The following is a 142,993-nucleotide window of genomic DNA, read 5'->3' as shown; positions in this document are numbered from 1 at the left end:
AAGCTATACACTAACAACTTTAATAAGTATCAACATTATTTTAAATTAAAATATTCACAAATAAACTACAATTCATAGAAAGATATATGAGGGCAGCAGGTGGTACAGTGGTAGAGCCACCAGACCTAGAGTCAGAAGGATCTTAATTCAGATCTGGCCTCAGAAAACTTGATACTTACTAGCCATATGTCAAAAAAGGTATACACTATAACCAGGTGGGAGTTATACCAGGAATACACATTCAATATAAGGAATCACATAAACATAATAACTTAAAAATAAAAAACTCTAGGATTATATCAATAGATGCTGTCAAAGTTTTTTTTTTTTTTTAAACAAAATCCAACAACCACTTATATTAAAAACACTACAAAAGATTTGCCCATGGTAAAGGAAATATCTATCTAAAACTAAAAGCAATAATTATGTGTAATGGAGAGAAATAAGAGGCCTTTTCAATAATTTCAAAGATAAAGAATGGGGCCAAGATGGCAGAATAAAATCAAGAATTCACCTGAGCTCTCCCAAGTTCCCCTCTAAAAAAAGGTTAAAATCATTACTTAAAATGAATACTGGAGTGACAGCAGCCACAAAAAAATACAGGGTAAAACCATTTCCCAGTCCAAGACAACTTAGAAGATTGGCAGGAAGGGTCTGTCTCCCTGGGGTGAGAGTAGAGCACAGTCCAGCATAGGCTGCACCCAGGCAAGCAAGCAGAAGATCTTTGGCGAAGGTGAATTCACAGTGATGGCTCCTGGAGCTCTCTGCCCAGACAGTAAAGAGTCGGGGGGGGGGGGGGTGGGGGGGGGGTGGAGAGGGGAGGAGTAGAGGGCGCGGGGGAGAAGGTCAGACAAATGATCAGAAGGAGATTACAGGGATCCCTCAGCTGACAAGGTACAAGACTCTGTTACATTGCCCAAGTCAATCAGGTCATAATCTTGAGTTGCAGTTCAAGGAGAGGGAAAAGCACTAGCACACCAGAGCTTGTGGCAACAGGAAAGTAAAGACCCTGGTCCCAGTTCCAGGGCTGAAAAGAGTGCTTGTGGTCACTCACAGACTTCAGCACAGGTTAGGAGAGCAGTGACCACACCTTTCCTTAAATCATACTTCCCTGGAAGAATTGAAAACTGACCAGCCCCCAGAACTGGCTCTGAAAATAATAGAACAAAAACCCTGAAGTTTAGGACAGTGCTCAGAATTTCTAATAGCACAATAGTATTTCATCACAATCATATTCTACCTTGTTTAGTCAATTGATGGGCATCTCCTCAGTTTTCAATTCTTTGCCACTCTGCTATAATATTTTTTATGCATATAGGTCCTTTTCCTTTTCCTTTGATCTTTTTGGGATACAAACCTAATAGTGATATTGATAGGTCAAAGGGTGTGCACAGTTTTATAGCCCTTTGGGCATAGTTCCAAATTGCTCTTCAGAATGGTTGAATCAGTTCACAGCTCCACCAACAACTGAGCAGAGCCCAATTTTAGCATAAAATCAAGTCAAGAAATAGGCTGGAAAAATAAGCAAAAACTTCATCATAGAAAGATACTATTGTGATAGGGAAGATCAAAATGCAAACTCCGAATCAGACAACAAAGTGAAAACAACTATACAGAAAGCCTCAAAGAAATATGTGAATTGGTTTCACCAAAAAGAATTCCTGGGAAACGCTTAAATTTTTTTTTAAAAATCAAATAAGGGAGGGCAGAGGAAAATTGTGGAAAGAAATGAGTGATGCAAGAAAATCATGAAAACGAGTCAATACTTTGGTAAAGGAGGCACACACACACACACACACACACACACACACACACATGCAAGCACACACTAAAGAAACTTACACCTTAAAAAAAATAAGCCAAATAGTAAAAGGGGAACAAAAATCTAAAGAAGAGAACTCTTAAAAAATAGAATTGGCCAAATAGAAAAAAGAGGGCAAAACTTGATGAGATTTAGAATTGGGGTACCTAAATTAAACTAAGGTTTAATAGAGGTCTAATGGCAGGTTCGGGGTACAGGGAGTCAAACAGAGCTTCCATGCAACCCCTTTGGATTTGTCTCAAGGACACAGAGTTAAATGAGGTCTAGTAGCGGCACAGAGATCCTCTGTAAAGGAATTTACACACCCGAAAACATGGATTGATAAAAGAGGGTTTTTGGGGGGTTTGGAAGTAAAGTGTAGTTAGTAAAGTTTAAGGTAGAGATAAAAGGGCACCAGAAATAGGATTCCAGTGGGCAGAGATCTTTGGCGTGCCAGGCGTAAGGCTGCCATTTTGGAACCTCTGCAAAGAGAGGGCTCCAGCTTGGCTCTTTTATAATGAGAGATTTAGCTAAAGGGGCCTGTGGGTGGTGTCCCAAGTTGGCTCAGATCTGGGTGGGAGTTGTGAGAGCCAGGATCTCCTATTGGAATTCAAAAGGGTGCTTTTGACAGGATTTGTAAATCAAAAGTCCTAGCTTCTAGAATTGATAATGCATCAGCCAGAAGGGGCTGGGAATCAGAAAGGAATAAATCCATCTGAAAGGATTAGTTTTTTAAAGGGAGCACAACCCACATCAAACTCATTGTAGAAAATAATTCCTTAAAAATTAGAATTGTACAAGTGGAAGCTAATGATTCCATGACATATTAAGAAACAATAAAATCAAACAAAAGAAAAAAGAAAATGTGAAATATCTTACTGGAAAAACAAAAGAGCTATAAAATAGATGCAGAAGAGATAATTTAAAAATTATTGAACTGCCTGAAAGCCAAGATTAAGAAAGCCAGAGAAACAGAAACAGAGAGAGCACATATCATCTTCCAAGAAATTATCCAGGAAAACTTCCCAGGTAGTTTAGAACTAGTGAGTAAAATAGAATTTGAAAGAATTAACCATTTACTTCCTGAAAGAAATCCCAAAATTAAAATTCCAAATTCCAGAATTTCCAGATCAATGAGAAAATAGTCCAGACAAAGGAGCTACAATGACAATCAAGAATCACCTACCCAGCAAAACTGAATGGAATCCTTTGGGAGGAAAAATGGGGGGAAGAGAGGGCTTTTAAGCATTCCTGATGAAAAGACCAGAGCAGAAAGAAAAACTGACTTTCAAACACTAAACTCAAAAAGGAAAGAGAAGTCTTAAGTGGTTCAATAAAGTTAAATTGTTTACATTCCTATGTGGGAAAAGATACTTGTAACTCCTAAGAACTTTCTCATTCTTAGGGCAGTGGGGAGTATGCAGGATACAGTTGATATGACAGGATATTAAAAAAAAAAATTAAGAGATGAGAAAGAGGGGTGGGGGAAGGGAGAAGAGCTTTTACAATGCAGGGGAAAGTGGTCGGTGGGAACAACATATGAACTTATTTCTTCAGAATTGGCTCAAAGAAGAAATAAAATAGACATTCAGGTGTAGAAATCTGTCTTGCTCTACAGGGAAGGGGATAAGAGAGTGACATGCTCATAGAAGGGGTGGCAGGCTGGGGAATTCAGAAGTAAAACACTTTGGAGAAAGAAGAAAAAGAGGATAAATGGAGGAAATAGGAAGGAAATACACAGTAATAATTTTTTAGAGCAAATAAAAATAATATACAGAAGCAAATGAAAAGATTCTCTATTTGACAGAAAGTTTGGGAAAACTGGAAAGTAGGTTGGCAGAAATGAGGTATAGACCAACATCTCACACCACATACCCACATAAGCTCAAAACGGGTGTCTGAACTAGACTTGAAGGATAACATCAAAATAGATTGGAGGGCCAAGGAAGACTTGGCCTGTCAATCTACGGATAGAGAAAGAAAATCACAGAAGACAAAATGGGGAGATTTTGATTTTTAAAAATTAAAAAAAATTTTTTTTTAAATAAGTTTTTGTATGGAAAATGGAAGAGGGTGGGTGGGAATCTTGGCAGTAATTCCTCTCTTAAACATCTCGTATTGAAATGTATCAGCCGAACCATCCCCTGCGATCTCACACTTGAAAACTGGGGGACCCTGAGAGAGCGGGAGGGGGGGGGCAGCTGGTGCCTGGTCCGGACTCGTCTTGCAGCGTTCCACTCCCACCTCGGACACTGGGCAAGTCCTTCGGATGAGGTTTGGCCAAGGGCAGAGAATTGTGGGAAATCCTTCTGGTCGGCGCAGGTCCAACGTGAATAGATTCACGAAACTGAAAAGTTAGACTGGCAAAAAGCATTCAGTGGCAAGGTCCTGACAGAGAAGTAAAGATCTAGCAGAGAAGTCCTGGCAGAGAGATAACCATAAAATGGGGTTCTAGTCAATAGACATTTATTAAGCACCTACTGCATGCCAGTAGCGACAGTAAGTGTAGAGAGCTAAGCACGCCCCCGTTCTCACAAAGAGAAAGCCGCAGGGATGAAGACAGCTCGTCCTCCCGGGCTGGGGCCCGCTTGCCCGGGTTACCTAACCAGCAAGCAGCAAAGTGAGGTTTTATGCCCCTCCTTCAGTCCTCTACCTCAGTTTCCCCGTCTGTACAATAATAGCGCCGGCCAATGCTGTGTCCTACACAGAATTAAACACGTCTGCAAAGCAGAAAATAGAAACCGCTATATGATTGCTGGTTATTATCGGAATAAAGAATACAGCGTGGCCAGCAGGGGAGGCTTCCTGTAGGAGGCAGCGCGGGTTTAGCTCAGAAGCAGACTAAAGATTTCTGAGGGAGAAGGGGAGGGAGCGCCCCAGGAGGCCGCCCCGCACAAGCACAAGCCCAGAGGTTGCCAGCAGCGAGACCCGTCAGGCCCGTCACGTGGCACCGGGGCCGCACCTCGGCTGCACCTGCCGGCTCCGGACGCAGACCGAGAGCTGCGACGGCAGGACGGCGGAGCAGAGCCCGCGCGTCCCGCCCGCCGCCGCGCGTGCGTGCTCCGAAAGGGCGCGAGCTCCCTCCCTCCCCGCCCGACCCGAGCGTCGGTTGGTCGGGATGAACCATCTGCGCGACCGCGCGTGGGGGGAGCTGGTGCTCCGCGGTCGCTCCTCTCCGGCCTCCTCCTCCAGGCCTTAAGTTCCCTCGCGACATCCGGTTCTCTGTTTTCTCAAGCCGCGTCTTTCGCTAAGGTGATGGTTGCGGGGCTTGGGACGGGGCCGAGAAATCCCACGGCCGGCCTGACTCCCCCTCGCGCACGGCTCCGTGGGCCGGCCCGACGTCCGGCGAGGGGAGGAGGCGGCTCGAGCGCCATTTTGTCGGAGCGCAGCGGTGGCGGTGTCGGCGGCGGTGCCAGGCCAGCCTGTGTTCCACTCGCTCGCCTGTCCGGGGCCCAGAGGCGGCCGCGCGGGTGAGTCCCTGCCCCCCCTTCTCCCGGTGCAGCGCCGGACTGGCCTGGAGGCGGCGGGGGGAGAGCAGGGCCTGGCCCGGACCCCGACCTGTCAGGGCCTCTTCAGCTCGGGCCGGGCCTGGGGGCGGGGGATGGTGGGGCCGGAGTTGGGGCGCGAGCCGGGGGAGGGGGGAGCGGCGCAGGTCCGCCCTCCCCCCCCACCGTGGGGTAAGTGGTGGTAAGCCCGGGTCAAGGCCACGTGCTGGTGACGCTGCCCCCCCTTCCGGCCTTCCCCTCCCCCCCGCCGCCCCGCCCGCTGTGCCCGTGGCCATGGTTACCGGCCGGCTCCGGCCGCGTGCAGCCCGCGGGCCTCGGCCTGCGCAGAGGCCCGGCCGGAGGATCAGTTTGTGCTCGCTTGACACCCCGATCACCGAGGCTCTGACTTGGGGGGGGGCCTGTTATCAAGGCCGGGAGGTAGGCCTGACCCCCAGGAACGGACAGGGAAATGGAGGCTGCCGAGTCCGTTATTCATTCGGCCAACATTTCTCCGGCCGGTGCTCCGCATTGGGAGAGACTGAGACAAAGAAAAAGATGAAGGGCGGGGTCCTCTTCACACCCCCCAAGGAAGGGGCGAGTGGGAGGCAGCCGGCTCCTTTCTCCGGGACTCCAAAACTAGGGATGCCTTGGTTGGGGATCCTCCTGGTGGGAGGGAGGGGGCGGGGCAGACCCAGCATGTCGTCATTCATCCACTGCCTAATGAATGTGAGAACGAAGTTCCCCAACTTTCCCGCTTGCCCCAGGAGGAGCGGGAGATGTGCTGGCCGGGCTCTCTCCCCTCTGAGCCGCTGTCCTCCAGTGACAGGTGGAAACAGGCCCAGACGGGCCGGAGCCCACCGGGAAGGCCCAGCCTGATTGTCCGAGGGCATGGGCCTATGAGGGACTTTAACCCCGACCCCTCACCCGCCCTCCCCTGTTTCTCATAAGTCCTAATAATATTGGAACTGCGACAACATCAACTTAGTGATGCTGACTTAGCCCCTTGACTCCAGTTATTTGGTTGTTACTTTGATAGAAGTAAAACGTGATTAAAAAGTGGTATTTATTCCCATCTCCTTTATTAGGAACTTTAAGTAAAGATGTCTGAATACATTCGGGTAACTGAAGACGAGAATGATGAACCCATTGAAATTCCCTCAGAAGATGATGGGACAGTCCTGCTGTCCACGGTCACTGCCCAGTTCCCCGGGGCGTGCGGCCTCCGCTACCGGAACCCGGTGTCCCAGTGCATGCGGGGCGTGCGGCTTGTGGAAGGGATCCTGCACGCTCCCGATGCCGGCTGGGGAAACCTGGTCTACGTCGTCAACTATCCGAAAGGTTGGTGTCCTGCTGGCTTCTGTGTCGCTGACGGCGTGAGGTCAGCGCATCACTGGAGATGGGCCCCATCACGGCAGATAGTTGTGAGCTCTTCTAGGCAGCTGTTTTAAAGGATGTATCAGTAAAATGTCACATTATTAAAACATGATGTCCAGCTCGGATGGTAGCAACATTTACAAAGCAACAAAGTGATAGAAGTGTTTGGTATAGATTTACTAACAATTCAGGGAAAGCGGGGTAGTGCCTGGTGTTGTCCCCATTTTATAATGAAAGTGACTTCATATTCTCCGAGTGGGGAAAGCCTCCTCACCCTCTGACGTTCTGTGAATTTTAAGTGGAGACCTTTAGGAAACCTAGTCTGATGGATAATGTAAAGTTGACCCAGGAATATGGTAAATTTACTGTTCATAAGGTCGTGTTGTTAAAGTATTTAAAACTTGGGTGATTGACTCTCTTCTGGTAAGTTATTTATGCTATTAAGTTACTTAAGCAAACCTTTTTATTCCCAAGGACAAAGTTGGCATATGTTCAGACAAAGTTGTAAATTGGTAAAAACTAGTTTGATTCTTCCTCTCTTCCATCCTTTGCAGTTTAGATGCTAAATCTAGAAGTAAGAAAAAAAATTGAGGAGGGTTGTATACGACTTAAAATTGATTGGTGACTCCATTGTGGCATTTGCAGTTTGTTTTTTGTTTTTGTTTTTTGTTTTTTTTTTTAGTAGTACTTTCACTGTCTTGTCCCTTTGCGTGTCTTTTCTAATCTTTCTACACATGACTATACCAAAGTTGGCCTGGATGTGAAAAGTGTTTAAATGGCACTCTCTAGAAAGTTTGTTGAAGAAGTAGCCAGAAAGTTAGTGCTAGTTAGTGCTTACTTAGCTAAACAGCTACAGCTGGTATACTTGTTGGGGTTTTGGCTCTTTGTTGTTGTTGTTGTTGTTGTTGTTTTTTAACAACATTCTCCTTTCTGTACTATTATGTGGAACATGTTTTGATTTAAATTGATTATTGGTTTATCTCCAGAGTCCCCCAAGATATAAGTGTTCTTGGGTATTGCAAAACAAGAACTTGTGATGACTAGCACCAAGAAAGCTCAGGACAAGCCTCAATATAGTGTTTTTAGTGGATTACTAGTACCCTCAAAAGAGGTAGCTTCTCTATCTCCAAAGCTCAGGAGGTAGTATGTATGTATATTCTAATTGGTTTCAGAGTAAATGTTTTAAAAAGATTGCTTTCTCAATTTGTTCAGATAACAAAAGGAAAATGGATGAAACAGATGCCTCATCAGCAGTAAAAGTGAAAAGAGCTGTGCAAAAGACCTCTGATTTAATAGTCTTGGGTCTTCCTTGGAAAACAACTGAGCAGGATTTAAAAGAATATTTCAGCACTTTTGGAGAAGTCCTTATGGTGCAGGTAAGCCTTGCTTTTGCTGAATCAAAATTTCTGCTGTCCCTACATTTTTCCCTCTAGTGAATGGTATCTTTGGCATTTCCATCAGTATTGAGTAATTATCCTTCATCCTCAACAGAATATATTTCCTATGTTACATCTTATAAAGAATTTAAAGAGACTTTGTAGCTCTCTCTATTTTTTGCTTTAGGTACATATATAGCAATGCTTTGGTAAAGTCCCATTATTACTGAGGGCGTTGATCAAGTATTAAATCATGCTGTAAAAATGGGTCTTAACAGAAGTCATTTATCCTGAGCATTTTATTTGGAGAAAAGGGAAGTTTATTAGTTTTTATTTAGATAATTATAGAAGACAAAATTAGTGTCAGCTCCTGTAAAAATGAATTAAATACCTGAAACTTAAATATCACTTTACGCCATCTTGATTTAATGATTTTTCCTTTTGCCAAAAAAAAAAAAAAAAAAAAAAAAAAATCAGCTTCTGTAAATAAAGGTTGGGAGCTTGACTGTTTTAAGGTTCTGTCACTAGTCTTGCCTTGTGTTTCTTGACAATATTGGTTATGGCCCCATTCAGCTTTTATGACTAGATACAATTGATATTTGTTTGTGCCTGTAATTTTGTTGTTGTGACTTCAAAAACTTTTTTCAGGTCAAGAAAGACATAAAAACTGGCCATTCCAAAGGATTTGGTTTTGTACGTTTCACGGAGTATGAAACGCAAGTGAAAGTGATGTCACAACGCCATATGATAGACGGACGGTGGTGTGACTGTAAACTTCCTAATTCCAAGGTATTCCTCTATTATTTTCCTGTACAATAGAACTTTTTAAAAAACCCATTCAATTCATTGAAGAAAAAGATGGCAAAGTTTTGCATTTAAACTACCTTCCTTTTTTTTTGTGAGCCTCCAGAATTTTGGTTTTAGGTTATTGTGCCCTTGCACTGCACGGTAGAACTGGAAGTAACACCTTCACCAGTTTTTATTCACTTGTATTTGGTTTATTCCTGGCTTAGCCCTAATTGGCTTAATTAGTCTTCTCTTAAATTGGAGAATCTGTACTTGGTGACAATTAGAATATATTTCATTAGAAAGACCTAACTTTGACCATTTGGGACAACTGCTACTTTCTGCCAGGAGGTAATGTACGTTACTAATAAGTCTTGCTAGAATCTAGCCATGTTTCCAAAATCCCGAGTTTTATTTTTCATAGAAACCTCTCATTGTTAGGAACACAGAGTCTTCATCATTATAGATAAGGGTTCTCAGCAGACCTTTTATATTCAAGCCATGAATTTTGTAAAGTTACATTCATTGTGTCATCAGCAGTTTCTCATTTCCTCTTTTTTCCTATGTGGTTTGACTTAGCAAAGCCCAGATGAGCCTTTGAGAAGCAGAAAGGTGTTTGTTGGTCGCTGTACAGAGGACATGACAGCAGATGAATTGCGACAGTTTTTTTGCCAGTATGGAGAAGTAGTAGATGTCTTCATTCCCAAACCATTCAGAGCTTTTGCCTTTGTTACATTTGCAGATGATCAGGTATCTTTTTCTTGTTAATTTTGAAATTTGAGTCCCTGCTATTTAGGTAACTTTTTTCATAAATTTTACCCATCCAGCGGTGTAGATGTTCATAAAATTCTCTTGGCTTTTACATAAAACTTGGAATGTAGGGTGGTGGATATTGGACACACACATATATATATAATTTCAAAAGTATTTGTTGATTATTTGTGGAAATTACACCACTATGTTGTGAATAATCAATTTCTGTAAATGCATGCATTGCAACTGATCGTAGTATTGTGTTTTCTGAAAACATATTAGCTGAAAATCTCTGCTGCTTTTACCCAGGTTAAAAAGGGTGGTCTTTATTTTTTTAATACAATCAACTGGGGGGGGGGGGCTTTTCTTAAATATTGATTTTAATCTTGATATTAATAGTGTTCTTTTCTAACCATCCTAAACCATAGTTTAACCTTATTTATTTGCATCCCTTATTTCTTGTAGGTTGCCCAGTCTCTTTGTGGAGAGGACTTGATCATTAAAGGAATCAGCGTACATATATCCAATGCTGAACCTAAGCATAATAGCAATAGGCAGTTAGAAAGAAGTGGAAGATTTGGTGGTAATCCAGGCGGCTTTGGAAATCAGGGTGGGTTTGGTAACAGTAGAGGGGGTGGAGCTGGTTTGGGAAACAACCAAGGTAGTAATATGGGTGGAGGGATGAATTTTGGAGCTTTCAGCATCAACCCTGCCATGATGGCTGCAGCCCAGGCAGCCCTGCAGAGCAGCTGGGGGATGATGGGCATGTTGGCCAGTCAACAGAATCAGTCAGGCCCATCAGGCAACAATCAAAGTCAAGGCAATATGCAGAGGGAACCCAACCAGGCTTTTGGTTCTGGAAATAACTCATATAGTGGCTCTAACTCTGGTGCGGCTATTGGTTGGGGTTCAGCATCAAATGCGGGCTCAGGCAGTGGATTTAATGGAGGCTTTGGTTCAAGCATGGATTCCAAATCGTCAGGTTGGGGAATGTAGACAGTTCTGATACTATGGTGGGAATTAAATTTTTCTAAACTCATGGTAAGTATATTGTAAAATACATATGTACTAAAATTTTCAGAATCAGTTTGTTCCGTGTGCAGTATATTCAGCAGTATTTTTGACATTTTTCTTTAGGAAAAGAGGAAAAAAAATAAAGGAATTTTATAAGTTTTATTACATAAAGGGTTGAAATACTGAATGGTTGAAAGTGAACTGCTATTTGCCTGATGGGTAAACTAACACACTACAATTGATTATAAAAAAAATTTCTCCTGTGATATTTTATCCCTGGACTTCTCGTCAAGTGAATTTCTTTGCATGTTCAAAATGGAAACCATTAGTCAAAACTTACATTTTCCTTGTTTTAATTTGATCCCCACCATACAGATTTTTCCTTAGAAAAATCTCCGTTCTGGAGAACATGGTGTCATGATGTTGGTATTTTTGTTTCGTTTGGTTTTTGTTTTGTTTTTTAACACTGTCTCTCCTCATATACTAAAGTACGATATGAAGGCTTCATTTAATCTCTGCAGTTCATCTCATTTCAAATGTTTATGGAAGAAGCACTTCATTGAAAGTAGTGCTGTAAATATTCCGCCATAGGAATACTTCTGTCTACATGCTTTCTCATTCAAGAATACTTCCTCACCCTGCACATGCTGCGTCTTTGACGGTGGGTGTCCCATTTTTATCCGCTACTCTTTATTTCATGGAGTCGTATCAACGCTATGAACGCAAGGCTGTGATATGGAACCAGAAGGCTGTTTGAACTTCTGAAACCTTGTGTGGGATTGATGGTGGTGCCGAGGCATGAGAGGATGGTATGAGCGAGAAACAGGAGAGAGCGCGTGCAGAGACTTGGTGGTGCATTGAACTTGGCGAGATGTGTCTCTCGATCCTGTGGCTTTGGTGAGAGAGTGTGCAGAGAGCAATGATAGCCAGTAATGTACGAATGTTTCTTGCATTCAAAGGACATCCACATGTGTTGGAAGACTTTTAAGTGAGTTCTCTTCCTAGATAACCAACTAGTTGAATGTGTTAAGTGAAATGAATTATTTGTATTTTTTCCCTTATGTCAACTGCTGTGAATGCTGTATGGTGTGTGTTCTTTTCTGTTAATGATATGTAAGTGTGGTAATGTGACCTGAAGATGATGGGGGCTGTGACTGGGAACATTGACTGAGCTTGTGGTGTGCTTTGCAGGATTTCTTTGAAGCAGAGTCCACCAGTGAGCTCAGGGTGTGTCTCAAAGAAGGGTGGAAGTTCTAATGTCTGTAAGATACCCCTAAGAATGCTGTTTGCTGCAGTTCTGTGTTCTGTGCTTGGATGCTTTTTAGAAGATTTGTCAATGTTGGAAATTCTTAAATAAAACTGATTTAAATAATATGTGTCTTTGTTTTGCAGCCCTGAATGCAAAGAATTCATAGCAGTTAATTCCCCTTTTTTGGCCCTTTTGAGATGGAACTTTCATAAGTTTCTTGGCAATAGTTCATTTTGCTTCAAATAAACATGTTTGAAAAGTTGTCTCAAGTCAAATGGATTCATCACCTGTCATGCATTGACACCTGATACCCAGACTTAATTGCTATTTGTTCTTGCATTGTCCAAAATAAGTTTTGTTTTTTGTATTTTTTTTTTTTAATCTAGTTTTTTAATGAGTCTGGGTGACCTCACCTAAAATGGTAAGCAGTACCCTCCAACTTTCCTTAGTGCCTCTGCACATTAGGTGATATTCTTATTACACAGTTTATATGAATTTCCATTTGGGGAAATCATGTCTACCTTTTAGAATGTTTTGATTTGGGGGATTGGGTAGAGCAGTTAATGTTTAAAAGATTGTTCTTCTCTTATGCTTTGTAGCAAAGCAGATAAGCTTTTTTTTTTTTTAAATGGTTATACAGACACCTTACCTGATGGATATAAGAGGGAAAAGTGAAGTTAATTGTAATCCAGGATAAGGTTGAAGAAACCACAAAATTTATCTTGTGCCTAAAATAATCATTTAGGAAACGTGACAGCTTATGAACTAATAGATAGAACTAATATTTAGGGTTGGTTTCTTAATTTACTGGGAGGGGGTAGAACAGTTAGGAGTTTCTGTCCTTATCCTCTCCCTCAATCCCTCCCTTCTCTTCCCCTTTTGAAGTGGAAGTATAGTAATGGTAAATAAAATTATTTGCAAACCTCAGATTAGGCTCTTGTGCTGCATTGTTAAGTATGTGAAAGCAATAATATGTTCATTCTTTATTATTGTATTTCATGTAAGAGCAATAGAGTTCTTGTGTTACTGCTTTTAATGCCCTTATCTAGTTGGGTTACAATAAATAGGTTTGTCATTTTGCAAGCTGTTTCAAACAATGAAGTCATGATTTCCTTTAGCTTTTTAAGTAATCCCCAAATTGTTTCATTATTCATTTTCCTCTGTAAAAGGATTTTGAGTTGTTTTAATTTTTTTCTGCATCTAAAGCTGCATGATGTCCAAATCCTGTACCATCTGAATTTTGCATTTTAGCCCTTGCACTATTACTCAGCAGCAGTAACATGGTAACACTTAAAATGGTATTCGGGAACCTCCAAAGACTAAACGGGCAAGCCTTCAAGGAACCCAATGGTAAGTTAACTTGTCAATGGCATGGTTTTAATCCCTTATTTACACTTGTATAAGTCCAGAATCAAATTATAGAATGCGTACAGTGTTGAGTAGTCTCCTATTAAAATCTATTTATGGGACTAAACAGCTATGTTGGGGTATTAGTTTGCCCTCAGAAAAATATATTTTTTAAATTATTTGGTGTAGAACTGTTTTAAAATTATTTGGTCTTCTCTAAATGCATTCTAAATATTTTTAAACTAATTGAATAAAAGTTATTGTTGCCATCATAATTGTGTCTGGAGTCTTAATGGAAAAAAAAAAAAAAGCATGGTGGTTTTTTATTGGTTTGTTTTTCTTCTGTTTGTACCTAGGAAACTGGAAGACAGTCATCTGTAGCAAGTGCCTCATACATAAAAGTATATAGTTACTGAGCTCCACAGTGAAGCTTAATGGTGGTACTTTTCTTAGAGCAGCTGAAATTGAGATTTCATGATGTTTTAGGGATATAGACTTATTAAATATCAAAGAGATTAGAAGATTGAACTAAAGCATTTTTTAAGTGCATTGTCCTGTAGATATTAAGTGTATGCTGGGAACTGATGGGAAGTTTGGTGGTTGCATAATAGCTTGCACATGGCACCTTAAAGTTTGTACATTTTTGATCCTATGCATCCCAGGCATGAGTGAAGAACTTAACAATTGACTGGTGTGCTCATATCTAATGAGTTTCAATGAAGGTATTCAAGCCAGGATGTCTCATACTACATGAAACAATTTTTCTGTTGTTCTTGTCGATTGTTGCCATTTAAATTCTGAGGAACTTAGTTCCACTTTATGAATGCTCAATATAATAGTCCTTCCCAGATTGTTGTACCTTAGCATTTACATTTATTTAGTATGTTGCAAACAAAAAAAGCTTCACAGTTTCCTTTTGGTTTTTGGAAGCAATAGTACCAAGTATACACTTCCATTTTACAAAATGATGGCAGAGATGCATAAAAGTGATCTATAATAATGCTATGCAATACTCTGCCCATTGGTCACAAGGGGGATTAGATAGAAGGAAATCCTGCTTAGAAAGAAGCAATTCCAACTATAGTTCCTCTTCAAAGCAGATGTTTCCTGTTTGTAGAAAGGTTAACCTGGGCTGTTAAAAATGTACTCTTGTGTTTTCAGAAACCTTGTCTTAGAATGTTTGGGAGGTTTTGTTTTGATTTTCATCTTAGTGTTCCAAATTCTGTTTACTTTGTTAGAAGCTTACAATACAGATTTCTTGAAATAGTTTTTATTAAGGGAGAACATAATGGAAGTGTCTGTAATTTAAGAGTTATTCAAAATTATATTCTCAATCCAAGGAAGATAGTTAATGACATTGGTATACATTCCATACTGATTTGCCTCACCACATCCCAAACCCCAAGACACAATCCCACCTATAAACCATTTTTTGGTTTCATGATCTTGAAATGCAAAGGGCCCTCCACTGTCCCCAGAACAAGAATCCTTCCCGCCACTTTGAAAACCAGCACATATCATGTTGTCCGTTAGGACGAGAGGTTTGCCTCCTGGGGACTTCTTATTTTCTAGTGCTGCTTGGCATGTTTGCTGGTCAACAACTGGTAGTTCAACATACATGAGGCTGTGAGCTCGGAAAGCTTTTTCAGTCCTTCCCCAGCCAGACACCATTCCCAAATCATTTGCTTTCACACGAGTTCCGTTTTTTCTTGGCAAGCAGATTGGTGTGACATTACTGTTGATTTGCACGTGATTCTTCAGCTTAATCAGTGCGATATCATTGTCAAAATTGACCTCGTCATATGTGTAGCCCTCGTGTATAAAGACTTGGTCTGCCCAGCCCTCTGTGTAGTGAGGCGAGGATCGCTTCAGAAGCCCCATCTTGATTTCCAGAGATGCTAGGTCTTTCTGCTCCGAGATTGCATGAGCAGCTGTAAGCACCCAGTTGTCCTGCAGAAGCGCACCTCCAGCGAGAACATCCCCAAGGAGCATGACTTGCCAGGGAAACTGGCCAAGCTTGGCCTTCCTCCCTCCAAGTACTCGCTCCAGTCTCTGAGATGCCACACCACAAACTGTTGGGAGGACAGATAGTTGTGTTAGGAGATGACTGCAAAGGCAAGGAAAACTTGGAGAGTGTAAAAGGGATGGTGGAAATTTGTTTTCAGATTGTTCATATGAGGTAACGGTTTTAAAAGATCTCAGGGACGGGGCAGGCCTTTCGATGCTCCCCAAAGCACTAAGAATTGAGTCACCATTCAGAGAATCCTGCTGATTGTCAGGTGCTCCAGGGAGAGCCTTTATACTTTTATGGGCTGCCAGAAACTTCACCCTATAAAGATTAGCACTTTACCTCATTTAAACACCTTGGGAGGTAGGCGCTATTATTACTGTTTCATAGATACAGAGACTGAGGCAGAGGATGTGACCTGTCCAGAGTTTTACATGGGTTTTACCAGTAAAATGTTTTAAAAACCAGTTCTTTCCACCCCTCCCCCAAAGTATACATGACACAGTTTTAACCTGCATTAACATTGTGTTCCCTTAGGTTTACAAAGTTAAATCAAGCCCTAATTTGTAGCTTTTGATTTCAGAGGTGTAAATGGTAATGGTGAAAATTTAACAGTTGCCTCCAACCACACACAGCTAGGAAATAGCTGAGGTCACGCTTGAACTCAAAGCTTTATGATTCCACCTCTAATTGGCCTATCTATTGCACTACCTAGCTGCTATATAGCTCCTAATTTTGAAGATTCTGAAAATCATTTTGTGACCATAAACATGATAGAAGCAAATTAACTTATAGGATGATGGCCATAAAGAACAAGATGCCTAGACTAGTTCATAAAAGAATTGCGCTGGAGTATATAAGAATAAAACCCTGTATCACCTCAGTTTTCCCCATCTTTAGAAATGGGGCAATCTGCCATCCTAGTACAACAGGTTCTGTTGTGATTAGGATGTCAAGATTAGCAAAGTGCTTTCAACTTGGAGCATTCAGTTTGCTGTGTTTTAATGTATAAAAATAGGACACCCACACTGGTACTGTTGTTGCTGGGGCATTTACAGTCCAGAAATTATTATTCCCTGGCTGGCTTTTATGAGTATTACATTTTACTTGAGGTCTTTATTGCTAACTAAACTCCGATTATTACAACATCTCTCAACTTCCCGTTGTGGCAGGATACTTATAAAAACAACAATTTACAAGTGTTATATGATAGAATCTAAGTAAAAGAAAAAAAATGGGAAGGTAATAACACACTTATTACCCTCACGTTCTTCAGCTTTAATCACTTTGCTCAAATATTTCTTGAGAGCCAATTCTGGTAAAATTTTAAATGAAAGTACTATTAAAGGCAAATTGCATTAATGTTTAAAAATGAGATGCCCTCGAAAGCTGCAGCTTAGGGAAATAATCAACAAGTTATTAGCTCTGGGTTTTAATAGCATTTTTACATAGAAGGAAAGTAACTCAGTGGAAGAACATATTTACAAATGGGTAAAGATAGTAGTTTAAAAAAATCATTTAACTTTTTATGCTTGCCTCATTAAAAGGTCAACCACAATCAAACGGCTAATGTAGCTGCCACCTAACAACCGCTCCATATGGAAAGGGAGTAATGAGAATTTGTTAGCTGGCACTAGTAACTGGGTTTAAGGGCCAGTCGCTAGAGTCAGATTTTGCCTACTACAGCTAAAAGCCCTAGTTATATTCTAATACCAAGTTCTTCTGCCCTCCATCAATTATAAATTTCTTATATAAGTATATCCATTACCAGGCTCACAGACTGGGAGTGAATTTTCTCCTTTGGAGTTCTTCCAGAAGCCATCAGCCCCACACTGATATTTACCTGCAAATCATTGAAAAGGAGAAAAAAAAAAAAAGCTTAAATTAACTGCATATATAAGATGGTTGTCATTTGTCTGAATACCACGTTGAAGGATGTTGACTCTTGAGCATCAGTGGGAAATAGAGGTGTCTGAATAACCATTTTACATGATTTCATAAACAGGAGGTCTCTGCATTACCATGTTTGCTTGCAAAGTGGAAACCTTTTAGATGTGTAACTTGAATATGTATCAAGATCTCAAGTACTTAATGATACGGTTTTTGGCTTGTTAAATTAAACCATTTGGAATATATTGTGTGTTTGGAGTAGTCATTTACTAGATAAGATCTGTTTTCGAATTCTAGCAAATTGACATTAAATGTCACTTGAGCTATAATATTTCACTTAGCAATGGGAAAAGTGCCTTTTAATCTTTCTTCTAGCCTTGGCCAAAAATGTTGGTTAAAGTTTATTTTCAGGCCTTGAGTGTATGTGTTTCCAACATCGTCCATCTCAGTGCCGAAAAAGGATTATCTTACCATCATTATTCATTTTCATAGTGTAGAAGGGGCCTTTGCAGCTATATTGAATCACGGCTTCATACGTGGTCACTTCACTATCTGTGATGTATGTCACTTGGCCATTGAATAGATCATCAGGCGGGCCACAGTCAACAACTAATAAAGATGAGGGAGGAGAGGAGGAGGAAAAAACAAATGAAGCAAAATATTTTATGTATCAAGATGAAAATGGGCTAGAGCCTATAAGCAACTCATACAGATGCGTGGCAGTGTGGAGCCATCCATCCCTGAGCAAAGTCGTTAGCCTGCACACAGTGGGCATCTCTTAATTTCTTCTATAGAGCGACTTCAAAACATCACCTGCATCCTTTAAGATGCAATTTAGTCGTTTTCAGTTATGTCCAACTCAATTTTGGGGTTTTCTTGGCAGACACTGGAGTAGTTTGCCATTTTCTTCTTAAGCTCATTTGACAAATGAAGAAACTGAGGCAAACAGCCTGTGTCCAGGGCCACACAGCTAGTGTCTGAGGCTAGATTTTAACTCAGAGGAGTTTTATCCAGGCCTGGCACTATCCAAAACACCACCTGGCTGCCCTAAGATGGAAAAAGGCCTGCACTTAAAGTCAGATGAAATGAGTTCAAGTGCTAGGTTCAATAGTTAGCTGTGTGATCATGAGAAAGACACCTAACCTCTCTGAACCTTTGTTATAAATTAGGAAGCAAAGCATATAATACATAAAAGGCCACAGATAAGTGAACTGCCATTTCTATACTGTTAGATTTTGATGATGCCCTTCCTAAAGGAAGGGATAGGTCGCCTTATAGAATTGGACGGTCCCTCAAGAGACCACATGGCCTCCCATTACTGGAAGGGATTCCTGCAGTGTTCCTGACCAGTGGAGTGAGAATTCAAGGTCTCTGGTGAGAAGGAGCCTGCTACCTTCTGGGGCAGTCAATTCTACTTTGGGATAGTTCCCTTTTATAGAAAGTTATATTTTTGTGATTTTTGCCCCGTGATCCCAGTTCTGGCTCCTGGGGCAAAACGGCCAATCTGTCCCTTCTATATGGATGAATGAATGAATAAATAAGTATCCTTTAAGGGGATACAGATACAGAAGAGTGAATGGAGCTGTATAAAAGTAGATTGAGGCATCCATCCATTCCAGGAACAATGGCAGAGTCTTAACTATGGGTTCAGTTCAGTCATTTTTTTCCAATGGTGTCCAATTCTTCATGACCCCATCTTGAATTTTCATGGCAGTGATACTGGAGTAGTTTGCCATTTCTTCAGCTCATTTTACAGAAAAGGAAACTGAGGCAGACAGTGAGGTGATTTGCCCAAGGTCACACAGCTAGGAAGTATCTTGAGACCAGGTTTGAGCTCAACACTATCCACAGAACCACCTATATATATCCACTGATATATATAGTAGGTATTTAACAAATGCTTGTTGACTTAATCCCAAGGACCTTAACAGAGTCCCTTTCAAAATATGGACCCTGAAACTCAGTACAGTACCCTAGATGTGGTCTGATACAATCGAGCGCAGCAAAACTGCCATCTGCCTAGATCTCTCCTCTATCTAATCTCAGATAGTATTCTTCTACTTGTAGGTTTTAGTTGACTGTAATCTTGACTTGCGTCATTAGTGGCAGCCAAGTAGAAGAATGGACTCGGGTTCCATAGTGCATAAAGTGCCAGAGCTGGAGTCCACTCATCTTCCCAAGTTTAAATCTGGCCTCACAATTATTACTAGTTGTGTAGGTTATTTTATTCTGTTTGCCTCAGTTTCCTCATCTGTAAAATGAGCTGAAGAAGGAAATGACAAACCAGTACCTCAGCCAAACCACAATTGGAGTCATAAAGAGACATGACAAAAAAAGAATGACAATCTGGTCATTTGAACCTATGAAACAGAGCTAGGTGCTCTCATTATTACTGTAAGGAAACAACACCCTCATTAGCATTTTTCCCCCATCTTAAATTCTCCTTAGCTGGTAAATAGCAAAACCAATCCAGAAACACCACTGGAATTGGACACCCCTACTTCTCCATATTCATTACTGTCTCCTCATCTATCCCTAACAGTAGTTCTATCTTTTCTGACAATCCTCTTTTCTCCAAGATAAGTTTTTTTCCTTTTTTTTTTTTTTTTTTTTTTTTTTTTTTTTTTTTTTAGCTGAGGCAATTGGGGTTAAGTGACTTGCCCAAGGTCACACAGCCAGGAAGGGTTAAGTGTCTGAGGTCAAATTTGAACTCAGGTCCTCCTGACTTCAGGACTGGTGCTCTATCCACTGCACTACCCAGCTGTCCCAAGATAAGTTTTTAAAAATCCTCCTTGTTCTTAGCTTTCCCTGCCAGCCTTAGCTTCTCCTGAGTTCAGGGGTTTCTGGCATAATTCTCAAAGAGCTGTGTCACTCTGGCCTTCCTTACCCATTCTTGCTTCACCGTCTGCACATGCCTTTTAAAACTGTAGCTTTTTCCAATGAGTTCCCTGTGCATCCACATTCATTGCTTTAGACCATTCAATGCCTTCTGGAATGACAATTCCTTTACAATTTTTAATTTACGGGATCCTCTTCTTTAAATTATTTCTTGTAAAATTTCATCCACTAGGTCCACCTTTTTTTTTTTTTCCTTCCTAAGAAAAAGGGATTTCAAAGGACTTCCAGAGTCCCCTGTCTATCTTATTCTAGTGCTGAAGGGGGATAACATACAGAGAGATAAGGGGGAGAAAATTGGACACGGTCTACCTGGCTCCAAGGATAATGTTCAATTTATAACTTGGTGAGACATTAGAACAGAAAGGACCTTGAAAAAAACTACACACGGGAAAAGGGCTACATGACCTCTAAGTTCTTCACTATCACTAGATTTTTTTTCTGTGAAGAGAATGTAAAAATTTCCACCTCGGCACCAGGGTGACTGTCCTCAGAAGTATCACTTTACCATTTGGAAATGGCCAGATAAGAAAACAATGGGCTGCACCATAAAACGTGGAATTTAAAATTTTTTACAGCTCCATTTATTAGGAAAAGTTTGGCTTTCTGTTCTGCCCCTCTCTGATGCACAGATCAGGTACCACTGTGTGTTGGATTTCTCTGTATTTGCATTTTTTCCTAACCTTGTCGGACTTCATGTTCCATGAGAACAGGGACCACATCATAGCTAAACTTTCTTCTTCCATCAGCCTCAAGCTCTATACAATAGATACTTAATACATATTTGCTGAAATAACTGTTTGGACATGAATACATATATTGTATTTAATTTATACTTTAACATGTATTGGTCAACCTGCCACCTGGGGGAGGAGGGTGGGGAGAAGGAGGGGAAAAATTGGAATAAAAGGCTTGGCAATTGTCAGTGCTGTAAAATTACCCATGCATATATCTGGTAAATAAAAAGCTATAATAATAAAAATATATATATTTATTAAGAAAAATACATTTGCTAAATAAATGAATAGGTGATATTGCAGAGGCACGTGATAAATTTCAACAAGGGTTTTCTTAAAGCACCTACTAGATGCCAGGTGTTATATTAAGTGGCTGGGATGCAAAGACAAGAACCAAAAAAAAAAAAAAAAAAAAAAAAAAAGAATTCCTGCCTCAAGGCAAATATTTAGGAAAAGATAGAGTAGGAAAGGGGGAAGGAGGGACAGGGAAAAAGAAGAACGAGACAGAGGGACAGAGGAGAAAAGAGGGGAGACATAGAGGAGGAAGAGATGGGGAGAGGAAGAGAGGAAAAAGAAGCAGAGATAGAAGGGAAAAGGAGAGGAGGAAGTGAGACACTCTGTTACAGACAAGGAGAGAAAGAAACAGTGGTAGAAATACAAAAATAGCACACAATAATATGAGGTCCTGAAGGACACTAACAACTACTTGGGAAAGGCCTCTTGAAGGTAGTTAAATCAGATGCAAAAGGCAAGTTGTGCATACAGCAGATGCTCAATAACTATTTAGTGTATCTGAAATATGGTAATTTAAACAATGCATTTATATGGTTTACAATAGACTTTCTACTGGGTACTCTGGAATGACAATTCCTTTACAATTTTTAATCTTCTGTAAAATTTCATCCACTAGGTCCACCTTTTTCTTTTCCTTCAAAGGACTCACGTATATATATTTTTTGTTTTGCATTAAATAAAAACAAAAAAGGATATGGTCAGGGGCTTCACCTACTTTGCAATCCAGCATTCTGGAGCATTCTGATTTTTGATCACTATTGCTATTTTTTGGTATCAAAATAAGTGAAGAAAGCGTGATTTACAAGTTGGTAGGACTTAAATCTCCCTTCCTTGGGATAGAGGCTTTTACACCCTATTTTCTGATTTGTTCTGTCGAGATAAAAGAACCATTATCATTCCTACTGTTGGAATCAGCCTCTTACTGCTGCATTTTGGCATTGCTTGGTCCCAGGTTCCGCCTTTCTGACAGACTGCAGTAAAAGACTCCAAAATCCTTTCTTCCTGAGGAGAAAAAGAAAAAACATTGGTTTTTAAAAGTTTTCTAAGTTGGTGACATCACAAAAATGGTAATGTAGAAACTGACTTTTCCTTAGTGTTCTCTTGCACTCAGCTCCTGACTCTCCTGGCTAGCAGCTGCCTCTCAGCCAGAAACCTCCACTGCTGGGACTCTCCTCCTCCCACTGAGGAGTCCATGCATGGAACCTCCTTTTAGGAACTGCTCAAGCTTGTAAGTCCACTATACTTTTATCTCATTCCTTCTTGTAGGTAGCACAATCTTCCTATTGTTCAGTTCTCATATACTATCTTTCCCATTAGAAGGTAAGCTCCTTGAGGTCAGGGCTGTCTCTTTTTGCTTGTATTTGTATTTCCAGCACTCGGCATAGTTTCTTCCATATAAGTAAGTGCTTAATAAATGCTCTCTTTTTTATCCATGCATCCATTCATGTGTATGCTGGTCCATCTATCTATCAATATATATGTTGGGTCCACGTCTCTATCTATCTATTTATCCATATATATGTTAATTCACCTGTTTATTTATCTATACATCCATTCATCCATCCATTTATCCATCTTTCTATTGATCCATCTGTCTGCCTAGCTATCCCTTTATCCATCCATCCATTTATTATTATTTTTATTATAGCTTTTTATTTACAAGATATATGCATGGGTAATTTTTTTAGCATTGACAATTGTTCCAAATTTTCCCCACCATCTCCCCCAGCATCTATCCATTTATTGATCCATCTATCTATTCAATCTATCATCCGACTACCTACTATCTATCCATCCATCTGTCTATCTATCTGTCTGTATCTACTATCTATTTCTTTATCCATTCATTTATTGGTCCATCTATCCAATCTATCATCCAACCATCTACTATCTATCTATTCATACTATCCATCCATCCATATGTATATTGGTCCCTCTGTCTGTCTATCTATCTGTCATCTCTCTATGTTCTAAGCTGTATTTAGGTTTTTGTATGCCAGGGTGGAGGGATGTTGTTTTTCTCTTGAGAGAAGAGAATTCGTACCTTTATCAGTATAGGGAGTTACCAGATAGGTAATGTCACAAGAAGAACTAAAACCCGGGATTTCCTGACTTTTAATCCAGCTCTGGATTCACTGTGTAATGTAGCTTTAATTGCTATATTATTTTTTAGATACCATATACTCATATATGATGTGGAGATCATATCGCAGAGCAGATGGAGGGTCCATCTTGAACTCAGAAAAGACCTAGATCTAAGTTTGTTCTTTGAGAAATATTAGTTGCATGATGTTTGTTGTTATTTAATCATTTTCAGGTATATCCCACTCTTTGTGACTCCCTTTGGGGTTTCTTGGCAGAGATACTGGAGTGGTTTGCTATTCCCTTCTCTGACTCATTTTACAGATGAGAAAACTAAGGCAGACAGGGTGAAGTGACTTGCCCAGGATCACACAGCTAGGAACTATTTGAGACCAGATGTGTTCACTTAACTTTTCAATTCAAGAAGAGAAGAATATTGAGGAAGAGGGAGGCAGTGGGAGAGAGGGTGGAAAAAGAAGGGGGGGCAGGGCTAGAAAAGTTGCATCTTCCATGGAAGAGAAGTCACAGTGACTAGAGCTCTGGGATTGGGAAGTCAGGAAGCTCTCAGTTCAAATCTGACATTTATTAACTGAGCAACTCTTGGAAAATCACCTCTCTCTAGAGCTCACGGCCCCCCATATTTCTTCTGGCTCTGAATCTGTGTGTGATCCAGTGTTTACAGGTGCAGCACAAGGGGAAGTTGTCAGATATGGTCAATGTGTTGGATTTCTTTGCTACCCTGGCCTTTGTTACCCGGGAAGATTCTATAAGATGTGTGTGTATTGTGTGGCGTGGTGTGTGTGTGTGTGTGTGTGTGTGTGTGTGTGTCTAGGGGAGCATCTGGTGTAAAAAAGAAGAGGCACCAATAAAAATATTTATTAAAATAACAAAGAGTCCCTAGTTGGGGTATCCAAGAATCTTGGTGTGGATCGAGTCTCTGCTACTGTAACTGTAGGAATGAGCAAGTCATCCACCCAACTGGGCCTCCATTTTTATTTTAAAAATATAGGTGGGCACAAGAGAAGATTTTTAAAAAGCCTTCCCATTCTGCCATTCTAAGTGACCCCGGAATTCTTCCTCACTGGAGGAAAACCAACAACAAGCCTCCAACAAGGAAAGAGGCAGCTTGGACAGAGACCTCCTTGTGACTCAAAGGCTTCCTGGCAATGCAGCATCAGCGTTAGCCAAGGCATCATGGGAAAGGGGAACTAGAAGTTTTGCTAAGGTGAGAAAAGTGTCTCACCTTCTTCTCTTTTGTCCCTCTGCAGGACTGTGGATTGCCTAGCTATCGTTTCAGGATTATTACTTTTTACTACAGGGACTTAGTGACAATTTTGAAGAACATAAAGAGGACGTGTTAATCTCCTACCTGGGCCACTTAAGCAACTTGCTAAGCATTTTTTAAAATTATACTCCCTCTCCCTGACCAGTGATCACTATTTATAACTTTGCAGAATATACGAATTCTTGTTGGCATCTCATTTTTTTGGTGCATGGGGGGCCAGGAGTTGTTGCCGAGGAAGGTCATCTCTGGGCCAGGGGGACTGCCTGCCTCTTTTAATACAGAGGTGTTTCGCTGGACAGGTAACCCATCTGCCCGCCCGCCTTTGGACTCAGCCTTTGTTGGGTCCTAAATCCGGGGGCTGACAGAGACAGAAACTGTTTCTCTTGATCCCCAACCTTCTGTCCCGGCCTCCAAAGGACAGGGGGCAGAAATACCAGGAGTCGGGCCTTCCGGGGTAAGGCCCTCTCCTTCTCTAGAACTTACTTTGGAAAGGACGTATCCAGTCTCACAAGAGAGAGAGAAATGGTCTTTCAAGATGTATTTCGGCTGCATTGGCGCGATGCGGCCATGAGGTGGCGATATTGGATTAGGACACGGCTGGGCTGAGCAAGGATGGAGAAGAAATGTTACAAGATTAAAGTTAGTCTTAGAAGAAATAATGTTTCAATGTACGTCCCGCTTTTTATCTCCTCCCAATCTGGTGAAAGTGAATGGATAAATGGATGAAAAGGGGCTTACCATGTATCAAGCACTGTGCTGAGCAAAAAGACCAAACAGACAAAAAAAGCCAAAGTCCTTCCCCCAGAAAGCTCACATTCTAATTGGGGGGGACAGCACGTTTTAGATGGAGGGCCCCAAAGTTCTAAGGTGCGGGAGGGGTCTCAATGTACATTCCACTTTTTTCTCCCCCAAATCTGGAGAAAGTGAATGGATAAATGGATGAAAAGGGACCATGTATCTTTGGGTTTTTTTTTTTTTTTTTTTTTTTTTAGTCATTTGGGGTTAAGTGACTTGCCCAGGGTCACACAGCTAGGAAATGTAAAGTGTCTGAGGCTGGATTTGAACTCAGGTCTTCCTGATTTCAAGGCCAGTGCTCTATCCACTATGCCGTCTTTACCATGTATCAAGCACTGTGCTGAGCAAAAAGACCAAACAAACAAAAAAAACCCAAGTCCTTCCCCCAGAAAGTTCACATTCTAATTGGGGGGAATAGCACATTTTAGATGGAGGGCAATTCAAACGACCCTGAAAAGATGCAGCAGAGAAACCAATAGCAAAGTCTAGGGGTCCCTAGATTGCATCAGTGAGTCACATATATAAAACATGGCTAAGAGTAAGGCTCAATGATTCTTCCATTTCACAGGAAGAAATAGGGGTGTTAACTCTGGTCTTATCCCAGCTATGTGAGTGTCAAGCAGTCTGGATGGATTTGGGGTATTCAGGACTAGTAGAGTGGGTAAAGGAGGAAAGGAAGGGGTGAAGAGCACCTGATGATGTGAACCAAGGACTGGATTTTCCTAGAACCAGAGAAGGGATCTCAGAGACTGATTAGTCCAGACTCTGTCTTAGCGGTCATCTAGCTTCATACGGCATGATCTCAAATACAACCCTCGGCATTCCGTCTGTTTTCTTGTGCTTGTTCTTCACCTTTCCTAAACTGGGGCACCCAGAAATGAAGACACAATTTCAGGGCACATTGAAACAGGGGGATCACCTCCTTAGTCCTAGATACTCTTTCAATATAGCCTAAGATTACCTAAGCTTTCTCAGCAGCCTAATATCACACCGTTGTCTTATACTGAGCTTGTTGTCCACTAAAGAGCCCAGATCATTTCAGACCAAGTGCCTCCCTCATCCTGATCTTTATACTTGGCTCCTCGCTGTGTACCAACTAGTCATCAAATCTTGGCCCTTCCATAACTCCACAGTATTGCTCTCATCAGACTCCTTTTCTTTACTCAAATTGCTGCTATCTTGTTTTAGGCCCTAATCTTTCCTCTCACCTACTTTATTGCTATAACCTCCCAATTGATGTCCCTGCCTCCCATTTGTCTCCACTCTAGTCCATTCTCCATGCAGCTGCCAAAAGGATTTTCCTAAAGTACAGAATTCCAATGCAATATCTGCCCCAATGGGCTCTCTGATAAAATACATATTCCTCTGTTTAATTTTAAAACCTTAATAATTCCAGTGGATTTGGGATGGAGAATGCCAATCACAACCTTTCTGGAAAGCTTTATTTGGCTTCATGTGGGGAGTTAATTAAGCAGAGAGCAATGAGATCAGATCTGTGGATTTAAGGGAAATTATTTTGGCAGCTATGTGAGGAATGGTCCAGAACTCTCAAAACACTTTCTGTGTTTTTTCTTTGCTTGTTTCTTTCTTCCTCCCCTTTTTCCTCCCCACTTTTGGTCTGATTTTTCTTGCGCAATATGACAAATGTGGAAATATGTTTAAGAGGACAGCACATTTTTAACCCATATCAGATTGTTTACTGTCTTGAGGAAGAAGAAGGCAAGGAAGGGAGGAAGAAAAATTTGAAATACAAAGGTTTTTTTGGGTTTTTTTTCCTTTAATAGTATTTTATTTTTCCAAATATGTCAAAGATACTTTTCAATATTCACTGTTGCAAAACTTTTGTGTTTCAAAATTTTCTCCCTTTTCCCTGTCCTTACCCTTCCAGGCAGGGGGAAAAAACTTAAAACACAAGATTATGCAAGGGTTAGTGTAGAAAACTATCTTTGCATGTGTTTAAAAATATTTTTTAAAAAAATTATTGTTATTAAAAAAAACAATTGTGCAATAGAACACAAAGTTTTACAAAAATGAATGTTGAAAACTATCTTCACATATATTTTGAAAAATAAAATACTATTTTAAAAATCCACATGATTGTTCAAGTGTCATTTTGACAAAACTCCAATAAATTCACTAGCCCATTAAAAAAAAAATAAAATAAAGCCTTAAGCAATTTAAAGCCTTCTCTTTCCAGCCTCACTGGACATTATTTTCCTTCCCACAGTCTGTAATACAGCCATAGTGGTCGTTTAGCTATTCCTCACGACACTCCATTTATCATCTCTTAGCCTTTATCCTAGCTATCTCCTATGCCTGGAATGGCCTTCTTCCACATCTCCACCACACAGAATCCTTACTTCAAGTCCCAGTTCAAGCACCATTTTCTACATAAAGCTCTTTCTGATCTCACCAACTGCTAACACCCTTTGCTCCTTTCCAAACCATCTGCTATTGAATTAATTTGTAGATATTAATGATTTCTCAGTTTATATTTCATGTGTAATTGTTATCTCTTCCATGAGAATATAAGATCTTTGAAAGGATTATTTTCTTTTATGTATTTGTATCCCCAGAGCCTTGTAATGATTGGTGGTTCTTTTTCAAAAAGGACCAAAATAACCACCACCATATTGGAGTCAAGGTACAGTGTGTCTAACTGTGGCTGCTAAGACCAATATTAGCTTGAAAGGCTCTACCATAGGTTGGGCACAAAGAATCCACATGAACATTTGGAATGGAGATGTCTCTAATAATACACACTTGAATACTTATTAACTGAATGATTATTTAAGAGGCAGATTTCAGCTTAATACAAAAAAGAGATGTCCAAAAGTAGAATATACCTCCTTAGGAAGTGAGAAGTTTCCACCATCACAGCTCTTCAAGTAGAGGCTGAGTGACCACTTGTCAGTTCCATCATACAGGGGATTCTTATTAATAAAAACCTAAAGACTTGGGTTAGATCAGCCAGCCTCTAAGGTCCTTCCAATGCTAAGATTTTATGATTCAGAAATCTCCTTATAGGGGAATATATTATATTATATAATATATATATTATTATTATATATTATATATTATGTTCAAGGTGATTCTAGAATCATAGCTATAGAACTAAAGGGATTTCTAGTCCAGTCTCTCCCCTTCCCCTTATCCAAGATCCAGGATTTGAACCTAAGTCTAGGGCCTTTCCCATTCTATCATACTTGTTTACTTATCAACTGAATCCTACTAAGAAGATGTACAGGAGAATCTTGGCCAGCTTTGCATCTTATGAGTACTTCATAAATGCTTTTTCATTACTTTATTCATTTGTTTATTCCTTTGTTATAGAACTGGACAAGACTCCTTTTGAGGACAATAAGATTTTGAGATTCTATAACCTAAAATTTGGAATTTGAGAAATTATCTTGTTCAGAGTCTCATTCATCAAGTCCATTTGCTTTATTTTACAGAAAGTAATGAAGGCAATGAAAATAGGGATGATTAAATAAAAATAAAACATTTTTCCCAAATTGGGAAAAATGTTTTTAAAAATCACCAAGCCTGTGCTTGGTGTACAAGGTAGGATTTGTCACTGCTTTTGGAGTATTAGCCAAATGATTCAAGAAAGACTGAGTCTCTGTTGACAGAAAGTGTTTTGAGAATTCTGGACCATCCCTCACATAGCTGCCAAAATAATTTTCCTTAAATCCAGATCTGATCTCATTGCTCCCTGCTTAATTAACTCCCCACATGAAGCCAAATAAAGCTTTCCAGAAATGTATTTGGTTTTAGAAAAGCCTTCCCCAGGACCTAACCTAGGAAATGACCAATCCAGCATGGAAAAAGACCTCACCTAAAACTTAGAAACTAGATTGCCAAAGCTGGAAAGGATCTTTAAGAGAAACAACTAAACTCATCTTGCTTTTATGTGACCCTAGATTAAGGGGCCATAGCCCCTTTTCCCAGAGCTTTTCTCCTGGATGCCTATTAGTTTTTGTGAACTTTCTACTAATTATCTGTATATATTTCCTCCAGAAAGGAAGTGTGGCTGGGTGGATAGAAGCCTCATGAAGTCAGGAAGACGTAGCTATGTGATCATGGGCATCTCCCTTCACCCTCTCAGTGTCCCCAGGGAACTCTAAATGACCTAGAGATGCTGACTTTCATTAATAAAGGTTATTTCCTCACTGAGAGCTTCCTATTTGCTCTTCCTATCCACTCTCCATTCCAGTCAAATTGGCCCACTGATTGTTCCCCAAATAAGTTATTCCTTCTCCCACCTGATTATCTCCCACTCCTGGAATGTTCTCCCTATTCACTTCCATCTCTTAGAATCAATCCCCAGGCTGCTTCAGAGCACAGCTCAGAGGCTATCCGAAACCTTTTCCTACTCTTCCAGTTGAAGCACTCCATTCCTCCATTTTGAAATCACTTTTTTTTTTTTTTAGCAAGTCAATGAAGTTAAATGACTTGCCCAGGATCACACAGCTAAGAAGTGTTAAGTGTCTGAGGCTGGATTTAAACTCTCCTGACTCCAGAACCAGTACTCTATCCACTGTGCCATCTATACCGCTGTCCTCCCAATCACTTTATTTTTATGTATCTGTGTTCCTGTTATCTCACCCTTACTCAGTAGAGCATAAACTCCTTGAGAGCAAGAATTGTTCCTTTTTGTCTGAAGCAGCTAAAACTGGACTTGGAGTCAGGAAGACAGAGTTCCAATCCTTAATCTCTGTCTGCCTCAGTTTCCTCAACTGTAAAATGAAAATAGTAATAACACATACCTCCAGGACTCTTGTGTGAATTGAATTAGATAAGATTTTGTTAACAATGCTTAGTATGTGATAAATACTATATTCATGTTCATTCCTTCCCTGTTAAATTGAAACAAAAACTGGAATTAATGTGTCTTCTATCCAGGACTATTTTTAGGAATTTGCCATTAAAGTATAAATCTCCACGCCAGGGATTCTTACCCCCTGAAGTTCCTAGACCCTCAAGGGGTCATTCATGAATAGGTTTCAGTGGGGCCTCTGAACTTGAATGGGGAAAAAATTGTATCTTTATTTTCTCTGACCTCTTACTGAAAATTGGAGCAGCCAAATGGAGCAATGAATAAAGCACACACCTAGAGTCAGGAAAACAAGCCTCAGTCATTTCCTAGCTGAGTGACCCTGGCAAGTCACTCCATCCTGTTTGCCTTAGTTTCCTCAGCTGTAAAATGCTGGAGAAGGAAATGGCAAGCCACTCCAGTATCTCTGCCAAGAAAACTCCCATTTGGAAATGGGGTCACAAAGAGTCAGGAACAGTTAGACAAACAAAAACATTGAAACTTTAGTATTTCCTTCAATGATGAATAATGGCCACAAATCTTTTTTTTTTTTTTTTTTTTTTTCCCCCTGAGGAATCTACATGCTTTACCCAGCGTAACACACAAAAAAGTAAGAGTACCTTCCCTAAACCTTCACCCAAAGAAATGAATCTCTCAGAGTGACAGTTCAAGGTACTGGAAGATTTGTTTGGGCTGAAGAAGGGAAAACTTCATCCCTCATACAGAAGATAAGAACATCTGCATCATTAGCCCAGATCAGAGAAGGCAGCCAATTGTTTTTGGCCAAATTCATCCATTGATCCGGAGGGAATTTTAGGAATCATCTCCAATCTTCTCATTTTACTGGTGATGAAACTGAGGTTCAGGGAGGTTGTAAACTGTCTTGTCACACAGGTAGTAAGTGTCAGAGACAGGATTTGAATACAGGTTACAGTGTCAGTAACCTTGCCATTCTAAAGGAAGCACCATAACAGCTCCAAGATGTGACTTCCTCCTCTCCTAACAAACTCCTAAGCCTGCTGAAAGCTGGAACGTAGGAGACTTCTGATGAAGTTCTGAGACTCCTACCTGTGGTCAGGTATCGGATTTTCCATCCGGTGTGGTCTCCCGAGTCATCAGTGATGAAGGTGATGGTCACACTGTGGCTTCTAGTGTAAATTTTGGAGGGCAAGGTCTGTCCACAGAATGGACCGTATTCTTCTTTGTCTGTTTTAATCTGAAACGATAAAGTCACACAAAGTTGTAGGTACATCTCTATGGACGAAATTGAAGTGGGAGGAGGGTCCCAAGGAATTGATGAAGCAGCATGACATTGAAAGCCAAAAAGAACAGTAGCAGTAAAGGCTCAGTGGCAACAGCCATGGTGGGGATGGTGATGATAGCACAGGGAAGAAACGATGGGAGCAGCGAGTGTGTCCCCCACATCTGACCGTCACAGGTCCAGTTTTCCCAGATGGTCTGGGCCCCGATGGAGAATGTTGAAGGGAAATGTTTCAGTCTGGGCTTCCAGGTTCTGGGGGAGCCAGCCAAAGTGAGGGCTATCATCTGACTCTGGCAGCATCTAACCATCCTGGGCTGTCTTAGTACAGGAGCCAGAACTTAAAGCCCAAACAGCACCTCCCAAAGTGAACAATGTCCCATAGTGGGGAAACCCCTGTCCTGAGCTCCGAACTGAAAGACCGTGGGCACGGCACTGCCTTTCTCAGAGACCCAGCTTCCTCCTACAGAAAATAAACTGGTCTCTAAAGGGCCCTCGGAGCTCTACTAGACTATGTTCTAAATCCCTTCCAGCTCAGTCTGACATTTCATGTTCTAAATTCCCTTCCATCTCTAATATTCCATGTTCTATGTTCTAACATTTTATGTTCTAAAAATATCACCACCAGCTCTGACATTTTATATTCTGAGATCCCTTCTGATTTTACATTCTGTGGTCTAACATTTCATGATATTCTATATTGTGACATTTCATAGTCTATATTTCTGATGTTCTATATCTTTATTTCTGGCATTCTATTTCTAATTTTTTATATGTATATTCTAAGATCCCACTTAGCCCTGATATCCTCTGTTATAAGGTTTCTCTCAGTTCTAACATTGTCTATTCTAAGGGCCCTCCCAGCTCTACCTTTCTATGTTCTAAGACCCCTCTTGACTCTGACATTCTGGGTTGTAAGAGCCTTTGCAGCTCTGACAGCCTGTGTTCTAAGGGCCCTCCCAGCTCTGACATCCCGGTTCTAACATTTTATGTTCTAATGTCTCTGCTAGCTCTGACATTCTATGCCCTAAGATTTCCTACACATCTAACATTCCGTGGTGAAGGAGCTAATGTTTCTCCTGTTATTTATTAGCACCATGAGTGTATCTGAGAGAAGACAGTAATAACTCCAAAGGAAAGACTCAGTAATGCCAGAATCCCCAGCTCCATGCTCCTGGGAAGAGGAAGGGAACTGGAGGCACAAGACCCCTTGGGGAAACTCAAATCATGCTCTAGTTTACTATCTCATTATAAGGACATGGGGCAACTAGATAGCACAGTGAATAGAGCATGAGGACCTGAGTTCAAATCTGATCTCAGACCCTTAACACCTCCTAGCTGTGTGACCCTGGGCAAGTCACTTGACCCTAATTGCCTCAGGGAAAAGGAAAAAAAAAAAAAAAAAAAGAATATTCCCCCATTATAAGGACAGTTGTTGACAGAGGATGCCCGACCTAACAAGAAGGTTACTCACTTCTCTGCACAGATACCTCAAGTGGGCTTGGAAATTTGGCTTGGAATTTTTTTCAGACTAAAAAGGGCAGGAGAGCTTTGGGGATTGATTCTGTGAAAGGAAATGAATGCTGGGTAAATAGCAACAATATGGTCCAGAAGCAGACTCCCATCTGCATGTTTACTGGAAGGGGGAGGGGGTGTGGGAAGCTAATCCAAGAGCAGGAAACAAAATAGTGGGATGAAGTGTGGGAACTGCTGGTCTAAACACATGAGCCACGTTTTTGGAAAACATCCCGGGCAACCCACCTTCAGCACATCATAGGGACACAAGGTCTCTGGGTGAGTTTCCACATCAAAGGAGTCCTCAAATTCTAGGATGATGTTGAAACCATCTTCCACCTGGATGCTGTAGCTGCAGCTGGAGAGTTTGGGGTAGGCCTGGGGGTAGTCGGGGCTCATGATCACTCCAGATCTTTCGGTGAAGACCTGGCCTGAGCACTGGGCTGTCAAGAGAACGGACAAGAGCCAGAATGAGAACCTGACTCCTTCAAACTCCCCCTCACTCCTCTCACCATAGAAATCACCTTTCATTACATCTGACCATCTTCCCCAACTCCAGACCCAGAGCTGGAATGACCCTTTCTTGCTTTAGAAGGAGCCTGAGTCACAAAGCTGGGAAGCCAGCCCCCAGCCAACAAAGGGTTCCAGATCTGGCCCTTGGGGCTGCTTCCACTGGTCTGCAGAGAGTCAAGACCGAGAATGTCGGCAACTTGCCAGCCCAGAGAAGTCTTCAGGCGAGTAAACTTCTCAGGTAACCTCAGATCGGCCTGCAAATGACCGCTGTGCAGAGTGCCCCTGGAACCCCCATCAGCCAAAGTCAAAGAGTGCTGGCTTTCCACCTGGGCAACCTGGCTGATCACGGCACCCGCAATATTCCTTGCTCACTTCTCCTCCACATCACACCCACTAATTGTGTCCGGTCCTCTTTTCTTTTTTCTCCATATTATTAAATTCTCTCTCTATATATATATAATCTACACTATTATACTACTATTATATATATACACTATCACATTCTCTATACTCTATACTATTGCATATCACTGTATTATTATAGTCCTATTATATGTTATTATACTATACTATTATATATACACTATTAAACTGTTACGTTATACTATTATACATATGCTATTACCTGTGTAATATTATATATGTATTTTATTATATATTTATACATACTATGTATTCTATATATACTATATACATATTATGTATATACTATGTGTATATATATATATGTAATATATATGATATTATATTATACATGCATTATACCATTATATATATGCTATATATAATATATATACTATTTATGTACATACTTATACTGTTGTATATATTATATTATATTATTATACATATATTATTATACTACTAGAATATATAGAATACTATGCTATTATATGTATTTATATATACACTATTATATTCTATACATATACTCTATACTATTATATATTATATTACTATTATGTATTATATGTACACTATTATGTTCTATATACTCTATATTATTATCCTACTAATATAACATAATAGTATACATATACTATTTTATTATATATGTATTGTACTATTCTATATTATATTATACTATATTTGTATTATACAATATTATTACATATGTATTATACATACATACATACATACATATATATACTATTATATTCTTTCTCTTTCTTTTCTCTTATTATCTTTCCCCCAACCCTCCTTCTTCCTGGCTTTCCTAATGTCAAGAGCACCGTCAGCCTCCCAGTCACTCAGGCTCACGACCTCCATGTCATCCTTGATTCCTCACTCTTATTTTCCCCACAGATCCAATCTCTTGTCAAATCTTGTCGTTTCTCCCTCCGGTGTCTTTGCAATAGCCTCCTCCTCTCCCCTCACATGGCCACAATCTAGTTCATCATCTCCAGTCTGGCCCTTATTTGGTCTCATGGCCTTGTGTCTCCACTCCAATCCATATTCGTTGTAGACACTTATTCAAAATAGCTCCGGCGGCTCCTTACTAATTCTGGAATCAAATATAAAATGCTCTTTGCTCTTTAAATCTCTTCTCAGACTGGCCCCTTCCCACCTTTCCAATTGTCTCTCAGATTATTTCCCTCCATTCCCTCTTCCAGCCAAGCCAATATTGGTCTGACCAATATTCTGGACACACTTCCCCTAACTCCCTCCGGACCTGGAAAGCTCTCCCTCCTCCGTCTTGGGGTCTCTGTTCTCCAAGTTGGGCTCAAGCCCCGTCCGATCTTTCTTAAGATGCTCCCTCAAGGGCATCCCTCCCAAACTCGCTTCTGTTGGCTCATAATCTGTTATGGGTGTGCTTCAACTCCAAGGCCCAGAATTCTGAGCCGTTCTCAGACCTGTACAAGCTGCTTCCTCCAATAGAATAAAAAGTCCTTGGCGGCAGAGACTATGTCACTTGGGCCTTTATATTCCCAGCACCCAGCACAGTCATAGCACATAGTAAGTACTCTATAAATACTCGTTTGAAGGATTCAAAGTCATTTAGCACAATACCCTTACTCTACAGATGAGGAAACTGAGACACATGGTTATGCTGACTTTCTCATGGTCAGATAACTGGTGTCTGAGGCAGAGATGAACTTCCTGACTTCTGAGACCATAGATTAAGAGGTAAAAGGGACTTTACAAGTCATGAAATTCAACTCCTTCATTTTATACATGGGGAAACTGAGGCAAAGAGCCCCAACTAAATGACTTGTCCAAGATCATACAGCTGGTGTCTGAGGCAGGATCTAAACCCAGAGCCCACCTCACTGTTTGTAAGTCTAAGCCTCTATGCACCCACCAAGTGGGTTGGAAATAAAGTCTGTCTCTGTCTTTGTTTCTGTCCCTGCCTCTCCATCTCTGTCACTCTTTGTCTCTGTTTCTCTCTTTCTCTCTCACACTCTGTTTCTCTCTTACTTCTCTCTCTCTCTCTCTACCTCTTTCTCTTTCTGTTTCTCTGTGTGTCTCTGTTTTTGTTTCTATCTTTCTCACACACTCTTTCTGTCTTTGTCTCTTTGTTTCTGTCGCTGCCTCTCATCTCTGTCACTCTGTCTCTCTGTCTCTGTTTCTGTCTCTTTTTCTGTTTCTCTGTGTGTCTCTGTCTTTCTCTCTGTCTCTTTGTTTCTGTCCCTGCCTCTCCCTCTCTGTCACTCTTTGTCTCTGTTTCTCTCTTTCTCTCATACTCTGTTTCTCTCTTACTTTTCTCTCTCTCTCTACCTCTTTCTCTTTCTGTTTCTCTGTGTGTCTCTGTTTTTGTTTCTATCTTTCTCTCTCACACACTCTTTCTGTCTTTGTCTCTATGTTTCTGTCCCTGCCTCTCCCTCTCTGTCACTCTTTGTCTCTGTTTCTCTCTTTCTCTCTCACACTCTGTTTCTCTCTTACTTTTCTCTCTCTCTCTACCTCTTTCTCTTTCTGTTTCTCTGTGTGTCTCTGTTTTTGTTTCTATCTTTCTCTCTCACACACTCTTTCTGTCTTTGTCTCTTTGTTTCTGTCGCTGCCTCTCCATCTTTATCACTCTCTCGCTGTCTCTTCCTGTTTGTCTCTCTTTCTCTCTCTGTTTCTCTATGTGTATCTCGTTCTGTCTCTCTCTTTGTGTCTCTTTGTCTCTGTCTCAGCATTCAAGGCCGGAGCTTCCAGTTCTTCAACCTAATGATCTCAAGAGATTGCAATTGAGCCGGAGGTGGGTCAGCTCTTTGGGGAAAGGGAGACGGAGACCGGCTTCCTGTGGATGGGGCAGTGATGCTCCTGGGCTGCATCTCAGAGAAGGGTTACTCTGGGGCCCTGCAGAGTTCTCAGGGGGGTCAGCTGAGAGCCAGAAGGGACTTTCTGTGCTGCTTCTGGTCCCTGGAGTTTACAGATGAACAACAGGAAGCCCAGACTAGTGAAGGGACACAGCCAAACTTGCTACACTCTTAGCAAGTCTCAGAATCAGAATTTGAACCCAGGATTCTTTCCCCAGCGCTGCACAGATCCCAGTGACCTGAAAGCACAGGTTTGAGAAGTGACCCTCCCTTCCCCTCCCCATTCCTGCAATAAGTAAGAGAGGGACAGAACCTCATTCAGTTCTCTTGCTGACCAACATGGAGCCAAGACTGAGGGAGTCTGAGCAGTGGGGGCTTAGAGCGGGGGAGCTATTTGGGCCCGGCCCCAGAAACACCAGCTGCTGAGCCTTTCAATGCAAGTGAGCACAGCAGCCACCAGAGGGAGGGCAGAAGCATTCTGATTGGGGGGAGATGGAAGGGGACCTTAAATCTTGGGGATGAATGGAAAGGATCAGAGTGGTACCTCAGGGAGGGTGGGGTGGGGCACGGGGATATAGGAAGCAGATGATTATGAGGCACCTGGGCTGAGGCTGTCTTTGCACAACTACCAGGAGTTTTGGGGGAAAAAAACTGTTTTCACAAACAAGGTTGGGTGAAGACCTGGAATCTAAGCCCAGCTCTGCCACTAACTCATGCATGACTTTGAAAAATTCACTTCTCATTTGGGGGACTCAGTTTCCTCCTATATTAAATGAGATTGGACTGGGTGGTCAATAAAGGCCCTCCCAGCTCTGACCTCCTGGGTTCTAAGGGCCCTCCCGGCTCTGACCTCCTGTATTCTAAGGGCCCTCCCAGCTCTGACCTCCTGGGTTCTAAGGGCCCTCCCAGCTCTGACCTCCTGGGTTCTAAGGGCCCTCCCAGCTCTGACCTCCCGGGTTCTAAGGGCCCTCCCAGCTCTGACCTCCTGGGTTCTAAGGGCCCTCCCAGCTCTGACCTCCTGGGTTCTAAGGGCCCTCCCAGCTCTGACCTCCCGGGTTCTAAGGGCCCTCCCAGCTCTGACCTCCCGGGTTCTAAGGGCCCTCCCAGCTCTGACCTCCCGGGTTCTAAGGGCCCTCCCTGCTCTGACCTCCTGGGTTCTAAGGGCCCTCCCAGCTCTGACCTCCTGGGTTCTAAGGGCCCTCCCAGCTCTGACCTCCTGGGTTCTAAGGGCCCTCCCAGCTCTGACCTCCTGGTTCTAAGGACCCTCCCAGCTCTGACCTCCCGGGTTCTAAGGGCCCTCCCTGCTCTGACCTCCTGGGTTCTAAGGGCCCTCTCATCTCTGACCTCCTGGGTTCTAAGATTCCCTCCCAGCTCTGACCTCCTGGGTTCTAAGGGCCCCTCCCAGCTCTGACCTCCTGGTTCTAAGGACCCTCCCAGCTCTGACCTCCCGGGTTCTAAGGGCCCTCCCTGCTCTGACCTCCTGGGTTCTAAGGGCCCTCCCAGCTCTGACCTCCTGGGTTCTAAGGGCCCTCCCAGCTCTGACATCCTGGGTTCTAAGATTCCCTCCCAGCTCTGACATCCTGGGTTCTAAGATTCCCTCCCAGCTCTGACCTCCTGGGTTCTAAGGGCCCTCCCAGCTCTGACCTCCTGGGTTCTAAGGGCCCTCCCAGCTCTGACCTCCCGGGTTCTAAGGGCCCTCCCAGCTCTGACCTCCTGGGTTCTAAGGGCCCTCCCAGCTCTGACCTCCCGGGTTCTAAGGGCCCTCCCAGCTCTGACCTCCTGGGTTCTAAGGGCCCTCCCAGCTCTGACCTCCCGGGTTCTAAGGGCCCTCCCTGCTCTGACCTCCTGGGTTCTAAGATTCCCTCCCAGCTCTGACCTCCTGGGTTCTAAGGGCCCTCCCAGCTCTGACCTCCTGGGTTCTAAGGGCCCTCCCAGCTCTGACCTCCCGGGTTCTAAGGGCCCTCCCAGCTCTGACCTCCTGGGTTCTAAGGGCCCTCCCAGCTCTGACCTCCCGGGTTCTAAGGGCCCTCCCTGCTCTGACCTCCTGGGTTCTAAGGGCCCTCCCAGCTCTGACCTCCTGGGTTCTAAGGGCCCTCCCAGCTCTGACCTCCTGGGTTCTAAGGGCCCTCCCAGCTCTGACCTCCTGGGTTCTAAGATTCCCTCCCAGCTCTGACCTCCTGGGTTCTAAGGGCCCTCCCAGCTCTGACCTCCTGGGTTCTAAGGGCCCTCCCAGCTCTGACATCCTGGGTTCTAAGATTCCCTCCCAGCTCTGACCTCCTGGGTTCTAAGGGCCCCTCCCAGCTCTGACCTCCTGGTTCTAAGGACCCTCCCAGCTCTGACATCCTGGGTTCTAAGATTCCCTCCCAGCTCTGACCTCCTGGGTTCTAAGGGCCCCTCCCAGCTCTGACCTCCTGGTTCTAAGATTCCCTCCCAGCTCTGACCTCCCGGGTTCTAAGGGCCCTCCCTGCTCTGACCTCCTGGGCTCTAAGGGCCCTCCCAGCTCTGACATCCTGGGTTCTAAGATTCCCTCCCAGCTCTGACCTCCTGGGTTCTAAGGGCCCCTCCCAGCTCTGACCTCCCGGGTTCTAAGATTCCCTCCCAGCTCTGACCTCCCGGGTTCTAAGGGCCCTCCCTGCTCTGACCTCCCGGGTTCTAAGGGCCCTCCCAGCTCTGACCTCCTGGGTTCTAAGGGCCCTCCCAGCTCTGACCTCCTGGGTTCTAAGGGCCCTCCCAGCTCTGACATCCTGAGTTCTAAGGTTCCTCCCAGCTCTGACCTCCTGGGTTCTAAGGGCCCTCCCAGCTCTGACCTCCTGGGTTCTAAGGGCCCTCCCAGCTCTGACATCCTGGGTTCTAAGGGCCCTCCCAGCTCTGACATCCTGGGTTCTAAGATTCCCTCCTAGCTCTGACCTCCTGGGTTCTAAGGGTCCTCCCAGCTCTGACCTCCCAGGTTCTAAGGGTCCTCCCAGCTCTGACCTCCTGGGTTCTAAGGGTCCTCCCAGCTCTGACCTCCCGGGTTCTAAGGGCCCTCCCAGCTCTGACCTCCTGGGTTCTAAGGGCCCTCCCAGCTCTGACATCCTGGGTTCTAAGATTCCTTCCCAGCTCTGACCTCCTGGGTTCTAAGGGCCCTCCCAGCTCTGACATCCTGAGTTCTAAGGTTCCTCCCAGCTCTGACCTCCTGGGTTCTAAGGGCCCTCCCAGCTCTAACCTCCTGTGTTCTAAGGGCCCTCCCGGCTCTGACCTCCTGGGTTCTAAGGGCCCTCCCAGCTCTGACATCCTGGGTTCTAAGATTCCCTCCCAGCTCTGACCTCCTGGGTTCTAAGGGTCCTCCCAGCTCTGACCTCCCGGGTTCTAAGGGTCCTCCCAGCTCTGACCTCCTGGGTTCTAAGGGTCCTCCCAGCTCTGACCTCCCGGGTTCTAAGGGCCCTCCCAGCTCTGACCTCCCGGGTTCTAAGGGCCCTCCCAGCTCTGACCTCCTGGGTTCTAAGGGCCCTCCCAGCTCTGACCTCCTGGGTTCTAAGGGCCCTCTCAGCTCTGACCTCCCGGGTTCTAAGGGCCCTCCCAGCTCTGACCTCCCGGGTTCTAAGGGCCCTCCCTGCTCTGACATCCTGAGTTCTAAGGGCCCTCCCAGCTCTGACCTCCTGGGTTCTAAGGGCCCTCCCAGCTCTGACCTCCTGGGTTCTAAGGGCCCTCCCAGCTCTGACATCCTGGGTTCTAAGATTCCCTCCCAGCTCTGACCTCCTGGGTTCTAAGGGCCCTCCCAGCTCTGACATCCTGAGTTCTAAGGTTCCTCCCATCTCTGACCTCCTGGGTTCTAAGGGCCCTCCCAGCTCTGACCTCCTGTGTTCTAAGGGCCCTCCCGGCTCTGACCTCCTGGGTTCTAAGGGCCCTCCCAGCTCTGACATCCTGGGTTCTAAGATTCCCTCCCAGCTCTGACCTCCTGGGTTCTAAGAGCCCTCCCAGCTCTGACCTCCTGGGTTCTAAGGGCCCTCCCAGCTCTGACCTCCCAGGTTCTAAGGGTCCTCCCAGCTCTGACCTCCTGGGTTCTAAGGGCCCTTCCAGCTCTGACCTCCTGGGTTCTAAGGGCCCTCCCAGCTCTGACCTCCTGAGTTCTAAGGTTCCTCCCAGCTCTGACCTCCTGGGTTCTAAGGGCCCTCCCAGCTCTGACCTCCTGTGTTCTAAGGGCCCTCCCGGCTCTGACTCCTGGGTTCTAAGGGCCTCCCAGCTCTGACCTCCTGGGTTCTAAGGGCCCTCCCGGCTCTGACCTCCTGGGTTCTAAGGGCCCTCCCGGCTCTGACCTCCCGGGTTCTAAGGCCCCTCCCAGCTCTGACCTCCTGGGTTCTAAGGGCCCTCCCAGCTCTGACCTCCTGGGTTCTAAGGGCCCTCCCAGCTCTGACCTCCTGGGTTCTAAGGTTCCTCCCAGCTCTGACCTCCTGGGTTCTAAGGGCCCTCCCAGCTCTGACATCCTGAGTTCTAAGGTTCCTCCCTGCTCTGACCTCCTGGGTTCTAAGGGCCCTCCCGGCTCTGACTCCTGGGTTCTAAGGGCCTCCCAGCTCTGACCTCCCGGGTTCTAAGGGCCCTCCCGGCTCTGACCTCGCGGGTTCTAAGGCCCCTCCCAGCTCTGACCTCCTGGGTTCTAAGAGCCCTCCCAGCTCTGACCTCCTGGGTTCTAAGGGCCCTCCCAGCTCTGACCTCCTGGGTTCTAAGGGCCCTCCCAGCTCTGACCTCCCGGGTTCTAAGGGCCCTCCCAGCTCTGACCTCCCGGGTTCTAAGGGCCCTCCCAGCTCTGACCTCCCGGGTTCTAAGGGCCCTCCCAGCTCTGACCTCCCGGGTTCTAAGGGCCCTCCCGGCTCTGACCTCCCGGGTTCTAAGGCCCCTCCCGGCTCTGACCTCCTGGGTTCTAAGAGCCCTCCCAGCTCTGACCTCCTGGGTTCTAAGGGCCCTCCCAGCTCTGACCTCCCGGGTTCTAAGGGCCCTCCCAGCTCTGACCTCCTGGGTTCTAAGGGCCCTCCCAGCTCTGACCTCCTGGGTTCTAAGGGCCCTCCCGGCTCTGACATCCCGGGTTCTAAGGGCCCTCCCGGCTCTGACATCCCGGGTTCTAAGGGCCCTCCCGGCTCTGACATCCCGGGTTCTAAGGGCCCTCCCAGCTCTGACCTCCTGGGTTCTAAGGGCCCTCCCGGCTCTGACATCCCGGGTTCTAAGGGCCCTCCCGGCTCTGACATCCCGGGTTCTAAGGGCCCTCCCGGCTCTGACCTCCTGGGTTCTAAGGGCCCTCCCAGCTCTGACCTCCTGGGTTCTAAGGGCCCTCCCGGCTCTGACATCCCGGGTTCTAAGGGCCCTCCCGGCTCTGACCTCCTGGGTTCTAAGGGCCCTCCCAGCTCTGACCTCCTGGGTTCTAAGGGCCCTCCCAGCTCTGACCTCCTGGGTTCTAAGGGCCCTCCTAGCTCTGACATTCCGTAATTCTGTGAAAAGGGAAAAAGACAGGAGAAAACCAGCAAAGCCTTATGCCCTTGTTCGGCCCCAAAGGCTGGTAGCCACCTCCCACTTCCCGGTAGAAGGGGCTGGTCTCCAAGGCCACAATATTTTTCCCAATGTCCTTCTAGGTCCCTGGGCTGCCCTCCCCCACAAAGACACGCCCGGAGGCAGCCACTGGGCAGCACTGGGAGAAAGCCAGGTTTATTGTCTGGGTGCGGGCAGCAGAGAGCCGCCTCCTGGCACTGACGCTTCATCCAGCAGGGCCCATGCCTGGCCCTGGCCCCAGGACCCTCGCTGGCTTTCCTGGCTAAGGGGATGTTAATTATCTTGTGCTGGAAAATAAAGATAGGAAAGAAATGATATCAGAGGCTATCCTGAAGAGCCAGGCTTTCCGCTCTCACCCTGAGACAGGGACAGGGGGTTAGGGGGCAAAGGGGAGGGGCTCCAGGAAGACTGTCCGAGGAGACAGAGATAGGAGAGCAGAAAAGACCTGCCTAATGATTGTCAATAATAACAACAGGAATAATATCTCTCACAAAACCTGCAGCAATTCCTCAGACCCGCCCAGTCTCAGAGTGGAGATGTCCCCCCAGCCTAGCCACCAGCGGGGGCTCGTGTGTTTGTACCCCCCGGAAGGAGCTGGGATCGGGGTTTGTGATCAAGGAGGGAGCCAAGCACCAAAGGACCCTGGAAAAGCGAGCTAAAACGAGCAGAAGACGAGGCAAGGAGACGGAATGGGAGGGAGGTAAAATCCGAAGCCGTCCCATTCTGGACTCATGGACCCCGGGGCTGGGAGGGACCTTGGAGGACCCTTCATCCTGGCTCCTCATGTTACAGAGAAGGAAACTGAGGCCAGAGAAGTCACAGGGGAGGTAAACATCGAGGGCGATGAGACTCAGAGCTTGCGCTCTCAGGCACGCCTTGCGTCGGCCTTGTCCGGGCCCTTCCCTCACCCTCCGGCCTGGGCCCTGGGCCCTGCCCCTCCTGAGGGAGCTGGGGAAGGGCGATGCCTTCTCCTTAGCCCACGGGTCCCAGCTCTGGGGGCAGCCCGCAGGTGGAGAAGGGCAGGGGACAAGTGTCCAGAAAAGGCAGGGAGGACGAGCAGGGAAAGCGAGGGGGGGGCAGCCTCTCACCGGAGCAGGTGTGCTTGTCTTTGTGGAGTTTGAAGCCGGCTCGGCAGGAGCAGTAGAAGCCGCCCAGGTAATTGTGGCAGTGGTGGTCACAGATGGGGTCCGCTCCGGGGGGTACCCCGCATTCGTCAATGTCTGCGGGAGGAGGGGGTGACATGTCAGACTCCCTGCCTGCTGGAGCTGCAGGGAGAGTTAGGACAGACCAGGCCCCTGCTCCACAGCCCACTAGGAGAAAGGAGGGGACATGTTCCTAAATGGGAAAGAGCTCATCTGTCCAACCTTCCACTGGCCGCCTAGTGTGTTCTTAAATCCTGCTGGGAAAGTCAGCTGAGCCTCAGTTGCCTCCTCTGTAAAATGGGGGCAGGGTGGACTAGGCAGTCTCTAAGACTCCTTTTAGCTCTGAGCTCCTGAGTTGGTCCCCAGCTCTTCAGGTGGGAGGAGAGCAGCTTCTCAGACGGGGAAACTGAGTCACAGGATGTGGAGGAGGGGTCCCCTCCCGCCTCTCCCTCCTGTGGGCTTCCACACGGGGGACCGCTCGGACCACAGGACTCACCCTCGGCCGCGTAGAAGGCCTCGAAGCCGGTGAAGTCTTTCTCATTGGAATAGTCGGAGCGGAAGGCGACGCGGAGGCGGTTGCCCTCCGAGTGAAACGTGTGGTTGCCGGGCGCCTGCTCCGTGTCCGTGCTCTCCTGCCCGCAGAGCGTGGCCAGCAGCTTGTCCCCAGAGTAGAGCTGCCTCCCGAGAAGGGCGAGGGGAGAGAGGGGAGATCAGTGGCCAGGCCTTCCTTGGGGGCCCCTTCGAGGCTCCCCAAAGTCCGGCTCTCCCAGCCCCTATGCCAGCGGAGCCCTCAGCAGCCCTGGGTCTGAACAGTCTCCCTGAGCGGGGTGGGCAGGGCAGAGATGAGAGACGGGGGGGGGGGGGGGGGGGGGGCGACGGACAGAGCTCCACACCTGGAGTCAGGAAGGCCTGGATTCGAATTCTGACCAGACACTTACTAGATGTAGGACCTTGGGGGTTGCCTCAGGGATTGCGAATAAGGATGGGAGGTCCAGGCACACCATGGCAGGGAGGGAAGTGTGTCTAGTCCATTTAGAGGGAGCTGGGGGTCATGTTCCAGCTTCACCTGCCTGCAGGTTCTACAAGCCCTTTAACCCCAGGCCAGACTGCTCAAGCAGCATCATGGAAGTGGTTCCTAGGTGCCAGGGCCGCTGTGGCAGCCAGCTCCCTTTCAGCCTGGGAGGTCTGTGGGCCGGCTTCCCCTCCCCTCCCAAGGTCCCGGCTCCTTCCACGCTCCTTTTGTCCCCCACACACCCAGTGCTTCCGCAGCTACCTTCACAAAGTCATATTCGCAGAGGTAGGACAGCTCCAGATTGAAGTGGGTAAAGTAGAGCCGGATTCGGTAGCCAGGAGGGGCTGTCAGGTTCCAGCTCTGCTCCTCATTGTTGGGGTACACTTCCGGGAAACCGGGGGATGTGAGGCGCCCAAATACGGCCTTCGGCCAGGGGTGTCCGCCCACTTGTGACAAGGCCATTGCCAGCAGGAAACTCAGCCTGGGGAGATGACAGGGGATGAGGAGAGCGGTGGGGACAGAGATGCTGAGAGAGGAAGACAAGGGTGAGGGTTTGGGGGATGGGGGTCCAAGGCCAAGGGGATTCAGATGGGCCAGGGGCAGAGACTGGGGAGCCAGAGCACAGAGCAGAGAGAGTTTGGGAGATGGGGTCCAAGGTAAGGACACTCACAAGGAGTAGAGACTGGAGGGCCAGGAGGACAGAGCGGGAGGGGGACAAAGGGTCTGGGTTTAGATTATTTGAATTAGAGCCTGGGATCGAAGTGGTGAGTCAGGAGCAGAGAGAGTGAAGGACTTGGGAAGGAGGGCTAAAGGCTCAGGGGTGGGGTCTAGAGATGGGCCAGTCAGCCACAGTTTACATCTTGGCAGATGTGGGCTACTATGGTGTGTGAGGAAGAGAAGGGTCAGACATAGGGGAGAGGTCCAGGGCTCAGGAACACAGGATTAGGGGAAGAGAGTTCAGGTTTGGGGTGTGGGATACAAGCTGAAGGAAGGACGTGGGTCGGGGACCTGGCTCAGAGGCAAGGGTTGAGGCTCAGAGCCCAGGCCCCAGCGGAATGAAGGTGGAAATTTCATGTCCTTCCCACGGGGAGTGCAGTGTCCCCCTTGCCCCACTCACCGCAGGAAGTCCATGTCCCCTTCTCCTAGCTGGATGTCACTCAGTGGCCTGCAGGCTCCATTCACCTTTGGTCTGTTTATCTAGGTCTATCCCCACCCCCTCACTGACACAGGGTTTCTGGGAATCCAGCCCGAACAGGAGTGACCGAATCTCTCCTTGTCCATTCCTGGGTCCCAAACAGAGCTGCCCACACCCTCCTGAGTGCTCAGGCAGGGGAGGGAGCCAGGGATGAAAGGATCCCCTTCCCTCTAGTGTGGAACGAAGCAACGGAGCGTGGTGGGGGAGGAGAAGCAGCAAACTTTGTCCAAAGGGCCCCCAGGGAGCAGAGGGAGACCAACCCCAGCCCCCGCACTGCTGTTGAGTCCCTGCTGACCCCAAAGGTGCCCACCTCTCTGGCCGGTCTCCTCCAGGTCATAGCCACTGACCAGAGTGTCTTCGAAGGCTCTGGCTTGGATCCCTCCATATTATCTCACCAGGTGACTTCCTCAGTTCCCTGGGTTCAACTACCTCTCTATGTAGATGATTCCCAGGTCTATAATCTGTCTCCCTTTAACACCAGTTGCTTCATGGACACTTCTCCTAACCATCTCCAACTCATCGTATCCCAAACTGAACCCACTTTTCCTCTCTGCAAATGACCAGGTTTCTACCTGTCACTCTTAATTCCTCCCTCTCCCTTCTCATCCCCGTATCAGTTGCTAATTCCTGCCATGTCTGCTTCACAGCATGTCTCATGTGTATCGCTTCTGTCCGCCCAGCAGCCATCCCTCCGATGCAGATCCTTGCTCCCTCTCACCTGGACCACTGCAATACTTTCTGGCTGGTCTCTCTATCCCAAGTTTTTCATTCACTCAACTGCCAAAGCATCTCCCTGTACTCCATGACTGAGCGCGTCACTCCCCTTACTCAATAAACTCCAGGGACTCCCTATTATGCTCAGAACCAAATATAACATCCTCGTTATAACCTTGTCCTCCTCCCTTTTCAATCTTCTTACACCGACTCCCTTCCAAGTCCTCGAGGATGCACACATCTATCTCCTGACTGCATTTTTCCTCACTCCTCCTCCTGCCTGGAATATTCTTCCATTCTGTTTTAGGGAGAACTCACCCAGGGCAAGCGCTCTCAGAAAAAGCCATACAAGAACTTTAGAATCGATTGTATGACACGGGAGACACGGGCACAGAACCGCCCAGCATGGAGTGCCCTCTTCAGAGAAGGGACTGTTCTCTATGAGAAAAGCAGAATTGAATCAGCTCAGAAGAAGCGCAAGATGCGCGAAGTTGGAGAAGCTCCTCAAATGTTCCTAGGGACTCTTTGTGTCCAGCCTGGGGCAGAGTGGTCCGAGCTCGTATTGGCCACACTGGAACTCTACTCTAATATAATGATGTCATTTTTGATCCTCTCCAAGGAGGAAAGGCAGGATCCATGGGAAAAATCTTCCTCCTTGATGACTTCTGGCTTTGTTAGCCTCCTTTTGAAAGACTTATATCAAATCCCATCTTCCATAGGAGGCTTTTCTGGTTTCCCCAGCTGCTAGTGCCCCCTCCTCTTAGACTGCCGTCCATCCACGTCATATCCACCCTGTGTTTTCTCCCCCATGCTTGAGGGCAATGACTGTCTTTAGTTTATCTTTGTATCTCTAATGCTTTGTGCAGTGCCTGGCATACAGTAGGTGCTTAATAAATGCTTCTTTACTGACTTGGACCAAAGAGGCTCCGAGCGGAAGATTGTAGCCATGGGAGAGAGAGATGGAGCAGAAGATGAGGTTCCCTAAGGTCAAACTACTCTCCATCAGTGACCCTGGATGGAGGAGGGAAGAAGCCTTGAATGTGGAATCAGAAGACCTGAGTTTAAATGCTACCCACTCTCTGGGGAGGTTAGTTATGGAATTAATATGGAGTCTTCATCCCACATGAATTGTGCTTTAGAGCTTCCACACCATTCTGCACACGGGATCTGATTTGGGGCTCCTCACAGTGACTCTGTGACAGATACTACAGCTATGATTGTCCTTATTTTACGGGTGAGCCGCAGACTTCAGTCACGTACCCAAGGTGACACAGCTGATGTGTCGGGGTGAGCCATGAACTCAGATCTATCTCCTTTTTGGACACATACGTAATTTTAATGACATCTTTTACTTTTACACCCCCTCTTTATGTCAGAATAAATCACTTTCTCATGTTCTCCCCAGAAAGAAATGCCTGGTAATTGAATAAAAAAGTGTGAGGGGAAAGGAAGGGATGAGAAAAGGCAGTTCAGCAAAATGAGCCAAGCCATCTAACAGCGTATGTAGAGTTCCTCACTCATTGCTCCCCACCTCTGTGAAGAAGGGAGGGAGGTTCTCTTTGCTGTCTTTCCTCTAGGTCCAACATTGCTCATTATAATTAGGCAATAGGAGCCCAGATCTCATTAAGTTCAACATTCTCTTTTCTATATTAGACATGTGGTAGAGGTGAAATGGATAGAGTTCTGAAGCTGGAGTTAAGAAGACCTGAATTCAAATACTTACTGTGTGACCCTATAATCTCTGCCTCAGTTTCCTTTTATGTCAAATTGGGGATAATTAAAAAAACCTACCTCCCAAGCCTGCCATGAAGATCAAAGTGAGATAATTGTGAAACAAATGGCAAATTGTAAAGCATTATTTAATTATTAGCTCATTGATGGAGATTGATTATTCAGTGACTCAATGGTGGATTTTGTGAAAGCTGGAGAAATGAGATTCATGTTCTTCTGAGAGAAGCTACTCCATTCCAGCCTCTCTTCAGCTGCTGAAAAGAGAGGAAGACTGAAAAGAAATCCTTATTACCAGCTTGCCACACTAGAGATCTTGGAGGAATTTTCCCCTTGGGTTAGTGTAGCGAGCTGTCGTCTCTAGAAGCTGCCGGATCACTCTCTGGGAAGAGATCTGCTGTGTCTTCTACTCAAATCTCTCCAACAGATTCTTCTTCCTATAACGAACCGTTGTCTCCAGGCAGTTGCTGTTAACTCTTGTCCAGAGAAGTGACTTCCCTTCCTGCAGAGAGCCCCGTCAAGCCTGATGCAATGCAGAGTCTTTTTTTTTTTTATCTCTGGGAGTCCTCTCTTTTATTCTCCCAGAGAATGGGCGTGGGATAATGCAAGGGCTTCTGGGAAGAACCACCTCAGCCAATGAGCCTGCTCCTTCCATCAAGTCAACCTGAGTTCTCACCTTGTAATTGTCCAACCTGAATTCTCACCTTGTCACTATCCAGACAACCCGAGTTCTCACCTAGTAATCCTAACATCTCCCCCTTTCTTTTGATTTAGAACATAGGACAGTCATGATCTTGAAACATAAATCCATCAATATGGGAAGTATTACACATAATTACATAAATTACATAAGCACATAGTAACATAGTAACATAATACATGCTAGAAGTATATGACAAATAACATAATCAAATAATCATAAATTGAAAATTTATAAATGTCCATAAGTCCATTGTCCATTAGTCTCATCTTGTGTGAGGAAGTCCAATGATTCCTGCTGGTTTTTAAAGTTCTTTAACAGTCTTCTTATTATCCATGCTCTTTCAGTGTCAGATGTTTCTTAGATCTTCTCCTTTATTTTGAGGCCTTTCTCTTTTTCTGTCTCTCTCTGGTGGACAAGGCGAATATGACTCATTGGCACCCATCTGATTCCTTCTCCTGCTGAAGAAATACAAGCAAATCCTCTCCCCCAGGCAGTTAACTTATCTAATTACTTTCTATTTACTACTTTCTAAATCTCTTCTCATCATCTGGCAGTTACATTGGAATTGTTTGCACTGGATACAGCCCTGTTGGTTTAAAAGGCCTGTATTCTCCCCAAGTGTAATCCATTTTTGCAATCTGATTGCCTTTTGGCTCACTTATCAGATAATCCTTTTCTGCCATGTGATTGCTTCTCTGCTGGTTGATCAAATCAGAGTCCTGGCCTTCTAAAGGTTCTTTGGATGTAACATCAGCTGCCATCATGCCCCAAGTCTTTTTTGCCTGGGGCCCTGGACCTGGGCCCCTCATCCCATTTCCCGGAATTATTCTACACTCTGATGCCCAATGGAGTCCTCTATTGCATTTTGGACATGGGGTTTTAGGTCTTCTTTCACCCTGTCTTCTCACTGTATCTCCACTACACTGAGCTCTTAGATGTCCAATTTTTCCACATTGAAAACATCTCCGAGTTTCTCTAGAAGTCCCTTGCCAGGAGGGACCCTGTCTTTCCACGTTCATCATTGTCTGGGTGTAAAAAGCATTTGTTCCCACTGTAGCACAGCGTCTTATGATCTCCTCTAAAGGAGCATCTTTGTCTAATCCCCATATAATTCCTCTGCAAATCTCATTGGCATTTTCCTTAGCCAGATGTCTGGTCATTATTTCTGTAGCTGAATTTTCTCCAATAGTTCTTTTGACAGCAGTTTGCAAACGTCCCACAAAATCTGCAAAAGGTTCATTGGGACCTTGCTGTATTTTAGTGAAAGCCTCTCCTCGATCTTTCTGTCCAGGAAGGACACCCCAAGCTTTTATTGCAGCCTTAGCAATTTGTTCATATATTGTCATGGTATAATGAATCTGTTCTGAATTCTCTCCATACCGACCTTCACCAGCCAAGTGCTCAAAAGTGAATTGTGTGTTAACTCCTATTTCCAAATTGCATCTGACTTGAATTTTACATAATTCATGAAATTCCGCAAGCCATAATAAATTTTCTCCAGGTTCCAGGCATATCCTTGCTATGGATTTCCAATCATTTGGGGTTAGGACTTCATAAGACAAACCATCTAGTAACATTTTGACATAAGCTGATGTAGCCCCATAAAGGGTACAACCTTTTTTCAAATCCTTAATTTTATTCAAATCTAAAAGTGCATATCTTCTTTTTTTACCTACAGAGTCAATCTCTTCAATCACAGGATATGCATGTATAAAATCACTTATATCCTGTCCTTCTCTCTTAGCTTTAACCAATGCTTTTTCTAATCTTGTCATAGGCTTAGGCTGCTTCACAGGCAATTCTGTTTGTGTTTCTGCCTCTTCCTCTCCTCCTTCTTGCTCCACCCATGAAGGGTTAATTGAGGGAGGAGATGGGAGGTGCTCCTGTTGCTGTTGCTCAGAATTGTACTTAACTTCATTGTTATCTGATTCATCCTTTTCACCTAGTTTAGTTGACACTTCCCCATTTTGCTCCTTCATCTCTTCCTTTAGAATAACATTTTTTAAAGCCATTTGGATTAAATTGTAGGTATGAATTGTATCTTTGGAAACTGAGTTTGGTCTGGAACCAAAGGGTAAAATGTCACAAAGGTAATTGTAGTGTTCACCTAATTGCTCTCCTACTAATTTCCCCTCATCTGGATCCAATTCTTCTTCCAGAGAAAAAGAAGGGCATATGACCTTCACAGTTCTTAAAAGTTCAGTAATCTCCTCTAAAATTATAATCAAGCCTTGGCTTTTCATAACCTTGATGATGCTCTCTAAACATTTTCCTTTAACAGAAGGTGTTTGCCCCATTTCACTATAAGAGATTCCTGGTTTAGCCCTTAACAAGTTAAGCTCCTTATTTATCTATTAGCACCCACACTTAATCTTTAACAAAGTTTCCTCGTTACTCACGGTTCTGGGTCAGAGAGACTGAGATCTGGATGGGAGGCTTTTTCACTGGAATCAGGACCGTGTCTGTCCCTGTTCGGGCACCAAATTGCGAGGGTCTGGTCTAGCTCCTCTTGTCAGGATAAGCAAAAGTCCTTGCCCCACGTGTGGACGCCAATTGTTGCGAGCTGTCGTCTCTAGAAGCTGCCGGATCACTCTCTGGGAAGAGATCTGCTATGTCTTCTACTCAAATCTCTCCAACAGATTCTTCTTCCTGTAACGAACCGTTGTCTCCAGGCAGTTGCTGTTAACTCTTGTCCAGAGAAGTGACTTCCCTTCCTGCAGAGAGCCCCGTCAAGCCTGATGCAATGCAGAGTCTTTTTTTTTTTTTATCTCTGGGAGTCCTCTCTTTTATTCTCCCAGAGAATGGGCGTGGGATAATGCAAGGGCTTCTGGGAAGAACCACCTCAGCCAATGAGCCTGCTCCTTCCATCAAGTCAACCTGAGTTCTCACCTTGTAATTGTCCAACCTGAATTCTCACCTTGTCACTATCCAGACAACCCGAGTTCTCACCTAATAATCCCAACAGGTTAGATCTAGAACTCTCTCTCAGTTGAGTTGTTCTCCCAATGTGTTGTCAGGTATATATTCTTCTAGTATACTTGCTCTGCTCTGTATCATCCTTGTGAAGCTGAAATCTGGTGGGAAAGTAGGTGGATCAAGCTTTAGATAAGAACTCAGGGCATTCTTTTTCCATTAAAAAAAAAATAGCAAGGGGGCAGCTAAGTGGCACAGTGATAGAACACCAGCTCTAAAGTCAGGAGGACCTGAATTCAAATGTGGCCTCAGACAGTTAACACTTCCTAGCTGTGTGACTCTGGGCAAGTCACTTAATTCCAATTGCCTCAGTCAAAAAAAAAAAAAAAAATTAACAAGCAGGAGATGTAGCTTGAACTTAAAAATTACATCCTCTAGACTAATGATATATAAAGGAGTAATTAGATATAATTCCTGGTATTTCCTTTCTCTGAGAAGAACAGAATGGCCAACCTTCTTCACTTCCTGGCAGGAATCTGACTCTTTTGGAGAAGAATCAAAGACAGACAGGTGTTTATTCTCTACTCTCCATGAGCTACATCTAGACAGACCCTCTGGCACATCACCAACAAAAGCAGAAACAAAAAACACCCCCACCTTCTCCCCCACCTTACTCCCACACCTTTCTCTTTTATATTATTTCTTCAATTTTGGAAATTTATAGCACGGCATCTTAACTCTTGTTTCCAAGGTGGGGGAAGACAGTAGATGAAAATCAATGTTGAATTTAGAGCTGGAAAAAACCTTAGAGGCCCTCTGGAGTAGGGGTTCTTAACCTTTTCTGTGTCCTAGACCTTTTAATTGTGTCGGGTCATGTTTTAAATGCTTTATAAAACACACGGGATTACACAGAAAATCAATCACATTGAAATAGTTACACATATTTTTCAAATTTCCATATTTTTCATAAAAGTTCAGGTTATGAACCCTTGATATTAAACTCATTTCCCCCAACCCTGATTTTACTAATGCAGAAATTGCAGCCCAGACATTAAGCCTTTTGTGCCAGGTAGCTGGCATTTCAAGGAGGAAGGGAACAAGCATTTGTCAAGTACCTGCTATACTAAGTACTGTATAAGTACATTACTAATATTATTTTCCTTGGTTTTCAAATTTATCTTTTATTTATTTTGGCTTTAAATTTTGTAATACAATTCACTTATATTATTTCATTGGCTCCTCAGAGCAACCCAAAAGAGGAAGGGCCACTAGGGGAGAAAGACAGTAGATTTCTAAACCATGAACATCTAGGTTGAACTCTTACTTCTGACCAATCCTGGTGGGGTGACCCTGGACAAGACTAACTTAATCTCTTAGTGCTCTAGGCAACTAACTCTGAGATTGAGTGGCAGAGAAAGTGCTCTACTGTTCAGATAGGATAGTTCAGATAGTTCCCTCTACCAACAAAAAAATGAGTCCAGTCCCTTTCCCTAACAAAACCCTGTGAGGTTTAAACTATTACCTATTATTTAATGATGTTTTATTTTTATATTGTCTACATTTCTCCTGTATTCATCTTCCTACTCACTCTCAGAGAATCATTCTAATATTAAAAAAAACTCAACATTTTAATTTTTAAATTTTTTTAATTTTAATTTTTGCTGAGACAATTGGGATTAAGTGACTTGCCCAGGGTCTCAAAGCTAGGACGTGTTAAGTATCTAAGGTCAAATTTCAACTCAGGTCCTGACTTCAGGACAGGTTCTCTATCCACTGTACCACCTAGCTGCCCCTTTAAAAACATTTTTAAGGGGAAAAAAAAATCAAAATCAATAAGTACATTGAAAAAATCTGATCATATATACAATGGTCCACACTCATAAATCTTTTACCTCTGCAAAGATATGGGAGAAGATGTCTTCTCATCTCTCTTCTTTGGGACCAGGCTTGTTCTTTGTAATCTTGCAACATCCATGTGTTCTTTCCATTTATACTGTTGGGTCATTGGGTCAGCTTTCCTCACTCTGCATCAGTTCTTGGATCTTCCCAGGCTTCTCTGAATTTATCACACACATTTCTTACTCTGCAATCATGTTCTAATTATCCTCACAGACCACAGTTTGTTCAGCCATCCCCCAATTGATGGACATCGACTTTGTTTCCAGTTCTTTGCTAGCACTAAAAATAGCTATAATTCAGCATATATAGAATCTTTCTCCTTATGGGGAGGCAACACAAAAAAACACTTTTGAATGAAGAAGTTATAGACAGAATAAATAGTAGATAATCAACAGAGGGAAGTCAGTAGCACTTAGATGCATCTGGGTAGTACAATGGATACAGTGCTATACCTAGAATTGAGAAGACAGATCCAAATCTTGCCTTAGACTCTTACTAGTTCTATTTTTAGAGGCAAATCATTTCCCCGTTCTCAGCCTCAGTTTCTTCATCTGTAAAATTTTATTAATAATAGCATGTGTTAACGAAATAAGAAATAGAGAGCATTATAGGATGTAAAATGAATATTTTTGATGACATCAAATTTAAAGTTTTGCACAAACAGGCAGCCCTTTTTGTAGTGGCTAGAAACTGGAAATTGAATGAATGTCCATCAATTGGAGAATGGCTGAATAAGTTGTAGTATATGAATGTTATGGAATATTATTGTTCTATAAGAAATGACCAGCAGAAGAAATAGACTAATTGATCAGTGGAATAGGATCACAGGACAAAATAGTCAATAATTATAGCAATCTAGTATTTGACAAATCCATAGATCCCAACTTTTGTGATAAGAATTTACTATTTGACAAAAACTTCTGAGAAAACTGAAAATTAGTATGGCAGAAACTAGGCATGGACCTACACTTAACACCGTATACCAAGATAAGATCAAAATGGGTTCATGATTTAAGCATAAAGAATGAGATAATAAATAAATTAGAGGAACATAGGATGTTACCTCTCAGATTTGTGAAGGAGAAAGGAATTTGTGACCAAAGAAGAACTAGAGATCATTATTGATTACAAAATAGAAATTTTTGATTATATCAAGTTAAAAACTTTTGTACAAACAAAACTAATGCAAACAAGATTAGAAGGGAAGTAACAAACTGGGAAAATATTTTTTACAGTTAAAGGTTCTGATAAAGGCCTCATTTGCAAAATATATACAGAATTGAGTATAATTTATAAGAAATCAAGCCATTCTCCAATTGATAAATGGTCAACGTTTACGAACAATTTTCAGAAGATGAAATTGAAGTGATTTCTACTCATATGAAAGTGTTCCAAATCAGATCAAAGAAATGCAAATTAAGACACCTTTTTTTTTTTTTTTTTTTTTGAGGCTGGGGTTAAGTGACTTGCCCAGGGTCACACAGTTAGGAAGTGTTAAATGTCTAAGATTAGATTTGAACTCAGGTCCTCCTGAATTCAGGGCTGGCGTTCTATCCACTGCGTCACCTAGCTGCCCCCTAAGTTTAAGACAACTTTGAGATACCACTACACACCTGTCAGATTGGCTAAGATGACAGGAACAAATAATGATGAATGTTGGAGGGGCTGTGGGAAAACTGGGACACTGATGCATTGTTGGTGGAACTGTGAACGGATTCAACCATTCTGGAAAGCAATTTGGAATTATGCTTCAAAAGTTATCAAACTTTTGACCCAGCAGTGTTACTACTGGGCTTATATCCCAAAGAGATATTAAAGAAGGGAAAGGGACCCACATGTGCAAGAATGTTTGTGGCAGCCCTTTTTGTAGTGGCTAGAAACTGGAAATTGAATGGATGCCCATCAATTGGAGAATGGCTGAATAAATTATAGCATATGAATGTTATGGAATATTATTGTTCTGTAAGAAATGACCAACAAGAAGGATACAGAGAGGCTTGGAGAGACTTACATGAACTGATGCTAAGTGAAATGAGCAGAACCAGGAGCTCATTATACACTTCAACAACAATACTGTATGAAGATCAATTCTGATGGAAGTGGGATATCTTCAACAAAGAGAAGATGTAATTCAGTTCCAGTTGATCAATGATGGACAGAATCAGTTACACCCAGAGAAGGAACACTGGGAAATGAATATGGACTACTTGTATTTTTGGGTTTTTTTCCCAGGTTATTTTTACCTTCTGATTCCGATTATTCTTGTACAACAAGAGAACTATGTGAATCTGCACACATATATTGTATCTAAGATATACTTTAACATGATTAACATGTATGAGACTGCCTGCCATCTAGGGGAGAGGGTGGAGGGAGGTAAGGGAAAAGTTGGAACAGATGTGAGTGCAAGGGACAATGTTGAAAAATTATCCATGCATATATTTTGTTGATAAAAAGCTATAAAAGTAAAAAAGAAAGAAAAAAAGAAAGAAAGAAAGAAAGAAAGAAAGAAAGAAAGAAAGAAAGAAAGAAAGAAAGAAAGAAAGAAAGAAAGAAAGAAAGAAAGAAAGAAAGAAAGAAAGAAAGAAAAGAAAGAAAGAAAAGAAAGAAAGAAAGAAAGAAAGAAAGAAAGAAAGAAAGAAAAGAAAGAAACAAAAGAAAGAAAGAAAGAAAGAAAGAAAGAAAGAAAGAAAGAAAGAAAGAAAGAAAGAAAGAAAGAAAGAAAGAAAGAAAAGAAAGAAACGAAAGAAAGAAAGAAAGCAAGAACAAAATAAAGAAAGAAGAGAAAAGAAAGGAAAAGAAATGACCAGCAGGATAATTTCAGAAAGGCCTGGAGAGACTTACATGAACTGATGCTGAGTGAAATGAGCAGGACCAGGAGATCATTATATACCTCAACAACAGTACTATATGATGATCAATTCTGATGGTCGTGACTCTCTTCAACAATGAAATGAACCAAATCAGTTCTATTTGTTCAATAATGAAGAGAACCAGCTACACCCAGCAAAAGAATTATGGGCAATGAATGTGAACCACAAAATAGCATTTCTACTCCCTCAGTTTTTGTCCCCTTGCATTTTTTATTTCCTCCTCAGGTTATTTTTACCTTATGTCTTAGTCCTATTTTTCTTGTGCAGCAAAATAACTATATGGATATGTAAACATATATTGTATTTAACATATACTTTAACATATTTAACATGTATAGGTCTACCAGCCATCGAGGGGAGGGGGGAGGGGAAGGAAGGGAAAAGTAGGCATATATCTTGTAAATAAAAAGATATAAAAAAACAAACAAACAAACAAAAAAGTTTTGCACAAACAAAAGCAATGCAGCCAAGATTAGAAGGAAAGCAGGAAAACAGGAAAACTTTTTGCAGAAAGGTTCTCTGATAAAGGCCTCATTTCTCAAACTTATAGAGAGTAGTGCCAGAGAAACTAAGCAAGATAGAGATTAGAGAGTATTCAATACAGAATTTATTAAATGGAGAGATTTACTGGACCAAATGGATCCATGGTTGGTCCCAGGGCTGAAAGAGAGTATCATCTTATTGTGTCACAGTTCTCTTTTAATCTCTTGACTCAGTTTCCCTAATTATCCTATTCAGTTACTCTGCCTCAGGTTATAACCATTCCCTTTTAATGTTAGGGTAAAGGTTTTATATCTTAGACCATAGGCTATAGTCATTCCCTCTTAATGTTTGATGGGATAAAAGTCTTTATCCATTTTAGATATCATTAGAATATCAGGAGCCTCTCCAGCACCTCCCTCCATTATGTCATCCTCATCCTGGGTTCCTCCCCCCATTAGGTCATCCCCATCCAGGTACTTCCCCCATTATGTCATTGTTCTTGTTACCCTATAAAAGAATGCTGTATCCAATATTCAGGGCTGGATTCTTTGAGAGGATAGTCTCTGCCTAGAGGGTTATAAAACTGTGTATAACTTATGGACTCAGGAATATCATTACTAGTGTTGAGGAATAAAGCACCCCAACAATGTTTAAAGTCCTCAGGTCAGTGTCAAAAGAATTCACAGACTCAATTTGTCTCTAAGTTAAGGGGCAAAGATTATGCTGACAACAGTGGGCTAAATTCCAAAAGGGATTAGGAAAGAACCTGGAGAAAGAAGATAATTAATTTTATTGGAAAAAGAGAGAGATCAGGTGCTTTATGCCACTGATATGCTAATGGTCTAGTGGTAGCACTAAGGAATGGTCTATTTAACTATTGGCTCAGGAATTTGGTTTGTGGGACAAACCGGAAGCTAGAAGACTTTAGAATCAGATAGATTGTTAGAACATAAACATTCTATGTTCAGGGGACCCCATTACTGCTATGTTTCCCCCTAAGAGCTGTACCTCATCACTGGATCTGTATCCCAAATATATTTTTTAAAAGTGGGGGGAAAGGACATATTTGTACAAAAATATTCAAAGCAGCTCTTTTACTGGTGCCAAGAATCAGAAATTGAAGGGATGCCCATCAACTGGGAAATGTCTGAATAAGCTGTTGTATATGATTAGAATGGAATACTACTGTGCTATAAGAAATAATGAGAAGAACCTGGAAACACTTAAATGAACTGCTACAAAATGAAGTGAGCAGAACCAGGAGATCATTGTAGGCAGTAACAATACTACACAATAATTACCTGTGAATGACTTAGCTATTCTCAGCAATACACTGAACTAAGACAATTCTGAAAGACTTTTGACAAAAAAATATTCTCAACTTGCAGAAAAAGAACTGATAAAGTCTGAATGCATTCTAATCTTATTTTTATTTTTATTTTTTTGCTGAGGCAATTAGGGTTAAGTGACTTGCCAAGGGTCACACAGCTAGGAAGTGTTAAGTATCTGAGACCAGATTTGAACTCAGATCCTCCTGACTTCAGGTTTTCTCTCCAATGTACCACCTATCTGCCCCTCTAATTTTACTTTCTCAAAAAAAAAAAAAAGTAATATATCTACCAGGGTTGTTATGAGAATCAAATGAGATATTTGTACTTTGTATCAAAAAATATTATATGTGTAAGATTTTTAGAAAATTTTTTTCATTGTTATTGTAGTAGTAGTAGTTGTAGACATAGTTGTAGTCACAATTATAGTAGAAGTAGTAGTAGTAGTAGTTGTTGTTGTTGTTGTTAGGGACCAGAAAAGACTTCTTTTCAAAAAGTGAGATTTTTGGTGGAACTTGAAGTAAGCTAAACATGCCAGAAGGCAAGAAATGAAAGGAGAATTCTAGGCAGAGGGAAACAGCCAGTAAAAGTGTGTGTGTGTGTGTGTGTGTGTGTGTGTAGAGATAGATAAAGTATGTAAATATAAGTGTGTATATAAATAAACATACAATCTAATCTTTATTTGCCTGTTTCCTTTTATTAGTTGCATTAATTTTGTTTGTGCAGAAAGTTATTAATTTCACACAAACTAAGATTAAATTTTGCAGGTGGGGAAACAAATTCAAAAACAAGGTTCATACATGTATCTGTGGTGAGACTTGAACCACCATCTTCTGGATCTGAAGTGCAGAATAATAGTATTGTAGATTAAGAGTTGGAAAGGACCTCAGCATCCATCTAATTCAACCGCCTTACTTTTTTGAAATGAGGACCAGGGCGGTAGTTTGCCCAAGATCATAAAACTAGAGAGTCTGAGCTGGATTTCCAGTCCCTTAGGTCAGACTTCCATGCTGTGACTCCCCATTCCAAATATTTAATCTCTACCAATCTCAGTTTTCTCTGTTGTAAAATGAGCACAAAAATCCCTTGATTCTACCAGTTGTGGATCCAAACCAGTTTACACTGGAAATGATTCATGAGCTTGAAAACCATAGAGAAGCACAGAATTCTCCCACCCATACAGAGACCAAACCTGAAAGGGACTTCTTTCCTAGAACCTTGCTCTCCCAATTAGTGACAGTTTAAGTCACTATGTTTTATATTCTCTCCACCATCACCTCCACAACCGTCTTACTAACCATGAGGAAACCTACACTTCTCTCCTCCACCCTACACCAGTTCCAGAACCCCAAACTATGATCAAATCAACCGTGCATAGATTGTGTTTCCCTACAGCCTAAGTCAACATGGACTCTCCCTGGCAATATTCCCCTATATGGATCATTGTTCCCTATTAAATTTTTATATTTGTTATCTCCATGCTTAGCACATGGTAAACACTTAATGAATGCTTTTTCTTTCATTCATTTAATTCTTTGAAGTGGGGGCTGAATGGGTGGGATGGAGACATGAATGCCCACTATTAGGGTCTGCTCCACCTTCTCTATCAGATGGGCTGACTTCTGAGGACCAGAGTTCTTTCCTCTTTTTCTTTCAGAGAGCTCAGGCATTATGGTTGCTTCAGTGAGTATGGAAGAAGAAATAGGAAGGGAAATTTTCTGGGCTTGTTTTCTCACCTATAAAATAGTGGAATCAAACAGATGGTCTCCAGGATTCCTCCCGATTCTGACATTGTGTGTTCTAAGACCCCTCCTGGCTCTGAAATATCCCTGTTCTAAGGGATCTACAACTCTGACATCCTGTGTTCTAAGACCCCGCCCAGCTCTGACATATATGTTTTCTAAGGGCCCTCCCAGCTCTGACCTCCTGGGTTCTAGGGGCCCTCCCAGTTCTAACATCCTGGGTTCTAAGGGCCCTCCCAGTTCTAACATCATGGGTTCTAAGGGCCCTCCCAGTTCTAACATCCTGGGTTCTAAGGGCCCTCCCAGTTCTAACATCATGGGTTCTAAGGGCCCTCCCAGTTCTAACATCATGGGTTCTAAGGGCCCTCCCAGTTCTAACATCCTGGGTTCTAAGGGCCCTCCCAGCTCTGACCTCCTGGGTTCTAAGGGCCCTCCCAGTTCTAACATCCTGGGTTCTAAGGGCCCTCCCAGTTCTAACATCCTGGGTTCTAAGGGCCCTCCCAACTCTGACATTCTGTGTTTCAAGCCCCACCTCCCAGCTGTGACATTATTTGTTCTAAAGACCTGTTCTCTCTTCTAAGCTCTGATAATCTGTGTTCTAAGGAGTAATTTAGCTTGGACTATCTATATTCTAAGGTCTTCTAGCTCTAACATTTTAAATTCTAAGTCATTCTTTTAAGACCCCTCCCAATTCTGATATCTATGTTTTAGGAAGACTTCTAGCTTTATCAGAACATATCAGATAGGTTCTAAAAACTCCTCCAGCCCTGACATACTATGTTTAGAGACATTACGCGTTCAATGATCCTTACCAGCTTTCCAGTCCTTAAGGTCCCTTCCAGCTCTGATATTCAATGTTCTATTCCTTCCAACTTTGACATCCTATCCTCTAAGTCACGACTGGCTCTACAGAGGGCAAACCCAACTGGTCAGTGGTTAACTCTATTCTTTGATATTCTGCTCTATACCTAGCTGTCCCATATATGTGTATGTATATTTATTCATTCACCCATTTATAAATTCATCTACTTAGTCACCCTCATCCCTTTCCGACAGTCAGGACTGGGACATACACTGTCCCAACCAAGTTCCAAAGCCGCCCTGCTTGCTACTTCTGTCCTTCCTCTACTTTACTCAGGACTGGGAGGGTCTCGGGACAGGGTGCAGCGGGCACTATAGAGAGCCAGGGAGTCCATTTAGCTATAGCAGTGGAAGTGAGAAGTGTGTGTCTCTGTGTATCGGGGTATCTCTGCAGTTGTCACGGGGGTGCATATCAGGACAGATTGCATCTTTTATCTATGGCCAGCAGAGACCAGGATGTAAAGAGAACTCTTTACCTCTTCTCCTCTACCCTTGACTCTTTCACCAAGAGAAGATCTCAAATCCCATGACACTTTGACTTGTTTCATGGAAACATTTTGTTTTTCTACACAAAACATGCTTTCTGTGGTTTGGTACAGGCAGAAGGACAAGAGTGGACGTTAGTTTGTTGGGGAATGGCAAGGTTAAATTTAAATAAAGAAATTAAAATTTTAAATATATTTAGAGTTGTTAAGGATCTCAGGGCCCATCTCTTCCATCTGACTCCATTTTATAATTGAGTAACCTAAAGCCCAGGGACATTGTGACTTACCCAAGCTCAGTGATCTTGTCCAATGAATTTTTTGTTGTTGTTGTTGTTTTTTCTCTGAGGCTGGGGTTAAGTGACTTGCCCAGGGTCACACAGCTAGGAAGTGTTAAGTGTCTGAGGCCACATTTGAACTTAGGTCCTCCTGAAGTCAGGGCTGGTGCTCTATCCACTGTGCCACCTAGCTGCCCCTGTCCAATGAATTGTGAGACTGATTCACCTTTGAGCAAGGCTTCAAGTACAAGCTGCGGTGATGACCAGGAAGACCCAGGCTGGGAGCCTGAGGAAACTGGGGAGGCTGGAAATTACAGGGAACAAATTAGCAGAAGATGAATATTTTGGGGCAGCTAAATGGTGCAGTGGATAGAGCACCGGCCCTGGAGTCTGAGTTCAACCTCACTAGCTGTGTGGAAGAAGAAAGGAACTGGAGGGAGCTTGCTTCTGTTTTGGGGGAGACTTGGGGAGCTCTTTTAGGCTTCCTCCTCCAGGTGGTCTAGAACCATTCTCAGAATCAGATCTTCCCAAGGTGTCTTCTATTTCTGGACAACCAATGGGAAGGACATGAAAGGCCATAAACCTCCCTGAAATGATCAGCCCCAATTCCTGTTTCTACCTGCACTAATCACATTCCTGGAGCACTTTAATCTCCTCAAATTCACTTCAAGGCAGAATGGTTTATAGGAGTTCAGATTTAGAATTGGAAGCACCTCAGAGGCCATCAAATCCAATCTCTATACTTTATAGATGAGAAAGTGAGACAAAGTTTAAATAATTCCAGCTTTGAACTACGTTCTTTCTCTTTCTAGGTGGTATAGTTTTGGGGTGGCAGGTTTTCACGTTAGGAAGACAGACTTGAGTTGGAATCTTGCCTTAGACATTTGCCAGGTTTGTGACCCACTGATGAGGTCAGGGAACCAAAATGAGGTCAGTGGTAGTTGTGATGAGGTATGAGAATTGGGGATGGAAATCCCCTCTGGTGGGAGCGGCAGATCCTATGGGAAAGAATTCCCAAACCCGAAATCTGTGCAGCAAAAAGGGATTTATTGGCCCTGAGAAGACAATATCTTCACCAGTGGGCAAAAGAACTGGCAGGGCGGCTTGCCAAGAAGAGAGCTTCCTTGGCAAGCACAATCCTGTTTTGGAATTCTGAAAAGATTTGGGTTCAGAGTTGTCTTTCATTAGCTCTCTGAGCCTCAGGCTTCAGTTCAAAATTGAATTGACATTCACTCAATGCTGTCAATGCCCCAGGCCTAGGTCTCAAGATGAGCAATATTGGTAATTAGTAATTATTAGTAATAATTAGTAATTAGTAATCAAGAGATTACTTATCTTGGGAGTTTGAGCTATTGGGAGTGGTTCCAGACTAATCTTCAACTCAATAGAGGGTGCGCCCACATCCCTAAGCCACATGAATGAGATCACCCAGAGGAGAGTTTGAGACTCAGGAACTTCCCCAGAAAAGGGGGACAAAGCCAAGGCCTCCAAAAGTCAAAAGGGACACAATTTACATCACTACTAAGAGTCCCTTAATCTTTGTGAGCTTCATTTTTCTTATCTGTGAAATGAGAAGAATAATAGCTACTAAATGCTATCTTTTCTTTTTTTTTTTAATTTTTGAAATCATGATTTTCTTAATTTTTTCATTAAGTAATGTTTTTTCCTATTTACATGTCAAGAAAATTTTTAGCATTTAAAAAAAAATTTATAATAGATTTTTTATTTTTCCAAAAATGCAAAGATAGTTTTCAACATTTCAACATCTCACCCTTGCAAATCTTTGTGTTCCAATTTTTTCTCCTTGCCTTCCCCCTCCCATGGGCAGCAAGCAATCCACTATAGTTAAACTTGTGCAATCTTCTAAACATATTTCCATATTTGTTTTGATGTGCAAGAAAAATCAGATTGAAAGAAAAAAAAAGTGAGAAAAATTTTTTTTTAAAAAACAAACTGGGCAGCTAAGTGGTGCCTAAGTGGTGCAGTGGATAGAGCACCAGCCCTGAAGTCAGGAGGACCTAGTTCAAATCTGATCTCAGACACTTAACACCTCCTAGCTGTGGGACCCTGGGCAAGTCATTTAACCCCAATACCTTTAGCACAAACAATAGCAACAAAAAAAAAAGGTGAAACTACTATGCTTTGATCTCTAGTTGTGGATGGCTCTTTCCATTACAAGACTATTGGAACTTCCTTGAATTATCTTCTGTTGAAAAGAGCCACATCCATCACAATTGGTCCCCCCACATTCTTGTTGCTGTGTACAATGTTCTCTTGGTTCTATTTACTTCACTTAGCATTGGTTCATGCAAGTCTTTCCAGGCTTTTCTGAAATCACTTTGCTTATCATTTCTATTAGAACAATAATATTCCATAACATTTATATACCATAACTTATTCAGCCATTCCCGATGGGCATCCACTCAATTTCCAGTTTCTTGTCACTACAAAAAAGGCTTTAGCATTCATTTTTACAAGATTTTGAATTCCAAATTTTTCTCCTTCCCCTTATCCAAAGATGATAGACTGTTTTATATAGTTTATACATCTGCTATTATGTAAAACGTATTTCCATATTAGTCACAGTTGTAAGAGATGAAACAGATCCTAATTTAAAAAAAAATACTAAGTGGGGAAAATCATCTATTTGTATTTGAGTCTATCAGTTTTTAATCTGGACATGAATTGCATTTTTCTTTATAAGTCCTGTGTTCTTGTCTTGGATCATTCATTATGTTGCTAAGAACTGAGTCATTCATAGTTGATCATCACACAATGTTGTCGATATTGTATACAATGTCTTCCTGGTTCTGCTCTTTTCACTTTGCATCGGTTCATATAAATCTTTCCAGATTTTTCTGAAATCTGCCTATTCATTATTTCTTATTGCATGATAGTCTTCCATCGCACGAGTATACCACAACTTGTTCAACCATTTACCAATTCATGGGCATTCTATCATTTTCCAATTCTTTGCAACCACAAAAAGGGCTGCTATAAATATTTTTTGCACATGTAGGACCTTTCCTTTTTTTTATGATTTCTTTAGGATATAGATCTCACAGTGGTATTGTTAAATAAAAGGATTGGGACAGTTTGATTGCCCTTTGGGCATAGTTTCAAATTGTTCTCTAGAATGATTGGATTAATTCACAAGTTCACCAATTGTGAATGAGGGTCCCATTTTTCCCAAGTTTTCTCCAATATTTATCACTTTCCTTTTTGGTGATATTTCAGAGTTGTTTTAATTTACACCTTTCTAATGAAAAGTAATTTAGACAAATGCTACCTTTTCAATTCTATTCAAATATATGGTACAGTGCTTAAAAGAGAAAGGCTAGGAATGAAGAAGATTAATTCAAATACTTCCTAACTGTGTGATCCTAGACAATACTGAGTTACCAAATTCCAATGTTTCTTAATTTTCCATTGTCTAGTTTATTTCAGTGATCTATTTCTCTTTTTATTCCAAACCTAAGGTGTTTCTGTTGACTAGTACTTTACACTATAGTTGAAGTTTGGAGGCTATTCTTCCTTTGTCCTTACTTCTTTGCATCATTTCCCTTGATGCTCTAGATCTTTTGATTTTCCAAATGAATTTTGTTATTATTTTATCAAGTTCTAGTACCAGTGGTACTGGATTAATTTAATTGGTACAGCATTAAAAATGTAAATTAATTCTGGTAATATTGTCATTTTCATTATATTAGCACAATCTAGTCATAAACACTGAATATTTCCCCAGTCATTTTGTTGGTTCCTTATTTCTTTAAGGAGAACTTTGTAATTAAATCTCTGTAAGTCTTCTGTGTGCTTTGATAGATAAGTTTCCAGATATTTTATCCATTTGGTTAGCATTTGGAATGATATTTCTGTTATTATTTCTTGTGTTTTATAATTACTATGGAAACATTTTGTTGATTTTTAAGGGTTTATTTTGTAGTCTGTAACTTTATTGAAGCTATTCATTATCTCAATTAGTATCTTTGCTCATTCCCTAGGATTTCCCAAGTATTATCAGAAAATAGGGTAGTTTTATCTCTTCTTTACCTAACTTTATGCTTTGATTTCTTCCTTTTGTCTTATTGCTGCTGCTACCATTTCTAAAACTATATCAAATAATACTGGGGAGAGTGAACATTCCTGCTGTACTTCTATACTTATTGGGGAAGGTTCTGGAATATTTTTATTGTATATGATTCTTGTTTTTGGTTTTAGATAGATGTTTTTTATAATGTTTAAAAAAGGTCCCTTTATGTTTATATGTTGTAAGATTTTTAGTATTAAAAAATGTTATGTTATCAAAGGCTTTTCCCACATCTATTGAGATGACTGTGTGGTTTTAGATGTTTTGGTTTTTAATATGATTATAATGTTTCCTCCCCTAATATTGAACCATCATGAATGATTTCTTAGCTAAATTGTTGTAATCTATTTGGTAGAATTTTGTTTTAAATTTTTGAGTTAATTTCATTAATGACCTTAATCTATCATTTTCTTTGTGTCTTATCTTTTCCTGATTTAGGTATTAGGACTATAATGATTTCATAAAAATATTATGATAGGGTACTTTTCTTCTCAGTTTTTTTACAATAATTTGTGAAGTGTAAGTACTAATAATGCTTTAAAGGTTGATAGAATTCTCCTGTGAATCCAAAAGGACTGAGAATTTTTTTCTTTTATACATAGTTCCATAATTTTTTTTTTAATAACTATTTCTGTTTTTGAGATTAGGTTGAGATCTCTATTTGGTTTCTAATAGTTTGGGCATTTTATATTTTTGAAGGTATTCCTTTATTTCCTTTGTGTTCTTATTTTATTCACATATAACTGTGCATAATGTGTTCTGATTATTGGTTTTTTAAATTTCTTCTAGTTTGTGATTTTGATGAGGTTCTGGGTGTGGTAGGCAAAGAAAGAATGAAATATTGATGGAATTCCTCCCTGGGGCAGGACACTGATAGGAATTAGTTTAGCTTTGTGGACCATCCTCCATGGGTGGCCCCACCTTGCCATGTCCAGCCAAGAAATCCAAGTTATGTCAAACCCCTGAGGCTCACCCCCTGTGGAGGTCATAGACAGCCCAGTTAAGTCCTGTCAGAAATCCCAGTCATGTCCCTGAGGTTAAATTTCACTTATAAATCTGCCTGTGGCCACATCATCTTTGCTGAACTCCTCTGAGTCTGCCTCGCGGTGTCTTTCCCTTCATCCTCCCTCACACCATGTGGTGTCTCTCTTCTCATCCCTCAACCCCCACTGTGCCGTATGCTATCTTTCTCCTCCTTATAGCTAATTAATTCTTTTAGGGTTTAACCTGCCAGCTAAGAGCATGCGCCAACCTCATGGGGTATCTCCTTTCTCCTGGCTAATTGTGAATTCCACTAGGGAACTTGTCTTTTCCGTCATTAATTACTAAAATCCCTTTCCATGCTATGTGCTCTCCCAACTCTATTTCTGTTACCTCTTCTCCTAAATAAACCCACCTTTTGCCAGAGAATAGCCATTATGAATTCTTCAACCTGCAGCATATAGATGCATATCTCAATCTTATCATTTGACCCTGCCTACAACCACATCATTTGGTACAACAGCCACATCAATTTCTCCTTGCTCATTTGCTACTTTTTTTGCTTTGATTTACTAATCTCACCATTTTAATCAAATTAGCTAACAATGCATACATGTTATCAATCTTTTCAAAGAACTAATTTTTAATTTCTTTCTGCTTTTTTTTGGTTTCCAATTTATTTATTTCTCCTCTAATTTTTAGTATCTCCTCTTTTGTGATTATTTTAGGTTTGCATATTTGTTAGTTTTCTTTTCATTACTCTTTTCCTTTTCTAGTTTGATCATGTATTTTTGTATGAAAATTATTCTTGCCCTAAAAACTACTTTAGCTGTATCCCAGATATTCTGGCATGTTAGTTCATTATCAGAACTTTACATAAATCTTAATTTTTTTTCCTTTCAACCAGGATTTCATTACTATGTCTCCATTTGGGTCCATGTCTTTTGTTTGAGATCCTTGAACCATTATTATTTTTATTGAGTTATTTTCAGTAAAGGGTATATTACCTATTTTTGCCTTTTTATATTTATGAACAATATTTCTATCCCCTAGTACATGCTCAATTTTTGTAAAATTCCATGTGGTACTGAGAAATATGTATGTATATTCTTTTGCAATCCAATTTAGAAGACATCATATATCTTTTAATTCTAATTTCTCCAGAATTTTGTCCACTTTTATTTCCCTATTGTTTATCTATGTTAGACTCATCCAAAACTTAGAAATGGATATTAAAGTCTTCTTTTTCTATTGTGTTACTAAGTCTTCTTGTAGCTCAGATGCTTATCAATTTGGATGCTAAAGCATTTGGGATGTATAAATTTGTTATTGATATTGGTTTGTCATCCATAGTTCACTTCAACCTAATGTAGTTTCCTTATTTATCCCCTTTTAGTTTTTGCTTTGTCAGGTAGTATAATTGCAACTCCTACTTTTTTGGATTCTTATTGATTCATGATAATTTTTTTCACATCCCCTCAGCTTTATGTGTACATGAGCTATAAAAGTTAGTTGTTTTTTTTTTTCCATTTGTCACTAATATTAGTTTTTTCCCCCAAGTTGTGATCCCTTCCCCACTTTTTATGGTGCATAAAAACCATGTTACTTCAGTTACTTAATTTTTTTTAAGATAGCACTATTCCCACCAGCTCTTTTCCCTTCACCTCTAAAGTCCTTTCTTATTTATTATCCTTTCTCTTGGGATCTGTGTGGTACGGAAATGGTGAGGGAACACTATTTAATAAAAAAGCTGGAGAGAGCTCTAGAGAAAAGCAAAGTTTATTGTACATTCTCGCGAGAAGGGCGTCCCACTCTTCGAGTAGACTATCTAAGAGAGGAAGCGCCTCCTGTGGGCAGGACAGCACCTTTAATCCCTAACGCAAAACGCCCCCTCCCACCACTGATCCTCATCCTCATTGGCTGAGAGTCTTACATTCTAAACGCGAGATCTACCCATGAAATTGAACTTGACCAATAAGTACATAGTTGCCCATATTTGGATGAAATAGGGAGATGTCATAGTGGGGGAAGGCAATGCCCTTTGCTCGAACTTCAGAGTCCTTCAGGCCTACTCGAACTCTGAAGTAGATGAAGCCTTACTCACAACTGTCTTGAAAGATCTCACCTCATCTCATTCAGATCTTATTAATAACTTCTTTCATTTCTGCTTTTTTTCTGATTACATAATTCTTCCTCCCTTATTTTTCCCCTCTCTCAGTTAGTCAACAACAACAACAAAACACTGATTCACCTGTAGGTAGGTTTTCACCAGATTCTGTCCTTAGTTCTCCCATTCACCTCTTCATTATTATCTCCATCAGACTTTTGTCTTTACATCATCTTATTTAAAATGAAATTTCTTAGTGATCGCTCTGCTGTCAGTGTTGCTGTCCTTGGCTGCTGTATTTATTCACCCTTTTGCATTTCCATTGTCTGAGAATGTTTGAGAAGCAGATCATGTTTTTATTTTTGTTTTTCTTTCTAACAGGGTTTCAAACATCTGTTATTGTATGTTCATTTTTTTTTTTTTTCATTTGTGATTAAGCTCCTATATATAAGGTAGGTGAACCTGGACCGCATTCTGAGCTTCATTTTTCTTTGGACCAATTATCCTGCATTTTCTGATCTGATATTATATTTCTCCCGGTCACTTGCAGTACTCGTTTCTGAACTGAATTGTTAATTTAACCATTATGCGTCTTGGAAGTTGTAGCATCGGGGTTTTTTTCTGGATACAAACTTCCTCATTCTCTTTTGCTCCTATATTGCTCAGTTTTTGATTCTCTCCCCTTTCTTGGAGGTTTCCAAAGGAGCAGGATCTCAGTGTCTCAGCCTCTTCCTATGCTGGGTAATTCATTTTTCACCAGACCTAACTCTGCTCCACGTGGACAGAACTGATCTTGATGGGGTTTAGAATTGGGGTAACTAAATGAAATTAGGTCTAGTGGCAGGTTCGGGGCAAAGGGAGTCGAATAGAGCTCTCCTGCAACCCCTTTGGATTTGGTGCAAGGATACAGAGTTAAATGAGGTCTAGTGGTGGCACAGAGTCCCCTGTAAAAGGAATTTACAGACCTGAAAACCTAGATTGATAAAGGAGGTTTATTATGGGGTTTGGAAGTAAAGTCTAGTTAGTAAAAGGTGAAGGTAGAGATAAAAGGGCACCGGAATAGGATTCCAGTGGACAGAGCTCCTTGGCATGCCAGGCATAAGGCTGCCATGTAGGAACTTCTGCAAAGAAAGGACTCCAGTTTGGCTCTTTTATAGCTAAAGGGGCTTGTGGGTAGTGTCCCAAATTGGCTCAGATCAGGTGGGGGCTAAGACAGGCCCGGATCTCCTATTGGAATTCAGAAGGGTGCTTTTGACAGGATTTGTGAATCAAAAGATCCTAGCTTCTTGAATTGATAATGCATCAGCTAGGAGGGGCTGGAATCAGAAAGGAATAAACCAATCTGAAAGGATTAGTTTTTTAAAGGGAGGACAACCTACATCAATCTCAGCTGGATGCTGAACTCTCTCTCATTTAGTGGAGTATTTACAAAGCCCTTCTCACATGTTTAGTGCCCTGTCCTGATGTCTGATCCTCAGTTCTCTGGCCTGGCACTGGCAATTCAGAGTTGTCACACTGATACTATGGGGTTGATTTCTTTAGTTTGGGATTCTGAGGGTTGAAAGAAGGGTGGGATATAGGAGAGTGTTGAACTCCATTTCAACCCCAGACAAATGTCCTGTCCCTTTCCCCATTTTTTTCTGCTCTCTTGAAGAGGTAGATCTCAGTTCATGATTTTTTTTTTTTAAACTTACTTTTTGAGGTGATTCAAGGCAATTCCAATAGGCTTGGGATGGAAAGAGCTATTCATATCCAGAGAGACGACCATGGAGACTGAATGTGGATAAAAGCATAGTATTTTCATCTTTTGTTATCGTTTGTTTGCTTGGTTTGTTTCTTTCTCACATTTTCCCCTTTTGATCTTATTTTTCTTTTGCAGTGATGTAATGCTTTTGTGGTCCCCCGATTTTAGAGGGGGACTTCTGTTTTAGCAATATATTGGTAGTCCTAAATCTCCTAGCTTTGGAATCTGCCTCAGGAAACCTCCTATACCCAATCTATCTGACCACTCCTTAATCAGGTAGCTTCTGGCTTTAGGAAACTCCCACAGATCAAATTCCTGAGGCAATAGTGAATAAAACTACTTCTTAACTCATCACTGGACTGGTAATCCTCAGTAATAATCTGGTCGACCAAGAACCACTTCTTCCTACCTATGAGCCATAGAATTAGCATATCCATGATTGAAAGCTGGATAAATGTACAAGTTGCTTCAGTTTCTCTGCTGAATTCCCTTACAATTCAGTTCACTTTGTAATGCTTTGCCCCTTGATTAGGAGATGGGTTCAAGTGGGCAAATTCTTTTGAGGTACTTTGTGACACTGGTCTGAAACTCAAACTTTTGGGGTCCCCCCCTTCCCAACCTAAACAGCAGCATGACAAATGTGGAAATATGTTTAGAATTGCAGGAGTCCTGAATTCAGGAGGACTCGAGTTCAAATTTGGTCTCAGACACTTAACACTTCCTAGCTGTGTGACCCTGGGCAAGTCACTTAATCCCAGCCTCAAAAAAAAGAATTGCACGTGTTTAATCTATATTGGATTACTTGCTGTTTAAGGGACAGGGAGAGATGAGGGAGAAAAATTTGGTTTTGCAAGGATGAATGTTGAAAAATATCCCTGTATTCACTTGGGAAAAAAAAAAAAAACCTTAAAAACATTTTCTTTTGAATTCAATGTGCTCTAGAATCGGGCTTCTTAAAACTTTATCCACTTGCAATCCCTTTTTGACTGAGAAATTTTTGTGTGGCCCTGGGTATGTAGATTTATAAAATAGGTATACAAATCAAATACTTGCAGATAAGAAATGATTTCATGACACCCACATTTAGTTGAGGCCCCATTTTGCATTAAAAACCATAATTTAAGAAGCTGGGTTCTAGAATACTATTTTCAAATACAAATAGAAGTCAGAGAAATCATATATAAGGATCCCTGTGAGCCAAACAGTAACTTGAAAACCATGTTAATATATTGTTTTAGCTCATTTTGATTAATTTTATTAAATGCTTCCTAATGCCACTTAATCCTAGTTTGGGCAGCATTCAGAAATGCTGTGAGCTTTATACAACCCAAAAGTCACATGCTTGACCTGTTCTAGATCATCAAAACTGTTGCTGATGCTTTATCTTTAGTGTTGATGTCTGTTTTGGAGAATTTTGAGAGTTCTTGGGGATTAGAGATAAATTCTCTTTCTCCATCTTGTTGGTCACATGTTTGACTCTATTTTAGATTTCATTCTATCCACCACGAGGCTGCCTCTCTAGGGTGGTGGGTAGATCTTGTCCCTGACAGCCAGAAGTTTTTACTTTATAGTTCAGCCATTGATCCTTCGGGTCACTCCTCTCTGGTCCTGATCTGTAAAATAGGGTTAATAGAAGGCAGCTAGATGGAACAGTGGAGGAAATGCCAGTCCTGAAGTCGGGAGGACCCGAGTTCAAATATGACTTCAGACACTTTCCAAGGTGTGATGCTAGACAAGTCACACAAAGGAAAAAAGGGAAAAAATGGGGCTAATAATCTTTGATACTTCACAAGGTTGTTTCAAGGAAATAATTTTTCCCCTGTAAAGTTTAGGGCTACAGAGTCTGAATAAATATTCTCCTACACTCAGTCCAAATTAGTCTCCTGTTCCCCTTCCCCACATCTGATCTAATCTCTTTTTCCTAGACTTTTGTCCTTTCAAATTGTGGTGGGGGAGAAAAAGTAATCTTTGGTCTGTCATTCAAGAGTGGAGGAGGTTGTCCACATTTCCAAAGCCAGTGAGTCCATTGCTGAAGCATCCCTACTACGCAGTGTGACCCTGTATTGGAGGGCCCGTTAGCCTAAGCTGTGTGTTTGCCTGTAGGGAGTAACCAGCTCTATTTACCACATCCCCTAGCTGCCATTTATCATCTCATGTTCTCAGCTGGCTACAGTAGAGGATCTTCAGATGGAGTCTAAAACTTCCTTGACTGAGCTCTCTCCATCTCAGGGAGAGTTCCTCCACTCGGTATCGCCTCGGGTTTGCTTTGTTTTGCTAGGATTTGGATAAATAGGCTTGTTATGCCCGCTGGGCATTCACTGTCCCACTAGTAATAGATGAGGAAGGTTATAGAGTTTCCAGTTCTTCCCCCAATAATGACAAACCAATCAGTCTGAGAGAACTTGATCACATCCGCTAGACTAATAGTTAAGGGAGCAGAAAGCTAACCCCCTAGCCCAGTACCCCTCTTCTCTAAGGAGAGCAGAGCGGGCCCCAACTGTCTTGTTTCCTTCTTTGGACAGGGGAAGGGGGAGAAGAGGCCGGACATATCCACTCCGTGTCCCTCCAACACACAACAATTCTCTTTACACAGATGAGCCTTTGTACTTTCCAGAAGCCCAGCAGCCAAGGCTCAGCTCCCAGCTACTGTTACCACCATCACTTCCCATCAAGCTTTTCCTCCCAGAGCCTGGAAACATTTGCAATACCCTCTTGGGGGGCCCCAATGGGGTAAGTCCCCTAATTCCCCTACAGCTGAACAAATGGCATCGCCCTCCTGGCCTCCATGAAGCTAATCTCCATTCCCTATCTCTCATCCTCAAATTCCTAAATTTTCCCCACCTGGTTCTGATCTGCTTAGGCTGGCAAATCCTATTTCCCCCTCATTATTAGCTCTCTGGCCTTTTTCAGATGGGCAGGGTAACCATCTTCATTTAATCTACCCCTGCCCCAGGCGACCTGGACCTACCATCTTCCCCAAGGTGGTCTCTGAAGCAAGGTGTCTGCCTCCCAGTACAGCTTCTTCCCTGCACACACCCGCGCCCCCCACCCAGTCCAGACCTCAGGCCCCTCTCAGACATGTTTAAGTCCGTCCCTCCCTCCTCCCTCCAGATGTGATCCCTCTCATTTCCTTAGAAACTCTAAGCTTCCCTCTGCAGGGTCAATTTAAGGGAATCAAGGATGTCAGATTCAGAGGAGAGCACTAATCTGGCCCGAATGAAATTCAAGGTCCAGGACCCGGATAATCCCAAACCTCCCAGTGTGGAGCTGCCCAGGAAGGGCAGGGAGCCAGGGTTCAGCACCACGGAGAGGGAAAGGCTGATTTAGGTTGTCTCCCTAGTCTCAAACAATTGTGAACAGAAGACTCACCAGTCTGGGTAAGGGCCCTTGGCACAACCCACCCCTAAGGCAAGAATCCCTCCTACAACATACCCAAGTAATCATCCCCTTGAATTTCCTCGTCCAGGGTTTGTCGTTCCTTAAAGCCACAACTTGTCCCTCCCTTCTCTGCTCCAGGCTTTGCCCAGTGGAGTCCAACAGAACAAGACTCATTTTCTCTGTTCCAGACTTTCTAATACTCATCTAGAACATTTACTCTCGAGCCTCCTCTCGCCTAAACTCCTAGGGTTTGCTATAGAGTGCTGAGGGCCTACCTAATAAAAAGGGTTAGTCGGCAGACTATCAGCTTCTGGGGGAAGATCTTTATTTTTGTCTATATTCCAGGGCCTCAAATTGCTCAGCACAAAGCAGACAGCCTTTTCAAACAAGAATCTGTTGAAGGAACTGAGATTCTAGAACCTGGAGATGAAGGTTGCCATGAGTGAGGAATTCCTCGGACTGTTTGGCCAGCAAAGGCGGAGTAATTGGTCACATAACTCCCCCTCACTAGGGGTCTTTAACATAAGTTAATTGACCACTCATTGGGTATGTTGTAGAGGGGATTCTGGGTCAGGAACCCCTGCGCATGTTCATTACATTTATCTGTAAAATGGGCTAGCTGGAGTCTGACCCTGAATGAGATTTTTCTACAATCCGTTGCCCTGGTTTCTCCCTTCCCTGATCCCATATCTGGAAGTCCCTTGACTTAGCAAGCATTCCAAGCCAATGGAAAGTGTCAATGGTTGATACTCCCCCACTTTTCTTTTGTTCTGGAGGCAAGCCCTGAGAGCTCTAAGATGTCAAAGTCAAGCTTAAATCTCCCGGGGCAGGATCAACTCCTCTCTCTGGCCCTTTAAATTTGGCCTCTGCCCCCCACTAGTATCTCCTCCAAACTGGAGAACAGATTTGTACCCTAAAGGTATCCTGCAAGCCACTGGATCCCAGCTCTCACAGGGCTTACCATCTAGTACACTTCCCTGTTTTCCACCTCCTGCCCCTCTGCGTCTCACCTTCCCTGAAGGCCCTTGGACAAGTCACTGCTCTTCTGGAAGCCTTGGTCTTTGGACAGGGCTACTTCAATAGGATCCATTAAATAAGCACAAGATGGAGCCCCCGACCAGCACCACAGAACTCGGAAGGTGCGTCAGAGATCTGTTCTGCTGGAGGAGGGACGGAGGGGGAATCACAAGGTCATAGTTTCAGAACCAACGGGGCACTGAAGCCACGTGTGGCCTTTATGGTGGTCTCGAGGTGGCGCTCCCCCTCCCCTCCCCACCAGCCTCAGGGGAATCAGAACCTTCGCCTGCCCGGGCCGGGGGAATCCTCAAGCCATCAGTTTTGGTGGACACTTCATGGGGTGGTAGCTTCCTGAGGGTCCCAAACAAAGACGCCAACAAGCACTTAGTTATAAATACACTGTTTGCTGAGGGGCCTGTTAGAGGTGAGAAGGATCGCTCTGTACACAGATGATCAATAAGAGACGCTGATTGACCAGACTGAACAGACAGAGACAGACAGACATCTTGTACTCCCCCCCACCTGCCCAGCAGAGCGTGGCACGGGGAGCCCCTCGATCATGTCCTGGGTTTGGTAACACTTGGTCAACGGGCAAGATGGCTGGCGAGGGGCAGGTCCTCCGTCGGGAGGGGGAGCCGAGTGCCAGTCGATGCCCTCAGAGCAGGAAGAGGGGCATCTTGGAATGGGCGCTTGTGGCTTGAAGTCCCTGGGAGAGACCAAGGTAGACATATTGGTCTCCTCACACGTCGCTCAGGGCCTAGGGGAAGAGAGCAAGAAGGATCATGGGAGAGCAGCTGAACGGGCAGAGGCTAAAGGGGTTTAGAAACAGAGGGCCAGAAGCGCCCACACAAGAGGTGGGGTCTTTCCATCTTTCTTCCTGAGGTCCATCAACTTGAATTTGGAGCTAGACGAAATTGAGAGGACCGCTGTCCAATCCAACCCCCCTCATTTTACAGAAGCGTCAATTGGAGAAATCACTGGCCCAAGATCGCAGGGGGAAGTCAATGGCAGAGTCGAGAATTAGAACTCAGACCCCACGACCACAAGCTGCCACTGCTGGCACCCCGGGTATTACCTTGCGGGCAAACTCAGGCAGCACAAAGGCCGCGCGGTGGATGTCCGAGTTGTAGTATTTGAGGTTCATTTTCTCTACTTGCTCCTGGCTCAGCTGCTGCACTGGCTCCCGGAAGTTAGTGCTCTGAGTGGAAAGAGTGAGGGGGGATTCAGGGCCTCAGTCCTCTGCCGCAAGAACCCCTCAGTGTTCTGCCAACTCCTCGCCACCTAGACAAGCTCCCTGCACTTCCAGGAAACCGCTTGGGTGTGTGCAGGGGCAAATGCAACCCGTGCAGCCTCTTAATCTCTGAGATGAGGAGACTGGTGCCCCCATGTGGTACAGGAGAGGGCTCTGGGAAGGCACAGGTGAGGAGGAGGGAGGGAGAGAAAGGTGGCAGGAAGGGAAGATAAGACCAAAGGATTCTGGGCCACCATCGGAGCCAGCTGGATCCCACGGCTTCTGGTGCACCATCCAGCCCGCCCAGCTTGCCAGCTATGACATGGGGGCCCAGAGAGAGCAGGCAACCTCAGGGCGTGCGATCAATTCCCAGGCCCTGCTTCCTACCCAGAACCACCCAGCCTTTCTGTGCCGGGGCCCAAGAGCAGCCGCTTCCTTCTCCTGCCCCCTCTGGCTGACCGAGGAGCCCCCAGCCGGGCAAGAGCATGGAAGTCTGGGGCTCACCGGGGTCTTGCTGCAGAGCATGAAGCCGATCTGGCCGCTGGGGTAGGTGGGGATGGTGCAGTAGGCGTATTCCACAACAGGGAACAGAGACTTGCAGAAGTGACGCATCTCCTTGATGAGGTCCAGATGCAGCCATTGGCACTCACCTGGGGGATGGGGGGGAGTGAGATGGGCTTCCTTTGGGGGGGAGAGAAGGGGGTGGTGCGGGGGGGGGGGTCACTGAGGGAATGGTCACCTGGTGGTGGGGAAAGCAGGGGGAGGAGGAGAGGTCACCTCATCAGGGAGGGAGCCATGCCATGCTGGGACTACAGCCATGGCACCGGTGCCATCTCCCCCCCCAACGCTGAGCCTTCCTAAGGGACCCCAAGCTTAGAGCTAGGACGACTCAGACGCCAGCTCCCTCGTTTTACAAAGGTCTCGAGGCGCCCGCATCCTGCCCGCTACGCTGGACACCAGCCTTGCCCGCAGGGATGTAGGCAGTGGGGGCGGGGTTCCCGGGGCCTGTGGGCCACCCTCTCCTGGAGCTCACCCTGACAGCACAGGATCCCGTCGTCCTTCAGCGCCGTCTTCATCAGCTGGTAATAAGACTCTTTGAACAAACTCTCGGCAGGACCTGACACAGGAGAGAAGCCACGGAGATGCCCACACTTGCCAGTACCTGCCTGGGAGCGGGGCGATGGGGAGGCAAGGAGGGCTGCGGGAAGGGGTCTGTCCTAGTCTGAGGTCAGGGGGCCAAGGCCGCCCCTCGGGAGAAAGGCCAAGGGCAGGACCTGGGCAGAAGCCTGGGGGGTGGGGGAGATAGTCCCTCCCGCCCCTGGATCCACTGCCCAGGCCTCCCGAGTTCTCTGGTTTGTGCTCACCCATGGGGTCCGAGGAGTCAGTGATGATCACGTCGAAGGCGTCCTGGTTCTGCTGCATGAACTCAAAGCCGTCCCGAACGTGCAAGGTCAGCTTCGGGCTGGAGTAGCCCACAGCCATGCCCGGCAAGTATTTCTTAGAGACCTGGATCACGTCCTAGGACACAGGGCAGGGTCTCAGGGCCCCACAGCGCCCGCCCCTCCCTCCAGACTCCAGGCAACAAGCCAAGCCACGTGAGGGTCCCCATGATAGGGGAGGGAGCCTCCCGGGGCCGGCTGCTGCACCTGTGCACATGGGTCCCCAGCTGACATGCTGCTGCATATGTGCAAACCACGTACCCACGAGCCCTCAACCAACATGCTGCTGTGTTCATGCAGACACAAAACCAGAAAACCAGCAGAAGGCGATTCCTGGGGGAGAAGAGAACTTCCTCCCAGGGGCTGTGGGGGCCCGGGTGAGGGAGAAGGGCTCAGGGTTAGCAGTCACCCACTGAACATGGATTACGTGCTTCCTATGGGCCACGTTCGATGGGGTTCCAAGACGGAAGTGAACCATTTCCCGCTCTTGGGCAATTGCCATCCTGGGGGCCTACACGCCCAGGTAAAGTACTCCTTGTGAGCTCTCACTTCTACGGGGCTTTAAAGAGCACACCATTGCCTTGGGTCTTCTCAATAACCTCTGGCGCAGGCTCTATCAATCCCTATTATAGACGAGGATCCGAGGCTCATAGAGATGACGTGTCCAGAGCCTCAGAACCAGTGAGTGACACAGGATTCAAACTCGGCCCTTCCTGATTCTGAGTCCAGCACTGGGTCCACTATGACCCCTGGATATCTTTAGTTTAAGCTTGTTTTAGAGAGGGAAGGGAGAGGGGAAATGTTCCTGGCCCAGAGAATAGCCTCAGGGTGGGAGCATTCCAGGGAGGGAAACTTAAGCCTCAACTCAACAGCCTGTATACTGAGCTAGTAAGTGGTGGGACTGGGATGTGAAATCAGGGCTTTTGACCCAATTCCCAACATATTTTCAATTCCCAAACCCAAGACAGAGGAAACAAAAAACAGAAGGTTCCACCCACCCACCCTCCCTGCCCAGCCAGCAATGGGCAGGGCTCGCGGATCAGCCACCATCAGCTGAAGCTCAGGCCTAGGCCCGGCCCAGGATTAGAAGATGAGCAAGAATCCAGAGAAAGGGACCAGAGCTGACTCATCCTCCCCAACTCCCGAAGAAGCAAAGATCTAGCCAAGCTGGTTTCTTGGAGGGAAAACCTCAGGGAATTCAAAGGAAGTTGCCCCCCCCCCCAATCCCTAGGTGATCCTGAGGGAGTCATTTGTCTTTGCTCCAATCTTAGACTGCGGAGAGAGGTCAGGGACGGGGAGACCAGAAGTCTCACCTCCGATGGTTACTAGGGGTGATCCCTGGGAAAACCTCTCATGTCCTCAAAAAGGGCCAATAATCCCACCTCACGGGTGGCAAGGATCCAATGATAAAACCTTTGCAACTTTAAAAAGAAGCCACAAAGTACCAATTGTTCCCTGAGTTCAGGGACCAGGTGAATTGTTTTCTATGTGCCTCTTCCAATACAACCCTGTAGATGGCCCATTCTTCAATGTCCACCACCACTAATCATCTCCCCAGTGGTTGTTTCCACAAACATCCCAAATTACCTCGCACTTTGGGGAAATGTAATCTTAAGATAGTTTAGTGTTCTTTTATTTCATTATTAATATTATTTTTTAAGTGTGAGACTCAGAAGGACACAATTTCAAATCCCATTTCTGACACTTCCCAGCTGTGTGATCCTGCCTTGCCTCAGTTTCCTCAAGTGTAAAACAAGCTGGAGAAGAAAATGGCCGTGTGATCCCAGATAAGTCACTTCACCCTGTCTGCTCCAGTTTCCCCATTTGTAAAATGATCAACCACTCCAGTATCTTTGCCAAGAAAATACCAAATAGGGTTACAGAGAGTAAGACGCAACAAAAATAACTGAACAACTGCCCTTCCTGACTCCAGGACTGTCTCTCGGCCTGCTGGGGCGCCTGCTGCCCCTTGACCTGAATGGCAGAGTACAATACTGCCCTTGGTTTTGCACACCATAGCCCCATGGAACCTAAGTTAATTGTGGTCTTTTTCTGTTGTTGTTGCATCCTGTATGCTGTGACCTGGCACACAGGGAAGCCCCGAGGCTGTAGCGGTTCAGCTCCCAAGGGATATGCTGAGGAAAGGACAGAGGGACTCATGATTGGCCCGTTTCTCTTCCGGGAAGGTCACTTACCTCGTCAATCTCACACTGGACCACAGACTCCACGGATGGATGCTTGACCACTTCCCGAAGGACACCCCCGTCCCCACCACCAATGATTAGCACCTGGAAGGAGAGGCATAAAAAATATGGGAGGGGAAGGGGACAAATGCATGTCTCCATGGGCAGAAGCCTCAGATCCATACCCTCTGGTAGGAATCGGGACCCAGCAGGGCAGGTGCCTTACTATCTCCTCTTAGGCAGAGACCCCCTGGGCTCTCCAGGCCCCAGAGTTCCATAAGCAAACCGGAGCCAGCAAGCCCAGCCCATTCCCCAGGACCTTTGGAAATGGAGTGGGTGAGGTGGCTGCTGTTCAGGGGGCCCCAGATCTTCTCATTTTTACTGACTCACCTCCCCACCAGGCAATGAGTCAGGGGGCCCTGGAAGCAGCACGCTACCCCTGGAGCAAGGGTGCTGATGCTCAGTGTTTGTGGGAGCCTTGCCATAAGCCAGGCTGCAGAATCCCTCCCACTCCCTCAGTGCCAGAGCATGGCCTGGGACACGAGTCCCGCGCTGCTCTGGACCCATCTCCGCCACTTCCTATGGAGCACGGGCACACCTCTTAACCTTGACTTTTGGTTTCCTCCCTCAGCCAGGCCCGAGGATGAAGCAGGTTGCTCCTCCGGGCGGAGGCGGGCACAGGGTGCAGCCGGAGCCAGGGCAAGGATCTACTCTTGCCGGACTAGACTTGTGTGTGACAAAGGCTCAGCTTTTCTTTTTTTTCCTTCAAGGAAGTGGAAGGAAAGACGGTTTTCATTGGAAAGCAGAATAAGACCCAAGACCCCGGGAGTTTGGATCAGCTGGCTTCTAGGTTCCCTTCCAGCTCTTGGGTTTTGTGACATCTAACTCTGTGCCCATTATACAGGGTAAGACCCAGAGAAGGGAGTGACAAGTCCAAGTTAACACAGCCAAATCCCAGAAATACTGATCTTAATCTTGAGTAGAGCCCCTCAGTACAAACAGCCTGTAGCTCCTTCAGGGAAGTCAGTTTTCCCTCATTTTGCTCCAGGGGAAAGGGGGGAGAGGTGTCAGATGAGGTGATTTGCAAAGTCTCTCCTGAGAATGATCCTGCCCTCCTGTGCACCAGACCTGCCGTCAGGCCCTGGAAGAGGACTGGCAGCCGGCCTCTCTTCACAGGCTGCCTGGCCTTGGTGATGGAAGGGGCTTAAACCTTCTCCCTCTCCCACCCAGCTTCCTTTTCTGCACAGTCTTCCCATTAGGTGGTCAGCTGCTTGGGGGCAGGACCTGCCTTTCTTTCTCTATCTCTATATTGTGCATTCAGCACAAGGCCTGGCAGACAGTAAGCACTTAATAAATGCTCGATGACTAACAGGCCTGGGATAGCCCCCACCGCCATCCCTCCACATTCTTTCTCCCTGATGCAGAGTCACATGAGCAGAAGAGAAATGCTTCTGGAGACCCTGGAGCTGGGAAAGAAGGCAAGGAGGCTATCTGGATGACCCCACCGGTAGGATCTGGCTCTCTACCCCCCAAAGAAAACCTCCAGCTGCATTAAGAGGCAGAGAATTCAGAAACGAGGAGGTGAGTGGTCCCTTGGCCCACCAGACTAAGCCTGGAGTCAAGTTTTCATTCCTGGGGACACCTGTGGTGATCCAAGGTGATCACAAGCATTTATTAAGCTGCTGAAGGGAGATGACTGAGACTCTGCCATGTGACAAGAACTGGGGATGTTGATCCTGGAGGAGAGAGGACTGTGAGAAAAGGCATCAGAGCTGCCTTTGAGGATTTGGCAAGGGCTGTAGGAGAAAAGAGGAATTCCTCTAGGTCCCTTTGGACCCTGGGGAACAGAAGGTTGTACACACCAATTTACTCTTGATGCCAGATTTGCTTTTTTCCCCCTAAAAGTGGAACAGGATGCCTCAGGAAAGAGTGGGTTCCCTATTCCTAGCTAAAAAGGACTATGGGGCCCCTTTGGCTGGGCCCATTTCATTTTCAACAAGATCAAGCTGAAGTTTCAAGAAGTTAGGTACTTTTCCCAAGATCCCACAAGTGATGTTAACCAGCACAGCCAAGATTTGAAGCAGGGGGTAATTCATTGGCTCCAAAGCCAGTATTTTCTTCCCGGTCCTACAAGTAAAGGCCGGAACATCCCTGGGAGGCGGGTACAGGTTGGCCAAGACGGCCACTCGATTCCCCTCCGGCGCCGAGACCCTAAACTCTGGAGACATCTATTCCTGATGTTCAGGATGTTCCAGAAAGAAGCCGGGGCCTGAGCCAGCACAGACCAGTACCAGGGGTAGGAAAAGTCCGTAAGTAAACACAAAGTAAGCTCTGTCCCACAATGTTTGCTGAATGAGAAACTGGTAAATTCAGACTGTGGCCTGGCAAGTCACTGAAATCTCTCTGGATCTCGGTTTCTTCATTTGTCAAGAAAGTGGAGATCACCCGAGATCCCTTCTAGTTCTAATCAATGACCTTTGATCTATGGTTCCCCTTATAAGGGTCCAGATCTGACTCAAGCAAGAGGCTAAATTCTCTTTCCCCCTTGAATGATGTAATTTCATGATATTTTGAAAAGGGGGGAAGAGCGCATCTTTCCACTTTACCGTAAGAGGTCCCCTCTTAAGTGCACTAGGAGACCCAGGTAAGAGTCTGCGCTTGGGCTCTCAGCACCCTAGATGTCTCCTTCTCTTCTGCTGGGAGAACCGGGTGCATGGCCCCAGAAGCCGGAGTTGGGTCCAGTTCCAAGGGCAGACTGTAAGTGTGGGTTCTATGCTCTCCTTAGCAGGTCCCCCACCACCCAGAGCAGGATAGTGAGATTCACAGGGTCCCGGAATCCCAAGAGTGTCAGAGCTGGAAGGCACTTTGGACATAATTTGGTCCAATCCGTTCAAGAAGACGGAGGCCTGCTGTGATGAAGTGATCTGCTAAGATCCCGCTGGGGAAGAAGCGGGGACTGGGTCCTCGGGAGCCCGGATTCGTTTCTCTTCCTGTTAGCGGAAGGCCGGGGGGCACCCTCACCCCCCCACCCCGCTGGGGCTCCCTCACACCAGCCTGTTACCTTTCGTGGGCTGGGGTGGCTGCACAGGGGCAGGTTGGCAATCATCTCCTGGTACGAGAACTCATCCCTCTCCGTGCACTGGATGACTCCGTCCAGCACCAAGACGTTGCCGTAGGTTTTACTGTAGAAGCGCCCCCCCCCAAGGAAAGAGTGTCAGGGGTCATAGGGGCACCTCAGGGGTACATAGAAAGCAGACCCAGCCCCCCACCCCCCAAGACAACCAATTCACTTCCCTGGGGGTTGTGACAAACAGCTGCCAGCTGGTGCCCGGGCCGGAGCAGCAAACGTGGCAGCTCTCGAAGCGCGTGGGCCCGGGCTGCCCCCAGCAGCGGAGTTCAGTGCTCCAAGCCCTGGCCTTTCTACCGCACAACTCCCCTCCCCCCACCTTCCCTGTCTAGAGGTAGAAAGGGCCCTTCAGGAGGATGGCGTTAAAACCCTGACCCTAATGGGGAAAAGATGAGAGACTGGGGAGAAAAAAAGGAAAACGAGGCGATGGCATAGGAAACGTGCTCCGGAGAGGAGGAAGCGGATGATGGGAACTGGGGGGAGACAGCACGAAGGGGGAATGAGGTTCCTGGATGGGGGGCCGGTGTGCGGGCCGGCCAGGGCTCTCAGACTGGGCCAGAGAGGAGGAAGAGCCGGACGAGTGAGACCAGAAAATGGGGCATGGCTAGGTCAGAGAGGAGAGAGCCGGGAATGAGGAAGAACCCCGGGGTGGGAGGAAAAACTCGGAAGCTAAGGAGAAAAATGGGTGGGTGGGGGGTCGGAGCAGCGCCGCTTGGGAGGCAGCGGAGCTGGGATGGGCAGGGATGGACAGCAGGGGGGCAGAAGGAAGCGGGCAGCACCGCAGGGAAGAGGCGGCAGAGGGGAGAGGGGCCGGGTCCTGCAGGGCGGAGGGATGGAGCCAGGCCAGAGCCCGGCGGGGGGGCTGGGGTAGGTGGGAGCCAGGCCCGGGGAGGGTTGGAGAGGGGAGGAGGGCCGCGGTACCTGCGGAAGACCAGGATCTCCTGGTAGCGGGAGCGCTGGTGGTGGAGAAGCTCGTCCACCTGCAGGGACATGGCCTGGCCCGGCCACAGGCTGCACGTCTCCCGGAACCAACCCTCGCGGATGGCGGGGGGTCCGGGCTCCATGGCGGAGCCGGGGGACGCCAAGGCCGCGGCACAACGGGGCCAGCAGCGACCGCCCGTCTACCCTCCCGCCAGCCAGCCCGCGCCGCAGCCTAACCCGGGGGCCCGGCCCGGCCAGCGTTCGGCAGGGGAGGGGCGGTGTTCGGGCCCAGGGGCGGAGCCGGTCTCCACCAATGGCCGCCGACGAGCCGGCCCGCGGGCCAACCAGCTAGTCCAGAAGGGACCCGGGCCCCGCGAATGCCTATTGGTCCGCGGGCCTGCACTCGGGCGCTGAGTGGCTGGAGCGGGCTGTCCGTCAGCGCTAGCATGTTTGTCTGACTCCTTCGGTGGGGCCACGTGGGGGCTGGAGGGGAAGGCAGGTGGGCTCCGGTTGCGGGACCCTCTCTGGGCTTCCGTGTCCCGGGGTGCGGGTGCTGGCCGGCCTACCCCGAGTCAGCCCCTAGGCCAGGCGTACGGGCCAGGCGCCCCGGAGCCACCCCCCCGGAAGGCAGCCCCAGCTTCTTCAGTGGGCGCAGGAAAAGCACTGGGAGCCTGAGCTTGGCCGCCGTTCGGCCTCCCCCGCATCCATTCAGGCCTTGGGCCTTGGCCCCAGCCCGGACCGGCAACACTTAGTGGTGCTTATCGAGGCTGCCGCGGGAACCGGGCCAGAGGAATGTAGCCCGTAAAGCCGAGGCTGGGGGGTTTGGGGAGATGTTGCGCAACTGGAGTTTGTGTTTTCCTGGACCCGGGGAAGGGGGCTTGGGCTTCACCGGGCCCTGGGCTTGCCTTCTCCCAGCCTAGTGGGCCAGAGGGTGGGAGTGGGAGTGGGGGGGAGGGGCAGGGTCTAATCTAAGCCTGACCAGCAAGGCCCAAACACGGGCGCCCGCTCCGGACTCAGTCCGGACTTTGAGAAACCGCCGGGCCCGGCAGCCTTTGACGTCCTCAAAATTCAAGGGGATGAATCCAGCTCCCCTGCGGGGGAGGACGGTTACTTTGTTGCCCGAGCCTAGATTGTATCACTGATGGAGCCTGGGCTGCGATGGTGCGGCTTGCTTCTATCTGCCCTAAACATATAATCAGAGCCGCCCAACTTCAGCGCAACATAATTCCAAGATAAATTCAGCCGACTTCTCCCTCCTCCCACCCCCCCCCCCCCTTTTAGATTCGTCGAGAGCTTAGCACACTGGTGGGGACGTGACGGTAATAAGGGGAAAATGCTGTTTTGCTTCTGAATTGAAATGATGCTCAAGTCCCCTAAATGAGCGTTTCTAATTTTACCACCAGTATTCTGGAAGAGGAAAAATACATCCATACATATTCAACACCAAAAAGAGACTGGCATATCATTTTTTGATAAACCGGGCTTTGCTCTCTGGGTGCGAATATGCTTTCTGCTTTTATGAAAATGTCAAATAACTTCTCAAACAGAATTACATTAAGCATGTTAATTACAGAATATTAAATGCTAATTACCCAACATGTGGTTATAATGCCAAGGAACTGAAGCCACTGAGATGACTGTCGAGGATGGCAGAACTCATGTCAGCATCCAGTACCCTGCAGTTGTCTCCCAAAGTCTGCCCACAGGGACGGCAAAGTCCCCCTCCTCCCCACTGGGTCCCCCCTAAGGGATGAGCCTTCAGGGATGTAGTAAACATTCTGTATGTCAGCTCGGAACTGCACCATTAGTAACTCAGTCAGGAGTCTTAACCTTTCTCCTTTAAAGACAAGAGACAGGTTTTAAGGCTGAGAAGATTATTGCTAGAAAGCAATGGCAGTGATCCCCAGACTCTGGAAAGCAAGTTTTAATTTAGCAAATGAGATGAGTTTAATTTTAAAAGTTTTATTAAATAATGGAGCCAATGTGGTTCGAGCCACTCGTCCAAGCACTGTGGCCAGCCAGGCAGCTGTTTCTAGCCCAGGCTTCAAGTGGGCAAAAACGGGTTGTGTGTGTGGGAGTCGAGAGTGAAGAAGGTCCGGCTCACTCTCCAGCTGTCCCTACTCTCGAAAACAGGAGCCAAAGCCAGGAGCACCGTCTGACCTCTAGAGCCTGAGGGCAGAGGGCAGTTTCTGGCGGCAATCACCTGCCCGCCCTGCAGGAGCTCTAGGGTGCCCCCCCTTCCCAGGCAGCTAAGTGTGATCGGAGCATCATCACGTGCTAGGTCTGTGACAGATAATTTCCAAAAGTCTCTGCTGACAATGAAAGGAAAAGACCTGGCTTCCTTCCAATAAGAATTCTTTGTTTAATATTTCAACAAGAAGTCCATACAGAACAGCACCCTCTGCGACCTGCCCGCAGCTCTCTGGGATCCCCAGACGCGCTTCTTCTGTTCTCTGGGCGTAAACACTATCTCTTTGGCCAGCTGTACCTGAAGCCTCTGCAAAGAACATCCGGAAACAGAAAATTTTATTTTTTTTTCTCAGGTTTCTCAGCTTTGCACTGCATGAAAAAGGCTTCACTCTGGAGCTAGGTGATCTCACTCAAGTCCCTTACCTTCTTCCTGAGAGCCTCAGGCTCAACCTTATCAAGGAGCTTCTTCAGAAGGAAGTTTTCAGAAGGTGCAGCACGGAGAGGAGGGGCTCAGCTCCAGCCCAGGCTCCCCCTGGCTCCGAGCTGCCCATAGGCTGGGAGTGTAAGAGGGAACCCACACTGTGTGGGATCCTGGTCCCCCCTCAGGTTCCCAAGTCTAAAACTAAATCATTGACTCTTTTTCATTTAAAAATGCCTTCACTCACACAACCTGGCTGTATACACACATGCTCACACACACACTCTTCTCTCTCTCTCCAACCTATACAGACTAGAGCATCTCCAAGCCCTCAGAGGTACCCCAATGCAACCAGAGCCTGAGGGCCCTGTCCAGCTCTACCAAAGTAAGTCAGGAGTCCACTGGGTGAACTCCGTCACCTTTCTGAATGCAAGAAATAAATCAATCACTGACCCAAGAATTCATTAAATTAGGAAACACTGTGAGGCACCTACTATGTGCTGGACACTGTGGCCCTAGAGATAAAGAGAGCCAAGGCTGGCCTCCCTGTCCTACCCCCACCAATGACCTTGTCTTGAACGGGGAACATGTGGGGTGCAACAACATACCTATCTGATTTTCCAGATACAAAAGATTTGCTTCTGTTTCCTGCTGGCAGCTTGGGCTTGCCGACTGCAGCACATTTCTGAAAAAATAAGGGTGCCATGTCACCTGGGGAACTTCCCACAGCTTCAAGACTTGTAGGAAATTGCATCTGGCTTTGGCTCAGCCAAATGGCTGAGGCTTTGGAGCATCAAAAAGCAATCACAATGGCCCGCGAGATCCTTTCCTCTTGCCTTACACCAAGCACGATCCTGCCAGATGCCATGTGCGGCTCTTCTGCTCTTGAAGGACAGACTCCAGAGCCCCACATCCTTGCCTTGTCCCCCACATTTCCTGCCACAGCCAGCTCTGCCGGGAGCTGACATCTGTCTGTGGCATGTGCTGGCGTGTGTTAACTTTAAGGGGAGTGTTCTCAGTCTTGCCAAAAGCTATAATTCCCATGGTAGTGAAATACAGAACAATTCATCCCCTTTCAAATCACACATCAGCTTTAACAGCTTCTTTTATTACTGGAATGGCTGGCAAGCATTGTTCCAATCTCAAGAAATAAAAAAAGGGGAGAACATTTCAAGGGAAAGGACTACTGACATTTCCTTGCCAAGGTTCACTCCCTGGGGCACAGGCAAGGAATCAGGCAGAGGTTGTGAACACAAGGACAAGCCAAAGAAGGTTCCTTACCTTGCCAGGTGGGTCCTGCAAATTTGGATCAAACTGGGATGACTGTTTGGGTTTGTTGGTTGCTGAAAGAGGAGAAAAGGTCATCAGAAGCAGCCACTCACTCCCTCTCGGGGCACAAGCAGCAGCCCCTCACTGATGCTGTAGGAAGAGGGAAAGCCAGCCCCAGCCCCTTGCAGCGAGGCTCCTGGCAGGTGAAGCTTCTAGAGGGCTGGCCCTGAGGTTGTACCCTCCATCTGTCCTGCCCATGGTGTCAATCTGCGGATGTTCCCCCTATCTGAACTCTAAGGGCACATGATTGTCAACAAGAGTTTCCTTGGGAGTTAGGGAAGTCATCTGTGACTTCAAATCTAGATGACCCAAGTAGGGATGGACACTAGCAGCTGGGTCTCAGCACCATGTTCATGATGGAAGCCTCTTTATCAGGCAGGCACAGAGACCCCACAGAGTCTGTGCAAAAGAGGTGAATATATGGACTAGTAGTGCCAATGATAAGAATGGACTGTGCCCAGAAAAACATTCTGAGCAAGAAGAAAAAACTGTGAAGTCCCTATCTTCTCTCCCTGTTTTGTATTTTATTGTATTTTCCTCAGAATTCTTGGACATCTTGGACACAAGGCTTTTCTCTAAGCCTAGGATGGGGCCTCCTTGGATAGGCTGGTCCATCATCCTCTTTGAGTCCCAGGCCGACAGGGGCAGGTTTAGTCCTCACCAGCAAAGGCTTTGAAGTCTGACTTGCTGTAGTCGTATGGGGTAAACTCTTTGGGTGGCTCTTGCTCTTGGGGCTGCTGGGAAACTTTGAGCCTCTTTGTCTCGTGCTTGGATTCCAGGCTTCCTGGCTCGCTCCCCATCCTCTCCCGCTTCTTGGTAGCGTTTTCTAGCTGTGTATTTACAAGCCATGAAGAAAACTCAATGTAGAAATGAGACCTAGGACTCTTTTTCCTTTAACAACATGTAATATATTAGGGACCCAGTTGCTAACTGTGAGACAAAAGAATGATTTCCGGGAAAAGAGCAAATGATTGGATGACCTGAAGAGATGAAGTAGCACAGGGAAACCAGATTTCATGGGTCTTATTGGGAGATCTTAAACAACACTGAAAAGTCCTTGGAGAGGGGAGAAGGGATTGTGTGGGAAGCTGCAGTATCAGATGGGGCAAGGTTTTAATGTCTGCTTGCCATGACTTAAAACAAGGGAAGCAATGGAGTGCCTTGACCAACCTTACAGGGAAGCTGAAGGTGGGAAACATGGAACTCACCAGGGACCATTCAAGGCTTGATCTTTTACAAGCCAGGTCTAGTTTCTTCAAAGTAGTGATAGAAAGAGCAGATGCTTACCGAAGCCTGCTCCCGGACAGAGATGACCTGCTGGGCAGTGGCTTTATACTCTGCCTTTGCCTGTTCTCGGGCAGCTGTAATCAGTGGAAAAGAGTCTCAGGGAAGATGCCCAGAGTCTACAACCCCGGGCTGAGAACCTACTCTTGCCTCCACCCTCACTCCATCCATGGCCAGTGTGCATTCCCTGGATTGCCGTCTGAATTCACCCCAGAATGATAGTTACCTGTTTGCTCTGCTTTCTTTCTCGATGCTTTTTGGGCTTCTTTTTTGATCTGTCCCTGGCTTGCCAGCTTCCAACGATTGCTGATCTATGATTAAAAATAAAAGGATTTGATAAAAATTTAGATTTGATAAACTGGGAACTGGAACTGGAAAGCTTAAAAAAAAATGACTTAAGAGTCTCTAGTTCCTGATGGAATAGACTCTGGGCCGACCCCTCCAGTCTTTATCTCCTAGTGAGGATCAAACAAGATAAAGTGCTTTGAAAAGTGTTAAAGCTATACAAGTCTGAGGCATTATTATTAAGAGGCTTAATCTAAAGTGATTATTGCAGAGTAGCATTCAGACTGTGGGATTTCCCACAAGAGATCTTGACCCAAAAGAATCACAAAACAAACTTCCCTCTTTTTTCATTCTTTCTACAAGGAATTAAAAAAAATCCAGCATCTGTTTAAACTTACTTCAAAGATCTTTGTCATTGGATCATACTTGGCTGACTGTGAGATGTAGGCTCGGTTCTCTTCTGCGGGCAGATACTGAGAAAACCAAAGGTGAGACTTTAGACAGGGCCCATCAAAGCCGCCCACCACTTTCACAGTCCACCCCCATGGTAAGCCCCAGCACAGCACCTGTCACGGAGGCAGCCTAGCAGTCACTCACCATCCTGAATGGATTTTCAAAGGACTCCATGATTCTCTGCGCCCTCTGCTGGGCTGCGGTCATCTTCCTTCCACTGTCTTCCTCAGCACTAGGCTCCTGTGGGCATCAAGAAAGTGTGTGAGTGTGAAGCCCGAGAGGGAGAGAAGCTGGTCAGAGCATCACTGCCAAACCACTTATGGCTACAGGCTAATTAAGTAACACCTGGCTGCACTTGGTCAAGTCTTAACGATGACCAATTCAGGGAAGAACTTTAAAATGGCAAAACACTGATTGGCCACCCAAATTAAAAAACAAAACACAAAAACAAAACACACAAAAAAAACTGTTTCCTCTCCTTGAGAACATCTTGTGGGGATCTTTCTTCACACAGCAGGTATTCAAGAAACATTTGTTGAGTGAACAAAATAACTCCTAAAAGTAGCAACATCATGGCCCACAAAGGTATCAATATCATATATGGGTAAAGCAAAGTGAGAAGAAACCTCCATATGCAAGAAATAAGAGAAAAACTCCAACTCTAGAAAGAATAAACAGCCCCCAAAATCCCAGAGTGGGAGAGAACACCAACAAAATTGGCATCTCTATGAATGAAATTAGTAGCTCACTGAAGAAAGAATTCAAAATTACAAACACAGTAACTGACAACAGAGAAAAGATGATGAAAACCTTCAACTGGACCAAAAACTGCCAAGTAGGTGGCCCTTACTGGGCAGCAAGCTAGTCAGAATGAGGTAGTGTGGGCCAGTGATTCATGTCTTTTCATCCTGATGGGGACCCCCAGTACTTTGAACCCCATAGGACAAAACTCTTACGAGTTCTATAAACAAAAGCATTAGGGTCAAAAGACCAAGAATCCAATTTTAAAATTATTGATATTTCAGAAAAATACAAAGAGACAAGGATTTTAAATGCCATAACCCAGAAAATCATCCAATAAAATTGTCTGGAAATACCGGAAACAGAATAAAATGCAATTACTTGAATTTACAGGACCCTAAGAGAGTCACTCAGAAAAAAAATCATCAAGTTCAATGTTTGGGAGAAACCAGACAGAAAATCTTTATACATCAACCAACACCAATTGTAACCATGCGAGAGTATAAAGAGGAAGCAAAAGCTGGACTGCTTATAAACTCAAGTCACCTATTCTGTAACACTGAGCTTTCCAATCACATGGTACAGTGGAGAGAGTGTTGGGCCTGCAGTCAGAAAGATGAAAGTTCAAGTTCAGTCACTTAACCTCTGCCTGTTTTCTCCACTATGAAATGGAGCTAATAATACCACCTACCTCACAAGATTGTGGTGCAGATCAAATGAGATAACAGCTGTTAAGTGGTCACCTAGCACATAATAAGTCGTATCATCTGGTATTGGCTATGAAGCAGTGATGGATCAGTGGAATAGATTACATACAAATAACATAGTAAATAACCACAGTAATCTAGCCTATGATAAATCCAAAGATCCAAGCTTTTGGAACTCCTTATTTGACAAAGATTGCTGGAAAACAGTATGGCAGAAACTAGGTATAGACCAACATCTCACACTGTTTACCAAGATAGTCAAAATAGATACATAATTTACACATGAAAGATGACACACTAAGCAAATTAAGAGAGAATGAAAGTTTATCTGTCAGTTGTATCTGTCAGATTTATGAAAAAGGGAAGAATTTAGGACCAAAAAAGATATGGAAAGCATTACAAAATGTAAAATACATAATCCCGATCATATAAAAAGTTTTTGCACAAACAAAACCAATGCAACTAAAATTATAAAAAAGGCAGAAAATGCTATGTAAACTATTTGAAAGAATAGGGAATGAAGGACTCCTACAAAATTCCGTTTACAACACAGTACTGATACCTAAACCAGGTAGGACAAAAATGGAGAAAGAAAATTATAGATCAGTTTCCCTAATGAATATTGATGCAAAAATATTAAATAAATATTAACAAAGAGATTACAGAAAATCATCCCCAGGATAATACAGCACGACCAAGTAAGATTTATACTAAGAATGCAGGGTTGGTTCAATATTAGGAAAACTATTAGCACAATTGACTATATCAATAACCAAATTAACAAAAAACAGACAATTATCTCAATAGATGAAGAAAAAGCATTTGATAAAATCCAACACCCATTTCTAATAAAAACACTAGAGTGTGTAGGAATAAATGGACTTTTCCTTAAAACAGTCAGTAGCATCTATCAGCAAGGATCATATGTAATGGTATGGATAAACTAGAACTATTCCCAATAAGATCAGGGATGAAACAAGGTTGCCCACTATCACCATTACTATTCAATACTGTATTAGAAATGCTAGCTTTGGTAATAAGAGAAGAAAAAGATTAAAGGAATTAGAATAGGTAATAAGGAAACCAAATCATCATTCTTTGCAGATGATATGATGGTATACTTAGAGAACCTCAGAGAATCTACTAAAAAGCTATTAGATATAATCCACAACTTTAGCAAAGTTGCAGGGTACAAAATAAATCCGCATCACATAAATCATGAGCATTCTTATACATCACTAACAAAATCCAACAGCAAGAGATAGAGAAATTCTATTTAAAATAACTGTTGATAATATAAAATATCTGGGAATTTATCTGCCAAGGAAAGTCAGGAACTATATAAGCAAAACTACAAAACACTTTCCACACAAAGTCAGATCTAAGCAATTGGAAAATTATCAAGTGCTTGTGGACAGTTTGAACGAATATAATAAAGATGATAATATTCCCTAAATTAATCTATTTATCTAGTGTTATACCAATCAAACTCCCAAGAAACTATTTTACTGACCTAGAAAAAAATAACAACAAAATTAATCTGGAAGAACAAAAGGGCAAAAATTTCAAAGAAATAAATGAAGAGAAAAGCAAATGAAGGTGGCCTAGCTGTACCAGATCTACAAATATAGTATAAAGCAGTGGTCATCAAAACCATTTGGTACTGGCTAAGAAATAGAAGTTGATCAGTGGAATAGGTTAGGTTCACAGAACAAAATAGCTAACGACTGTAACAATCTAGTATTTGACAAACCCAAAGGTCCTATATCTTTTGGGATAAGAATTCACTATTTGACAAAAACTGCTGTGAAAATTGGAAACTAGTAGGGCAGAAAGTAGGCACAGACTCATACCTAATACTGTATACCAAGATAAGGTCAAAATGGGTTCATGATCTAGACATAAAGAATGATATTATAAACAAATTAGAAGAACATGAGATAGTTTACTTCTCAAATTTGTGGAGGAGGAAAGAATTAGTGACCAAAGAAGAACTAGAGATCATTATTGATCATAAAACATATAATTTTGATTATATTAAAGTTTTTGTACAAATAAAAACTAATGCAGACAAGATTAGAAGGGAAGCAATAAACTGGGAAAACATATTTACATCCAAAGGATCTGATAAAGGCCTCATTTCTAAAATATAGAGAGAACTGACTCAAATTTATAATAGTTCAAGCTACTCTCCAATTGATAAAAGGTCAAAGGATATAAACAGAATTTTCAAATAAAGAAATTGAAACTATTTGTAACTACATGAAAAGGTGCTCTAAATGACTATTGATCAGAGAAATGCAAATTAAGACAACTCTGAGATACCACTACACACCTGTCGGATTGGCTAAGATAGCAGGAAAAGATAATGATGAATGTTGGAGGGGATGTGGGAAAACTGGGACACTGATACATTGTTGGTGGAACTGTGAACGGATCCAACTATTCTGGAGAGCAGTATGGAACTATGCTCAAAAAGTTGTCAAACTGTGCATACCCTTTGATCCAGCTGTGTTTCCACTGGACATAAATATATCCCAAAGAGATCTTAAAGAAGGGAAAGAGACTCACATATGCAAAAATGTTGGTGGCAGATCTTTTTATAATGGCTAGAAACTGGAAACTAAATAAATTCCCATCAATTGGACAATGGCTGAATAAATTATGGTATATGAATGCTATGGAATACTATTGTTCTGTAAGAACTGACCAGCAGGATGATTCAGAGAAGCCTGGAAAGAATTAAGTGAACCGATGCTGAGTGAAATGAGCAGAACCAGGAGATCATTGTGCATGGCAACAACAAGATTATACAATGATCAATTCTGATGGACATGGCTCTCTTCAACAATGAGATGATTTAAATCAGTGCCACTTGTGCAGTGACGAAGAGAGCCATTTACACCCAGAGAGAGGACTGTGGGAACAGAGTGTGGACCACAACATCGCATTATCACTCCTCTCTCATTTGCTTGCATTTTGTTTCTTTCTGTTTTTCTTTTCCTTCCTTCTTGATCTGATTTTTCTTGTGTGCAACATGCTATAACTGCATTTGCTATTGCCAATCTCTCCTAATTCCCAGGGTATTAGAAATCTCTGGTAAATATTAATATCAAGCTTACCTCTTCCTGAGGCCTTCAGAAATCCTCTGGCTGCTATCTCAATGGATGCAGTTTGAGTACAACAGAGCATCGGAGACTTTATGCAGGCAAGCTTAAGAACTTTCTTTATTCACATGATTTACATCCTACTCTAAGACCTCCTGCACTCTCTTAGCTCCTTCCCCTTGGCAGAGATCCAGATGAAAAGGGAGTCTGACTCCTCCCCCATTGAGCTTACATCGAGTCCATGAGGTCACAGGCACAGCCAGAGACAGAGACACTTCTTGGTCCTGACACGATTTCAGAATATTCAGGGTCCCTGCTGTGGCTGGAGATCCCATCAGTGAAGATAGTCCCTATGTAGTCATAGCCAATCACATCCAGATATCTCCAGGCCATAGGCCTGTGTTATAGCCTAACTGCGCTTGTCTGGCCTCTCTAATGGATCCTTACACTTGTGCGACAAGATAACTGTATAATATGTATACATATATTGGATCTAACATGTATTTCAGCATATTTAACATGTATTAGATTACCTGCCAGCTAGGGAAGGAGGAGGGAGGAAGGAGGGGAAAATTTGGAACAAAAGGTTTTGCAAGGGTCAATGTTGGAAAAATTACCCATACATATGCTTTGTAAATAAAAAGTTTTAATGAAAAAAAGAAAGCAGAAAAGTGGGGGGATATTTTTGCAACAAGTATTGCTAAAAAAAGGTTTCATTTTTCAAACATATAGAGAATGGAGTCAAATTTATAAAAGTACAAGCCATTCCCCAAATGATAAATGGTCAAAGAATGTATTTTTCAGACAAGGAAATCAAAGCTATCTATAGTCATGAAAAAATGTTCTAAATCATTATTGGCTAGAGAAAGACAAATTTAAACAACTCTGAGATACTATCTCACTTAGCTCATTAGCTAAGATGACAAAAATGGAAAAAAGTTACATGCTGCAGAAGCTGTGGGAAAACTGGGACATTAATGAAGTTGTGAATTGATCCACTCATTATGGAGAACAATTTAGAATTATCTCCAAAGGCTATAAAACTGCATACCATTTGATCCAGAAATATTGATTCCAGATTTATAGCTCAAAGACATAAAAAAAAAAAAAAAAAAAAAAAAAAAAAAAAAAAAGAAAAGAAAAGAAAAGGACCGATTTGAACAAAAATGTAGCAGTTCTTTTCATGGTAGATAAAAGCTGGAAATTGAAGGGATGCTCAGGAACTAAGGAATGGCTAAATAAGCTGCGGTATATAATTGTAATGGAATATTATTGTGTTATAAAGAATGACAAACAAGACGATTTCAAAAAACCTGGAAAGACTTACATGAACTGATGCATAGTAAAGTAAAAAGAACCAGAAGAATATTGTACATTGTAACAACAAAACTATTGAATTGAAAATGACTTAACTTCTTAGCAATAAAATGATTCAAGAAAATCCCAAAGGACTGTCCATCTCCAGAGAAAGAACTGATATTGTCTAAATATACACTGAAGCATGATATTTTTTACTTTCTTTCTTTTTCTTTTATTCACATCTTCTTATACAAAATGACTAAATAGAATGTTTTACACATTTGTACATGTATAACCTATATCTGAATGCTTACTGTTTTAGAAAGGAGGGAGAGGAGAGAGGGATAGAATTTGGAATTCAAAATGTTAAATAAAAATGTTTTTTTAAAAAGTGATGATCTGGGTCAAGCCTGGTGCTGCACACCTCTACTCTATTATGCTATTGGATTGTTAAATTCAGGAATTCTGAGCTGAAATAGGACTAAAGTCAATTGGGTATCCACACTAAGCTCAGCATCAATATGGTAAGCCCCAGAAATGTAGGAAAGGGGAATCAGGTTGCCTAAGGAGAGATGAACCAGCCCAAGTCAAACCAGACTAGGTCCAAGTTTCTATATCAATCCACAGTGGGGCTGGCCCACTGCAAAGAGAAAGTGTGATGTGTTTATGCAGGCCTGTGTGCTTGGAGGCAATGCCAAGCCAGGCAGCAGGGTTCTTGTGGGTCTCCTTAGCACAGTTTATAAACACAGCAAATTCTTTTCAGTCCTCAGGTATTGAGAAAACTATGATGAAAAATAAGCTCAATTGTCATTAAATTTAGGAACAAAGAAGACTTAAAAGTAAAACATAAAGATTGTAAAGAAAAACTTGCTAGAAAATCTCCTGCCATGATATTTGTGGTGACAGAGAATGAGAATACAAGAAATCCACTGTGGCTATCTATGGTAGACAGGCAGTCCCAGGACATGAGTAAGCTTCTAAGCAAGTCATGTGAAAATCACATTTTAAAGACAAAGATCCCCAAGGAATGAACAAAGCCTGCTGGCATTCTTGAGCCACGATGATGGATTGTATGCCAAAAAAGGCATTCAAAGATGAATACACAGTTACCACAGTTCTAGTAATCCCAGTGATCTCTGGAGCCTTCTGCTAAGTCATCATTTTGGACAAAATACTTGGTGATTCTTTCACAAAGAGTTCTCTGTTTTAATTAATAAAAATCTTCCATTTGAAAATTGGAAATTGAGGTGACATTAGAAATGTCCCTACATAACAAATATAAATTCCATTTAATGAAGACAAAGCATTTCAGGATCCTGAGAGAAAAGGCAAACTGACCTAGATCTGAAGACTCCTAGGATCTTAGTGAGAGTGCCTTCCCTACAAGGACAAGTATTTGTTTTTTGTATAAAGGGGCAACAGTTCACAATCTTCACAAGATAATTTGTGAGAGCATATACAGGGAATCTAGAGACTTTTTAAACCAGTTCACTGAAGAACACATGGCTCTTATTTGGAAAGACATTAGAAAGTGGTGGTATAAAAAGAAAACAAGGTAATAGGGGAAAAGGTAGTTGCCAGAACATTTTTGAAATTTTAAAGAATATGGCTATCAAATTAGATGTTAATGAAATAAAAATATTTTAAGGGTATGATAACCAACTACAGAAGCAACACAAATGTACAAAACCAAGAACCATTCCCCAAAGGATACTCAGTCTAAGGATAGGAACAGTTCTCAAAAGAAAAGCAAACTATTAACAACTGTATAAAAGATGCTTCAACTCTCTAATAGAGAAATGCAAACTAAAGCAACTTTAAGGTTTTGCCACATACCCAGAAAATTGACAAGGATGACAAAAAGTAGAAATAAAGCCTGAAAGATTGTAGAAAAACTAGCTCAGTAATATACTGCTGGTGGAGCTATGCCTTGATCTAACATTCTGAAAATTAATTTGGAATTATATTGAGAAAGTAATTAGGATAGTCATACTTTTTTTTTTTGAGGAAGGATAGCTATATGAATACTAGCTATTATTCTTTTTATCTTTGATCCAAAGATGTCCTCCTCAGCATGTATTCCAAAGATGTCAAAGAAAGGTATCACTGAGGTAGAAAGTGCATCTGTGATTTCATTGGTATGGGGAACTCCTGGATAAAAGAACTCCCTCTACCAAAGAAGGGTGGCACCTGCATTGTTTTCTTAGAGAGTTGCTTAAAGCACTGAAATTAAGTGCCCTACCAACATAAGAGTATGGCTTGGAGACTGGTCTTGAATTCAGATCTTCCTGACTCTAAAGCTAGCTCTCTATCCACTATACTGTGGCGCTCTTCGGAGATTCCATAAAAACCAAACAACATATAAGCAAAGTTTTTTGTACTAGCAAAAGATTAGAAACAAAAGAGATGTCCAACAATTGAAGAAATGAAAAAAAAATTGTAGTTTATGAATGCAATGGAATATTAATACTCTAAAAAAATGAATATGAAGACTTCAGAAAAGTCTGGGAAGATTTTACAAAATTGATACAAGATGAAGTAATCACAACATGGAAAGCAATATATACACAATGACAACAATGTGAATGGAAAGTAAAGCAACAACAACAAATAAACCTGAACATTGTGTAGTAATTATAATTATCAAGTTTGGGTCAGGTATATCTATTTCCTTACATTGCAGAGGTGAAAGCCTCTGGATAAGGAATACTATAGTACCCAGCATACAGTTGGACTTAGCTGGCTGACATGTTGCTTAGTTTTCCTGAAGTGCTTATTAGCTTTCTCTGGGGAGTGAATAAGAGAAGGCTACTTTTAGAAATGAAAATAATATATCAGGAGAACAATCTACACTATGATCATGTTAGTAATCAACAAAAATAATCCTGAAAAGTTTCAGAATTCTGGTAGTGTTAAAAATGATGATGGGCAGCAAAGAATTGGAAAAAGTTTTTGCCCATCAATTGAGGAATGGCTGAACAAGCTGTGGTACATGAAGGTAATGGAATATTATTGTTTTATAAAAAAATGATGAACAGGCTGATTATAGAAAGGCCTGGAAAGATTTACAAGAACTGATGCTGAGTGAAACAAGCAGAACTGGGAATACGTTGTACACAATAACAGTAAGAATGTGTTCTTCTCAGTAGTTCAGTGATCCAAAGCAATCCCAACAGACTTTGGACAGAAAATGCTATCTGCATCCAGAAAAAGAACTAAGGAGACTGAATATAAATCAACACATGCTATGCTCACTTTTTTTTTTTTTTTTAAATCTCTCTCATGGTTTTTTCCATTTGCTGATTATTCTCTCCCAACATAATTTATAAAACAATATGTATTAAAAATGAACTAAAAAAAAAAAAAAAAAAAAAGGTTAAGCAATTTCTCTGTCATTAAAGTGGTAGACTACAGGTGAGAAATTTCAGAGATGGCTATAGTTTTAATCTGCTTTGATTTGTTATGAGAAGGTTATGTGGAGGAATGGAGTGAGGGGAGAAAGATAATTCACTGGGAAATAATAGTGATGACAAAAATAAAAGAGCATCAATGAAATAATTTTAAAAATAAGAATTGCTCTTCAATGTCACACCTACTGCCTGTGGATGTTCCCCAAGGCCCTGACTTGGGCCCAATTCTCTTTTTGTTCCATACTATTACACCAGATGATCTCATCATCCTCCATGGGTTCAGTTATTAGCTCTATGCAGATGACTCCCAGATCAATATCCATCCCTCAGCTATACTAGATTCCTATCTCCAAATTCATTTTCAGCATCTCAAACTGGATGTCCCATAGGTATTGTCAAACTCAAACAAATATTCAAAACAGAACTTATTATATTTTCCCCCACTAATACATCAGCCCTATCAAACTTCCTTATTACTGTCTAATGTACTCTCATTCTCCTAGTCACTCAGGTTCACAACCTTATAGTCACCCTCAGCTCTGCACTCTCATTCCTCTGCCAAACCAGCTCACTGCCAGATCTTGTCTTTTCTACCTTCACCCCATCTCTCACATGTGCCCTTTTAACCTTTACACACAATCATCACCCTAGAGTAGGCCCTCAGCACTTCTTGTTTGGCTAAATAATGAATTGCCAATTAATTTGTGGAATTATTGCAACAAAGGAAATGGAATCTCCTTGAGTGGAAAATAGGCACTCACAGTTCTTTAGATTCTCACAGAAAGACCAAGATGGAAAGTGGGGATCAGTGCTTCAATCACATTTTAATAAGTCACAGAGAGTACAAGAGGCAAATGACAAGGGAGGAAGGAAAGCAATGTGGGGAAGAGAATGAAGGGAGCACAGAGAGGCACTTAGATAACTATGAATCACAGATGGGTACACTCAGGTAAGCATGGACCTAAAGCATATGGGGAAGTGCTTGAGGTGCTGGGGGGTGAGGGAGAATTTAGGGGTTTTATTTTTACAAGGACTTGGTCAAAGATGGCTAATTCTTTTCTGTGTCATTTAATTATTTAACATCTACACCAGCTCAAAATTATCAGTAGCACCTTAGGGTGGCACGCAGGTCTTTCTGCAGATGTGTGGAGTTTATTTGAGGCTTAAAGAGCATGGATACTTGGCAGGACAAAGGGGGTCTCAAATTTCTCTAATTTGTGAGATAGTTTGCAAGTGATCATTATACTCTCTTAATTGAGGGGAAAGTTTTTAAGTGACTTTGCAATCTTACTTCTAGTACTGTTAGCTTATACTGGTTACTTAGAAACTTAGTAATTTATTGGTGGGGAGGGAGGGAGGGAAGGTGTGGTGGTCAGAGGGACCTGAACATGATACAATTTTAACACAACTAATGTTTACTAGGTGTCTACCATGTGTCAGGCACCTTCCTTGGCAATAACCTGCTTTAATTGGTATTCCTACCTCTGTTTCCTCATTACAGACTCTTATTCAATAAAATGCCAAAGTGATTTTTGGAACACTGAACCCTAATTCACTGAATTCTCCTATCACCTCCAGGATCAATTACAAAATCCTGCTTTGTATTTAAAGTTCTTCATAATCTTTCTCTTATTCTCCTATAGTCTATACTTTAGCAGCCCCAATCTCCCTGAAATTCCATGCACATGTCATTCCATCTTCTCTCTCTAGGCACTGGCTACCTCTCCCCCACCCCAATTCTCCATCCTTACACCTACATCTTTGAGGTTTACTTCCTTCCTTTCTTCCTTCTATCTCACTGTCTACAGGAGGATACCCCCAGCTGCTAATGGCTTCCACCTTTAGGTGGCCTTTATCTACTCTATATCATGTAGCAGACATTGCCTTCCCTGTTAAAGGGAAGACCCTTTGAGGACAGGATTTTGTCCTATTTTTGTGTCCCTAGAGATCAGCATAATAATGAGCACATAGTAAAGGCTCAAATGCTTGTTCACTGTTTCAATAAACTCAGAAAATTGAATTATCTTCTAATGAGAAATCTGGCATTGAAAAGGGCTTTTGAATTCTAACTTGATCAAGTCGTTGAAAATTACATCAATCAGTCAAGAACTAGATAGAAATAAAGAGCAAAAAAATCAATGCAGCTGAAAACAAGCATGACACACAGAAAGTACAACAGTTCTAAGTTATAAGGCCTGAATTCAAATGCCACCTCTGACACAACCTCTATCTGTGTGACCTCACAAATCATTTGAATTTCTACCTCTAATTTACATTTAACAACCCCATCTCTAATATGGAGGTTGGACTAGATAGAATCTGAGCTAAGGCCAGAGTATTTTAAAGTCATTCATAGCATAAAGGTAACTGAAAAATGAAGGATTTGGGGAGAGAGGGGGAAAGAATCCCTTGAAAAGGAAATAGAATGTGGGGCAGCTAGGTGGCGCAGTGGATAGAGCACCAGTCCTGAAGTCAGGAGAACCTGAGTTTGAATCTGGCCTCAGAAACTTAAACCTCCCTGGCTATGTGACCCTGGGCAAGTCACTTAACCCCAATTGCCTCAGGGGGAGAAAAAAAAAACTTTGAAAAAGGAACAGAATTAGATTAGCAGAAAAAATGAAAGGATAAGGGAGTCATGAAATATTTAGGCTATCAGAGTCAAAAGTGAAAGATTATTATAAAGAAATAGAAAATGGGAGAGGAGGATGACTCAACTACAGATGACCTTGTCTATAAAGGAAAGTGTTAAAAGTATTTGAAATAATAAAAGCTGAATCTTAGGATAGGAGGAGTGTGTATGTGTAATTAAGATTACAAAGAAGTTTTTTTTTTTTTTAATTTGGTACAGACAAGAGGAAGAATATCAAGTTTATAAAAACAAAATGGGCAGCATTGTACCTCATACTGATTTTTGAACAATTATGCTACAAGATCTAATAAAGAGAAAACCAAACTATTATAAATCTGAATAGCAATGGCCGGAATTTATCAACAAAAAGGAAGTACTCTTCAGAGAGGATTAGTCAATCAACATCAGCACCAAGTGATAGGCATTAGGGATACAAAGGACAAAGCAATTATGTACAAACAAGACAAAAAAAGGATAAATAGGAGAGAATCACAGAGAAAGCACTAACATTAAGGGAGATGAGGAAAAGCTTCTAGAAAAAGGTAGCATTTTAGCTGGTGTTTGAAAGAAGCTAGGAAAATAGGAGGCAGAAAATGAAGAGGGAGAGCATTTCAGGCATGGGGGACAGGGAAAGTGCTTGGAGTTGGAAGATGGTGTGTCATGTTCAAAGAACAGCCAAGAGACAGTGGGGATGATATTTAAGCCTATGCGTTAGAACATCAATTTGACAGCTGAGTAGAGAATGGATTAGAAGGGGGAAAGAGTTGAAGGCAGAACCACTAGCATTCTATTAAAGCCTTCATCAGGGTAGTTATCACTGTTGCAGAAAAAGACAGAAAGGTAAAACCAATAAGACTTAGAGTTAGTCACAAAGGAAAAGGATGGTAATAAGAGGAAAATTGAGGGTAACACTTACATTGCACCAGTCCCCAGATACTTATAAAAACGAAGGATTCATATAATTTCAAAGCGAATGGTCTGGAATAAAATCTATTATACTTCAACTGCATTCAAAAAACTAGGAATTGCAATCATGTTTTCAGATGAGGTAACTGAAATCTGAGATAACATTAAGAAAGACAAGCAGAGCAATTTTGTGATGAGAAGATATCATTATTCATCCATCAAGTGGCATAAGATCCAGATTCTTAAAAGATGAAAAGAGTAAAGATCTAGCTAGTAAGATACTGATTATGGATAATAAAGTACTTTGCAAGAGCCTAACCAATTCAACATTCACAAGAATGAAAGAAATCATAAACTTGAAAAGAATACTGGAAAAACTAGACTTGATGGCTCTATGTAGACTTCTGAATGGCAACCTTAGTGAATATAAATATTTCTCAGGCTTTCATATAATATACCATTAAAAAATTGGAAAACAGAAAATTTCCACAGCTGTGGCCAGGAAAAGAATTTGTAAACAGCTACAACACAGAGAAGTTTATCAAAGAAAAAAAAAAAAAAAAGACTGAGTATATAAAAAGCTTTTACATATATATAATAAATACAGCTAGAGCAGGTAAAAAAAAGACTTGGACCAGAATAATTTTTAATTATGTCAGATGACTAAATATTTATATACTTTAATCTAATGATCCTACTTGTGGGATTATACTAACTAGTGATACAAGGACACTCTCAAATTATCTCTTAAGAATTTTAGAACTGATTTATGACATGGAAGACACGTCTGTCTTTCATACGACTGCCCAGCATGGCATGCCCTCATCAGAGAAGGTGCTGTGCTCTATGAGGAATGCAGAACTGAATTAGTCCAGAGGAAACACGAAATATGCAAAATTTAGAGAAGCTATCCCCAATGTTCATATAGATCATTTGTGTCTAACCTGTGGCAGAGCATTCCAAGATCGTATTGATCTGATCAGCCATAGTCAGACACACTGTAACATAAGGATGCCATTTAAGTCATCTTTGAAAACAAAGGACAACAACCAACCAATAGGATTGTATCAGGAGGTCCATGACATAGGGTTAAGGACTCACAGTTACCAATATTACTTGTGACAGTAAGAGATGGAAAACAACCCGCCGAGTCCAATAACATAAAGAAAGGCTTGTAAATGTAATAGAATATTATTGTACCATGAGGTACAGGAAAGAAAACAAGCCTTTATATAGTCCTCACCATGTTCCAGGCACTGTACTAAGTGTTTTTTACAAATATTATCTCATTTGATTTTCACAATTACCCTGGCAGAACAATCCTGAGAGAAAGGTTCTGTTATTTCCATTTTGCAACTGAGGAAACTGAGGCAAACATAGTAGGCATTTAAATCAATCCTTCCTCCCTCCCTCCTTCCCACTGTCTGATATTTAGAATCTCAGTGGCCCAAACATCAGATTTGATGATGTAAATTGAATGAAGTGAGATCTATAACAAACTATGCAATTACTTACATTGAATAATGTGATGACTGCAGTAGCAACAAAGCAGCCAGGGTATGATAAGATCTCATTTTCATTTTTTTCAGAGAAGAGAGTTGGGCTTTTCTGAAGTGGCCCAGGTCCTACAGAAATGGAAACAATCGAAAGTTTTTAGGTCTGAGTAGCCATGCCCAAAGGATTCTATGTCCAGAAATTTTCCCAAAGCTTCATCCAAAGTTCTTAAAAGGACCCAAATCTGAACTGTAAACAAAAATTAAGACAAGAATATCCCATGTAAGCCAAAGGTTTACCTGTGTCTGAAACATTTAGATAATCATCTGGAGGAGCACGGGAATAGTCATGAGGTCCAAATAAAGCATTTTCTATTTTCTGTATTTAAAAAAAAAAAAAAAAAAAAGCAGACAAAAGTTGCTACAACAAATCTGAAATATTCCTATAAGCTTTGTTCTGAAGAAAAAGTTAGTGCCATCTCAGCAAAAGACAGTTACTTGTGATAGTCTGCATTTATCCAGTCACATGAAACCCATCCCATGAAAAACAGAATGTACCTCAGGAGCAGGCTGAGATTTGCTCTTCTTCACTCCAGATGCAACTTCAGACTAGGAATACAGAAAAAAGAAAGGCAAGAAAGAATAGCATGAACAACAAAACCCAATGGATCTTCGCCTCCAGGCAAACATTTCATCCTCTCCACTTAGCGTCCAAAGTGATCTTAAAGTTCAGGTCTGACTATTCCTGCCTGCTTAGCTCTAGTGCCTCTCTGTTACCTTGAAGATCAAAGATAAATTCCTCTGCTTGACATTTAAATCTCTTTCCAGCCTAGTCCTTCCTATTTGTTTGTACTTATTAAGTATTATTTCTTTTTCAGGCACAAGTAGCCCAGCCGCTCCGGTCTACCTGCAGTCACTCATGGTAACTCATCTCTTCTTCACCTTGGCCTCTTAGAATCCCTAATTTCTTCTGCTCAAACACTTCTTTAGAAAAATTCTTTTAAAAAATTCTGAACTTAAATATTAAGTAAAATAAAAGCACTTTTGACACACAAAGTAAAACAGAAAATGAACAGTGTGCATGAAACTGTGACTATCATGTACAGAAAACCATATACTGTGTGAATATCCTTTTAAGCACATAACAATTCACTATATAGTTTCCAAACATATTCTACTTGTCTGTCAATCACCCCTTTTTGCAGGAGGTCAGCTTCAGGGTGCTGCTGGAATCTTAAGCCCTGTATCCTGTGTTTACCCCAAACACAAAATGTCTAACATTTCCCCTCAACACCACTCCCAATAGCTCAAACTCCCAAGATAAGTAATCTCTTGATTACTAATTACTAATTATTACTAATAATTACTAATTACCAATATTGCTCATCTTGAGACCTAGGCCTGGGGCATCGACAGCATTGAGTGAATGTCAATTCAATTTTGAACTGAAGCCTGAGGCTCAGAGAGCTAATGAAAGACAACTCTGAACCCAAATCTTTTCAGAATTCCAAAACAGGATTGTGCTTGCCAAGGAAGCTCTCTTCTTGGCAAGCCGCCCTGCCAGTTCTTTTGCCCACTGGTGAAGATATTGTCTTCTCAGGGCCAATAAATCCCTTTTTGCCGCACAGATTTCGGGGTTTGGGAATTCTTTCCCATAGGATCTGCCGCTCCCACCAGAGGGGATTTCCATCCCCAATTCTCATACCTCATCACAACTACCACTGACCTCATTTTGGTTCCCTGACCTCATCAGTGGGTCACAAACCTGGTAAATGTCTAAGGCAAGATTCCAACTCAAGTCTGTCTTCCTAATGTGAAAACCTGCCACCCCAAAACTATACCACCTAGAAAGAGAAAGAACGTAGTTCAAAGCTGGAATTATTTAAACTTTGTCTCACTTTCTCATCTATAAAGTATAGAGATTGGATTTGATGGCCTCTGAGGTGCTTCCAATTCTAAATCTGATCCAATTCTAAACCATTCTGCCTTGAAGTGAATTTGAGGAGATTAAAGTGCTCCAGGAATGTGATTAGTGCAGGTAGAAACAGGAATTGGGGCTGATCATTTCAGGGAAGTTTATGGCCTTTCATGTCCTTCCCATTGGTTGTCCAGAAATAGAAGACACCTTGGGAAGATCTGATTCTGAGAATGGTTCTAGACCACCTGGAGGAGGAAGCCTAAAAGAGCTCCCCAAGTCTCCCCCAAAACAGAAGCAAGCTCCCTCCAGTTCCTTTCTTCCTCCACACAGCTAGTGAGGTTGAACTCAGACTCCAGGGCCGGTGCTCTATCCACTGCACCATTTAGCTGCCCCAAAATATTCATCTTCTGCTAATTTGTTCCCTGTAATTTCCAGCCTCCCCAGTTTCCTCAGGCTCCCAGCCTGGGTCTTCCTGGTCATCACCGCAGCTTGTACTTGAAGCCTTGCTCAAAGGTGAATCAGTCTCACAATTCATTGGACAGGGGCAGCTAGGTGGCACAGTGGATAGAGCACCAGCCCTGAATTCAGGAGGACCCGAGTTCAAATGTGATCTCAGACACTTAATACTTCCTAGCTGTGTGACCCTGGGCAAGTCACTTAACCCCAGCCTCAGAGAAACAACAACAACAACAACAACAACAAAAAATTCATTGGACAAGATCACTGAGCTTGGGTAAGTCACAATGTCCCTGGGCTTTAGGTTACTCAATTATAAAATGGAGTCAGATGGAAGAGATGGGCCCTGAGATCCTTAACAACTCTAAATATATTTAAAATTTTAATTTCTTTATTTAAATTTAACCTTGCCATTCCCCAACAAACTAACGTCCACTCTTGTCCTTCTGCCTGTACCAAACCACAGAAAGCATGTTTTGTGTAGAAAAACAAAATGTTTCCATGAAACAAGTCAAAGTGTCATGGGATTTGAGATCTTCTCTTGGTGAAAGAGTCAAGGGTAGAGGAGAAGAAGTAAAGAGTTCTCTTTACATTTTGGTCTCTGCTGGCCATAGATAAAAGATGCAATCTGTCCTGATATGCACCCCCGTGACAACTGCAGAGATACCCCGATACACAGAGACACACACTTCTCACTGCCACTGCTATAGCTAAATGGACTCCCTGGCCCTCTGTAGTGCCTATTTTTATGAATCCTCCTGTCAATGAAGACTCCAAACCTTAGAATGAACTTTGTCTCCTCATTCTGTTTCACTCCCCATGGCTGGTCCTACTCCTGATGATTTTTCCTTTTCAATACCTTCTCAATTCAATACCTTTTCAATTCTACATAGCAGGACCTTAGGTACAAGCATTTTCTCTCATATCTGAACCACAGAAATAGCCTGACAGGTTTTCCTGACTCAAATTCATTCTGTACACAGTTCCTAAGAGGCCCAAGTACTTGAATGGGGCAAAAAAATAAAATAAAATAAAATAAAATAATAAAAAAACACATCTTCATTTTGATACAATTGGTTCTTTCGTTTTCTTGTGCATTTTCAAATATTATTCTGAGAAGAGATCCATAAGCTTCGCCAGATTGTCCAGACCAAAGGCACATGGCACAAAAAAAGGTTAAAAACCCCTTTCAAAAGATAAGCAACCTATCTTAGACTGCCATTACTAGCTACTGGACCTTCAATAATCAGAATGAGAGAAGAAAAAAAACATCCGAGTTAAGTTTGTTAAATGAAAGGAAAGAGCCCGAGATCCTCATACTATGGTGAAGATGTAGCTAAACTCCAGGAGCAACCACACTATACTATCTAACCCCAATCACTTTCCTGATGCGTACTCAGACAGGTAAATCCCAAGGCACCCAGTAGGAAATAGGTCCTAGTAGGTATGTAACCTTCAGTGTCTGTAAAGCAGTACATCATCCTACCTTGAGCAGAGGCATCTCTCGGGCCTGCTGGATTAGAAGGTGCATCTCATTGATTTGCTGTCGCACAAGAGGAGGTACAGGGTTGCAGCAAGCAATGATACCCTGAGGTTCCCTAAGGAAAAACAGCAACTCAGTTAATTTTTAAAAAAGCTTGACATTTAAAATATTCAGATAAGAAGGGTGATCAGTAAATTCAAGGTTAGGTTCAAAGATTTATCAACAGACTGTTAATCGCTCTTAACTCAGTGAGATCAAGGAGACATTGTGGAGGAGAGTCTCTAAGTCTCTCCTTCAAGGTCCAATCCAAGGGCTACCCCCTCTATAAATTTTTCTAACTTCCTTTTCCACCCTTATATCTTTTTTTCCCCTTAGATTTTAAGAGCCTTGAGAGCAGAACCACCCTTGTACTTTCAGCACTCATCACAGGAACACAATTAGTACTAATGATCTCTAAGCAGATGAGTAACTCTGACGAGCAACGATCAATTGGAAGATGGGGTTTTGAAGACTATGGACTCTTGAGACTGCCAGGCTGCCACCCACAGACTCACTTGGGGAGTTCCTCGGCTATCTTCAGCATCATGTGATTGGGCAGGACATAGCTACGACAAAAAACACAGCAGGTTTAGTAAGACTGGGAGAAGGGAGGATTCAATGTTCACACCATGAAATAAACAGTGCAGTAACTTAGCAAGAAAGACTCAATTATAGATCTGGGTAGTTAACCCATCTTTCTTTTGCTAGAAGGCCTTGTTGAACCACTGTCTCACCCATAACTTTCATCTTCCCTCCGGGCTGTTCTGTCCCTCCAAGAATACAGTAACCGAAAGGCTGTGAGCTGCTGGGTATTAAGGTGCTTCTTCTGCTTTCTATACAGCTCAAAGTATGAATCTTCAGTGAAAATTGGTTTGATGAATTTCTACAAAGGATTAAAAGAAAAAGCCAAGATATGAGTAAATAAATGTATTTTTGGCTTTCAAGAGACCAACTCTAAATTCATGCTCCCTGAAAGGGTAAAAGAGTAACAGATATGAAAAGAAACCACCAAAGAACAAATTACTAGGGAGTTAGCCCCTGGCTTTTGCTTAAACTCTGGCAAGGCCATACCTTGAGGCAAATGTCCTTGCTCCGTTGCCACACCACCTGTAACTGAGCTGGCTGCCCATTTGCTCGTTCCCACAGGTCTGAACGCATCTTATCATAAATGTAGAGGAGGTAATGAGTATCATGGCGGGCGTAGTTAAACATTTCCTCTGGTAAAGGTCTACAGATGCAACAATAAGAGAAATGTTAATGATTTTTTTCATGGCATTTTCTATCACCTGAAATAGGGTTTATACATGTAATAAATCTTTGCTGAATGAATGAACACTAGTTAGGCCTTGAAGCACAAAACCTTGTGCTCCAAATCTTCCTCCTTCCTTTCCCTCCATCTCTCTCCCCTAAACACCAAGTAAACCAATATATGTTAAACATGAAGCACACAACTTTAATCAACACTTAAGTTACACTCTTCACCTTTCTACTACAATTCACAGATTAGCAATTAGGTAAAAAGGGTATCTCACAGTGTATGATGACTGAGTCCTTGAAGAAGTACAAACTGCTTGTTTTTTTTTTCCCCATAATACCTATACTACACAAAGAGGGAAAGTATGGAGCATGAAAAGAACGTTGGATTTGGACCTCAAAGACCTCAATTTAAACCAGGGTTTTGTGGGTTCTTGGAAAGGATGTGGCCATGTCAGCTCTATACATGTTTTAAGGGGACTTTTGCTAAACTGGAGAGGGTTTTTAAGAAGATCACCTGAATAGTTAAAAGCTTTTGAGTTTCCTGCCATCTGACAATCAAAGGAACTGTGGATATTAAGCCTGGAGAAGAGACTTAGAAGGGACAAGAGAGTTATCTTCCAGTAAGTGAAGGACTAAGGACTGTCTCACAGATGAAAAATTAAAACTTGTTCTACTTGGTCCTCAAGTACAAATTAGGAGCAATGAGCAACAACTGCAGAGAGGCCCCCTGAGGCTTGAAAACTTGCTCATCATTAGGGTAACCCCAAGGCACCTGCTCCGTATGGTTCCCAAGCCCAGGATGGATGGCCATTTGTGGAAGGTGCTGGTAAGGAAGACTCTTGACAACAGGGTTTCTGAGGCCCCTTGTTCCTGAGAGTCTATGAAAGCTCTGAATTTCTCTGGGATTCAGCTTCATCATCTGGAAAATGAAAGGGTAGAACCAGATGCCCTGAAAAGTCCTTTTCTGTCCTTCATCAATGCTCTCTGATGATGTATTTTGACACCCAAAACAAAAATGTGTCGATATTACAAGTATTCTTTATTCCATTTTATAGATGAGAAAACTGAAACTGAAAAAGGGAAAGTGACTTGTCCAGAAGTGAGACTCAAGCCTGGCCTTTCCCAGCCAGGCCTCTTCCCACTGCAACACAGGGTTTCTTTTGGCTTTAAAGATTTGTTCGTGCCCTACCCTCTCTCTGCAGGGGCTTACAGGACACAAGGAGGTGCCAATGCGCACAGAGGGAGGCCTGGAAGCAGGGAGGTGAACCTCACTAGCTGGGGACTTTGGGAAAACCAGTTGGCTTCTCAGGGACTCCATTTCCTCCTCTGAAAAGATGGACAAGATTTATATAAATTCCCTCTCAGGACTGTGAGTAATATCCTCTATAAATTATCATGGCATAGAGAAAAATGAGCTGTTACCTCTGTGATTTTGCTAAGAGGTTTATTTGATTATTACTCTATTTAGTTAGGTTACTTCCCGATCACCAACAAGGAGACACAACGTTTGGTTACGCTTACAACTGATGGGTGGAACTGTCATACTCTGGCCAGCTACTAAGTAATGGGAACATGAGCTTCAAGTCACATTATTATACTATTATTAAACACCAAATAAAAAGTTAAGAGCTACTTCATTTTTCAATCAAACATATTATACATGACACACTAGAAAAACGGGAGTTTAATGTATAAGAGAATTAGACAAGTAAACCTAATGACTGCAATTTTCCTTTAAGGAGTTACTAAAAATTATTTCCATTCTCTCCTTTTACCCACAGTAACAAATCCAGCTCATATAAGTGCATAGTATCCTTCTGAAATTCCCCATTGCTTTTATGCTAATGACAATTCTTATAGAACAGGCAGAGGACATCCACCTTGTAAATCAAACAGGTTGTAGAAAAGATAATCCTCCACAGAAGAGTTACCCAAATTTCAGCCAATGGAATCACCAGCAAGAAACATACCGTATCCTCCAGTCAGCCAACTGATACTGCTTGTTTGTTTCCACATTGCAATAGAGTTTCAGTAAGTGATCCAGTGAATGTCTGCCAAGGTTAAGGATGCGAGCTGCTTGGTGAGTATCAAACATGTTCACCACATACAGCCCAAAGTCTTTCTGCAGCCATTCAATGTCCATATCAGCACCATGGAAGACCTGGAAAGCAAAATCAAAACCATGAAAAGCACTGGGAGCTAATTCTTTCCCAGTGACTGAGTTCCATCTTGGAAATCTAAATGGAAACGAGGCTGTGGGTTCATTTTAAAGAGCTTGTCACAATCTGGTGAGTAACCTAGGCAAATAACAATCATGGCCAGGAATTCTGAAGAAATAACAGAACTGCAGAACTGGAAAGGCCTTGAGCAGCCAGCCAGTTTAGCTACTTCTACATAAAATTTTTTCTTCTATAATAAGTTTAATCAGTGCACCTCCATTCCCTAGGCAGAACACCCCTGGATGGCTTCTAGAAAGTTTTTCATTACATTAAGCCTAAATTCCTCCCTCCCTAATTTCACTTTGCTGGAGTTAACCTAGAACTACTAGCATTCTATTTTCTCTAATCCTTCCACAGGACAAAATGGTGGAACGGATGGTGTGCTGAGCTTGCAGTGAGAAAGACTTGTATTTAAATCTTAAGGAACTTCTTAGATGTGTGCCCATGGACAAGCCACTTGATTTTGCCGAGTCTCAGTTTCTTCAGCCATAAAATGCAGATGTTAATATGTGCCAACCCACCTAAAAAAGTTGTTGTAAGGCTCAAATGAAGTATTATATGTAAAACATCATGCAAACTTCAAAGCAGTATTCTGGTGTTAATGTTAATTATTATTACTAGGGACATCCCTACAAATACTTGAAGATGGATATCATCTTTGTCCCAACCAGCCTTTAGGTGTCCATACAAACATCTCCCAATTCCTCTAACCAGTGACATCAAATGAAACTGGATTGGTGCAAGCTTAGAAACTACAAATTAGCATTATTTGTGTTTTTAGCTATTTTGTTAAATAAATCTCAATCATGGCAAGGAGGAACTTTAACTCCTGCATAATCCTGACTACTGTCCTCTCTGTGGTCTCTAACTTATCTATATTCTTCCTAAGATATGATCCTCAGAATGAGCCTATTACTCCAGATGCCTAGTGCAAAGGACAGGACAATAGATTATCATCTTCTCCTATCCTGGAAGCTTTGCCTCTAAATACAGCCCAGAACTACATGCTTCCAGTTCAAAAGGAGTTTGCTGTCCACCAATCTTCTAATTTCTCAGAAAAACTACTATCTAACCATGTTTCTTCCACCTTGAAACTGTGAAGGAGGATTTTTGAACCCCACTATGTAATACTCCTCTTTATTTGTTCACATTAAATTTTATTTTATTAGATTCAAGTCATGGCTATATTATCACAAAATGCTTTCTCAGAGCATTGTGTGAGCTTTGTGTCCTTGCTCTCACCTTTCCCATCTTCCATCATCTCCTCTCTTTACATTCCCACTAATATAAAGCCTTCAAACATAGCCCTGTTTGCCCAAGCCCCAATCTGGAAAAACTTTCACTAGACTATCATTCTTTCAAGCTTGAAGCACTACTATCACAGCCAAACTCAGAAAACAATATCTGTGCTCACTATCTCCAATTCTCCCATCATTCCCTATTGCTTCAGACTCAACCACTCAACTACAATTGCTCTAAAGACCTGAGAGTCTTTTTTAATGCTCATCCTTCTTGACTAGCTAATGTATTTGAAACCACTCTCCATCTCTTCCTGGCCTTTTGTAATACTAATCTCTCCTGCTTCTCTTTCTTTTGTGGTAAGGTTGTTTTTGATTCTTTATGACCCCATTTGTTTCTCAAAAAACTCCTTCTTACACAAATACCACTTTAATTCAAGCCCTCCCAACCTCTGCCTAGATAACTGCAATAGCCTACTTGTTTTCCCTGCTTCCAATTCAATCTAGTCATTGCTGCCCAAGTAGTTTTCCTTAAGTGTACATCTAACCAAAAGACTCCCCTATTTAACCAATTTCAGTGGCTTCCATTGCCTCTAGGATAAACTGTAAAACACTTTTTAAATTCCCAGACTCTCTTTGGACATTACTTTCCCTCTAGTTCTCCACAATGCAACCAAACTGTCTTCCTTTCTACTCCTCATGTATAACATTCCATCTCTCATGCTGGTCTCTTTGCACTGGCCTCCCCTGGCCTCCTCAGCTGCCTTGAGGAATCACTCTATTTCTCCACGTTTCAGGTTAGCATCAGCTTCTTTGGGAAACCTTTTCTGATTCCTCAACTTCAAATGCCCTCCCTCCTAAGCAACTTTGTATTTAGTTCCTTACATGTATTTTGTAAGTTTACATTTTTGTAAGTTTACAAGAGATTCTAGGATCCCCCTCTCCCCCAGAGTGGCCTGACCCTGTGCAGGAGGGAGGAGTAAGTGCTAATGGAGAACTCTGTCACTTACTACCTAGTTCCAGGTCACAGATCCAAGAAGAACTGAGGAAAGAACCAGCACCTAGGATTGGAGTTTCAGGGAATGGAACAGTCATAGACCTTGGCTGTATGCTGAGTAAGGAACCAGATCAGAAGCAAGCAGCAGTTGTGTGGCTTTGAACCTGGGAGTAAAGCAGGACCTCAGTTTGAGGATTCTACACACTCTGCAACTCTAGGGAGGCTGCAGTTCTGTTCATCTGAACCAGCAGAGTTTCCCAGAAAGCTGAATCCAAAAGTAATCTACTCAAATTCCAGCCAGGGGAAAGCCTAAAAGTATGTTGCTCGGGATGCAGACCCAGAGCAGGAACTGGAAGAGTGCAGACCAGAAGGGCAATAATCAGACTTTGGCCTATAAATAGACCACACTGGAAGCCCTGAAAAGTTTGGGTCCCCAACCTGAGCTGTTTCTGAGGTCCTGGAATCAATATCCTACAATGCCCTAAAAAAGCAGTTTAAAGACTCATGCTCAGTCCCTTTCGAAGTGTGAAAAACCTGCACCTACCAAAGTCCAAAGTCAGGAAGTCAGAAGAATGAAAAATTAGGAAAAAAGAAAGCATCTCATCATAAAAAGCTAGAACAGTAATAAGGATGCTTAAAACATAAATACAGAAGAGAATTATTCTAAAAGATCCACAAACAAAGACTCAAGGAAAAACACAGCCTGGGAGGAAATCCAACTAGAATTTCTGGAAGAGATAAGTCAGGAGCAAAACAAAAATTGGAGAGAAAATTAATAGCTTGGCACAAGGGACAACTACGTGGTGGAGAGGATAGAGTAGCTCTGGAGTCAGGAGGACCTGACTACAAACCCAAACTTACAAACTTGACATTTACTAGTTGTGTGACCTCGGGCAGTCACTTCACCTCAAATGCCTCATAAAACAAAGAAAACAAAAACAGCTAGATGACTATAAAACCTTGTCCATGCAATAAACTCTCTGAAAATGAGAATGGATCAGATTCTGTGATTGGCTCTGTGATATTTAACATCTGCATCAGTAATCTGGAAAAAAAGCATATATAATGTTCATATCAAAATTGCAAATTACTGATATAAAAAATCAATAATGAGCATTTCTTTCTATAGAAAAATTTTTTTTAAATCAACAAAAATCTTTTTTCTCCTTTTTTACCTTCCAACTATCTATAATTTGCAGGAGAAGAGCACAGGGGAGAGGTGAAAAGGGGAGAAGGAAAGGGAGAGAAAGAATAGGAAAAATTATCTTCCATAATCAGAACCTACAACTAAAAAATTACAGCAACAAGGATGAAAGAAAGAACAAGAGTCTTCACTTTAATTTTGCTTTCACCTAAACTGCTCAACGTACAGAATTGGTACAGAAATAATACATTTTACACAGAAGGGAAACGGAAGAGAAAGGGGAGAAACAAATTTTTAACTAAGGAGGATAGATTCGAAAAAGAACTTTGAAGAAAACAAAGGACTAGAACCTATGACTGACCTGAGTGAGGCAAAGAGAAGAGGGTTAGGGAAGATTACACTGGATCCCAGAGCATTGGTGAGCACACTTCTCTTTCGCTATTATAGTCTTTTAAAAGGGGGAGTGGGAAACAAAAAAGTGTGTAAAAGAATAGGATAGAAAGAAATACACAATTAAGGATCATAACCAGAAAAATACACTCAAAACCAATGTAGCTAAAGTTAGAGGAGAAACAGATAGAGGGAAAAACCTGTACAGTAAATTTCTCTAATAAATGGCTTCATTTCTAAGATTCATATATATATATAAAATGTGATTCAAATTTATAAGGGTAATAGTTATTTCTCAAATGATAAATGGTCAAGAGATTTTAAAAGACAGCTTTCAAAGAAATAAATCCAAACTATGAGTAGCCATATAAAAAGATGTTCTAAATCATAATTAGAGAAATGCAAATAAAAACAACTATGAAGTATTACTTCACAACTATCAGATTGGCTAATATGATAGAAAATGAAAATGAAAAATGCTTGAGGGACTGGGGGAAACAGATATACCAATGCACTGCTGTTGATACTGATCTAGTCATTGCAGAAAGCAATTTGGCTATGCTCAGAATGTTATTAGATACCTTTTGACCCAGCAACCATTACCATGTCCATGCCCTATTACAGCACCTCTTTTTGCAGTTCAGGCAAAGAAGTGAAACTGAGGTGTTCAACTGGGGAACAGCTGAAGAAGTTATGCTATAGGAATGGGATGTAATATTACTGTGTTATAAGAAATGCGAAGAGAAATCTTTAGCGAAACATGGGAAAACTTAAGAATGGATACAGAAGGAAGTCAACAATTTATATAATGCCAACAATATTGTAAAGACAAACAACTTTGAAAAAATAACTCTGGTCCATGCAATTATCAACCATAATTCCAGAGCCGTTGTGATGAAAGAAGCTATCCATCTTCTGATGGACTCAGAGTACAAATTGAGACATTTTATCTCTCTAGACATGGCCAATGAAAGATTCTGTACTGCTAGATACATGCTTGTAACAAGGGTTTTGTTTTTCTTTCTTTTTTATGGAGTGGGAGGCAAGGAAGGTGGAAGGTAAAAAAGGATATAAAAATCTTCTTATAAAAATAATGCTCAATATTGACTGATTCTTTTTTCTAAGTTACTTGAACTAATGTTAAATAGCACAGAGCCAAGCACAGAACTCTGGGCCACTTCACTAGAGATGTCCTTCTAAGTTGACGGTGAACCATGAATGTTACTTGCATCCAGTCATTCACCCATTTCTTAAAAAAAAAAAAAAAAAAAAAAAAAAAAAAAGTTTTTTTTTTCCCCCCAATAAAAAATATGTTATCTTTCTCCTTAAGAGAAAAGAAAAATTAAGAAAAACAAAAGCCCTGTCACAAACCCATGTAGTCAATTAAAACAAATGTATATGTTGGTCATGTCAAAAAAAGTCACATTCAACATTTATGCCTTTCACTTCTCTGTAAGGAGCCGGATAACTTGTCTTAATGAGTCTTCAGGAATCCTGGCTGATCATTAAACTAATCAGAGCTCCCAAGTCTTTCAAAGTTTTTAAATATTGTTTTTATTGTATAAATGTTCTTCTAGTTCTGCTCATTTCACTCTATATTATAGGTCAATACAAGTTTTCCCAGGTTTCTCTGAAACTGTGTAACTTCTTCAGCCATTCCCCAATTAACGAGCATCTTCTTAGATTTTAATTCTTTGGCACTGCCAAAAGGACTACTTCATTTAACCAATTCTAAATTTATCTACTAATACCATCATCTAAGCCCACATCTCTATGAAATTCCTATGAGCATATCATGAGAAACATTAAATACTAAAATCTAGAAAACTATGTTTACAGCATTTCTCTGAGGTACTGGTTTAGTAATTCAGTCAAAAAAAATGAAATATGAGTCTGTAGTGACCTATTCTTGCTGAAGCCCTGAGAGTTCTTTATGATCATTATTTGTTTTTCTACAAGTTTGAACACTTATCTTTTTAATAACTCAAATGCTCATATAGTCTTATGTTTTTGTTTTTTTTTTGGCTGAGGCAGTTGAGGTTAAGTGACTTGCCTAGGGTTACCCAGTTAGGAAGTAAGTTTTTGAGGCCAAATTTGAACTCAGGTCCTCCTGACTTTAGGGCTGTTGCTCTATCCACTGCACTACCTAGCTGCCTAGATTTTATCAGTTTAGATGTTCTCTTCACCAAAGTGGCAACCCACCCAATACCTGTCTGTCTTGTGCAACTCTTATGCAAAGCCTCCCAAAATGGTTGGCCATGGGGAGTCCACTCAATGTCTAAGAGAGCTAACTCCCTTTCTCCCTCTCTACTATTAGATTCAAGAACACCAGGAAAGCTCAGACCATCTACCTGGCTTCCTTCACCCTGGACACGAAACAGCCCATATTTTTTTTATGCTCACAGACTTCTCTGATGACAGCCTTCATTCAGGTGCTTCTCTGACATTCCTCACTGGTCCTGGCCCGGTCCCACCCACTACCACCTTTTCACTGACCCTCTGGGTAATCTTGTCATCTCACTCCTCAGCTCTCATGTTCACAAATATATGACCATGACCGTAAAAGGAAAGGCTTTTGTCTTGGGAGAAGTTAAGGTGCCAAACAGCCTTTCTTTATTGATAATCTCAACAGGGGTTAGCAGGAAGCAAGAGCAGGTATATGTATGTCTCTGGGTCTCTCTCTCTCTGCCTCTCTCTACTTCTCTGCCTATGGCAAAGCTGGCCATTTATATTTACTTTCCTTTGAGATTACCCCATGCCCAGCCCACTCATCACAGTGTAGGTGGATCCGCAGAAGGGAAACACCTGGAGTTAGTGCTGTATCTTAAGAAAAGATCTAGCTAGAGGACACATGCCTTCCCCTTCTCAAGGAAACACCTGTAAGACACAACCTCCTGCCTCAGAGGCCAAGCCCCCTTTTTACTTCCTGGGTCCACCCTACCAGCTGACATGGCATACATGGCAATTCTCAGAAGGAAAGTCCCTAACACTGTGTATGGACATATGCTGCCAGAAACACCTTGGCTCAAGATCTAAGATGGGGTAGTTTCTCAGACGAAAAGGAATGGTGAGTGAAGAAAGTTTAGGAAGCCTTGATTCTAGTCTGACCCTCTCATTTTATAGAGGAAAATTAAGGTCTGAAGAGGTCAGTTAGAGATTTGTCCAATACCTGCCACCTAGGAGAGGGGGTAGGGGGAAGGAGAGGAAAATCTGGAAAAGAAAGTTTTGCAAGGATCAGTGTTGGAAAATTACCCATGTATATGTTTTGTAAATAAAAAGCTTTAATTTAAAAAATTAATTAATTGACTTGTCCAAGGTCACACAGCTGATAAATAGCAAAGCCTGAAGAGTAACTCAAGTCTTCTGACTCTAAAGCCAATGCCCCTTTCCCTACGTCCATACCAAGTGCTACATAAAAAGCCAGAAACAGAGCAAGCCCATCTCTTTTAAGCCGAAAACACTGGCTAATTTTGCCATTAGCTATTTTACATTAAATGAGTCTATAGGAAAAAAAAAGTTTAACAAGATTTACAATCCACTCAGCTCTTCCAGACATCACACATAAAGAGTTTAAAAGCATAAACTGACCTTAACGATGGCTGGATCTGTGAAGCTTTCATTGAGAATATACAAGTCACATCGAAGTTCCAGGGTATCAATAATGAAGTCCTCTGTTCGGGTAGAAATCTGCATTAGGCATGTCAAACCCAGGAAACTCCTATAAGAATGGTGCTAACACAAAGAGAAAAGAACACAGAGAAAAGGATGTCACCAGATTTCATTCTATGGTACCACAAGGTCCAGTTTTTGAACTTTTAAAAAACTTATTTTTACAATGAAGTACATGAAAACTATAATTTAATTACTTTCTAAGTAAGCAAAACAAGAGATTGTCAAATTACAAGTCAAGGGGAAAAAAATACCTCCAAATCAACACCAAAGTCTTTACAACTCAGAAGTTTTTCATTGAGTTCCACAAGTTCATCGAGGGTAGAGACAAAATGGCAGGGTGTTTCTTCTACAGGTCTGTACATCTAGATCAAGAAACTATTGTTAGAAATAGTAAAGACAATTAATCATCTTCCCCCAAGTCAAAACAAAATGATGAATTGGAGACATTCCTCAAAGATACTGCCATTTACTACCAACAAACCCAAGTATAAACACTAGACATTTAGGCATCCCTTCTCTTCAAAAATCTCTCACCAGCTCCTATTACAATAATTAACTAGTGCAAAACTCACCTAAAAACTCCTTGAAAAACTTGTCTACACTAAAAGAGGTAGGAGCACCTCTTTTTAAAATCTCTACAAACTGGCTTCTGATCTTATCAATCAAATAAAACTTTGGGCCCTGATTGGCCTAGAGTGCATGTAAAAAGCAACTATTTTTGTCTTGGTCAGAAATTTTGAGGGTCTTTCCCTTCCAGACTAAATTAATTTTTTTTTTTTTTTTTTTTTGGATTAGGTAAAAAGAGGCCATTTTATATCTCACTTCTAACTTAGCCTAATCACAATTGGGCACCAAACTGAGACTTATTAAAGCTTAAAAAGCCAAGATCTCCTACTGCATCCAGGACCTCTTCTATAAATTACCACTAGATCCAGATGGCTCTGGAGAAAAAAGTGAAAATACAGATCTCTTTTATTTCAATCCAACTTACTTATGCCATCTCTCTGATGTCTTTTTCTTCTTCAAAAACGAAGAACAAACAACAACAACAAATAAAACTATCCTCTGCAAAGTTACCAATGGTCTCTTAATTAGCAATTCTAACGGCCTTTACTCAATCTCCATTCTTCTGATCTCTCTATATTTCCTGTACTGGAAACCGCAATCTCTAAGATGCTGGCACTGAGATCAAATGTGCACAACACTCATGCAGGAACAACATTTCCTTCTATGACTCTCATTAGTGGACTACTATTTCCTATATTATTTATAATTGGCTTGATTATAGCACTAAACATTATCTAAAAAAAAAAAAATCTGGTGGTAAGGGGAATTTGGGCAAGTTAACTAGAAATGATTCCACATGCATATTCTGTCCTAATAAAACTAATCTCTTACTGAGACAAATGATGGATGCATTCCAAAAGTATGAAGTGTTCCAAATCCCCGTAGAAGATTACTTAGTTAAAGTACAACAGGGGCTCCAATACATATACAGGAATGTATTGAACACCATTGTCTCTATAGGAGAGAATCCAAAGATCTAAGCCACAGTGGTGTTTATTAACTAAGGCTCAGAAAAGATCAGTTTGCCTAGGAGTCAGTAGATGGTTAAAACATAGCTAAAATTGCCCTAAATGCCTATGTACACAATTCCAAGTTAGGGAAATAGAGGAATCAAACAATCCATAGAATTAACAAAGAAGACATAAGTAAACTAAAAAAATTCACTGACATTTAACCTTGTATAACATTTACCTTTCATTATTAGCTCTGCATAATGTAATCAATAATTAACATTTTACCATAAAAAACTTTCTCAAATACTAACAGTCAAATATAGAAACATGTAAAGGTAAATCAGTCAGAGACATGTATGAAGACTATGTTGACCTAAAGAAATGTATATGATCATGATATAGTATAAAAATAAAGCCTGAAGCAGCCTGAGAGATGTGGCAGCTTCACTTCCATCAGTTCCTCACTCAAACTACCCCACAACTCTTGTCTTCCTTTGACACCAACCCTATACCTCCTGCTCAGCAATCGGAACCCCCTTGCAGAGGCTGGACCCCTGCACTCTTGAGACTGCTGACCACGCTTTCTCTTGCATATTCTCTCTCCTCTGGGTTTTCATTACACTTTTCTCATGATTCTTCCTTTTGACCTCTCCTTCCATCTCCTTTGCTGGATCTTCATCATGCCGTGGCCACTAACTATGGGTGTACCAGATTTGGCTCTCGGCTCTCCTTTCTCTCTACATTCTCTCACTTGGTGATTTTGTCACTCCTATGGGCTCAATTATCATCTCTTTGCAGATGACTCTCAGATCTATCTATATCTATGTGGGTATGTGTATTTGGTGTTTAAGTGTGTGTATATGTATACATATACACACACATATAGCAACAGAAATATACAGTTATACAGATAGAACCCCCAAACTCACGGGCTACTTGCTTCATGCCCTCTCTCTACATCTGCACTTGCTGCCTGGCCCCATCCCTAGAACGCTGTCCCTTCTCACCTAGACTTCTTGGATTTGCTCAGCTTAGATATCACTGGCTGTAGGAGGCCTTTCCTGATAGTTAATTCCATACTCTGAGAATATATCTCACATATATCTCTATATTTGTTCTCATTTTCACCTTATCAAAAGATCTTTTTGCGGGCAGGTACAGGTTAGCTTTACCTTTATGTCCTTGGCATAGTATCAAGCATACAAAGGGTGATTAATAAATGGCTACTGGTAGATTTTCACTGCAGTGACACCATTGTAGAATGCAGGCTAGAGACTAACCTGAATCTGTGGCTTCTGAAGAATAGCATCTGGTGGAGTGAAATGATCCAGTTCATACTGATAGGGATGAGCAAACCTGAGTGAATTGAAAAAGAAATCAGTCAAAGAAAACATGGCAGCCTTTCTGTATCAAGCTCTCCCTATTATGATTTGGAGTAAGGGAATGAGAACAAAGGTTTCAGAAGAAAATGAATTTTTAAAGGTACACACATTCTAGAAATCATAAACACTGAATTATTTCTAACAGCAAAATTCACAAAAAGGAAGGTCTCCCTGAAGAAGTCAAGGTATTTCAAAATACTGTTTTACTACTGGAAAGGATTTCTAATTCAGCTACTGTAGGCCATCTGCCATCTACTAATAAAGATTACCATTCTTATGTCTTAGGAATAGCTTACATAAGTTACTGTGGCAAGGAAAAAAAATGGTGGTTAAACAATGATCTTCTCTAAACTCAAACAGATTAGCCCTCCACTAATGGTCTAGGTTCATGATTATTTGGCACAACCTGCCAGACCGCAGGATGTTCACTCTCCCTACCACAACAAGGAAACCAGAGAATGATGTCATTAAGAAAGAGGAGTATAAGAAAAATAAAGAAATGTAGGAAAAGTAGGAAATATAGATGAAATAAAGCAGAATAAAAGGAATCACAATAATTACAAATATATACAATATATGTAAGGACATATTAGTGTAAAACTAGAGGAATCAGAAGAGGACTGACAGTTACTGAGAAGTTACTATGATACATTAGATGGATTATTTTAAAATGTAAGGTGAAAATTCATACCAAAACCAAAACCAAAACCAAACAAAAAAAGAGTAAAATATTAAGTATCTGTAATGAGCAAGACATCCTGTTAGAGGCTATATGAAATTTGAAGATTCCCTCCTTGCCCATTAGTCTAGGGACTTAGGTTTTAGAATATCAAATCAACTGCATGATGATGTGAGGGGGATGGGTATTTAGGCACATAATCAACTGATACCTTTGAATATTTCTCTTCCAAATACTTGTATAAAAAGTTACCAGGCTTACAAAGATTTACTTCAGCTAACATAACAAAAGGCTAACTGATAATTTTCAACATTTTATTTCAATGGACTGCTTCTCTGATTCTCTAAGGCATATTCATACATTTACAGGAAGGACAAAGAAATGAAAGTGAGAATTAACACAAAAAAATCAATGTCATGTGGTAAAAAATGGTGGATTTCATCTGAGGCCCTGGTTTGATATTTCATATTTTATGACTCCAACTATGAAACTCTGGACTCCACTTACAATCTCTTTTGGGATTATCTGAGTGAATGCTAGCAAAGAGTTCATCTCACTAAATTTTATAACCCCCTCCAGCAGTAGTTAGTGTCTTACATATCCTGCTCAATCTGCTGAGTTCTCTGCTGATAGAGAAAATCTGCTAAGGCAGGTGGCACATCCAAGTCCTCAGGGCGTTCCTGTCGCTCACGTCTCTCTTTGGTGAGTGCTGAAGACCAAAGCAAAAACAAATCTTGATTTTAAGCAAGATCAACACATATAAATTCCAATATTTTGTACTTTTGGAGGGACCAAGATTTCGTGTGATAAAGGAGTCAAAAATGGGATCAATCACACTTAAAGAAAAGCTGATCAAAACAACTTACCCTGAGCTAGAGGTTTCTGTGCATTGGGCTTGATGAAGATTTTGGGGACAAATGGTGTATTGGAATTATCCACTTTTTCTCGAAACTTTAGCTGAGGTCTAATGATGTTCTTGGCATGAAGTAGTCGGAAAGTTTCGGACTGTTTTTTCTTGTTATACTCTCCTGCCTAAGGAAAGAGAGACATTCACAAATTTGTCTATACCAGGGATAGGGAATGTCCAGCCCATAGGCTGTATAAATCCTATGAAATCATTTAGGCTGGATCTACCAAAGCAACTACAAGCAATAACAACCCCCACTGCTTAAATTCTTTAAGCAGATAAATTTGTATGGCCTGCAAAAGTAGCTCAATGGCTTTTGGCAAAAAAAAGGTTCTCCACTTTGTCTACACTAAAGTTTCTTACAAAAAGTCTGTTGCATCAAATGAATTAGAAAATTAAAACACCAACTGTCATAATTTTCCCATCAATAAGGACACATAAATTTAGAATGAAATCCTTAAGGGTCAGGCAGCCATGAGGAAGGCAAAGAAAAGAACAAAAGTAGGTGGTATACTGGCAAGCAAGCTCAACTGGAGGCCAATTTTGTCCACAAAACCCAGATTTTATAGTTTAAACTATGAATTATAGTTGGTCAATATCAGTAAAGAAGAATCCTCACCTTACGATTCCAGCTGGACACAATTGTTTTAGGAACCTGCATTCCTGCAGGGAGGATAGGCTGCTGATTCTTGTTTACTCCTGATGCTTCATCCAAGAGAATACCCTAAAATCAAGGAATGAAAGTTAATAGATTATAAGGTAAGTCAATGAGCAGTTTTGGAGTACTTTCTGTGTGCCAGGTACCATGCTAAAGTGTTGGGGATACAAAAAAAAAAAAAAAAAAAAAAAAAAGGCAAAAAACAGTTTCTGCTCCCAAGAAGCCCACTTTAACAAGGGAGATAACACGCAAACAACTATGTACAAACAAGCTCTACACAAGACAAATTAGGGTTTATCTTGGAGGGAAGGCACTAAGAATATAGGGACCAAGAAAGGTTTCTTGCAGTAGTGGGACTTCAGCTGAGACATGAAAGAAGTCAGGAAAGCCAGGAGGTGGAGGTAAAAGGAGAGAGTTTTTCATGCACGGAGGCAGACCCTCCTTTCCAAGAAATCAGATAATGAAGTGTCCTGTGTGAAGACTAGCAAGGAGACCATATCAAAGATTTGTAGAATATGTGCTGGGGGAGTAAGGCAGAAGAAGAGTGGAAAGGCAAGAAGTAGACAGGTTGGAAAGGGATTTGAATTCGAGACAAATATCTGACACTAGAGAGCATATCTGATACTAAAGGTTACAGGGAGTCACTGGAGATGATCAAATAGGAAGATGGTAACATGATCAGACTTATGTTTTAGGAAGACTGATTTGACAACTCGAGTGGAAAATAAGCCTGAAGCAAGGAAAAACTTGTGTCTCCCCTCAACTCCCCCCACCCTCAGCAGCTATTGCAATAATTCAGAAATGAGGTAATGAGGGCCTGCACCAAAGTGGTGGCAATGTGAAAGGAGAGACATTAGCAAAGTAAAATTAACTGGACTTGGCAACAGATCTTATATGGGGGTGTTGAAAGAGGAATTGGAGATAACTAGGTTTCAAATCTGGGTGTCTAGGAGGATGATGGTATTCTCAATGATAATAAGAGATTTAGGAGGAGTACAAGGTTGTGGGGGAAAAGTAGTGAGTTTAGTTTTGGACACTGAGTTTGAGATGTTTGCATCTAGTCTGAATGTCCAATAAGTCCCTGGAGATGGGAGCTTGCAGATCAGGAGAGGTTAGAATTAGACAAAAGACCTGAGAATCATCTTCTTCAAGGTGATAACTGAATCCACGGGAGTTACCAAGATCGACAAGTGATAGAGGAGAAAGGGAGAAGCAATGACAGCCTAGGATTGAATCTTGAAGGAAAGTTGCAGTTAAACAAGAGTTTTTTCACCAAGAAGGTATGGTCCATCAGGTAAGAGGAGAAAACTGAGAGGGTGGTGTCCAAAACCCTGGAGAGAAGAATGTATCCAGGAGAAGAGAGGGAGCTGCAGACAGCCAAAAAGGATGAGGACTGAGCAAGCCCATTATATAGTCCCTGGTAGCTTTGGAGAACATAGCTTCAGTGGAATTAATGAGGTCAGAAGTCAGTCCAAAGGGAATTAAAAAGAGAGTAGAGTGGAAGCACTCAAGGTTAGCCACCAAAGGGTGGTCTCTCTCCCTCCAGGTATGTGTCTACTGTCACTTCTCTCATTATTTATCATTCTATGCATGTGTACATGCATGCACACACACACATTCTCACATACCCCCAATAGGTAATAAGAGTAAATGATAGTTATTTGCCTTCAATTTTACAAAGATTGACTTGCAGAATGCATGACATTTTATTACAATGTGATAAATGACTAGGAGGTCCTAACAAATAAAGCACTTCTCAGAAACATTCAGGCTCATAACTGAATGGCCATTCCCCTTCAGATCTCTCTGCGGTGTCCTCATTGAAGATTTTCAATTCAAGAGGAAATGAGTCTAGAAGAAATTCCTCAGCACACCACAGGATGACAGGATTTGGCATTGGAAGGGATTATAGAGGCTCTTAGAAAAAGGGAAATTAGGGCCCAGCTGGAAGGAAAGATGCATTGCTGGTGAGAGATACCACTATAATGTACTAAGGGTTTTGCTTCATCTATAAGATAATATGTAGTATGGTGGAAAAGAGCTCCTGACCTGGTGTTAGAAGAGCCCTAGATTGTAATACTGACTCAGAAACTTATTAGCCTTATAACTTAGAGACAGTGTCATTAAGTCTCAGTTTCTGACACAGGTAAATGAGGATAATATCTCTGGAACTGCAGAGAATTGTTGATGTAATGTCTATAAAGAACTTTGTAAGCCTTAGAACAGACCTAATCAGTGTATGCTCCCCAAGTAGTACCCCAGATGCAGGCCACTTAACTGTTAAAAGAGAGTTTCATTTCCTAGTTACATGAGGATCATCAGGCCACATTACTCACCACTCTTTCAAGAATGACATCATTGGAATCAACCAGCAAATCAAACTTGTCCTCCAATTCAGTTACTTTACTCCGATCCTTAATGTGGCTACGACAGCCTTGGTACTGCATGACCTTACTCATACTAAGGGAACAAGGAAAAGGCTTATTCATACTGAAAAACATGAGAAAGAAAGACACCTAAGAAGCTTCAATGACAGGGCTTGGCCTTGGGACCCATTGACAAGTTTTGGTTACTACTAGAATGACAGACAATTACAGCATAATTAAAGCTTTTCCACATTATTCCCCTTCATGCCAACAATATCCCAAGCCACACTGTTACTGTATTCTTGAATTCAGCACAGCCTCTACTTTTGGACATTCACCCAACCTATTCCCTTCTGCTTAAAATATACTGCAGTCTAATTTCGGCTGATCAAAACCCTTCTTATTAAGGCTCAGCTCAGGTAAAACCTTCTCTGCACAACCTTTCCTAAATCACTGCTTCCATATTAATGTATTCTTTTCCAAAATGTTCTTTGATCACTATCTGCCATCTCTTCTTTGCCTTAATTTTCATCCATTATGAACTTTACTTATCTCTGTATTTACTGTATAATCTTCTATAAGATTGCAAACTCCTTTAGGATAGAGATTGTTGCTTTCAATCTGTATTTTCAGTGCTTGGAATAATTTCTTGCAAGCAGTAAGTGCTTAATAACTTTGTTGAATTGCAGTTCTCCCTTTATAAAATTTGGAAGATGAACGAGGTTTCTAACGTGCTTGCTATTTCTGTATATTTTACAATTCTAAAGAGACAATACACACTATCACAGCCTCTCACTCTAGTAATTGGGAAATAAGTCAGTTTTTCTGACTAAATTATTAAGATCTATGACATTATTCATCTACAGATTTCAAAAGTGTTTTAATTCTCTAGATATATTTATAGTAGTTAATAAATACTAAGGTTTGAAATTCTACAACTTTTATCAGGTCAAATTATGCAAGTGCTTCTTTCTCCATTCTCTAATTAATCCAAGCTCAATTTGGGCTGAACAATCTTCCAAAGGCTAATTCAAAGTTCATAAGGCAATCAAAACTTCCTCATTTTCATGGTCCCCTTCATAATACAGAAACAGATCTGGAATACACATGAACAAAAACACAACATACAACTGATCCTGAAAACAGTTCATTGATAAGAGGAAATGTCAATGACATTTACCATCGAAGCAACCTCTCTCCTTGTGTTTTACAAAATGCCCGGAAGCCAGGAAAGCTTCGGTAAAAATCATATTCATCTCCAGCCTGTGGCAGTCCATTAGAAGCTTTTGTGGCAGCCAGCACAGAACCAAGAGCAAACTGTCAAAAAACAAATAAGAATAAGAATAGTTAGCATTTATAGAGCTTTTAGATGTGCAAAGCATTTTGCATATTTCTTTTGATCCTTACAACCATCTAGAGAGAAAGAAGCTGTTTTACAGATTAGGAAACAGAAGAAGAAGGGGTTACACGGCTAATAGTGTCTGGGGCTCGATTTGAATTCAGTCTTCTTGATTCAAGCCCAGTTTCTATCCACTGTGGTGCCACTAATTGTCTCTAAACAGTATGGTCTAGTAGAAAAAACACTGAACTTATAAGGGTAAAATCTGGCTCAGAATCTATGTGACCTCATCTCTTGGAGCCCAGGAACATGTGGATAATGATATTTGCATCACCTGTCTCACATGGTGACTGAGAAGAAAGCACTTGGTAAACTTGCAAACTGGACACTTTCTCCACCAATGCAGCTTGTCAATTGCCTATAACTTACAAATCGTCTCACATATCTGCCTGCACTTGTCAATTGCCTATAACTTACAAATCGTCTCACATATCTGCCTGCAGCACTGAAAGGCTAAGTAATTTGCCCAGGGTTGCAGAGCCAGGACTTGTACTGAGGTCTTTGTGGAGTCATTAAGTACTTCATGAAGAGGGCAGTATTTGAGCCAGGTGCTGAAAGAAGAGAATCCAATATTTATCAAATACCCAGTAGTATATATGTTATTGTGCTTAGCTACTGGAGATATATTAGTACTACTCTCAAGAAATTTATAATATAATGGGGAGAAAGATCCATTATGTATATTATTCTACAAGGCAGGAAGCACATAAAGACAATGTGTGATATTGTGGAAAGAATTCTGGATCTGGGGTCAGTCTGGGTTTCAATCTCCAAACTCCTTGCTACTTGTGTGACTCAGGGCAAATCTTTCTACAAGTCAATTTCCTTATCTGTAAAATGAGTGAAGATGAATTACATTAGATCTTAAAAAAACAATGATACTCTAAGGAGAGTCATAATTTATAAAACACTTTATGCTTTAAAAATAAAATATGAGCTAATTTGAAAAAGGTACTTCAGGTATTCTCCCCATTTTCTGTCAGGAAAGTTAGGTTTTAGAAAAGTGACAAGACATGTCCAGGATCACAAAGCTCAATCAATCAATCATTATGATCTGACACCAAGATTCTTATGATACTTCCACCTTTTTTTCCTGACCCTAGCCAAAAAAGAAGGAAAAGTCCCTTGTAACCAGCAGTGTGCTGGTAAATGTTCAGTGATGAGCTTGAAAATGCAGTACATATTTTAAAATTTAATCTGCAAAAAACTGAAGGAGAAAATAATAGTAATGCAGAAAAAGGTGGAAGTGTCATTTTCTATGTCTTTTGCCTTATTTGGCTAAACTTGAAATTGCTGTCCATATTAGGTGCCTCCACTTTCCTCTTATTACATTCCAACTTTATCGTATTATCAAAACTGCTTTCTCCAAAGTTACTAAAGATCTCTCAGTTGCCAAATCCAATGGCCTTTTCCCAGTTTTCCTTCTCCTTGACCCCTCAGCAGGATCTGACACCACTAATAATTCTTTCCCTCTTTCCTGGTTCTCTTCCTACTTTTATCTGACAGCGACTTCTGTCTTCTTTGGCAGATCCTCCTCCAGATCATGCCTCTAATACTAGGGATCCTTACCCTTTTCTCTTCTCCTCATCACCTTTCACAGATTTAATCATCATCTGTCTGCTAATGGTTCCTGCCCCAGCCTCTCTGCTGACCTCCAAGGCCTTTCAGAAATCTTGGCCCGGAAGTACAATAAACATCTTAAATTCAACATGTGCAAAAGGAAGCTTTCCCCAATCCTTACTTCCTCCACTTTCCCCATTCACTCAATCATCTCTTACCCTACATAACCTTGCGCCTTCCTCTTGGGGCATTCAGCCACACTGGCCTCCCGACTATTCCTCCAGCACTCTCCCTGTTCCCTAGGCCCAAACTCTTCCCCCTCTTCATTTTCTGTCTCCTGGTTTCCTTCCTTTCAAGTTCCAGCCAAAATTCCAACTCCTTCAAGAAGCTTTTCTTCCTTCACCACCCCCTTAATTCTAGTGTCCCCCTCCTCCCATTACCTTCAGCTTATCCCAGCAATGGGTGTTTGGCCGTAGTTGTTTTCAGTTCTCTCTGGGAGTCTCTGAGCTACTTGGGGCAGACTAACTTTCCCTTTCTTTGCATCTCTAATGCTGAGTACAGCACCAGTACACAGCAAGGACTTCATGTTATTGAATGAGGAAACTATCAGAATGTTTACTAAGTATTAGGAACACACAGAGAAATTGATGGATAAATATTTAACCACTTATTAGCCACTCAGCAAGGGGCCAGGGGTTCAAGACAGAAACAAGCAGCTCTGGCCTTTGGGGAAGAAAATAAGGTGTGCCTGGACAAGTGTGTTAAAAATAACAAATGAATGCGCTGCCTTCCGGGAAGGGGAGCACAAGGAGCTGGGGGAGGAGGGAGCTTCATGTAGGGAGGACGGAGATGGAGCGCCTCGCAGCAGCAGGTGGGACAGACGCACGGATCTCGGGGAGCTGAAGGTGAGGGGACAGCACGGGCTGCAGCTCTGTGCGGGCTCTGAGGGAAGGGCTGCAGCACAGTGACCACCCATCCTGGCTGGTGACCAGCAGGCCCTCGAGCAAATGACTTCTCCCCGGCCTCAGTTTCCCTCTGGCGGCTCCGTCGGGCTTCAAGGGCTCCTGGAAACACCCCGGGGCTCTTACGTGCGGCAGAGGGCCCTCACTCGGGTGAAGGATGGGGGAGGGGGCTAGGGGTGCACGGAGTAAATACAGGCGGGGGTGGGGACGGGGGGAGCATGGACAGAGCAGCGTGCCTGAAAGGGGATGGCCAGAGGGGGAGGGGACGTCCAGAGGGGGAGGGGAAGAAGGCACGGATCCGTCAATGGGGGATGGGGGGGTTTTACAGGCTCAGCTGCCATAACGAGGGAGCAGACCCTCAGACAGGAGGCCGGCGGCCGGGGCGTGCCTGTCTCCTCAGGCCCGGCCCTCGAGGGAGGAGAGGCCCCAGGCAAAGGGGAGGAGCCCTCGGGCTTCCAGAGTCACGGCTCACTCACCTTTACGAAGCTGTCCGCGTCCTTGAACCCCGGCAGCACCGTCATCCCGCTAGGCTCAGCAGCCGCCGTCGTCGCTGTGGCCGCCGCCTCAGACACAGGTCTAGCTCCCCCAACGCTGGGAGCAGCCATCTTCTTGCCCCTCCACCCCCAGAAATCTTCTCGCGAGAGGACCGCTGGGTGGGCGTGGTCATGAGCGCGCATGCGCAGAGAAGCGCTCAGAACACCGTGGCTTTGTGGGAGGCAAGAGCTTCCCAGCCTCCTTCTATTTGTTAATTATGTGGTCCAACCTTTTTTGTACTGAGGAAGAAACTGAGTCAGGACAAGTGACATCGAATTCTGGATTGAGAGATAATTATCTCGCCTAGCTTCCCCTCCCCCCATGTTGGGACCGAGAGGCGCAGGAGCTCTGCGGGGCCCGAACCCTTCTGTCTGCCTCAGTTTCCTCCTCTGTCACATGAGGAGATGGCCACCCCCTCTGCTAGCTTTGCCCAGAAAGCCCCAGAAGGGCTGTGAAGAGTCAGACATGACTGAACAACGACAGAAAGGCAGGACGGGGAGGCCCCTGTTGAGCAGGCCGGGACGGGGCCCCGCCTGTGGTTTAGGAATAGTTCTTTGGAGCTGAGGGGGGATGGCGGTCTGGAGAGACGGGAGGCAGGGCGACCCATGAGAGGCGATTTCAGCACTTGGGGCGTGAAATAACGAGGCCCGCCCGCAGGAGGGCGCTGCGTGGGAGGAGGTTTTGTGAACGCGGACATCTGAGCTCCACGGATTAGATGTGGGGAGTGAATGCCCCAGCGCAGTCACGGAACTACCGGAAGGATGCTGCTGCACGGGGCCTTGGCAGGGAGGTTTCAGAAGAAGGGAATTTAGGGAAAAGACAAGGAGGCCCCTTTGGACATGTGGGATCTGAGATGCCCGTGGAACAGCCAGTGTAGTCCAAAAGTCAATCACCGATGTCAACCTCCTCAGTGACAGCGATTCGGGCATAAAATCCTTTGTTTGGTATTCGGCCCCCTCAATAACATGCCCCCCCCACCTCCTTCCTCCCCAGTCTGACCTTGTCCCCAGTTTAACCATGACATCATTACAGTACACTGAGTATGTGGGAACTAGAGAACCATGACATCATCGCACTAAGTACTTTGTATGCAAAAGAACCAACATCTCATCAATTTCACTGAGTTAACACATTGTTTCAAGTCTACTTGTCCAGAGTTCCGCTACAAAGAGATGCTATCAGTACTTTAGTACATATGGATCTTTTCCCTCTTTCTTAGATCTCTTCAGGGATATAGACCTACTAAGAGTATTGCTGAGTCCCCCCCAAACCTTCTAGTCTTACACTTTAAACCACACTCTATTCTCTATGATCCAGTGACAACTGCTAGTCTTTAAACAAGAAACTCTACCTCCTCACTGCAAGCATTTTCCCTCGCTGTTTCCCATGCCTGGAAAACTTTTTTCATTGCCACTGCTGGCTCCCTGGGTTCTTTTCAGGTTCCAGCTAAAATCCCACCTTCACAGAAGGCTTTTCCAATTCCTTTTGAATGTGTGCCTTGTTCTGTGGAAGGTTTCCAATTCATTTTGCATGTCGCTTGCTTGTTTGCATGTTGCCCCCCCTCCCCACTTCAACTGTGAGCTCCTTGAGAACAGAGATCTCTTTTCCTGTTCTTTACATTACGAGTGCTTAGCACATACCTGGCACATCGTAGGTGCTAAATAAATGTTATCAGCTGACTGACTAACATTTGAGAGACTGTAGTTCTGCAGAGAATTTGGATTGGATAAATCAGAGATTCATCTGCAAAGAGAAGATAATTGAATCCATGGGAGCTGATGAGATCACTAAGTGAAAAGATAGAAGGAGAAACCTCCAGTGCCCAAGATACATGAGGATGTATTCTGATGGAAGTGGAGATCTTCGACAAAGAGAAGAGCTAACTCAGTTCCAATTGATCAGTGATGGACAGAAGCAGCTACGCCCAGAGAAGGAACACTGGGAAATGAGTGTGAAGTGTTTGCACTTTTGTTTTTCTTCCCAGGTTATTTTTTCCTTCTGAATCCAATTCTTCCTGTGCAATAAGAAGTTCGCTTCTGTACACATGGTTAGTGGGTATGATCTATATGAAGAATCCCTGGTAGCAAAATGCCACCAGGCTGCCCGAGGATGGTTGGATGGGCCCACGTCAGGGTGAGCTTCTATAGCAATCAGCAGTGGGATGAATGAATCCCATGAGTGGCCAGTACAATTCCAGTCTAAATAAGAGAGGGCGACTCAGCCTCCAAAAAACAAAAAAAACAAAAAAACATTTTATGAAATTATTTCTTTTTGTTCTTTCTGAGCTGTGCCCTCTAGGTCTTAGTTATTACAATATGGGTTATTTTAAAAATACACGGGTTACACTTCTCCTTACTCCTTTATAAAAGTAGGCAAGTCTACTAGTATAGAACACTATATAGTCAGATATTTTTCAAAGTATTTATCAGTTTTGTTGATTTTTTTCTCTTAAAATTTTTTGGTTTGGCCATATTTCTCAAATATGTAGAGAAGGAAGTTAAATTAATAAGGATAGAAAATGTTTGTGGCAGCCCTTTTTGTAGTGGCTAGAAAATGGAAAATGAACAGATGCCCATCAATTGGAGAATGGTTGGGTAAATTATAGTATGTGAATGTTATGGAATATTGTTGTTCTGTAAGAAATGACCAGCAGGATGATTTCAGAGAGGCCTAGAGAGACTTACAGGAACTGATGCTGAGTGAAATGAGCAGGACCAGGGGATCATTATATACTTCCACAACAATACTGTATGAGGATGTATTCTGATGGAAGTGGATATCTTCAACACAGAGAAGATTTAATTCAGTTCCAATTGATCAATGATGGACAGAAGCAGCCACACCCATAGAAGGAACACTGGGAAATGAGTGTAAACTGTTTGCACTTTTGTTTTTCTTCCCAGGTTATTTTTTACCTTCTGAATCCAATTCTTCCTATGCAATAAGAAATTCGGTTCTGCACACATATATTGTATCTAGGATGTACTATAACACAGTTAACAAGTATGGGACTGCCTGCCATCTAGGGGAAGGGGTGGAGGGAAGGAGAGGAAAATTCAGAACAGAAGGGAGTAAAAAATTACCTATGCATTTGTACTGTCAAAAAAAGTTATAATTATAAAATTAATAAAAAATAAAGTATCAAAAATTAATAAGGCTAGGAGACTGATAAATTGATAAAGGATATGAACAGTTTTCAGACAAAGCAATCAAAGCTTATTTATAAGCTTTGTCATGGGAAGAAATATTCTAAATCACTATTCAGAAATGCAAATTAAAACAATTCTGACAGAAAAGGAAAATGACAAATGTTGGAAGGGATGTGGGAATGTTGCATTGCTTGCTGAAGTTGTGAACTGATCCAACCATTCTGGTGAGCAATTTGGAATTATGTCCAAAAGCCTATAAAAATGTATGTACCCTTTGACCTAGCAATATTACTAGTAGTTTATTTTCCAAAAAGATCATAGAAAAAGGAAAAGTACAAAAGTGTTTATAGCAGCTCTTTTTTTGTAGTAGCAAAGAATTAAAAATTGAGGAGATGCCTGTCAATTGGGAAATGGCTAAATGATTGTGATGGAATACTATTGTGCTATAAGAAATGATAAACAAGATGGTTTCAGAAATATCTAGGAAGACTTAAAGAAATTAATGCAAAGAGAAATGAGCAGAACCAGGAGAATATTGTAGTACAATAACAATATTGTACAATGAGGAATTGTGAATGATTTAGAAATTCTGAGCAATACAATGATACAAGACAATTTCAAAGGACTTAGTGATGAAAAATCTTATTCACTTCCAGAGAAAGAACTAATGGAATCTAAATGCAGATTGAAGTATACTTTAAAACATTTTTTTTCTTGTTTTTTGTCTGTTTTCTTTAACAACATGGCTAATATGGAAATGTTTTGCATGACTTCACATGTATGATCGATATCAAATAGCTTGCCTTTTCAAGATGGGGGAAGAAGGGAAAATTTTGGAATTAAAAATTTATAATTGTTAAAAATTTTTACATGTAATTGAGAAATATTTAATGAAATAAAATATATTGGGAATTTTTTTTTAATGTTTTATGGGAGGGGACTCTGGGAAGTAGACGAAATTTTAGCAATGTAAAAATAAAAAAGTAACAATAAAAATTTATTTTCAAACAAATGGGTCATTTTAAGCAACTTGGCCATAGTCCCCTTAGAATGAAGGGATCACAGTAGGTGCTTAATATTTCTTGGATTGGCGCCATTCCCTTGCCTTTATGAAGCCATCAGGGTAAATTAATTCTGTATTTGCAGATTTTCAGGTTTCCCTAGCTGTCTATGGTCACTCATTTTACAACTTTGTCAAAAAGGTCCTTTCTTAAATCTGACCTAAAACCTCTATAGATACCTGGGAGAACAAAGGCTCTAGGTCTCTCTAGAACTATAGAGCCCCGACAACATTAGTTCACATTTATCTTTTGTAGAGGACTCCTTCCCTGGCCTTTCTCCTTAGCTCTTTCCCTGTGGCTCTCTAGTTCTTGGCACTTTTTCCTTTTCTTTTTTGCATTCCCCTTCACTGGTTGATTAATGTCAGGGCATTTTAACATAAAGTGGTTGCCTAAAGTCATTTATATTGCACTCCAATGGGGACATTTGAAAAATTAGAACATGTACAGGAGGTGCAGTGGGAATGGTGAGCTTAGGGGCAAGGTCTGGGCTTGGTGGAAACACTGGATGATCCTGGAGATAACAGAATGCGTAAGAAGGGTCTGCAATGTGCTGTGAAGGACCTGGGCTGTCACTTTCCTCCCTCCTCTCACCTGTCCTTCTATGGCCTCTGAGAAATGACTACTCCAGAAAAATCATCTTGCCCTAAGCATTGTAGACGGCTTCTTCCAGATTGCCTGAGCAGCAAGAAGGGTGTCTGAAAGTGGGGCATGAAAATACCTAAATAAAGGAATTCAGGGGAACCTGCCCATAGCTGCCAGTATGTGGGGAGCCTGCCTTTCACACCTTTCTAGGAACAGCTAAGTCCTTTAGGGGTTTTAAGGATGAGTAACCCTGGGTTTTTAACTCCATTCAGTAAATACATCCTGATCTATAATAACAATGTATAATCCTTTTGGATCATCCCAAATTTGGGGAAGATCAGATTCTCAAAGGGGATGGGAGGGGGTGGGCTGAGTCATTTTTGATAAATTGCAAATGATTGCTGAGAATCTATTTATACTCTTAAATTACAATATACTGAGCCTGGGACTGAGGTGTTAAAAGGAAAACTGGGAGCTGAGGATCACAGATAAATCCCATTCAAATGCATTTAAAGAGGATGGAACAGGGAAAGGGTTTGTAGCACCATCTGGTGGCAAACCCAGAGATGGTACCTTGAGTAGCTAGCTTGCTTCTATCTGCTGGGAGCCACAGAAAATACCGGGTGCCCCTCCTTCCTTTCCTCAACTAGCCATTGAGGTCAAACTCATATAGAAAGGGGGAAATGGAACCATACTTGAGGACCCCTCAGGCTGCATATTGACTTAGGAAGCCACAAATTGCCTATTTTTTTTTTTTTTTTTTGTATTTTTATTTACTTTATTCAATATTTCCTTCCTTCATTTTTACTTGGTTCTGGCTGCCCTCAGAATTGGTGGGTGCAAGAAGGACCAAGCTGTCACCTCTCTCCTGGGGGCTCTGTGTGGCCATCCAGGGCCTGCCCAGCCATGCTTTCTAAGAACACTGGAGAACAGGGAGCCTGAAGAAGTCCATGCCCAAGGAAGCTTAAGGGCTAAGGGAGGTGGTGGCAGGGAGTGGGCAGGTCCGAAACAGAATTTCTTTCCCACTAAATCTAGTCCTTCTTTCACCTTCCTTATTTCTCTTGAGGGAACCGAGACTGGCAACCTTGGAATCATTCTCAGGTCTTCTACTTTTCCCACCTCACAGTTTGCTCCATTATCCAGTCTTGACCATCTCCATCTCTTGCAATCCTTCCCCTTCTCTCCACACCTCCTTTAGTCTGGGCATTGCATCTTGATGGGTTATTAAAACTCCCTCCTCCCTGCTCTCTACCTGCCAGATTAATCCCCCAGGGGTACAGATCTGACCCTATCACTGCACAACCTCCTGCATAATGGGCATTATCCCCAGTCTGGCCTTTCAATCTTTCTGGAATCTGATTCCAACCTGTTTTTCTAGATTTATTTCATATATTTCCAATTCACATCTCTGCACCCCCCCCCCATTGGTGATCTTTCCCTATTCACAATGAATCTCTTTGAGTGTAGGGACTATCTTTCTTTTCCTTGTATTATACGTTATATTTATATGTAATGAATATAAGGTATATATATATATATATATATTTATACCTTATATTTTTATATATATATACCTTATATTTATCTTTGTATAAGTTGTACCCTCCTAGAGAATATAAGCTCCTCGAGCAGGGACTTGCCTTTCTTGTCTTTACATCCAACATCCCTTACACATGATGTGCTTAATCAATACTAGTGGACAAATGGGTATAGCAATTTGACACGGGTTATATGTGTGTAGTCAGGCAAAACATTTCCATGATAGTTATGTTGAAATGAAAACAACCAAAAAAAAACAAAACAAAACAAAACTCAAAGATGAAGTTTAAAAAATATGTTTCAATCTGTATTCAGACACTACAATTTTTCCTCTGGGCATGGATGGCACTTTCCCTCATAAGTCCTTCAGAATTATTTTGGATCACTGAGAATAGCAGCAGGAAGTAGGAAGAGAAGAAGACAAAAGTAAGGGGGGGCAGTAAAAGAAGGGAGGGCAGATTGGGGGAGTTAGGAGTCAGAAGCAAAACACTTTTGAGGAGGAATAGGGTGAAAGGAGAGAGAGAATAAATGGGAAAATAGGGTGGAGAGTAATCGTAATTGTGAAAAAAAACTTTGAATCAAGTTTCTTTGATGAAGGTCTCATTTGTCATACAGAAAATTGAGTCAAATTTATAAAAACAAGAGCCATTTTCCAATTGATAAACAATCAAAAGATATGAAGTTTTCAAATGAAATAATCAAAACCAATCAAAAAATGCTCTAAATCACTATTGATTGGAAAAATACAAATTAAAACAATACCTATCAGATTGGCTAATAGGACAGAAAAGGAAAATGACACATGTTGGAAGGTATGTGGGAAAAATGAGACATTAATGCACTGTTGCATTATGTACCTGTTCTGTAGATCAATGTAGAACTAGGCCCAAAGGGCAATAAAATCATGCACACCCTTTGACCTAGCAATACCACTACTAAGTCTGTATCTGAAAAGGGATTAAAAAACAAAAAGTTAGAGAACTTATATGTATAAGAATACTTACAGCTAGCAGCTCTTCTGGGTGACAAAGAATTGAAAATTAAGAGGATGTCCATCAATTGGGGAATGGCTGAACAAATTGTGGTATAGATTGTGATGGAATATTGTGCTGTAAGAGATGATGACACACAACTTGGAAAGACCTACAGAAACAGATGCAAAGCGACATTTATTGTGTACAAAGCAAAAGCACTATTCTAAGATGATCGGTTGTGAATGACTTAGCTATTCTCAGCAATATAGTGATCCAAAATAACTCTGAAGGACTAATGATGGAAAATGCCATCCATGCCCAGAGGAAAAATTGTAGTGTCTGAATACAGACTGAAACATATTTTTTAAACTTCATCTTTGAGGGTTTTTTTTTTGGTTGTTTTCATTTCAACATAACTATCATGGAAATGTTTTGCCTGACTACACACATATAACCCGTGTCAAAGTGCTTGCTTTCTCAAAGAGGGATCTAGAAGAGAGAGAATTTGGAACTCAAAAGTTTTAAAAGCAAATGTTAAAAATTATTTTTTACATGTAATGGGGAAAAATAAAATACTAAACAAAAAAAAAATATGAGTGGAGCTGACTTTGGGCAAAACATTCCTCTCTGAGCCTCATACTTTATAGTATTTAATAGTTAAATGAACACTGATTAGATGAGCTTATTTTCTGGAAGGAGGCCGTCTCCCTCCACATTCCCTCTTTCCCATGATGATCAGGAACGAGAAGCTACTCAAAGGTCTTTGATAACATTTTGGTGTTTATTGGCACAAAAGTTTTTGTTCAGATACATCATGGCCTCTAAACATGGCTACACTTTATACTTTGTGCACTCATATTCACTCCTAGTCCCCTCGTTGCCTCAGACCTTTCCTCCTTCCATGTGACACGGCACTTGCGGCATGTCCCCTTCCTCACGATTCCCCTGCTGACTACGGAACACTCGGGTCTCTCTCGCTGGTTCCAGATCCTGCTCTTTAGCGGGGCTGGGAGGGAGAGGGGAGCAGGGGGGCTCCCCCTTCACGGTGCTGTGCTTTTCCCCGAGCGCTCTGCTCTGCCGGCTTCAGGCCCTCGCCCAGCCTGCCGTGGCGGTGACCGGCCTGCAGCATCACTGGGCTGGGCGGGGGATGCTGCTGCTGCTTGGCAGGGCTGGGGAGACACTGGCAGGCTCTCCGTCCGTCATCCCAAGGCTGTCCCTTTCCTTCCCTGCCTCTGACTGTGCCAAGTCTGCAGTCCGCAAGGACTGGGCTGACAGGCCTGTTCTTTAACTGGGAGATGTTGATGATGAGTTTCTTTGTGAGTTAAGTCAAAACCCGTATTTCTAAAGTGATGGACCATCTGACCCCAACACCAAGTGTTTTGTTGAGGCGTTGATATGTTCCTCTTCACTGTCCTGGGAACCACATCGAGTCTTGTGTTTCTGACAATGTATATTCTCCAACAGCAGCTCTAAAGTTGGCGTCAGCCAATCTTTAATATACAGTAGTTCTCTTCATTTACATTGCAAAGTGTGTGACAAAGGCTATCTGGCCATTGCTTTGTTTGTGGAAGTGTACATTTGGAGGATAGAAGCCTCCAGAGAAGAATCATGGCATCTTGGAGCCTCCAGTTACCAGAAAGGACACCTGCGAAGACAAAGACGACTTTAATAATGCAGGTCTTTTCTAAAGTTGATGGGAAGAAACTGAAATAAGATCAAGGTCTGGCAGTCCCTTGGGCACTCCCTGCACTTTCCTATAACTAATAGAGTGGGACGTGCCCATCAGTGCTAGTCAAGGACTCGGGCCTCTTCCGCATCCCAGAAGAACATTGCACTCTTAGTCCCCTTCCTCAACTTCCCCCACCTTGAAGCACGCCTGGGGCGATTCCTGAGGCTGACCAAGGCCCAGTCCTTGAGGTCACAATTACAGACATAAGGCTTTGCTCCTCCTGTCATTTCTCTGCTCTCCCCTTCCACCCTTTCCCTCTCCAAACTAATGTTCAAAAGGCCAACTAATTCCTTCAAAGCAAGTTTCTCTTTCTTATTTTAACTGTAGGGTTTGTTTTCTCCATTGGTGTTTATTATTTCTACTTTGTATATGTGGACTGAGAAAATCTAAGTCTATTGCGATTATGGGACTTACATAAAGAACACTCGTTGCCCCTGCTGCTTAGGTGAATGGAATATTTTACACTAACATTCTTTCTTTCTTTTTTCCTCTTTCTGAGGCAATTGGAATTAAGTGACTTGTCCAGGGTGACACAGCCAGAAAGTGTTAAGTGTCTAAGGCTGGATCTGAACTCAGGTCCTACTGAGTCCTCCTGTACCATTGAGCTGCCTCTGCACTGACTTTCACCTGGATTTTCAGCCCATCTACACTACTGTCCAATGCTCGAGTGGGGGTCAGCTCCACGCCCACTGGCCCCTAGACCCCCCTGCTCCCTCTTTCCCAAGCTGCTCGGGCGCACTCACCAGCCAATGTAGCACTGGCAGAGGTTCTCGTGGGACGTGGCCTGCTTGATCAGAAGCTCGACTTGTGTAGGAACGTCCAAAGTTTCATCATGAGAAAAATCTCGACCTGGGAGAGCAGGAAGGAGAAACCTTTGTCTACACTGGACTAACAGCCTCTCAAAGACCCTCCTGTTGTCCCTTGATCCATAGGGACTTTTCTTGATGAGTATGAAAGAAGCCAGAGATGGTCATTTTCCAGCGTCCCCAAAAGGACAGTCAGTACAGCCTCACTGTTAAGAAGGAAAGAGCTGGAGTGCAGGGAGACCTCCAAGCTTCCCTAGGTCACCACAGACTACTCTGTCTTAATCATTTCTAAGACTTGTGTCTTAGAATGGGAATCTATGTGCGGGATCCAGAACTTCCTCAGCTGTGAGTTCCCAAGGCAGAGACTCTCTGCACCAGAGCCAACCAGAACTCACATGTGATGGGGGAAGTGGTCCAAGGCACAAAGGTTTGGGGACTTGACCATGGCCACATGTTGGCCATGTTGAGAAGGGAGCAGATTTAGATGTTTAGTTATTTCAGTCTCATCTGACTCTTCATGAGCCCAATTGTGTCTTTTTTGGTAGAGATATTGGTTTGCTATTTCCTTCTCCAGTTCACTTCTGTTTGAGGCTCTCTCTCTCTCTCTCTCTCTCTCTCTCTCTCTCTCTCTCTCTCTCTCTCAATTTATATATGAATATAGACTGATGGGCTGGCTGCCCCTCTTGCTGCTGAAGCTCACAGAAGGAAAACATAACTAACCCAAGTAAAAGACTCTTATATGTCTCAATTAAAGTTATGTTCACGACCTTGACTTGTACTATTGGTGCAGGTCATCAACAGAGAGCCTGAAAGCCTCTGGAACTGCTGACCTCAGAGAAACAGCGACGTCTCATTAATTTAGCTAATTGGCAGTAAAAGCCTGGGCCCCAACAGCGAGCCCCAGAATCTCGCCAACTGTCTACTTACAGAAATGAAACGCAGGCTACCAAGCTCAAGTTCCCTCCAAGCAAACATAAACACACTCACCCGTAAGCTTATCTCGAACCCTGTTAATAATCTGAATCGCCTTCTTATTGAGGGCCTCGGGTTTCACCAAACCATCCCCGACTGAAAGACAAAAAGGAGAAAGAGCAACGCTCAGGGCTGGCACGGGGGGCCCAGCTTTGTGGTTCTCCTTGGTCTGCTGAAGACAGCCAGAAGTCTGAGACGTTTGTCCTCCTCCCCCCCAATGCTGGCCCACTTCTGATGACCATCTCAGCCATCACACCTTCACACACACACACACACACACACACACACACACACACACACACACACACACACACACTCCTCTTTTGATGAGATCCCTCATAACCTAAGACAGTCAAGGCTGTACTTACTAAAAGAATGGATGGACTCGGGCACTGTGGTCCCCGTTTTCTTATGGGTGGTCTCCCCAAGCTCCACGCTGTCCAGTAATTCTATGGGAAAAGACACAGAAAAAACCATAGGTGATTCTGTCACAAGGTCCTGACCCCACCTTCCTCGGCTTCCATCAGTTCAACAGACATTTCTTCTGTCCCCTACTGTGCGCAGAGCACTGGCAGCGGGAGGCAGGGAATTTGGAAGAGACAGTTTCTACTTACAAGCTGTCACATCCTCCCTTAAGCATGAAGAATAGAGTTTTCGTGAAACAAAAAAGAGGCTAAGCAAACAGCAAGAGGCACACACCAATGCAGAAGAACAGAAGTGCTTTTAGACTACTGCCAAGAGAAGTCGCTGCCATGACTTATCCAGAAAACAGTCTTCCTGATTGAGCAAAAAGGAAATTTCTCTGAAGCCCTGGAGCTTACAAAGGAAATCTCACAATGGGACCACGGAGACTTGTAGTTAGAAAGAGCCAGGTTTAAATGTGAATGCACCTGAATTACCACTTGAACATGTCCGAACCTTAATTTCTCATCTGTAAAATGGGGGGCACTTACCCATTTTACCCCCAGGGCTGCTGTGAGGCAAAAAAGACAACAGATGTAAAGCACTTTGCCAACTCTGAAGGGAGCTAGGAGGAAGAGCTGGTGTCCACAGCGGCCTCTGATAGCGCCTCCCCACATCACACAGAAAACCTTTATTTCTTTGAACAGAAACCCAATTCCGAATCCAGAGCACATTTCTCTGGTGAAGAAGAGCTCTCAGATTTTGAAGGTCATATCTTCAGTGGAAAAGAATGTGAACTGGGTGGAATTACTCATGTAAGATATTACGTATCTTAAGAGAGGATTTCTTAAAATTACGATCTGATTTCATTGCAAGAGAGAACTTCCAGCCTCCTCTTGTGAGGAACAATGAGATGGTACAGTGCCTAGAGTGCTGGGCCGGGGTCAGGTACATCTGAGTTCAAATCCCACCTTAGATGCTTAGTAGGTTTGTGACCCTGAGCAAGCCCAAAACCTCTTCTGCCTCACCGGTAAAATGGAGATTGTAATGGCCCCTACCTGCCAGGGTTATTGTGAGGACCAAAGAAAATAAAAATTATGAAGCGTTGAGCAAAGTGCCTGGCACACAGTAGGTCCTTTTTAGATGCT

General features: G+C 42.7%; 5 protein-coding genes across 7 annotated transcripts in view; 1 reads left to right on the top strand and 4 right to left on the bottom strand.

Moving 5' to 3' along the window:
• The first annotated feature begins 4,912 nt into the window (after positions 1–4,912).
• TARDBP (TAR DNA binding protein) lies at positions 4,913–11,961 on the top strand. 2 transcript variants are annotated; one of them, XM_074306292.1, is made up of 6 exons: positions 4,913–5,271; positions 6,372–6,624; positions 7,873–8,036; positions 8,685–8,825; positions 9,402–9,572; positions 10,041–11,961. In XM_074306292.1, exons 2-6 carry the CDS (start codon positions 6,387–6,389, stop codon positions 10,569–10,571), a joined length of 1,245 nt encoding a protein of 414 aa, XP_074162393.1. In that variant the 5' UTR covers positions 4,913–5,271; positions 6,372–6,386; the 3' UTR covers positions 10,572–11,961. The 2 variants fall into 2 exon arrangements, with proteins under 2 accessions (XP_074162393.1, XP_074162394.1); XM_074306293.1 differs by lacking the exon at positions 4,913–5,271 and adding an exon at positions 5,566–5,724.
• Positions 11,962–14,439: 2,478 nt separating this feature from the next.
• On the bottom strand, positions 14,440–45,398 carry MASP2 (MBL associated serine protease 2). 2 transcript variants are annotated; one of them, XM_074306290.1, is made up of 11 exons: positions 45,304–45,398; positions 44,448–44,667; positions 43,671–43,848; positions 43,121–43,252; positions 33,007–33,203; positions 31,056–31,203; positions 24,860–24,978; positions 21,933–22,011; positions 17,555–17,692; positions 16,962–17,036; positions 14,440–15,257 (listed from the first exon to the last, which is right to left on the bottom strand). In XM_074306290.1, exons 1-11 carry the CDS (start codon positions 45,315–45,317, stop codon positions 14,491–14,493), a joined length of 2,067 nt encoding a protein of 688 aa, XP_074162391.1. In that variant the 5' UTR covers positions 45,318–45,398; the 3' UTR covers positions 14,440–14,490. The 2 variants fall into 2 exon arrangements, with proteins under 2 accessions (XP_074162391.1, XP_074162392.1); XM_074306291.1 differs by lacking the exon at positions 45,304–45,398 and adding an exon at positions 44,857–44,926.
• Positions 45,399–75,083: 29,685 nt separating this feature from the next.
• On the bottom strand, positions 75,084–84,247 carry SRM (spermidine synthase). The gene is made up of 8 exons (XM_074306289.1): positions 83,601–84,247; positions 82,614–82,734; positions 79,565–79,657; positions 77,295–77,448; positions 76,964–77,047; positions 76,435–76,580; positions 75,775–75,897; positions 75,084–75,456 (listed from the first exon to the last, which is right to left on the bottom strand). The coding sequence occupies exons 1-8, from the start codon at positions 83,741–83,743 to the stop codon at positions 75,439–75,441; spliced, it is 882 nt and encodes a 293-aa protein (XP_074162390.1). The 5' UTR covers positions 83,744–84,247; the 3' UTR covers positions 75,084–75,438.
• A 1,299-nt stretch (positions 84,248–85,546) lies between these two features.
• EXOSC10 (exosome component 10) lies at positions 85,547–130,752 on the bottom strand. Its single transcript, XM_074306288.1, has 25 exons — positions 130,574–130,752; positions 127,357–127,493; positions 126,147–126,270; positions 123,772–123,876; positions 123,112–123,277; positions 122,843–122,954; positions 121,465–121,540; positions 118,916–119,026; positions 118,581–118,724; positions 110,975–111,165; positions 108,819–108,975; positions 108,482–108,630; positions 108,263–108,313; positions 107,712–107,823; positions 104,410–104,460; positions 104,152–104,230; positions 103,874–103,983; positions 89,704–89,799; positions 89,505–89,579; positions 89,048–89,132; positions 88,825–88,898; positions 88,199–88,367; positions 87,490–87,551; positions 86,817–86,893; positions 85,547–86,097 (listed from the first exon to the last, which is right to left on the bottom strand). Exons 1-25 carry the CDS (start codon positions 130,700–130,702, stop codon positions 86,067–86,069), a joined length of 2,673 nt encoding a protein of 890 aa, XP_074162389.1. The 5' UTR covers positions 130,703–130,752; the 3' UTR covers positions 85,547–86,066.
• Positions 130,753–138,698: 7,946 nt separating this feature from the next.
• MTOR (mechanistic target of rapamycin kinase) overlaps positions 138,699–142,993 on the bottom strand; it is a 110,924-nt gene continuing 106,629 nt past the window's right edge. The window contains exons 55-58 of the mRNA XM_074306285.1: positions 141,812–141,892; positions 141,459–141,539; positions 140,409–140,514; positions 138,699–139,581 (exon numbers count right to left, since the gene is read on the bottom strand). Coding sequence (XP_074162386.1) covers positions 139,566–139,581; positions 140,409–140,514; positions 141,459–141,539; positions 141,812–141,892 — 284 coding nt within the window. The 3' untranslated portion in view covers positions 138,699–139,565. The remainder of the gene's footprint in view (positions 139,582–140,408; positions 140,515–141,458; positions 141,540–141,811; positions 141,893–142,993) is intronic.

Source organism: Sminthopsis crassicaudata, chromosome 3, assembly GCF_048593235.1.
Source record: "Sminthopsis crassicaudata isolate SCR6 chromosome 3, ASM4859323v1, whole genome shotgun sequence".
NCBI lineage: Eukaryota > Metazoa > Chordata > Mammalia > Dasyuromorphia > Dasyuridae > Sminthopsis > Sminthopsis crassicaudata.
This window is presented reverse-complemented; position numbering and strand designations above follow the sequence as displayed.

Bases quoted from the DNA above. Each gene is read 5' to 3' on its own strand.
- TARDBP (XM_074306292.1), top strand. From the start codon at position 6,387: ATGTCTGAATACATTCGGGTAACTGAAGACGAGAATGATGAACCCATT. The intron at 6,625-7,872 runs GTTGGTGTCCTG...CAATTTGTTCAG, and splicing joins CGTCGTCAACTATCCGAAAG to ATAACAAAAGGAAAATGGAT. The intron at 8,037-8,684 runs GTAAGCCTTGCT...AACTTTTTTCAG, and splicing joins GAGAAGTCCTTATGGTGCAG to GTCAAGAAAGACATAAAAAC.
- EXOSC10 (XM_074306288.1), bottom strand. From the start codon at position 130,702: ATGGCTGCTCCCAGCGTTGGGGGAGCTAGACCTGTGTCTGAGGCGGCG. The intron at 121,541-122,842 runs GTAAGACACTAA...CAATTCACTCAG, and splicing joins CAGCAGATTGAGCAGGATAT to GTTTGCTCATCCCTATCAGT. The intron at 108,976-110,974 runs GTATGTTTCTTG...TTGCATCTGTAG, and splicing joins TTGGCTGACTGGAGGATACG to ACCTTTACCAGAGGAAATGT.
- MASP2 (XM_074306290.1), bottom strand. The intron at 43,253-43,670 runs GTGAGTCCTGTG...CTCCTCCCGCAG, and splicing joins GGCCTTCTACGCGGCCGAGG to ACATTGACGAATGCGGGGTA. The intron at 33,204-43,120 runs GTGAGAGGCTGC...TTCTCTTGACAG, and splicing joins AGACAAGCACACCTGCTCCG to CCCAGTGCTCAGGCCAGGTC.
- SRM (XM_074306289.1), bottom strand. From the start codon at position 83,743: ATGGAGCCCGGACCCCCCGCCATCCGCGAGGGTTGGTTCCGGGAGACG. The intron at 82,735-83,600 runs GTACCGCGGCCC...GCGCTTCTACAG, and splicing joins GAGATCCTGGTCTTCCGCAG to TAAAACCTACGGCAACGTCT. The intron at 75,898-76,434 runs GTGAGCCCCAGA...CTTTCCACTCAG, and splicing joins TGCTCTGCAGCAAGACCCCG to AGCACTAACTTCCGGGAGCC.